This window comes from Urocampus carinirostris, chromosome 11, assembly GCF_059441175.1.
Source record: "Urocampus carinirostris isolate Australia breed hairy pipefish chromosome 11, RoL_Ucar_1.0, whole genome shotgun sequence".
NCBI classification, from domain to species: Eukaryota; Metazoa; Chordata; class Actinopteri; order Syngnathiformes; family Syngnathidae; genus Urocampus; species Urocampus carinirostris.
The window spans coordinates 36,357,926-36,476,649 of record NC_142359.1 but is presented as its reverse complement, the minus strand read 5'-3'; the positions used below and the strand labels follow the sequence as shown (position 1 = coordinate 36,476,649).

Here is a 118,724-nt window from a genome sequence, read left to right as displayed (position 1 = left end):
TTCAGTGTTGGAAAACACAACAAAACTAGGGGAAACTTTTTATTTGAATGTTTTCTTATGGTTGTACTGGTTGTGGACAACTAGGATTTCCGTTGGAATGCAACTCAAAGTAAAGCAGACACAAAAACGTATGAGCTAACCCAAATGTCTGCACAACAAAACTAGGGGAAACTTTTTATTTGAATGTTTTCTTATGGTTGTACTGGTTGTGGACAACTAGGATTTCCGTTGGAATGCAACTCAAAGTAAAGCAGACACAAAAACGTATGAGCTAACCCAAATGTCTGCAAGCAAACCATAATTTACAAATTTCCCAGGAAAAAAAAAACTGAAAAAAATACTTTTTTAGTTGTGATTGCTTCAGCAAGGCACGACTATATTGCCAAGTGCTGTAAGCACTAATATAATTCCCCGAGATATTATTATTATTATTAGTTGTGATTGCTTCAGCAAGGCACGACTACATTGCCAAGTGCTGTAAGCAAAATACTTCATATTTACAAATTATGCTAATGACCTCACGTTGATGAGTTATGCTAATGAGTACATGCTAGAAAGTGATGCTAACGTGTAATAACAGTGTTATTACTACTTTATTACCATGAATGTGTTTTTTAGACCTCCACAAGGCATAGCCTTGTTGTTGACAGTTGTGGGCCCATCTCAAATGAACTTGCCAGTACCAGGGTGTGTGTGTGTAGTCCCCCTCACAGAACCAAGTAAAAAAATGACAGAAACATCTTTTCTGAGTTAAAATGCTAACTCATAATGCTAACAACCGGGGTTATATATACATACCGGGATTATCTTCCAGATCAATCACAACTCTTACAATTGCCGCGGGAATTGTCTAGTTAGTTGTGATTGCTTCAGCAAGGCACAACTACATTGCCAAGTGCTGTAAGCAAAATACTTCAAATTTACAAATTATGCTAACCCTATAAGTGTTTCTGTGGGGGGACTCTGCCACCCCCCCCCCCCCCCCCCCCCCCCCCCTGGTACTGGAACGTTCATTTGAGATGGTCCCATTCAAAATGAATGGTAAATTCTGGGTTTTTAAATCGTCAGTTCTGTCGTCGTGGTGACGGATATCGGTAACCAAGAACATAGCTGGATACTCCCGGTCGAGCTGGAATTTTTTATGTGTAATTCGTCATGGTACTCTAAAAAACCTTGAAGGAGAAGCTAATTAAAGTTCTATTCAGCGGGATTTTGAGTAAACACTAGACAATTCCCGCGGCAATTGTAAGAGTTGTGATTGATCTGGAAGATGATCCCGTCATGTATATATAACCCCGGTTGTTAGCATTATGAGTTAGCATAATTTTTTTTAACCCAGAGTGATGTTTCTGTCATTTTTTTACTTGGTTCTGTGGGGGGACTCCATCCACTCTTTGGAATTCACCAATTACCCATGTTAAAAGTAATGTGGGGTTGGCCCCCCTCAAGCCACCCTGGACAGTCCCTGGTTCCTATGACTACCCTTGGGAAAAGCTTTGTTTACCATGGCTCCCCATTATATTGAATGGGCCCATGTATTCCGGATGGGAGACTCTCAAAATACATTAGAGCGGATGGGGACTTTTTTTCGTCTCCGGGGCCTCGTATCGCTGTCAAAAGACAACCCACAAGAGTCCCGGTCGGGACGGAGGTTTTGGTACATGAATCGTTGGGTTACTCCAAAAGCTCTGGGAGGAGATACTCGTTAAATTTCGGCGGAAGAAGATAGATATAATAATAATAATAATAAAAAGATCTCGGGGGATTATATTACAGCACTTGGCAATGTAGTTGTGCCTTGCTGAAGCAATCACAACTAACTAGACAATTCCCGCGGCAATTGTAAGAGTTGTGATTGATCTGGAAGATGATCCAGGTATGGATATATAACCCTGGTTGTTAGCATTATGAGTTAGCATAAAGTTTATAACTCAGAGAGATGTTTCTGTCATTTTATACTTGGTTCTGTGGGGGGACATTGGAAATTTTTTAGAATGAAGAAGTTAGCATTTAGCCGTTAGCATCACTTTTTAGCATGTACCCGTTAGCATAACTCATCAACATGAGGCCATTAGCATAATTTGTAAAAATGAAGTCGTTAAAATATTGCCATTACCAAAAAATTTTAGCATGAAGAAGTTAGCATTTAGGCGTTAGCATCACTTTTTAAAATGTATCTGTTAGCATAGCTCATTAACATGAGGCCATTAGCATAATTTGTAAATATGAAGTCGTTAAAATGTAGCCATTACCAAAATGTTTTACTATGAAGAAGTTAGCATTGCCGACATTGTTTACAGCTAGCTTGCGCTAATATTCGGGCTGGCTGCGCCAGCCCAACCCATTGCTGACAGTGTTTACAGCTAGCTTGAGAGAAAACACCTTGAAGTATACATTTAACGAGGTTGACAAAATGTACAAAGGACAATTAAAAGATGGGACTAAAGTGGGGACTAAAGATGGGACTAGTAACCAACACAGTTATTGAGTGCACTGATGAAGAAGAATGGCGAATAGTCCTGATGTAAATCATACGGGTGAGATTCTATTGGCTTGCTGTCAAATGGTGTATACCAGATAACAAATCATGTATAAAAGGAAAAACAAATGCAGCACAATTTAAGTACAGTGAAAGTTCAGGATACATTTGTCCACCAAAATCCTTTTAATATTGAACTAAGAGGAGATTTATGAGTGAAAGAAACAGTCAAGTTCAAAAAGAAAGGAGGAGGTGGAGATAGATAGAGATAGAGATAGATAGATAGATACTTTATTCATCCCCGAAGGGAAATTCACATTTCCAGCAGCATCCCTTCGCTGAGAACAATACAATAATAAAACAAAAAGAATACAATATACAAATACCCAGTGTGACGTGCAAATGCCCACTGTAGCGTGTTATATAGAATAACTAAATAGTGCTATACAGAATACATATTGCAATAAGATTCGGTAATATGCAATGTAGGTGGTGTGGTTTTCTGTGGGCTTTTACTCTGCCGGGTAGAGTTAAAGAGCCTCATGGCATGAGGAAGAAAAGATCTCTTCAGTCTGTCCGTAGTACAAGACAGTGACAGCAGTCTGTCGCTGAAACTGCTCTTCTGTCTGGAGATAATGCTGTGTAGTGGATGCGATGGATTGTCCATGATTGACCGCAGCTTTTCCAGTGCCCGTCTCTCAGCTACTGTTGTTAGGCTGTCCAGCTCTTTGCCCACAACAGAGCTCGCTTTCCTAGCCAGTTTATTGAGACGAGAGGCATCCTTCTTCTTGACGCTGCCTCCCCAACACGCTGTCGCATAGAAGAGGGCGCTTTCCACAACTGTCTCATAAAATATTTTCAGGAGCTTTTTGCAGATTTTGAAGGAGGCCAGCCTTCTGAGGAAGTAGAGTCAGCTTTGCCCTTTCCTACATAGAGCTTCTGTGTTGGCAGTCCAGTCCAGTTTGTTGTGCAGCTGCACACCCAGGTATTTGTAGGTCTGGACAAATTCTACACAGTCAAACATTTCTTAGCGATAGCATCACAGGCTTTCATTTCCTGCCTGTTAAACTCGTTCCCTAAATGGATCGCTGTGACCTATAGGCCCTGACACAAATTTTACCGTTCTATTGATACAAAAAATCAGATGTGTGAAAAAAAAACATTTTTCCCAAATTAGAGGTTGATTAAATACCGTATTTTCCACTCTATACGGTGCACCGGGATTATACAAAGCACCCCCAAAAGTAGTCTGTGTTTTTTATATATATATTTAGGGCACATTGGATCATGATGACACACGACTGCGTCCCTAGGTCAGCCACAAACCACATCGTGAAGTTTGCGGACGACACAACAGTGGTGGGCCTCATCAGGGACGACAACGACCTGGCCTACAGAGAGGAGGTGGAGCAGATGGTGGACTGGTGCAGAGTCAACAGCCTGGTCCTGAATGTTGACAAAACTAAAGAGATCATTATCGACTTCAGGAAAAAACATCCCAACCATGCCCCACTCAATCAATCAACAACAAGGCTGTGGAGGTTGTCAGCAGCACCAAGTTCCTAGGGGTGCACATCACAGACAAACTCACCTGGTCCGTGAACACTGCATCACTGGTGAAGAGGGCACAGCAGCGGAGGATGAGGAGAGCCCACCTGCCCCCACCCACCCTTATCACATTCTACAGGGGCACCATAGAGAGCATCCTGACCAGCTGTATCTCTGTGTGGTGTGGAGGCTGCAGTGCCTCCGACTGGGGTAGTGTGAGGAGGGTGATGAGGACAGCAGAGAAAATCTCTCCCCTCCATTCATAACATTGGCCAGAAGCGCTGCCTATCCCGAGCCAAGAACATCATTAGGGACCCCTCTCACCCCCATCATGGACTGGATACCACATTTGCGGTCCCTTCTCAAGGTTTCTTCATTTTCCTCATTTTGAGGTTTTTTGAGTTTTTCCTTGCCCTCATGTTGGTTCCAGATCAGGGGATGGTGTAATAATAGTCTGAAAAAAATAGTCTGTGTAATAACCTGTGAAGCCCTTTGAGACTCTTTGTGATTAAGGGCTATACAAATAAAAATGACTTGACTTGACTTGACTTGTTCACTCTGCTAGCCTCTGGGAAGAGGTACCGCAGTGTGCGGTGCAGGACCATCAGGTTCTGCAACAGCTCTGTCCCCCTGGCCATTAGACTGTTAAATGGTCAATCACACACACAGTAAGCCTACACAGCTGCTAATCTTTACAACTGTTTTTTTTTTTTTTTTTTTGCACTACTGGCAGTTCTCTTATACCTAGCCATTCCTTTGCACATCTGTTCTCCTCTGCACTATCGTACTCCAGTGTTATTGTTATTGTATAGTGACTTGTTTACTGCCCATTTTGCACATCTGGTTAGCTGCTCCTCTTGCACTCTTTGCACTACTGTATAATAGTATACATAGCTATAATTATTTAGCATATTATTAGTACTTCAATACTCTTAATTCAGTACAACATTTATTTATATCTGTACATTTAAGGAAACTGTGCGGGTCAGATGTATCGACATTTCGTTCTGTATACACGTGTACAAGAATGACAATAAAGTATATCTGAATCTGAATCTGAATAAGGCGCGTAGAATTACAACTACTAAAATTGGGCTGATCAATCCACATATGGATATTTTTGATACTGAGCGAGCACTTAGATTAGATAGATACTGTTGTCTTAATATTGATACTGTCTTGACAGATTTACAAGCAAAAAGTATTAGTACTGGATCACTATCGATCAATACTTTACTTGGATCAGATCAATTCCATAAATCAAAATATCCCCCACCCTTGCACACAAAAGACAAAAAAAACAAATTTGTGCAGTAATTGATCAGTCGGAAAATATCACTGATCGCAATTGCATAACAATTGATGCAACTAGAATTCAACTCGGATTGTGGCATCCAATCCTATCCACTTAACCAGGGCTGGGAACCTTTTTTAACCAAAGAGCCATAAAAGAATAAAAAAAGATTTGATTATTTTTTTATACTAAATTCAACAAACAGCAAAACCCACTCTCCAAACAAAAGCTAATTCTTTAGCACATTGTATTTCACCGTGTGATAATGATTTGATAAAATATATCAAATAATGGTAATGCCAGAGCCAGTGTCCCATTTCAACATAAATGTACCACTTAAATTTGTCTACCACCCACTGTTACTTAAGTGTGTTGTGGCTCATTTGACTGCCATGTATGTCCTAAATAATGTGTTAAAAACAAGGTGCAAGCAAAGTTATTTTGTTAAAATGTCAAGAAATTTTGCAAACTAAGATACCAACCAAGGGCATTACCGAAGGGGTGGGGTGGACACAATCTGCTACCCCCAATTAAGTGGAGGTAGCACTGACGGAAGTCTGGAGACCTTAAACGCTATCCCATTCATACAATATTGTGGGTGTCAGCGGACTTTTGTTTTAGTGATGGGAATTCTGTTTTTCTTTTTACAGTCCAGAAAATACGGTATATAAATAGATACAGTATTTTGGAATAAAAAGATTCCAGCGTTTGTGTAGTCTTGCTCCCATTAGTCGTTTTAGCTAACATGTGGTCCAAATTGATCGTGTGACAATGATAAAAAGGTCCTAAGAGTCTCTGTTTCAGTTTGTCAATACATCGACATGGTTTTCAATTGATTGATTTAATCCAGCTGTGGCTATTTATAATCCTCACATTGAATGCATGTTTTTTCCCTGCACCATGCAAGTGGTTGTGTTGCGCCAAATCCAATGATTTTTGCGAGTGATAATTGTCCTTATCGTTTTAAATTCTGCCTAACAACAAAGCCACGCACCTTTTTGTTGTTGTGCTCAGACAAAGTTCCATTAATTCTACCTAGTGACAAGTGACAGAACACGACTGAAAATGATTTTGAGTGTGCTCTGCCAAGTATTTTCTGTGTACCGTATTTTCCACACTACAAGGCTCACCTTATTATAAGTTGCACCCTGGACTATAAGTAGCCTGGAATTAAAAATACAGTAAGAGCAAGTTTTGCATTAAAAATACATTTGATTTAAAAAAGAGCATAATATAACAATTTGACATTTGGTTCCACCACTTAAATGAATTTAAGCAAGGAATAATTAACATGTTAACCATAAGAGGGCATTTAAAGACCACTATAGATGTTTCTCAAAGGCGGAACAGTTACAGTTATTTTCCGGGTGTCTTATCCATGCTTTACTTTAAGAAGTGAATGAGGAATGCTCTCGCTATGACAAAGGACTCAAAAGTGGACAAGTGCTCAAAGCGTTTGACGGTGAGTACTTGAGGTGAGGAGCACTGGTTTTAACTACTGGTCTGATTTATCTGTCTTTGTCTGGTTCCACCATGTCATGCGTTTTTCTTTCTTTCTTAGTTTCTGAAACTGGACAACAAATGCAAGTAGGTCCAGTGGTTGAAGTGGACTTTGTTAGTTCAACTGCTTTCAGTGAACGAGATGCATGATCTGCTGAGTGTTCTTCGGTGAGCATATGGTGCCTCTCTTACTGTTTTGAAGTCTCACTGCCATTTTCAAGTATTTCTGTCTCGTATGAGCTGTCTGTTTCGTTCTAGGCATTACCTGGACCCCACACTGTTCTGCAAGTTTTAGTTTCTGCTGGCTCGTTCAACCCCCCTTCTTCTCCCCGCAATCATCTTTAGCAAGCAGGAGAGGGAACCTTGTAGTCCTAAACGAGATAAGTGTCCGACGAGCAGCACATGAAACAAATTCATTTCTCGTTGAGAAAGGCCTTTCTTTCATCCTTTGAAGTCTCATGTGCTCTTGAAGTATTTAAACGTGGGTGATTGTCATCAATATTTGGCAAATCGCTTTTCGGCTAAGGCTTTGGATCTAAAACTTGCGGTCCATCCCACGCTACTAATGTTTCACCAGAATGACCATCGATGTCATTAGCCGGGGTAAGCACTAGGGGGCCTTGGGGTTCAAAAAGTCTGATCTGAGCTACAGATAGATGGATACATACAGCAGGGGTTGCATTTATTATGTGGCTTATAAAAGGTTTTTGATTTTTTGCAGCGCCTGACAAATTTGTTTTTTGGGTCCAATATGGCTCTTTAACATTTTGGGTTGCCTATCGCTGGCATAGGATGACAAGGACAACACATCCAGTCTTAAGAATTCATTTTCTTGGAAAATAATTGGAATATAATGATGAAATATCCATAGATTGTTACGGCATGTGTTGCCTTGGGGTGGCAGTCATTGTTTTGCTCCTGTTTTTCAGTTATGCCGCCCTAGAATGTTTTTTGGTAGTCAGTTAGGGACCTGCTGCAATTAAGGTTTCTGGAAAGTTAGTTAGTCAGATTAACTTTCTTTTTAGCTGTTTAAGTTCTTTTCTTGGGCATACCTCCACCAGTCTCTTTACCTGGTCGTGTGTTGACCTATTTTGTTGTTGTTACTGTATCCTTTTCTTTACTGTTACGCAATACAGATCATTTTTTAAGTCCCCGCCGACACCCTTGCGACCATCTACCTTGTGAAAAGATCCATCCCACGTTACTAATGTTTCACCAGAATGACCATCGGTGTCATTAGCCGGGGTAAGCGCTAGGGGGCCTTGGGGTTCAAAAAGTCTGTTCTGAGCCTACACATTTTTCTGCAAGGCACGCGGCTGTTTCCAACAATAAGCCATGGATCCCAACGGTATAAAGAGAAATATAACTAAGGAGAACAGATGATTGATTGTTTCTTGGACCAAATTACAGGTATATGCATTCATTGCAAATGCGGATGTATGGCCGGAATGTTTGGCCTGTAAAGAGGAGTTATCAAAAATCAACAATAGTAATGCGAAAGAACTCTCAAGGGAAAGTCAAGTCAAGTCATGTTTATTTGTATAGCCCTTAATCACAAAGAGTCTCAAAAGGCTGCATAGACCACAGATGATTGCAAACCAAGGACTATTATTACACCATCCCCTGATCTAAAACCTACATGAGGGCAAGGAAATACTCAAATACCTCAACATGAGGTAAATGAAGAAACCTTGAGATGGGACTGCACATGAGGTATTCCCCCTTCCAGGATGAACAGGCTGAATGGATGTTGCAATAACAAATAATAAATAGATATTGTCAACAAAAAATATAGGTTATTCATATGCTGTAGAATAGAAGTGTGTTTTAGGCTTAGATTTAAACTTTTCCACTTAGGTTGCAGATCTAAATTTGCAGCAGAGTTCCCAGTTGGAAGTGAGAGAAAAAGTGTGAGTGAATCACTTCCGGGGAAATAAGATGAAAAAGTATATTGAAAAGGTGGATATCATCTCCAAACTACAGTTCTTCCGTGAATTTGTTGCAACCCAGGAGATAATAAAACACAAAAGCGGGGAAAACAATTCATAGATAGATGGTGACTACATGAAGGAATCATTCATCAACATATCATAACACCTATTTGTGGACTTTAAGAAGAAAAGTGAAAGGTCTTTAATTTGTAAAAGGAATGAAATCTACTGTAATTTATTAAAATCATAAATAAGTTACACATGAGGCGGTATCCTAAAACAGAAAAGTCATGTTGTGCAGCATTATCCAGGGGATGTGCTGCATCCAATTCATAAAGATAGTAGGCTAACATAGCTAATATAGATACATGCAGCATGGGTTGCATTTATTATATGGCTTATAAAAGGTTTTTGATTTTTTGCGGCGCCTGACAAATTTGTTTTTTGGGTCCAATGTGGCTCTTTAACATTTTGGGTTGCCTATCGCTGGCACAGGATGACAAGGACAACATATCCAGTCTTAAAAATTCATTTTCTTGGAAAATAATTGGAATATAACGATGAAATATCTATAGATTGTTACGGTCGTGTGTTGACCTATTTTGTTGTTGTTACTGTATCCTTTTCTTTGATGTTACGCAATACAGATTATTTTTGAAGTCGCCGCCGACACCCTTGCGACCATCTGCCTTGTGAAAAGAAAAGCTACAACCTATTGTAAGCCGCAGTGTTTAAATTTAAGAAAAAATACAGTGGCTTGTCCGGAATAGACGTTAAATGTTGAAAAGTGGCAAAACAACATCAATCTTAGAGGCAGGTAATTCAATTCATGTATTCACAGCAGCGGCAAACTTTCTGCCTGAGCTAAGTCTTAAAGTGATTCTTCCCGTCAGTATAACGGCATGCCGCCTCCATTTTTCGATCCATTAGTAGTGCACAGGCGGGCTGCAGACAGCGGTGGCCACGCTACAGTACGCAACGCTGGTCACCTTAATACACTATGCCTTTTCTACATTACCTCCGGGGGGTAAGACGGCGACAGAGTTGGGCTCACCTCCCATCAAGCATGTCCGCCATTTTTATTCAATTACAAACTCCCTTTGGCCTTCCAGCTACGCCATAACTGACGCTCCGACGTCGCAATTATAGAATTTGGTCGACTAATTCCGCATGCATGACTTATTTCGGGATTCAATCAGTAGGTATGCAATAACAATATCAAGTCATAATGTGATTGAAAGTGTTGTGTCTGTAATGCGATTCATATTGAATTACCTTGCATGGTAATGGGAAGCAGAAACGAGGCGACAGACAAAAGAAGTCCTGTCCAACCCTCTAAAAATAACAATGTATTCATTTTGATTCCATTAAACGTTTCAATAGAACTCATTACAACTGTTATACCCTCATTTTATGCTTAGGAAATATTTTAGGACATATTTTTTTTATTCAATCTTGCATTATTGTCTGTATGAAACAATACACCATGAATCCATAATTAAAATCTGGTCGTCTTTATACAAAATCGTTTTTTTTCCTGAACTAGACACTCTGACATTCATTTTTAATCCATTTAATGGCGCAGTAGTCTTGAATTATATATTTCAGCCAAATAATTACATGGTTTATTTGAACGTCCATGAAAAAAGCGATATGTCCCTTGCGTTTAGATTGAGCTTCTAGCTAAGTGAATACTGAAAATGTATCAGATAAATTGACCAGGGCGCATAGTGTGATTTTATTTTTATGATAAGCAACAAGAAAAGGAGTTCAAATATTTCAAATCTTCATTTCTAGTGGGCGATTTTGATAGCAATATTTAAAAAAAAAACATATAACTAGTATTACATTAAATCCTCTATCCTAAGCAGCGAATTTGGGTGGTCAACAAATTATTTGCGCAAATAATTGTTTGCTGACATTATTTGAGCAAATAATTGATTGACCTATTAAATTGAAGAGGCAAGTGTATTCTTTTATACTCGTCTCGTCTTTTAGGAGCACAACAAACAATTTATTAGATCATTTTATCAGGAAAACAAGTGATAAACTTTTGTGTGGATCTAAAGGATTGGTTACACAACCATTTGAAGGGAATTCTTTTTACCGTTTTTTGAAAGTTCAGCCTACTTTAATCAAGAAACTCAAGCTCATATTTGAGGAATTTTCTTCATTAATCAACTACAGAAGAAACTTGAATAGAACACAAAACAAAACAGGATGGAAAAATGACAAAAAAGAAGTGTGGATGTTGGCTGGAACCATTAGGATAGAAAAACAAAGTGGTTGGCTTTAATGTTACTGTTAGTAGAACCTTAGGCAACAGTGCATTAATGTAATTTTATCCAATTCCGCTTTAATCAAACAAATCGATACCTGTAAACATTGGATGAACTTTGGTTTCCCTGCCATGATGTGAACGTGGTAGAGGCCAATTCAGAGGTTCCGGGCGGTAGGACCTCAGCAGAGTCTTCAAGGCTGGAGCCCCGGTTGGGACCATAATCATCTGGATGCATTGCTAGCAGCTGGCGGCTTTCTTTGAGGTCGCTGTCAGAATCATTCTTGCTGCTTGTATAAATAGAAATCTTTTGTTGTTTAATGGATGAGGACTTGGTCCTTTGCTCCTTGCTCGCTCCTGTCTGGATCAGACTATTTTTTTGGCCCTAGGTAAACAGGACCCTCTTGCACTCTCTCTGGCTCAAACAGAACTGAGTTTTGGGGGGAGTTCCGTCACTCTCACATTTTTAAGAGGGAATGCCAAAGCAACCCCTGTATGTCCTATGGTCCACAAATAAGAGATAACACAAAACCCACCTTCACGCCCTGTTGCCACATCAGACATTTCAATCACTCTGAATAATTTAATTAAAGCGATAATAGATGCAATGCACATGCTTTAATGTGTTTTTTTTAACAGGTAATATTTTAATGATAATTTTTTTATGTGCAAACACATATAGGTTGATTCCTGTAGAGTTCAGCTAGGGGAGGAGGATGGGGGGGAGTAGTATGGGCGAAACAGGGGCAGTTCATATCTGTGTGAACCTTTCCCCAATGATATGCAGATACTGTCCCCAAGTTGGTTACCTTACACCTATCTTATCCTCTGAATAAGACTGACCTTTTTTTTTTTTTTTTTTTTTTTTTTTCAGAAATATGAATGAATCCCTTCATTGCATAAAACCTAGGCCTTTTAATATTTCATTATTTCCTAGTTTGTAATTTCTGCTTTTAAAACACCATTAGAGGGCATTTTATACTGTGGTCCACCACTGTCTTGAGTTTTGATATCTTGAAAAAAAAAGAAACAGTGTACAGTGCCGTGAAAAATATCTGCCCCCTTCCTGATTTCTTTCTTTTTTGTTTGCATATTTATGACTCAAGTAGGTTTCAGATCATAAAACCAATTTTAATATCACACAGACACAGCCCACCAGAATACAAAATGCAGTTTTGAAACGTTGATTCCATTTAAGGCACGAAAAAAATCAAAACATATCTGGCCCTATGGGAAAAAGTAGTTGCCCCCTGATAATAAAGCGAGTTGGGCCATATTTGGCAGCGATAACAGAAGTCAAACATTTCCGATAATTGGTTAGAAGTCTTTAACAAGGGTGTGGAGGAATTTTGGCCAACTCATATTTGCAAAATTGTTTTGTATAGAATAGAAGAATAGAATAGAATAGAACAGAATAGAATAGAATGGAATGTACCTTTATTGTCATTGTTACAAAATGGGTAGAACATATTGTGACAACGAAATTGGACGTGGCACTCCAGGTTCACATTTTACAGTGAGGATAGAAGAGAACAAAGAAGATAAAGGAACAAAAAAGATGTTTGTATTATCCTTGTTGCAGGCTTTGTTTTTCTCCGGAGTGGGGTGAATGAGGGGGTGAGGGACAGACAGAGATGGTCGGATCCAGCTAGGTGGAGGGGGGAAGCTCTGTACGCATGTTTGATGTTACTGTGCACACGGTCCAGGGATTTCCCCCCTGGTTGCACAGTCCACGTATTGAATGAATTTGGGAAGTACAGTACTTAAGCATGCCTGATTAAAGTCGCAGGTGACGATAAAAGCTCCGTCGGGGTGTGCAAGCTGCTGTTTATTGATAGCAGCGAGCAAGAGATTTAGCGCTATGCTAACGTTAGCATCCGGTGGAACGTAAACAGCAATCACAATGACCACAGTTAGCTCTCTCGGTAGATAGAAGGGTCTACACCACACTGCCAGAAACTCTATATCGGGTGAGCAGTGTGTGTCAATGATTCTGCCGTTATTGCAGCGCATAGTCCCCCACCCCTGTTTTTACGGGAGTCTCCGTCTCGGTCGTGCCGGGGTAGTGTGCGTCCTGCTAGTTGGACTGTGGCGTCGGGGAAGCCAAGACTCCTGATGACAAAAATACTGCAATTCCGGACCGGGCTGTTGGTGGCAATCCGCAGCTCAAATTCACTAATTTTGTGTACAATGGATCAGGCATTGGTCAGGAACATGCTCGGAAGCGCTGGTCTGTGTGGTAGCCTTCTTAGCCTAGCAGCTAGGCCCGACCGGGAGCCTCGCTCTTACTTGCGCCCCTTCCGCCGTCTCCGTCGTTTGTCGCGCAGGATGATCACCCGGGGAGATCCTGGTGGTCTCTGTATTTTCCTCGGGATCTTGTGGATGTTATTGTAGTCGTGAAATGAGTCGAAGGGAAAATATGAGAGATAAAAGAACACTAAAAACAAAAAGACGAACTGGGGAGCCTGAAGCTGCGCGCGCCGCCATCTTCACTACTATCTACCATATCAAAGGGATTCCTAGCATTACCTGGACATTTAAGGTCACAACACAGCATTCCGAATGAATTTAAATCCGGACTTTGACTTGGCCACTCCAGAACCATCTTTTGTTTTTTTGGGCCATTCAGAGGTGGACTTGTTGGTGTGTTTCGAATCGTTGTCCTCCTGCATGATTCAAGAGCGCTTGAGTTTAGGTGCATGAAGTGATTAACGGACCTTCTCATTCAATATCTTCTGGCAAACACCAGAATTCATTATTCCGTCAACCACAGCAAGTTGTCCTGGTCCTGAGCAGCAAAACAGCCCCAGACCACCACACTGCCACCATCATGCCTTACTGTTGGCATCATGTTCTTCTTGTCAAATGATGTGCCTTTTTTACGCCAGATGTAATGGGCTGCACACCTTCCAAAAAGTTCAATTTTTTACTCATCCGCCCAAGATGCTTTTTGACAAATCTGAGTCGACTCTGAGTTATTTTTGTGACAGCAGTGGTTTTTGCCTCTAAACTCTTTCATAAATGCCATTTTTGGCCAGTGTCTTTCTTATAGTGGAGTCATGAACCTAAATTGAGTCCAACGAGGCTTCCAGTTCCTTGGAAATTTTTCTAGGTTTTTTGTAACCTTCTGTAGCCGTCATTGCACTCTTGGTGTAATCCAATTTTAGCTTACAGCTGCTTGGAAGGTTTGCCACTGTTCCAAGCTTTCTCCATTTGTGGATAATGGCTCTAACAGTGGTTCACTGGAGCCCTGCGGCCTTGGAAATGGCTTTTTCCGAACTGATAGATTTTAACCACTTTTTTAAAAAATTCTTTGGATCGTGGCATGTCAATTGTGTCTCGAGATGTTGTAGCCTACTTCACTATGTCTAACAGAATCAATTTAAGTGATTTATTGATTCAACACAGGGGGTGGAAATCAATTTGGGATTCTGGCCTGAGGAATTGAACTCATCTTTACCAAAACTGTGGTGCCTTTGTGATTTAACTTTTTCATGTAAGGCCAGATAGGCCTAGATTGTTTTGTGTTCATCAATAAATGGAATCAACATTTAATACTCTATTTCCTTAGGTTGTCTATTTGTGATCTAAAAATTGGTTTGATGATTTGAAACATTGTGAGTGATAAATATGCAAAAACCACAGAATTCATAAAGGGGGCAAATACTTTTTCACAGCATTTGTATCCACTCACACAAACACACTTACACGCAAGTGAGAAAGAAAAGGTGCAAAAGGATGCAAGAGGAAAGTTATGAATAATTTTCCACTCACTAGAGCTTTACATGACCTTGTGCCATTGAGCAAAAAAAAAAAAAAAATCAACTCTTTATTGATGCCTGCAATGCGGAGATAAAGGTGCATTACTTCAGGATGCAATGTATTCTATTGCACAATGGATAATAAGATTAAGTGTTCAGTAGGGAAGGCCCATAGAGAGGAAACCAACCTTCATTTTTTCAAATTGTATATACTATGATTTCCTATGCCTCCATTATATGGCCCGAAACTCTTTTGAAGGAGAACCTCTACCTGCCAACAAGAAAATTGATTGTAGAAATTCTGTAGATCAGCGATATCAAATGCAGATTGGGTCTGGGGCCAGATCCAGACTTTCTTTCAGAAAAAGAATGTCAACTCTAAATTTGTAGCTTTGTTTTTCAGTATTACGCTTTATCATTCAGTCTACATTAGTGACGTACCATACATATTATAATCACGAATGACAATGGATCTTTTGTAAACACATTTATTTCTCAAACAATGGAGAAAAAAAGATTTTCATGTTTGGCATTGAATGTGTAAACTGGTTTATTTTGACTGTTGATGAATGCAGTTTGACATCTAAACTAACGCACCACGTTATGAGAACTCAACACTGTCATCGAGCGACCGGAGAGCGCATTTGGCTCGCATTTATTAAAAAAAAGTCATAACTTTTGACAGAAATGACCATAACACTATTCTTTTTTTTTGCAAACTCAGAAATGTATGGTGGGCAAGATCTGGCTTGAGGGCCGCATGTTTGACATGACTGCTGTAAATGACATTGAAAATAGGACACATCCTATGACTTCTGCCCGGAAACAAGTGTCAGCGTTTTCTGTTTTGGCCGTTCCTCGAAGATTTTCCCTTGCAGCAAAAATCAGGCTCACAAAAAGGACTCATGATTTTAAAGCTGGAGAGTGCTATAAAGAAAGAGGTGGAAAGGGTAGCTAAAAATTACTTTTACTTCAAATAAATATGTCTCAAGTACAAGTAAAAAAGTAGTCATCCAAATAATTACTTGAGTAAAAGTAAAAATGTACTTGGTGAAAAAAAACTACTCAAGTACTGAGTAACTCTTATTATTTTTAGATTTTTAAAAAAACAACCAATTAATCAGATCATCAAATTATCAAAGTCCATCCAATAAACAATAACATATATCTAATTTAAAATCTGATTAAAATAATAAAGTTAAATCAAAGTACTTTAATAAACAATAAAATAATAATACTATAAATTAATGAAATAAATTAAGCAAAAGTAGCATATTTAGAGCCCCAATACTTTGTTCAACAGGCAACCAAAATGGTGAAAGAGCCATATTGGCCCCCAAAAAAACGAAATAGTCAGAAGCCGCAAAAAATTAGAAGCCTCATACAAGGCTTTTGATGAACGCAACACATGCTGTAAAAATCTATACTAGCCTACTATCAAATTTACTAAATTGGATGCAGCGCATACTGCGGAGAATGGCGTGACTCAGATTCAGATTCAGATTCAGATTCAGATCTACTTTATTGTCATTCTAGTACACGTGTATACAGAACGAAATGTCGATGCATCTGACCCCCACAGTTTCCTTGAATGTACAGATATAAATAATGTTGTATTGTATTTTGGCTACGTATAGTATTTTACCATAGTGCCGATAGTGCAAGAAGAGTAGCTAACCAGATGTGCAAAATGGGCAGTCAGGTTAACAAGTCAGGTACACAGTAACATTAACACTGTAACAATAACGCTGTAATTACAATAGTGCAGAGAGCAATGTGCAAGGAGGAGTGGCAAGCTATAAAAAAAAACTGCCAGTGCAAAAAGTCAGATTAGCAGCCGTTTAGATTTAAGTTAACTATATGTTAGATTGACCATTTAACAGTCTAATGGCCAGGGGGACTAGACTATTGCGGAGCCTGGTGGTCCTGCACCGCACACTGCAGTACCTCTTCCCAGAGGCTAGCAGAGTGAACAGTCCATGATGGGGGTGAGAGGGGTCCCCAGCCCACCAACTGCTCCACCTCCTCTCTGTAGGCCAGGTCGTTGTCATCCCTGATGAGGCCCACCACTGTTGTGTACTCTCTGTTGTCTGATTTTGCCTCAAGTTTAACTTCGTTATTATGGTAATGAATCACGGAATGTTTGAATTTTTTGGATGAAAATAAAGAAATTCAGCTAGCAAATGCAATTTTTGATGACATATTTATTTTGAGAATGGAAAAAAAAACATCAATAGCAAAGGTGTATACCGTAAATTCCGGACTATAAGCCGCTACTTTTTTCCTAAACGTTCAACTCTGCGGCTTATTCAGTGATGCGGCCAATTTATGTAATTTTTTCTAACGGCCGCCAGCGGCGCTCGAGTACAAAAGGTAAGATTTAGACCGGTGGAATATATGCGCTGAGGAAGACTGCAACTTCTTGGCTTGTGCATAAATTAAATTAGCGTAAACATACCCTCATCATGCAAAATGCAAAAAGAAAGGCACATGACGCAGCTTTCAAGCTAAAAGCAATCGAGCAGTCCGATAAAGAAGGAGCGAGCGTGTTGCTAGCGTGTTTTGGAATAAGGGAGCGTGGGACGTCTATATGACAAAAGTTTCTTTCCGACACTGAGGAAGACGACTTTGATGGCTTCAGTTCTAAGGAGGAAGATGAGGACGGTTTACCGTGTTTTTTACAAGTACGGTATGTTTTTTCAACAGACCCGTTTACTGTGTTGCGAGCGTGTTGCTAGCGTGTTGCTACCATTAACTGCCCTGTCACAGGCACCGTTTCTCGGTGTACCGTCTTTCTTTGTAAACATATGTAACCATGTATAATATGTATTTGCAACTGTATATATTTGTAATATATTTATTTCAGACACTTATTCTGATATGTTTTGCACGGGCGAATAAAAAAGAAGGGGCGAAACAAACGTGGGGTGACGGGAAGTGGGGACCGGTAAAGGTGAGTGTTTGTGGACGCGGCGGACAATAGTGGATATATATATTTTTCCCACCCATACCTTTGGAAATATACACTTTTTTCCTTGGATTATTTTCAACGGGACCCGGACTCTGCAGGTCTGCATCAAACCTTAAGTACCAGTATCATTTTCCGTTCATTTTGCCGGCTGTGATTTTTGGACTGTGTACTTTTATGAAGGACATTCAGTTTCAATCGCGGGACTTAAAGTCTGGTTTGGGTTAATTTTGTGTTTGTGTTACATTTTTTTAATGTGGGCGCATGCGGCTTATATAAAGGTGCGGCTTGTGTAAGTACAAAATCAGTCTTCTTCTTAAAATGTGGTGGGTGCGGCTTATAATCAGGTGCGCTCTATAGTCCGGAATTTATGGTAATGTGCCCCTCATTTGGGCAACAAAAATAGTGCAACAAAACGCAACGTGCATTTACAAAAAATAAGAAACCCATTGAAAAGGTAAATAACATCACATTAATACAATTTGTTTAATTTCTGTGCAGTTATTTTTATCTTTTTACGTTTGGGCTCCATGGCCGACCACACACATACACTGGTTTGATACCAGCGTGGTGCTTTTAAAAGGGGCGGGGCTTGGGATGCAGCCGGCTCTAATTGAGAGCCTCTGATTCACAGGCAGGGTTGGGTAGGGTTACTTTAACTTGATTACTTTCAATTACTTTTGGATTACTCCAATACCAAACATGCTAATAAAAGACAAAAGAAACTAAATATGAATAATTTTGTGGTAAGCTTTCTCTCCTGGCTTTGATCTCTTTGATCTCCGGCAAAACTAACATAAAATGCGACAGAAACAAGATGAAAATAAATCCAAACAGCTTGCCAACATCATTTTTGCCGTTCCATGTATTCCGTTACTCCCCAAGCCTGCACAAAATGTAATAATTTTATTCATATTTGGTTTCTTTTGTCTTTTATTAGCATATTTGGTATTGGAGTAATCCAAAAGTAATTGAAAGTAATCAAGTTAAAGTAACCCTACCCAACCCTGTTCATGGGACACGGAAAAGGAGAGAAGAAAAGGAGAAATGGGATTACTTACTAAAGTAATGGTTCAATGAAGCCTGATAGCGGCATAGGAGTACAGTTTCTTCTAAACTGTAAAAGGAAAAAGTATAGTGATTTAAAAATACTCCCAGGAGTACAAGATGTACCAAAACGGACTCAAATGTTACGGAGAAAACCTCTGATAAAAAAACAGAGCAGAAGCAATATGGTCACTAAAATATAGAAATAATAAAATAAAACACAACAGGGGCTCACCGTTCACCTGTATCACCTGCTATCGTTATTCTGTATGGAGACCCCTCATCCATCACTCGGACGCCAGGAGCATGCATAGGGAGGGGGTATTGTGTGCCCCCCGTGTGAAGACCTGATAGGATGTGACAAGTTTATTAAGCAAAAATCAGGCAGGCTAAAAGAAAAGCCCATCCTCCCTTGCAAATCCCCGATGCATTCTTCCATCATGGGTGGCTTTTCATCTAAATGTTTGTACTTGGAGCCTTGGGAAGCATTTGGTGCATACACAAGCAGGCGCTTGAGTCCTCTTTTGGTGTAAAAATTCTCCACTAGAGGTCACTGTATTATTAATTGGCGCTGTGTGCCTCCAAAGAAGTCGCTTGCCTAGCTCCATATTTTCCTTGGAGCAGTAGCGGGCCATGCATTTCACAATTAGGCCTTCAGTAGTTCCACCTCTGAATCAATCAAACCATCATTAACCATTTGATAGCTATAAAACATATTCTGCAGCTACAACTGCAACACATAAAAAACTTCAATAGTAACTGCAGAAAATTGCAAAATTATTTAGGAATATAGCTATATTTACTGAACCTGTATCTGTGTACAAAATCTATTCCTTTTTTTCTTCAAGAAGAAATCAATTACTCTGTTTTACAGATAATCCGTACATTTCAGTAAATTTTTGACCGTGGCAACAAGTAATGGCTAAAATTTGATTGATTAAATGCTTGAATATGAAAGCACACATTTTAAACCAGTGGGAAAGCAATGAAAGGAAGCTAACAGACAATTTTATATTCATTGACAAAATATAATCTATATCCGCTGTCTTTGAGAAAGAAACTATAAAATTCAGCAAAGGACAGGACATGACAGCTGGCATTAAACCCTGTGAGCAGGAAAGAAATACCATCTATATTAAACACATTGTTTGGTTAGAAAAGGCCAACAATGCAACAGCAGTGGTGTTCTGCCTCAGTGAGGTGAAGCTTAATGACTACCTGGAAAAAGATCAATCGTGGCAGAGGGGGCTTATCTGTGATATCTCCGCAATTTGGTCTTGTTCGATTAAAGACCAGACAGATAAAAGCCATTGAGCCTGCCTCGGATGTAAATATCAAAAACCCATTTGGGCAACAAACTAAACTAGGTAGCAATAAAAATAAGCTATTTTTCTAAACATTTCCCTCTGGATGCGGAAAAACATTGGAGCAGAGTCAACTCATGTGTTTTTGAATGGCTGCCTTATTAGAAAGAGTGATAGCAATTTGATGATTATAATTTCTTTTACTCTTTTCAAGGTGACTTTTAGTCCTTCACTAAACACACTTTTAAACCAAGAGTTGTGATAATAAAGCGAATGGGTTCATTGAAAGCAACACCCCTGATTGGTGGAGTCCAAGTGCATTTGGTGTTTTTTCTTCTTTGTCTAGATAAGCAAGCCAACATTTTTAGATAAGCAATTCATTAAGGTGCGGTGGGCTGATGCCACAACATCGTGTTGTTGGGCGGAGGGGTTTAAGTTCAGTAAGTGTGCATAGTTTTCTGACTTTTCCTTAGTATGGATTGACACAAACTAGTTTTGCCAGTAACTCACTCGGGATCAGGTTACAATACAGAATCACAAAAGTTCAATCAATTGGTTGTCCTTCATTAGGGCAGTTAGTCAAGACAGGCGGCAAGGCACCAGAGGCAAACATGCGCTACCAAATAGACATGCGAACAGTTTGGAGATCCGGCGATTACATCCAGCAAAATCGACAATCCAAAATTACATCAGGCGGTACTGGAAGTCGGGGAGGTCAGGCAGGGGTTCGGTACTCTGGGTAAACAAGAACGCTGTGACAACTGTCTTTGGAACGTGACGAGAAAGGCGAACTATCAACAAACCAAGGGGACAAAGTACTATTAAAGGAAAGAGGACGGTATGTAATAGGAAGACACTCTGCAAGGAAAAAAAGCCATATGAGAACAACTATGAGATGGAAAGTAGTACCCAGAAGAAAGTGACCAAAAGAGGTAAGTCCGAGAGAAAAATTTTATATATATTATATTGACAGCCCAATACACTTTGGACTTCCTTTCTGAACACATCAACAACAACTGCAGGACAAGGAACGCAACCTCCACGTGGTGTCCTGTGGACGGCCACATGGCCGACGAATGCGTCTCCCACCCGCTTCACGAACGCTTCGGTACAAGTTACCCAAAGCTGACCTCATCCGCTTTCGGAGCGGCCAATTCGCGGAACTCGTAACACAACCGAAGCGTTCCATGTCGTTCCTAAAGATCATCTTTAGACGACTTGAAGCGATCTAACAACAACAACAACAACAACAACATCAACAACAACTTATCATGGTATGAGGTTCTGGAAGATGGAAATACACTGTATCTGTCATGATTACTCATTGCCCTCACCTATGCCCGCTCATTTGGCGCCAGCTGTTGCTTGTTTCCTTATTAATTCCCCTCCTATTTATACCCAGTACGCCAGTCACTACCTGTCAGTCCGTCAGCGAACCTCTGCATACGCAAGGCAAGCACTTAGACTCTGACTTCCGTCAGGCCCAGTTTCATCCGTATACTACTTGTCTGTTCCTGATTCCCAGTTTGTCTCTGGCATCGACCCGTTTTGTCCTTTTGACCACGCTCTGGTCCCCCTCCCCGTCTAATGACCCGTTTTTGACCACCGACCCAGCTCTAATCTCCCGCTCTAGCTAAAGGACCCCTTTTTGACCCTGACCACGCTCTGATCTCCCGCTCCGGCTATCGACCCGTTTTTGACCACCGACCACGCTCTGATCTTCCGCTGCGGTTATCGACACGTTTTGTCCGTTTGACCACGCTAAGATCTCCCGCTCTAGGAGATCCACTTACGCATTCCGATCATGCTCCGATCTTGTGAGTGGCTTGCTTCCCTCGTCCAGCGAGCACCGGATCGCTGGCGTTTGTTTTCCTCTATATCTCAATACACTTGTGAGTAAACGTTACGCGTCTGGGTCCTCCTCCTGTTCTGGTTCTGACAGTACGGACTGACCAGTAATGGACCCAGCGATTGTTTCCCCAAAAGCGGACTAAGGAAATGCGGAAGCTCTCCCTCTGCCCTGCAACGTTTGCATTGGGCTGAGGGCGCGGTTCAACGAGTGTCAAGTTATGTCGCCACTCTCCTTCCTACAACAAGTCTGACAACATCAACGTCTCCTGCAACAGCAGCATGAGCAAGTGGCAAAGCTCACGGAACTCCTAGGTCAGCTGCCGTCATCGGCCCCGCCCCCCGGGATTCCCCTCCTGGCGTGTCATCGCGCTCCCCGCCCACCCTGTCCACGGACTCGCCCGCCATCGGTTGAGCCTCGTGTAGGCTCTCCTGAGAAATTTAGTGACGATCCCGCTCAGGTTCATGGCTTCATAGTCAATTGCCAACCAATTTTTTAACTGCAGCCCAGAAACTTCGCATCAGAGGCGGCAAAGGTGGCCTTCACCATTAACCATCTGTTAGGGAGGGCTCGACTCTGGGGAACGGCGGAGTTCGAACGGGGGTGTTCAGCCTGGCCCAGGAACTTCTCTAGGTTTTTGACACTGGTTCCTCAGCGGCCGACGCATCAAGGTCCCTTATGAGCATCCGGCAGGGGAAGCACAGAATCGCCGATTATTTGATTGATTTTCACACAGTAGCCAGCCTTAGTCACTGGAACACTGAGGCATTGGTGGACGCCTACCTCCACAGCCGACTACATTAAGGACAAACTAGTGTCCCACTCTCCACCTGCCAATTTCGACGAGGCCATTGCACTAACGGCTCACATTGATCGTCGGGTGCAGGCGCGACGCCAGGAGAGAGTTTCTCCGTGCCTGTCAGCTTCCTTCTCGTCCAGAGGGGTGGGCATCCCCTCGGCGTCCCAGCCACTGCCCGCGATCCACCAGAAGGCCATGGATGTGGATCGTGCGTTGTTGTCAGTGAGAGAGTGTCAGTGGCGATTTTTTGAGGGCCTCTGTCTTTATTGCGGCGCGCAAGGACACCGGGTCTAATCGTGTCCGTTAAAAGGAAGAGCTCACCGGACCTTGGAGGAGTCTGATTGAGCTCAGCCTTCACCCAAACCTCCAGAACCAAGAGACCCGTCCTCCAAGCTCACCTCCTGATTCCAGGCTCCATGCTGGCTCTCTCAGCAGTTATTGACTATGGTGCTGAGGCCAATATTCTGGACATGGCCTTAGCACAAAGGTTGTGATTAAAACTCATTCCCCTTCCAACCCTGGTTTCTGCCCGGTTTAAAATGCTTGGCAGGTCACATGTGGTCCGTAGTTTGCCCCCACCTGTTCTAAACTCTCTTAGATTTTAATATTTTAAGGCAACAGCAGAATGGGGAAATACACCACTACATGTAATTAGAGGTCTCAGGTTTAGATTTTTTTCCCCTATGTAGATTGATCAAACCCATTATACCAAACACCGGTCTAATGTTTTTAGTTTATTTTTTCCTATCCCGGTTTGTAATTACCTTTTCTTCTGTGCAAACACTCCAATCCCATTTGGATTACACATTCTGCCTGAGGTCATCATAAAAAAATGAACTTTTATTTTTTCTTCGTTTTACAGTGTGAAGATATATCCAGGATTCGTATACAGTAATCCCTTGTTTTTGGCAAAGGTTGCCTTTCAAAAATGTCCCGCAATAGTCGAAACCCAGGAACTAAAAATCTTTGTTCATTTAAGTATTTATTTATTACTTAAAACAAACCCAATTTACAGGATCAAGTATTTGTTTATAAACTTATTTTTTTAACAAATAACTTCTGTACTGTCAAATTTTAACTTTAAAACATCTCTACATCATTCAATTAAGATTATTTGGTCCCCTTAGGGAAATTAATTTTCACCAACTATACTGGGGGATTGGTACAGTCGGTGCTGTTGCAGGTGAGTGTGCAACAAATCACCTATATACAACACCTGGTATTACCAGGCGGTCTCACAACCAAGGATTAACCAGGCCTAACCCTGCCTAGCTTACCAAGATCAGGCATTTTCAGGGCGGAATGGCCGTAAAGAATGGCGGCTAGCCATAGCCTGCAACCGATAAATATCAGCAAGAGACACGACATGAACTATTGCACAACGATATGGATTAATGACACGATCCACTTAAAGTTATGTGATACTTTGCCGCCATCATGTGAATGTTATGGTAAACTGTATTAACCTTCTGTTTTTTTAATATAGAAACCATACATTTTTTCATTATTAAACATTGTCACAGACCAGGAATGGAGACGGGACCCGATTGCGTTCGTTTTACTCAGTTCTTATTAAGAAGGAGAACAGGACTTGCATCCACGATCTGAGGATCATCGGTCACGGGTAGCAGATAGCAGGAACGCGGAAGTGTCAAGCGGGGGTATTCGTTGACAGCGAGAAAATGGCCGGGGTCGGAGGAGCAAAAACATAAACGGGTCCAGAAAAAGGTCGGCAACGGGAATCAGACAGAGAACAGGGCAGGATAGAGTCAGGAGTCACAAAAGTTTGCCTAGCGAGTAGCATAGATTCACAAAGCGATCCGACGAGTGTTGTGAGGAAGGCCTGGGTTTAAAAAAGAGGAAGCAGACAATCAGCGTCCATGGCTGTTGGCGCCAACGAAGCAGACTCAGGTGCCCTGCATCAGTAATCATGACAAACATTTTTGAAAGAGCGCTATGGAGCATCTAGGCTGCGCCATAGACATGCGTGTGGCTACAGAGCATGTTTAGAAAGTCAAGAGGTCAAACTTTGTTGGCAAAAGAAGGCATCTTCCTCTGTTTAGCCAATCATAATACAGAACACACTTCACAATGCAAATTTGTGAAGTATTGGAACCACAGTAGAGCAACGGATTTTCCATGGGAGTGTTAACTGCCCAAAACCAATTTGAGCAATTTTGAATGGAATCGTGGTACAATTTCTAGATCCTGAACTATCAAATGTTAGACATAGTCATATTTCAAAGGGAGAAGTACAGCAAGCAGTAAGAGCTTGTCCCTGTTCCACGATTTTCACAAGCTAGCCCGAGGACTGCAGTGTGCATACATGGCGTTGCTTTTGTTCCAGGCCATGACGGTGCGGCTCATTTGCATAATTGTAATTACCTCTGTGGCCTAAAGTCTGACGGACCCCGCAGGTAGTGATGAGATGAGAAGCTTTTCCACCTTCTTTTCTTTCCGCTTAAATTGCCGTCTCGGGAAAAGCGCTCGCGTTTCCTGGTGGGCCTCTACTTTCCTTTAATGACAATTTGTGCCAGATTTTTTTTTTCAAAAGGTGAAAATCCACCATTATTTTATTCCTGCTGACCAAACCTTATTGGAGACTCTCCAGCCCAGAGTCTTTACTACGGGGGTCTTTCTGGCTGAGCAGACATGGCGTCTAAATAAAAAAAATTACCTGAAAATTTGAAAAGTGCGGAAACTGGAAGGCAGACAGTAGGCGAGGCTACCGTAATGCATGTAAACGTTCATCCAGAGATCAGCTATCTTGACATATTTCAGCCGTTTTGTGGCAGATGATTATGAGCCATTGAAGGAGGTTGATTGACATCCTTTTCATGTGAAATGTGCTGATCAGTAGAGGCACTTTTGTGGGAAGTAGCTCAGGTACCACAACCCCCCTGAGAAAAAACACACGCACACAGTTTATTTTTTGACAGTAAATGTTTTATAACCATAAGATATGCATAGTTTGAGACTTTTTCTTAGTATGGATTAACAGAAACTTGTTTTGTCAGTAACACTCTCGAGATGTTGCCGAAGTACAATGCAGGAGCACAGTTCAGTGATCCTTCAGTTTTTCCGGTTAATAGGGACCAGAACCACCCACGAAAAGTGAAAACCGCTGAAGTAGCGTCACTCCTTTATAAAAGCCCCCAAAAGGGCAAACTTAGCTTGAAATTACGTGTTTGCCGAAAGAGTATATGACTGTAACAAAATAACAACTATAGAACTACAAATAATAACACATAATTGCAGTTGAATGAAACCATTTAAGCATTCATATTGACATCGTACAAAATTAGAGTTAAATTGACGGGCATTTGTCAAAAGCACACGCAGCTTCAGGTATGAGCAAAGAGCCCCTACTTACTTTTACATGTACGCCCAGTCCACCCCTGTGTGGTCCGGGCTTTATCAATGATTTAGAGCCTTTGAAGGAGGCTGATTGACATAACTTTTATGTGAAGTGTGCTGATTGGTGAATGCGCTTTTCTGGGAAGAAGCCTGGGTACTATGTCCCCCTCAAAAAACACACACACAGTTTATTTCTCTAACAGCCAATTTGCCTCTGTGGAAGAGTAAAAACTTGTGGAGATTACCAAAATTGGTGCGCCTCGGGGTGTGTTAGCAAATGTTTCAAAATGATTTGGGCACACTTTGCATGGTTAGACATTGTGCCTTGAAACAAGCTTTGTTCATTGAAGGAGTAAGCCATGTTTTTAAGGCAAGCACCCAAAGCAACCTGCAACCAAGTACACAGTTTTAATACGATAAATACAAATGTAATCAGAAGAGTTTGTTGCGCCAAACTGACAATGAGTCACTGATAGATTTTTAATGTTAGTTGAGTATTGTGATTTGGCATTGTGAGTTACTTGGGAAGGTGTTATAATTATTACTATTCATACACCCATCCATTTTCTGTGCCGCTTATCCTCACAAGGGTTGTGGGGGTGCTGGAGCCTAACCCAGCTAACTCTGGGAAGTGGGCAGGGGGACACCCTTAACTAGTTGTAATCATAAGTAATCGAAAGTCTTACCTTACCTTATATACTGGACTGTCTCAGAAAATTAGAATATTGTGATAAAGTTCTTTATTTTCTGTAATGCAATTAAAAAAACAAAAATGTCATACATTCTGGATTCATTACACATCAACTGAACTATTTCAAGCCTTTTATTATTTGAATATTGCTGATTTTGGCTTACAGCTGAAAAAAACTCAAAAATCCTATCTCAAAATATTAGAATACTTCCTCAGACCAATTAAAAAAAATAATTTTATAACAGCAAAACTAAATCAAACATTTGAAAATGTCCATTGATGCACTCAGTACTTGGTTGGGAATCCTTTTGCACGGATTACTGCATCAATCCGGCGTGGCATGGAGGCAATCAGCCTGTGGCATTGCTGAGGTGTTATTGATGCCCAGGATGCTTCGATAGCGGCCTTCAGCTCATTTGCATTTGTAGGTCTGGTGTCTTTCATCTTCTTCTTAACTATACCCCACACATTCTCGATGGGGTTCAGGTCAGGGGAATTAGCAGGCCAATCAAGGACAGTGATGCCATGGTCAGTGCACCAGTTACTGGTGGTTTTGGCACTGTGGGCAGGTGCCAGATCATGCTGGAAAATGAAATACTCATCTCCATAGAGCTTTTCAGCAGATGGAAGCATGTAGTGCTCTAAAATCTCTTGGTACACAGTTGCATTTACTCTGGACTTGATGAAACACAGTGGACCAACACCAGCAGCTGACATGGCTCCCCAAACCATTGCTGACTGTGGGAACTTCACACTGGATTTCAAGCAACTTGGATTTTGCTCTTCTCCAGCCTTTCTCCAGACTCTGGCGCCTTGACTTCCGAATGAAATGCAATACTTGCTTTCGTCTGAAAAGAGGACTTTGGACCACTCTGCAACTGTCCAGTGCTTCTTCTCCATAGCCCAAGTCAGACGCTTCTTCCGTTGTCTTGAGTTCAGAAGTGGCTTGACCATGGGAATACGGCTATTGTAGCCCATTTCCCGGACACGTCTGTGAACTGTGACTTTTGATACCTGGACTCCAGCTTCAGCCCACTGTCTTTGAAGCTCCCTCAAATTCTGGAAGCGGCTCTTCTTCACAATTTTGTTAAGGCTACGGTCATCTCTCTTGGTTGTGCAGCGTTTCCGGCCACATTTTTCCCTTCCAACAGACTTTTTGTGGATTTGCTTTGAAACTGCACTCTGTGAACAGCCTGCTCTTCGAGAAATTTCTTTTTGTGTCTTACCCTCCTGATGGAGGGTATCAATGATGGTCCTCTGGACAGCAGTCAGATCAGCAGTGATTTAGTTTACTGAACCAAGCTGAGTGTTTTTAAGGCTCAGGAAACCCTCGCAAGGTGTTTCGAGTTAATTAGATGATTCAGGTTATTAGTTGAATAGCCTACTTGTATACTTTTTCATGATATTCTAATATTTTGAGATAGGATTTTTGAGTTTTCTTAAGCTGTAAGCCAAATTCAGCATAATTAAAATAATAAAAGGCTCTAAATAGTTCAGTTGATGTGTAATGAATCCAGAATGTATGACATTTTTGTTTTTTTAATTGCATTACAGAAAATAAAGGACTTTATCACAATATTCTAATTTTCTGAGACAGTCCAGTATATATATATATATATATATATATATATATATATATATATCGTGGGAACCTCCTGCGTGGGTTCAAATCCAGCTACCGGCCTTATTGTGCGCAGTTTGTATGTTCTCCCTGTTCTTGCGTGGGTTTCCTCCGGGCACTCCGGTTTCCTCCCACATTCCAAAGACATGCATTTCAGGTGAATTGGCCGTTCCAAATTGTCCCTAAGTGCGACTGAGCGAGTGAGTTGTCTGTCCCCGTGTGCCCCGCGATTGGCTGGCAACCAGCTCAGGGTGTCCCCTGCCCACTGCCTGATGATTGCTGGGATGGGCTCCAGCACCCCCGCGACCCTACTGAGGATAAGCGGTGCAGCTAATGAGATGATATATTTTTTTTTTTTTTTTTTGAAGGTGGGCAGATAGTTTTGACTTGGAATATTTGTAAATAGCTTGCATTCCGACAAATGGCGAGTACCACTGTTTGGAGTGCTAAACCATGAAACATAAAAAGGCATCAGTTTTCATTTCATCATCACAATATTTTCACAGTATCAGGGACAAATGGTGAAAATAGTGTGATAATGAGATAAAGTCAAATGCCTTTTTGTATGTCATCCGTCTCACTGGTGTCCACTGATTAGGACCAAGAGCTCTTATTCCTACGCTCTGATATGTTTGTGTGTGTGTGTGTGTGTGTGTGTGTGTGTGTATGTGTATGTGTATGTGTATGTGTATGTGTATGTGTATGTGTATGTGTATGTGTATGTGTATGTGTAAGTGTACGTGTGCAGGTGTGTACGTGTGTATGTATGTATGTATGTATGTATGTATGTATGTATGTATGTATGTATGTATGTATGTATGTATGTATGTATGTATGTATGTATGTATGTATGTATGTATCTATGTATGTATCTATGTATGTATGTATGTATGTATATATATATGTATGTACATATCTATGTATGTATGTATCGATGTATGTATATATGTTATGTATGTACACTAAACTGAGCCACCTGGAGCACCAAAAGAGCTTCCTTGACTTCAGCTTGGCTTTCAACACCATTAACCTGGAGATCATGGTGGAGAAACTCTCTCACCAAGGGCTCTTCACCTCTGCTTACCACTGGATTATGAACTTTCTCTCAAACCGCCAACAATCTTTGAAAATCAGCTACTACATCTCTCCCACTCTAACACCAAGCACCGGCTCCCAATGAGGACACCAGGAGCACCGAAGGAGCTACGTTAGGATGGTCTTCCCAACTTCAACTCAGGTTTCAACACTATTAACCAGGAGAGATCCTGGGAATAAACTCTCTTAACTAGGTCTCTCCACCTCCGTCTTCCACTGTATTAAGTATTTTATCTTAAACCGCCCACAATCTGTGAAACTTGGCTACCGTATGTCCTCAACCTAATGCTGTGCACCGGCTCCCTTTACCCCACCTGGAGCTCTGAAGGAACTATGTCAGGAAACTGTTCCTCAACTTCAGCACAACTTTCACTACCCGGAGATACCTGTCGAGAAACTCTCTCACCAAGGCCTCCGTCTGCCACTGTATTATGGACTTTCTCTCAAACTGCCCACAATCTGTGAAACTTGGCTATTTTATCTCTTCAATCAAATGCTGATCACTGGTTCCCTATAAGAACACCTGGAGCACTGAAGGAGCTACGACAAGAAACTGTTCCTCAACTTTAGCACAACTTTCAATACCATAAACCTGGAGATACTGGTCGAGTAACTCCCTCACCTAGGGCTCTAGGCCTCCGACTGCCACTGGATTATGGACTTCCTTTTAAACCGCCGTCAATCTGTGAACCTCGTCCACTACGTCTCTCCCACCCTGACGCTGAGCACTGGCTCCCTGAAATGATGTTTGCTAAGCCCTCTGCTTTTAACGCTAACGTGTTGATATTTTGTGGTAATAATCATTGTTGTATGCTGCATATACCACAAGAAGAGTTATCATTGGTGTCCAAATGTCCAAAACCCCATATGGGATTTGGGGCATTATTAGAGGTGTATCACTATCTAAACTATAACCAATACCATTCCATGATACCATCTCTATTTGTGCAAATGCATTGATTCCGCAATCTGCAGCCAGACCATTTTCGGCTTGAATGGTTCGGGGGCTGAATGTCACCCGACGCGAGTGTGATGCATCACATCTGTCAAGATATTGGCTTGGAAAAGTTTGGCAAAGGCTTATATTCATTACTTCTCCCCTGAGAATTTCTTGGGGGCGAGTGGCAGATTGTCAATCCTTTGGCCCTTGGGAAGAGGGAACCCTCGCCAATTATCCACAGCTTGCGCCATCAAAACCTTTTGTTGTTTTGTCTGTTTGTGTACAATGGGAGGCCTTGTTTTTTGCTACCTGTGAGAGTATTACCCAGCATCCCCACCAGGAGATTGCCATTGTGAGAGTGTGTGTGTTGCGTAGCCCCTTAAATTTAGCCTGACGAGTGTGTGCAGGATTCGCTCTCTTTCTTCTCCCAATCAATACTGGATGCACCTACAGGGACTTGCCAGGCAAAACGGCTGCGGGCGTATTCCCCTCCCACCCGTTGTCTATATATAAAAACGGCCTGGAATATAATGAAAAACATTACCTGCCACCGAGTACATAATACAGGAGTTATAGAGCTCCACAGCGAAGAATGATCCAATTACACCAATTGTATTTTTACACATGCGGGTTATTTATTTTGGCACCAGGAGAGGAATAAATCCTGGCTTTGATTTTGAGATAAAGCTGGGCCAAATCACTTCACAGTACCTGTGAAAAAATGTCCAAATAAGCCCGCTTGACTTTCCTTGCTGCATTTGGTTGGTCAGAAAATAGAAATGTGCTTCAGCCCAACCAAGTAAGTGTGACAATCTGGTTAAAGTACGAGCTACAAATGTGTAGGGGTCACTGAGAGTGTCTATTACGTCAAAACATGGCTCATTTACATAACATTTACATAGCAACTGCTCATAGGCTGTAATTTTACGCAAATGACTTGCGCATGGGCTGGGTGAAGAAACAGAACCACTTTAAAATGGACATTGTGTAAAATTTAGTGTCTCCTAGTGGTACAATAACTTTCATCCAGTAAAAACAAACAAACATTGATTTTAATACTTAAACTATCATACCAATTTCCATTTTTATAACAAAAAATATAGGTTGACAAATAGTGGAATCCATACCTATGGTCACTACCATGTTTGTCTCTCGTCTTGCTGCTTGCCGTGGGACTGGTTTTGGTTTCACCATAGACAACAACGCCATCTAATGGTCAAATATTACACACTGGGGATTTAAGGTGATACATATCTGGCAAACTTGGTAAAGGTCTAAGAGGGTGAGTAGAAATGAACACAGTTCAGACCACATTCCATTCATCTTCAGGCAGTGGGCAGGCGACACCCTGAACTGGTTGCCAGGCAGTCGCAGTGCACACAGAGACAGACAACCAATCAGTTATTCATACCATGCATGTGTTTAGATTGTGTGAAGAAACTGGAGTGCTTGAAAGAAACCCACATTGGCACTATGAAATGCAGGACAACCCGTCTAAAGAACTATTTCTACCCCTCTGCTATCAGACTCTTAAACGGCTGCTCATTGAACATTACACTATAGACACGTTCAGCACACTACAGGCACTTTAAACTGGACCCTACTTGGATTATTCTTGCACTACAGTCACTTTCAACTGTGTTTTATCTTATTTTTATCTTATTACCTTTACTCACCTTGAGTTAATCTTGTATTTTTTTATCTTTTTAAAATTCGAAATATTCCTTTATGTATACATGTACAGTGGAACCTCGGTTCTCGACCATAATCCGTTCCAGAACCCTGTTCGAAAACCGTTTTGTTCGATCACCGAAATCATTTTTCCCATTAAAAATAATGTAAATCGTTTTAATCCGTTCCAACACCCTGAATGTTTACCTTGAATGTTTAACGTAAACATAAAGCTAACCCAGGCTAATCGTACGTTCTCGTTATTGTAATCTTCCAAACGAAAGATTCCCCTAACATGAACGTGTAAAAATAAAACAATCAGGTCGTTTACAAATCATTTAGAACCTGGGTCTCCACAACAAGTGGTGAGCGGTTCATTGGAAAGGGGGCTCCGTTCCAACACCCTTAATGTTGGCCTCTGTTCCAACACCCTGAATGTTTAACGTAAACTTAAAGCTAACCCAGGCTAATCGTACGTTCGCGTTATCGTAATCTTATGAATGGGATATCTTACCTTCGTGGTGGTCAGCAAAAGGCCCTCGCACACCTCCTTCATATTTGGCTATTATATTTCTTTCTTAAATGCAATAGTTGTACGCACTACTTTTTTTTTTTCACCTGTAGCAACTTTGCTGCTTGCACTGACTTTCTTCCGAGGCATAGTAAGGGGCTGAAACACTTGTATGCCGCTCAGCATTGCACCCTAGCGTAAGCACTCACGCATTACCGGCGTTCGAACTCCGATTTTTTGACCGAACAGCGAAGCAAAAATTTCTCGAAATTTTTGATCGGACACCGATTTGTTCGAACTGAGAGGCGTTCGAAAACCGAGGTTCCACTGTATATAGTTTTTTAGATTTATTACGCTGGCAACTGTGTGGACAGCAAAGTAAGAATTTTATTGTGCAGGGAATCGTGGTTCTTTACTGTGCATATGACAATAAACACTAGATCTTAAATGCAAACCCCGCTCAGGGAGGCTGGTAGCTGGAATTAAAACCTGGACCTCTAGAGCTGTGCACAAACCACCCAGCTGCTGTGGTGCTTAACAAATCAATAAAGAAGAAGTAATGTTAATTTCCGATTTAAGTATATGTTGGAATTTCGATTATTAACCACAAAAGGAAGTATTTGCCCAGACCGGGGTCGGCAGCCCGCGGCTCAGGAGCTGCTTGCGGTTCTTTAGCGCTGCAGAATAACTCTCTGGCGTTATTCTAAAAATGTTTACAAATTGAAAAAAAATTGGGGAGGAAAAACATGTTTCTTTTTGGTTTTTGTAGGAGGACGAACATGACACCAAAAACTATTAACATTTTCTAAAGTTGTAAAAATGTGTAGAATAAATGTTACATTTCAACTGCTTTGCTACATTTTCCCTGTTTTCCTCTCCTGCGTTTCCTGTGTTGGAGGCTCCTACTTTGGGCCTAGTGTAGCACAAGTTTTGCCTTTTTTAAAGGGTCAGCATCAGAATATGACTTAACCTCTCGCTACAGCCCCAATTTAAACACAGAAGTCGCATTAAACAGGTAAAAATACAATCGGGACATAGGCAGTTTTTAGTAACAAAGTAGTTGTTTTCATCAGGTGATTTCTTATTTTTGTAAGTATATATTCTGAATGACATATAGGGATATTGTTTATGTTATGTTGCTCAGGCCCAAGGATGGGTGCGTTGATTTGGTATCGAGAGAGAGAGAAGAGGATTCTGCAGCGTTTTATCCATGCACTGATTTTTGACATTTGCACAGAAATTAATCTTAAATTGGACAAATTTGATCTTGTTTAACTTTTTTAAATGGCTGCTGTTTTATTCCTATAAATGCACGCTGCGTTTTGTTGCACTAGTTTTGTTGCCCAGATAAGCAGCCTGTTCCATTTAGTCATTTTTTCAAATCCTCAAAATAAAAATGAAATAAACAATTTGATTTCTCGTTGCGTTAATTATAAGGCTCATATGAGGTTTTTTTTGTTCTTTTTGCGTATTCAGAGAAATTCTTTTTTTTTCGTCCGATACGATTCTTTCAACATTTTGGGTTTCTTCCCCCTGGCCTAGATTGAGTAAAGGGCATTTAAATTTTTCAAAGTAATCGATCTACATTACAGCAGTTCAGTGATACTGTATTTCTCACAAGAGTAGCATTTGACACAAACATCGGCAATGAAACAAAAGACCAACATGAATTGATTCATGGAGTTGACGCATTTCGACTATTGTATTACACAAACACATATATTTCGATGAAACATATTTGCTGTATTTGGGCATGCATTGAGAAATTCATGGACATTCAATTCCAATAGTAAGGTCCCTTTTTCATTGTCAGACTGCTCTTTAATCTCCATATTTTGAAGGTGGGCAGATAGTTTTGACTTGGACTATTTGTAAATAGCTTGCATGCCGACAAATGGTGAGTACCACTGTTTGGAGTGCTGACCATTTCAGATGTATGGACTTTAACTCTGCAAAAAGATCTTCTAAAGTTTTTGGTTCACGAACAAAGTAGCTTTTCTATCTAGCGGAGTAATAAACGAGAGGAGGCCGGCTGCAAAACGAAATGACCGGCCGCGGGAAATAAAAGGGGATTCCTTGGCTCTGTTTTCAGTGATTGATTTCACTCCTCCATCCCTTCCTTTAAATTCTTCTGCCTTCCTTAATTTGCTTTGCTGCTCCCGGTCGATACGCTCCAAATGTAGCGGGACATCAGCTTGCAATTAAACGAGGCTCTAATGGCGCTCGAGCAAGGTCACCGGTTAAGGTAGCTTAAGCAGCAGCTTACAAATGAAGTACATTTTAAATCAATCGATACATCTTGACAGTCCAATAGTTTTGATGAAAGTGAAGAGGTGAGCTGCAAACGGACTTCACAAGTTTACCTCATACAACCCAGAAGTGAAACAGCGCGGTGATACAGTATTAATGGCTAAATCAGGAGTCAGTTAAAACTGAAGAAATATCATTTTAAGATGTGATTCTCAACCTGTCCGACTTCAAGCACCACCATTGTATCCTAATTACAAACTGCAAACCATATAAACAAAGAACATTCCACTCCTTACATTTAAGGAATGAAAAGATTGTGCAGTTAAAAACAGATATAGTACAAATACCAACTTTTTTTTTATTTTTATGTTTTTTTTTAAACAAAATGACTAGTGTACAAGTACCGTGAGTGCTGGCAAATAAGCCTAGAACCAGAGGTGGGTAGAGAAGCAAGACCTTTTACTTAAGTTAACGTACTGTTAACTTCAAATTAATATTACTCAAGTAGAAGTAAAAATGAGTCATTTAAATAATTACTTGAGTAATTTTTTTTTTAAAAGTACTAGGTAAAAAAAATTCTCATGTTCTGAGTAACTGTAGCAATATCTATTTATTGATTTTTTTTCAACCCCCATTCAATCACATCATGAAATACTCAAAATCCACCGAATCAAAATTACAATACATTTATTTTTAAAAATAAATCAAAATAATTAAGTTAAATTTAAGTGCTATAATAAACAATAAAATAATAATACTATAAATTAATGAAATAAATTAAGCACAAGTAGCACATTTGAAGCCCCAGTACTTTTTGAACAGGCTCTGCAGCCAGACCAACAAACTAGCCCAAGGGGTCAGTACCCAAACATGTTGAAAGAGCCATATTGGACCAAAACAAAAAACAAAGAAGTTTTACACACTTAAACACACTTAAATACAGTTCAGTGACCCACTTTTGTTTCCTGACCCACCAATTGAAAAAAACTGATTTAAAGTCAGAAGAGTGCACCGAAAACACTAAATTTATTATTCTAAATCATAGTTAAAATGATAATAACTAGTCATTGGATTTGGTTTATTTGGAATGCTAGTTTTATAAGTTTAATTGATAATTACAGCAAATATAAATTGAAAAAAATCTGAAATGTTTCAAAGTCCAACTCTCTGATTTTTAATATTTTTGTCTCTTTAACTCCCTAGGAACGTTGTATATGAGCGTTCCATTTTGGACTGTTCACGTTCAAATTTTGATGGACTTGTTTCCTTGTTTATGTGAATTATAAAATCATCAGCTGCAGCATCTGCTTATTATGTAAAACTGGCAGATCCCGAGGGCAATTAAGTGACAATGTGTTGTACATGAACAGCACTGTATACAATCTTGTCCCTTTCCATTTCTTAGAATGTTTAGTAACATTTATGGCAACCAAAATAAATAATTTTCTGCACTTTTAGCAGCTAGTTCTCGGCTGTAAACCTTAAACATTATATGGTTTTGTATACTAATCAGTCATTGTTGTTATGGTTTCCTAATGCTAGCTCACGGGGTCAAAGGGCACACGTGAAAAAAACTGTAATAGCCACGTATTAAAAGCAAATCACAAGTAAATCTTGACTTTTACCATTCATTTAACAACATATCCGATGTCTTGCAGACATCAGACTGCTCTTGGCGGCAACATGAGGCTACCCTGGATGTTCACATTACGGAAACCAGAGTATATTTTCAATCAGGCTTTATCTTATTAAATTGAGAACATATTTAACTTTTGCAGAACAACTTTTTCACATGAAATAATTTGTAGACTACATTTTATACCGAAATAACTGTAGCATGTTACCTCTGAATGTTTCCTCCTCGGACTTTTAAACTGGTCGTTGCAAAATGCATCTTTGGTATCCCGATCTTCTTACTGTACGTTCAGGTGCACTTGAACATTGAAGTTGAGTGTCAGTGAAGTAACTTTCCAAACGAAAATTTCAGGGACACACAGGGTGGCTTATCGGATTTTGGTGGGGTGAGGGAGATCCGCCACTGACAAGCACAACATTCATTACTCTCTTCATTTTGAGTGTCTACTAATATATAAACTCATCATGGACAAAGGAATGGTGTGATAAAGGGATTTGGGGAATTTTCCACTGACTTATTTTCTTTTTGTCATAGCTCATTGTGTTCCGCCCCTTTTGTATAAAAACAATTATTAGCTATTTTGAATCCATATCAAGATTGTTTTGTACTCATTGTCCAAGAATGTGTTTTTTGGGGGGTTTTCATTCTGCTTTATTGTAACAAAAATCCTCAATGGAACTGCTCTACTCCATCTCTTGTTTTACCCGTCGCTTTGCACAACCCGGATATTAAACAAACAAACAGAGGAAGAAAAGTCTATCCTCCTTAAGAGGTTATCCACAATTTGATATGCTGAACCGGTTGTATTGATACTGAGAAAGAGAACGCAAACACATTTCTTATGTGGCCAAACAGTCATTGTTATGCTACACTTGAATGAGAATGGTACTCAAATGAGCAAGTATTGAGGAATTGGTCAAGAGGGGGAAGAAAAAGCCTTTTGAGCAATTAAAATGATGCACTCTTTGTAACAGTCCAACACTCTCACGCATTTCAGACACTCAGGGTGAATCCCATAACTTTTTAATAACCGCTGGAACACAAAACAACACTTTCTGCCTCTGCGTGACTTTTTGACCCAGACGTATCATTGCGGAAAGCAACGTGATAAAAAAAAAAAGGCCCGAAGGAGCAGTAAGGGCTTAGCAGGCTCCTCCGAACATTCATCATGCAGATGAACACAACGTGTTTTCTCTGGTATACATTATGTACTTTCTTAATGCCATTGAGGGACTTTTGCCTGGCTTGTTGTTTGAAGTTATTAAATAATGACGTAGAAATTGACTTTTCTTTCATTAGTATGCGATCAGAACAAGTTAATCACCACAAGTGCTCGGATGTGTTCACCATTATAGATTGTACTGTTCGAAAAAAGTTGAGCTATGAATCAGAGACAGTAGGTTTTAATTGCATGTAGAGTACTGCAGAAGGCCCGGATTTGCCAAAGAACTATGACTGCATCAGTTCTGCGAAATAACATCATGATGAGAGCTCCAAATTTAGAGCCCCCCATCTGTTTAAGTAGTACACACGTGTTAGGTTTTGTAGTCTTTGTTGGCATAACAATCCGTGTCCCGCCCGGGATTCCGACCGAGTATTTGGACAAAGAAACAAGAGCTGAAGAGAACATTTCTTTTGAGGTGTTTTATTACAAAGAAGCAAAATAAAATACATGAAATATTCTGGGCTTGTGAACAGGACAAAGTCATCCCTGAACAATTATTGACAGAATGGCTGACCGCTGTTCTTATACGGATGCTAGCATTAGTGAACCGCAACAGTGATATCGCTAGCTGTATTGACTGTCATCTTGTTAGCAAGCTAGGCTTTTTTTTAGATACACCCATGAAAGCCATGGTATGCTAGTTTCTATCTATCTATCTATCTATCTATCTATCTATCTATCTATCTATCTATCTATCTATCTATCTATCTATCTATCTATCTATCTATCTATCTATCTATCTATCTATCTATCTATCTATCTATCTATCTATCTATCTATCTATCTATCTATCTATCTATCTATCTATCTATCTATCTATCTATCTATCTATCTATCTATCTATCTATCTATCTATCTATCTATCTATCTATCTATCTATCTATCTATCTATCTATCTATCTATCTATCTATCTATCTATCTATCTATCTATCTATCTATCTATCTATCTATCTATCTATCTATCTATCTATCTACCCTGGTCATAACCCTCGAGAGGGGTGACCAACAGCAATACAAACTCATTAACAAAAACATAAAAACATTAAAAAAGGGAAAAAAGTAGCAAAAACAAAAACAAAAATATGACCATGACCAACTCAAATGCCCAAACACCCAAAAAAGTTAAGCACCTCGGCACCCAAGTTGGCCATGCTTTCGTCCCTCCAGATGAAACGGGACACAAGAAATGACACTCTTCTGTTCAAAAGCAGGGCTTGACAGCTTTCACTGGTTTACCCCTGCCGCATAGTACAGGTGGCCTGCCCATCCTTAAAACACGTCTAAACATCCCACTATCATTTTGCAACACCTCTCCACCATTCCCATCACCAACAAGAGCTCTAGCTCGGACTATATTTGGACCTTTTTCCTGCAGTTCACTCATAACACCATCCATCCACGTCAATCTCGGCCTTCCTCTTGGTCTCCTTCCTTTTACTTCTGCTCTGTAGATACTCTTCAACATTTGATTGTCATCCATCCACTCCATGTGTCCAAACCAACTGAGTACTCTCTTATCCACATGCTTGCTCAGTTCCACTACTCCTCCAGTTCTGTCTCTCACAATTTCATTTCTCAATCCATACAATCTTGTCACTCCTAACATACTCCTCAAACACTTCATCTCAAAAACATTTCATTCTCAAACTTGTGTTCAAGCTCCAAGTTTCTGCACCATACAACACATACGGCACAATCACACTCTCATACAGTCCTCTCTTAACATCCATACTCATACTCTTATTGCTCATCACTTTCCTCAAAGCACCCAAAACCTTGCTTTCTTGATTCACTCAATTCCACCAACTGTAGCCAAATCACAACCCAAGTACCTAAAGCTTTCAATTTCTTCCAGCACCTGTCCATACAACCTTATTTCCAACACCATGCCCACTCCATCACGTGAACATTTCATTACCTCACATCACACACCCCTGTCTCACACCAGTCAACACAGGGAACCACTCACTTGTCTCACTCCCTACTCTTACACATGCTCTGCTGTTCACATAAAAATTCTTCAATACTTTCAACCCACTCCATACATTACTATTACCTGCCACAACGCCTCTCTATCGACCCTGTTATACGCCTTTTCCAAATCCACGAAAGCCAAAAAAACATCCTTCCCTTTTGCAAAATATTTCTCACACACCTGTCATACTGCTGACACTTGGTCCACACATCCGCTTCCTTTCCTGAAACCACTTTGCTCCTCCATCACCACCTCATCCGTTCTTCCTCTCACTCTCTTAATCATGACTCTTCTATACAGCCTACCAGGCATGGACAACAAACTGATACCTCTCAAACTTCTCCATTCCTACTTATCACCTTTTCCTTCATACAATGGCACCACAGCAATCAACAAAATTGCAAAAAAAAAGCATACATTCAAGAAGGGTACTAACCAGTCAATCATAGCCATACCACCTTTCTTCAAGCATTCAGCAGAACAACCATCTAACCCAGGCACTTTCCCCCTCTTAATTTCTTTCAATGCCGCTTGCACCTCCCATGTTTCCACGGGCTTTACAATTAAATAATCCAGCACGGGCATTCTCCCCATACCACCAATCGCCTCGACTCTCACTTTTCTCCCATCCTCTACATTCAACAACTCCTCAAAATACTCTGCCCATCTCGTCCTGACTGCACTACCGCTAACCAGCAATTTACCGTCCTTATTTTTCACTTTCTCTTCCTTTCCAGAGTCACTCATTTTTACTCTTTTCACTTATTTCCAGAACACTTTTCTGCTTTCCTCAAAGTTCACTCTTATTTTTCTACACCATTCATCATTTGCTTTGCTTACGGCTTACGGCTCACGGCTTCCACTTCCGCTTTTACTAGCCTTTTCTTCACTTTATACCTTTCATATGCATCACCACTCTTATCTTGCAGCCACTTCTCAAAGGCACGTCTCTTCTCTGTCACAGCCTGAGACCTCATCATTCCACCATTCGCTTCCTTTCCCACAAAGATGGCGGCGCGTTGCGCATACGCTGCGGCTCGGGCTCCAGTTCGTCTTTTGTTTTTCAGTGTCCCCTGATCCCTCTTATTTTCCCTTCGACTCCCTTCGCATTTACAATAATATCCACTACATCTCGAGGGATATACAGAGACCACCGGATCTCCCTGGAAGATTTGCCCGCCTGCCGACAATGACAACGACGGAGCAAAGGCTGAGCTAAGCTTAGGCTAAGCTAAGAAGGCGACCACACAGACCAGCGCTCCCAAGCATGTTCAACCAACGCCAGATCCATCGTCCACAATGAGTGAATTGAGCTGCGGATCGCCACCAACAACGTCCGGAATTGGAGGAATTTTTTTTTTTTTTGCCATCACGGAGTCTTGGCTTTCCCGATGCCGCATTACATCACCGGCTCGAACGAGACGAAGATTCCGGTAAAAACAGGGGTTGGAGACTACGCGCTACAAAAATAGCCGAACCATTGACACACACTGCTCACTCGATATGGAGTTTCTAGCAGTATCGTGCAGACCCTTCTATGTACCGGGAGAGTTAACTGTGGTCTTTGTGTTTGCTGTATAATTTCCACCGCTAACAGTTTCACCGGATGCTAACGTTAGCATAGCGCTAAATCTCATGCCCGCTGCTATCATCAAACAGCAGCTTGCACACCCCAACGGAGCTTTATCGTCGACGGCGACTTTAATCGGGCATGTTTATGGACTGTACTCCCAAATCCATTCAATTGTGGACTGAGCAATTCGGAAAAAGACTGGACTATGTGTAATGTAAGATCAAACATTCGGTTGTATCCGGCCACTCCGGTTTCCTCCCACATACCAAAAACATGCATGTCTGGTTTATTGGCTGGTCCAAATGGTCCCTAGGTGTGAATGAGCGAGTGAGTTGTCTGTCTCAGTGTGCCATGCGACTGGCTGGCAACCAGTTCTGCCCGAAGATAGCTGGGATGGGCTCCAGCACCCCTGCGATCCTACTGAGGATAAGCAGTGCAGATAATTGATGGATCTCCATTCCCCTCTCTTGCTCCACTTGAGTCGCCTCTTACGACACGCAAAGGGAGAAGGCCCCTCACCACAGGAATAGTCTGCTAAATTAATGTTGCTAAATTGGACGGAATTCATGCTCTACTTCATTGTTTCTTAACTGGTGTTTCAGGACCCAAAAGTGGCTCGCAGACCCATTTTCAGTTGGTTGGGAACCTTATTCTTGGCAAAATACTTCTGAGAAGAAGAAAACAACAGAATGTCAATTACACACCAGAACACTATATGCCAAGTCAAGTCAAGTCAAGTCATTTTTATTTGTATAGCCCTTAATCACAATTAGTCTCTAAGGGCTTCACAAGTTATTACATATAAGAAGTTTAGGTTACTCGTATGCTATAGAGTAGAAGTGAGTTTTAAGCCTAGATTTAAACATTTCCACCGAGGTTGCAGATCGGATCTCAGGGGGAAGAGCATTCGGATGGAGAACGCTCTTAAACCAGCGGAACACTTCTTGGCTCTTGGGATCACCAGGAGACCGGCGCTCTCGGAACGAAGGCTTCGGGCCGGGACATAGGGGGAGATCAGATCTGAAAGATATGAGGGGGAAAGTCCATGTATGATTTTGTATAGTAGTAGGAGAACCTTAAAATCGCATCTTAGGCTAACAGGGAGCCAATGCAGGTTAGCCAAAATTGGGGTGATGTGATCGTACTTTTTTGTCCTTGTTAAAAGCCTCGCTGCAGCATTTTGTACCAGCTGAAGACTCTTGAGTCTGGTCATCGGAAGACCGGAAAGTAGTGCATTACAGTAGTCGAGACGGGAGGTAACAAACGCATGAATTATGATTTCCGCATCCGACTGAGAAAGTATAGGACGAATTTTAGCAATGTTACGGAGATGGAAGAAAGCGGTTCTAGTAATTTTCTTCACATGTGTTTGAAAGGACAGATCAGGGTCGAAAATGACACCTACATTTTTAAGTGAGTCACTCCGTGTGATGTGGCAATTGTCCAAGTTCACTGTGGTTTTAGAGAATAAGTCACGGGACTTAGATGGACCAATAACTAACATTTCAGTCTTTTCAGGGTTAAGACGCAGGAAATTGAGTGACATCCACTCTTTTATCTCAGTGAGGCAGGCCTCCAAAGTTCCACAGTTTAGTGTGGCAGATTCCTCCATCGGGAGATAGAGTTGAGTGTCATCTGCGTAGCAATGGAAACTGATATTATACTTGCGAATAATATCACCTAGTGGAAGCATATAAATGCTGAAGAGAAGGGGGCCAAGCACTGAACCCTGCGGAACACCACAAGTAACACTAAATGGCTCAGATGTCAATTCGCCATATTTAACGCAGTGTGTCCTATCTGAGAGGTAGGATCTGAACCATAATAGGACGCTTCCTGAGAGACCAATCCATTTTTCCAACCGTTCTAGCAAGATAATATGGTCCACTGTGTCAAATGCAGCACTAAGGTCCAGCAGCAGCAAAAGTGATGATGCGCCCGAGTCCATTGCCCGTAGGAGATCATTGGTTACCTTAATCAGAGCTGTCTCAGTAGAGTGGTTAGCCCTGAATCCTGATTGCATTGATTCAAAGAGATTGTTCTCGGACATGAAATCATTCAGCTGCTGTGCCACTACTTTTTCAAGTATTTTAGAAAGAAACGATAGGTTTGACACAGGTCTATAATTACATACGTTTTCTGGATCTAGGTTGGGTTGTTTCAGTGTGGGTTCAATGACGGCGGACTTAAAAGTAGCTGGAACTACACCTGAGGAGAGTGATATGTTTAAAATATTTAGAACTGAAGGTGCAAGAACGCCAAAGAGGCCTTTAATAAGTGAACCTGGAAGTGGGTCGAACTGGCAAGTCGTCGGTTTGGCCGTATTCACCATCTGTTTAAGATTATCGAGTGACAGTTCACTAAAACGGGACAAAATACCTAGACAGCCACCATGTCGTGCATCTAGAGATTTGAGTGCTTTAGTATGTGTTGAATTAATACTGTCTTTAGCAATTTCTCCCTGTATGCTTTGGATCTTCTTAGTAAAGAAGACCATTATGTCGTGGGCAGAATGGGTGGAGCTATCTGGGATAGTCTGTTGCCTTGTTAGTGATGCTACAGTGTCGAAAAGGACCTTGGGATTGTTCTTTTGTGACGCAATCACCTTCGAAAGGTAGGCTGATTTTGCAGAGGCCAGGGCCGCTTTATACTTCAACAAACTATCACACCAGATTTGATGGAAAACTTCAAGCTTGGTAGCGCGCCATTTTCTTTCAGATTTCCTGCATTCTCGTTTAAGGGATCTAGTTTCATCATTAAACCAAGGTGTGCGTCTTTTAGGTCGTGATTTATGCCGGATGGGCGCTACTGAATCCAGGGCATTGGCTAGGGTAGCGTTAAATTCATTTAGGAGTGGTTAGATGGAGCCTATGTAGGAAGGAAAGGACGCAACTGCTCCTGGAAGAATATCGGAGAGCTCAGAAACTGTGCCCGTGCTTATATTGCGTCCGGTGAATCCTTCAGTTTTTTTGGTACTACATTTAGCTAGCACCTCAAATGTAACTAAATAATGATCCGAGATAACTGTAATTCAAAATTCAAGATGGCGGCTGCGCATGGATACATGCTTGCGGCGAGCTCTCCAGCTAATCTTCTATTTATTGCCGTTCTCTTGTCTTTTTTGCTTTCACTTTTGGACACATGTGTGGCCAAAAACACTTACAGTAGGGACGAACTTATTCGGTTGGGTGGGCGTCTAAATTTCGATTATTCGGGCACTTTTTATACCGCCCATGATATACCGAGCGAACTTCAAAGAGACCCGGCATCCTTGTGGACAGCTATTCCTCTTAAAAAACGGCGGCGGCGGCCCCGTAAAGAAAGGAAACAGAAACGTGGTTGCCGTGCAGGTAGATGTGTGAAGCGTGTGAAGTCCAAGCAGCAAGATGGACGCGAGGATGTAACTAATTCCACCATTCATTCCTCGCCGGACAACCGACGCTTTGAACTCAGCGCTCACGAGCGGCCACAACGCCGGAAGCTTTTGAAGATCTCGACAAAGACTACAAAGAGTTCAGCTAAGTCAAATGATTCAGCAAAGCTGAAATTTGGTCTGTTAAATATTAGATCGCTTGCTCCAAAAGCTTTACTTGTTGATAACATTATTCGTGATTATAAACTTAACTGTATGGGTCTTTGTGAAACGTGGTTACGCCCGGATGAGCACTTAGCGCTAAATTATGCCTCTCCCCCAGACTACGAGAGTAGTCATATAGCACGCACGCTGAAAAGGGGTGGTGGTGTTGCGCTAATCTCTGAAAAATCGCTCAAATTTAATACACGTACCTCTAATAATTACAAAACGTTTGAGGCTCTTGTGATGCGGTCCCCTCAATTGTCAATTGATGTAATAACTATCTATCGTGCACCTGGGCCATACACAACTTTCTTAGACGAATTTGCTGAACTTTTGTCTGAACTAGTAACCTATGCAGACAAAATTATAATTATGGGAGACTTTAACATTCATATGAACTCCCCACACAGTTCACTTACTATTGCGTTTAGTTCTCTAATTGATGCATTTGGTTTTACTCAACTGGTTGACTTGCCAACCCATAAAAATGGGAACACGCTAGACTTGATTCTGACTCGAGGAGTTTTAACCTCAAACATTATGGTGCTACCGTGTACTACTGTTATCTCTGATCATTATTTAGTGACATTTGAGGTGCTAACTAAATGTAGAGTTAATAAAGCTGAGGGATCTAGCGGACGCAATATAAGCACTGGCACAGTTTCTGAGCTCTTTGAACTCCTTCCTGGAGCAGTTGCGTCCTTTCCTAAATACAATGGCTCGATTGACTCACTCATGAATGAGTTCAATACCACCCTGACTAGTGTGCTGGATTCAATAGCGCCCATAAAACTAAAATCACGTCCTAAAAGACGCACACCTTGGTTTACTGATGAAACTAGAACCCTTAAAAAAGAATGCAGGAAATGGGAGAGAAAATGGCGCGCTACCAAGCTTGAGGTTTTCCATCAAACCTGGTGTGACAGCTTGTTAAAGTATAAAGCGGCCCTTGCCTCTGCAAAATCGGCCTACCTTTCGAAGGTGATTGCGTCTCAAAAGAACAACCCCAAAGCCCTTTTTGACACTGTAGCATCGCTTACAAGGCAACAGCCTATCGCAGACAGTTCGACACACTCTGCTCAGGACTTAATGGTCTTCTTCACTAAGAAGATTCAATGCATACAGGAAGAAATTGCAAAAGATATTGTTAGTACCACACGTATTAAAGGACTGAAATTTACAGATGCACGACAGGGTGGCTGCCCTGGGAAAATGGCCGGTTTTAGTGAACTGTCACTTGATGATCTCAAACAAGTGGTGAATGCGGCCAAACCGACAACTTGCCAGTTCGACCCGCTCCCAGGTTCACTTATTAAAAGTCTTTTTAGCGTCCTTGGGCCTTCAGTTCTAAATATTATAAATACATCACTCTCCTCAGGTGTAGTTCCAGCAGCTTTTAAGTCCGCCGTTATTAAACCCACACTAAAACGACCCAACCATGATCCAGAAATATTAAGTAATTACAGACCTGTGTCAAACCTACCTTTCCTCTCTAAAGTACTCGAAAGAGTAGTGGCACAGCAGCTGAATGCTTTCATATCGGAGAATAACCTTTTTGAATCCATGCAATCAGGATTCAGGGCTAACCACTCTACTGAGACAGCTCTGATCAAGGTAACAAATGATCTCCTAATGTCAATGGATTCTGGCGCTTCATCACTTTTGCTGCTGCTGGATCTTAGTGCTGCTTTTGACACAGTGCGCCACAATATCCTACTAGAACGGTTGGAAAAATGGATTGGTCTCTCAGGAGCTGTCCTCTCGTGGTTCAAATCCTACCTCTCAGATAGGACACACTGTGTTAAATATGGTGAAACGACATCTGAGCCCTTTAATGTTACCTGCGGTGTTCCGCAGGGTTCAGTGCTCGGCCCCCTACTTTTCAACATTTACATGCTTCCGTTAGGTGATATTATTCGCAAGTACAATATCAGCTTCCATTGCTATGCAGACGACACTCAACTATATCTTCCGTTGGAGGAATCTTCCACACTAAACTGTGGAAATTTGGAGGCCTGTCTCACTGAGATAAAAGAGTGGATGTCACTCAACTTCTTGCGTCTTAACTCTGAAAAGACTGAAATGTTAGTCATTGGTCCTTCTAAATGCCGGGACTTATTCTCAAAAACTGCTGTGAACATTGACAAATGTCACATCACACAGAGTGACTCAGTTAAAAATTTAGGTGTCATATTTGACCCTGAACTATCCTTTGAGATGCATGTAAAACAAATTACTAGAACTGCCTTCTTCCATCTTCGCAACATTGCTAAAATCCGTTCAATACTGTCTCAGTCTGATGCGGAAACAATAATTCATGCATTTGTTACCTCCCGTCTCGATTACTGCAATGCACTACTCTCCGGTCTCCCGAAGTCCAGAATCAAGTCTCTTCAGCTAGTACAAAATGCCGCAGCGAGGCTCTTAACCAGGACAAAAAAGTACGATCACATAACACCGATTTTGGCTAACCTGCATTGGCTCCCAGTTAGCCAAAGATGTGACTTCAAAGTTCTCTTAGTATTGTACAAAATCATACATGGACTTGCTCCCTCTTATCTTTCAGATCTGATCTGCCACTATGTCCCGGGCCGAAGCCTACGATCTGAGAGTGCTGGTCTTCTGATGATCCCGAGAGCAAAGAAGTCTTCTGCTGGTTCGAGAGCGTTCTCCATCCGGGCACCGGTGCTGTGGAATGCTCTTCCCCCTGAGATTCGATCTGCAACCTCAGTGGAAATGTTTAAATCTAAACTTAAAACTCACTTCTACTCCATTGCATACGAATAACCTACTCCTCTTGTCGGTTGAAAATAGTTTGTGTAATATAGTGTAACAATCTGTGAAGCCCTTTGAGACTCTTCGTGATTTAGGGCTATACAAATAAAAATGACTTGACTTGACTTGACTAGTACACGATAGCACCGCCATGTTTGAGGTTGAAACTCCTCGAGTCAGAACCAAGTCAAGCGTGTTTCCATCTTTATGGGTTGGCAAATCAACCAGTTGATTTAAACCAAAAGCATCAATTATAGACTGAAACGCAACAGTGAGTGAACTGAGTGGGGAGTTCATATGAATGTTAAAGTCCCCCATGATTATAATTTTGTCTGCATAGGTTACTAGTTCAGACAAAAGTTCAGCAAATTCGTCTAAGAAAGTTGTGTATGGTCCTGGTGCGCGATAGATAGTTATCACATAGATTGACAATGGAGAGGACCTCATAACAAGAGCCTCGAACGACTTGTGATTATTAGAGGTACGAGGAGTAAATTTGAGCGTTTTTTCAGAAATGAGCGCGACGCCGCCACCCTTTTTCAACGTGTGTGCCATATGGCTACTCTCGTAATCTGGGGGAGAAGCATAATTTAGAGCTAAATACTCATCCGGGCGTAACCACGTTTCACAAAGACCAATACAGTTAAGTTTATAATCGCGAATAATATTATCTACTAGTAAAGCTTTAGGAGCGAGCGATCTAACATTCAAAAGACCAAATTTTAGCTTTGAATCATTTGACTTAGCTCACGAGATGCCGGTTGTGTGCGTTGGGCTTCAGGTGTCGGTGGACTCGCAGAATCGACGGAGAAATGATGGTTGGATTAGACAGATCTTCATGTCGTTGCTCCATCAACTTCACACGCTTCCCTGCACGACATCCTCGCTTCTGTTTTCTATCTTTTCGCCGTCTTCGTCTCCGATTTTTCTTCTTTTTCTTCGGTGGAGCGGGAAAGCAGGGCAAACCCGAGTCCCTTTGGAGCTCATTTGGGATGTCGTGGGTGGTATAGAAAGTGCCCGAAAAGTCGAAATTTAGACACCTACCTAGTCGGATGAGCTCCTCCCGGCTGTAGGTCTTATTGGCCACGCATGTATCCAAAAAGGAAAGCTCGAGGACAGTGGTAAATAGTAGGATAGCCGGATAGCAACCAGCCGCAACGTAATTACGCGCCGCCATGTTGGAAACCGGAGACCAAGAATAATAATATGAATAATATGAATAATGTTAATAGTATTATTATTATTATTATGATTAATAATAATAATCATAATTATTAATAATAATCATTATAATAATAATCATGTACTTAACAAGTACAGAAGAAATGCCATGCCTAATTGCTTCTACCTGTTCAGTCAATGGGAGCGTTTGAGAGGGATCACATTTCATTTCATTCTTATTTGGTTGGTTTTCTTTCCTTTTTTCTTTCGACAAAAATGGGTCCCATAAAGCGAGTGGTAAGGGTAAGGAAAAGTGAAAAACAGCAACTGCAATGATCAAGTCAAAAATAGAAACCTTGGTGATACACAAAAATGGTGTACGAGTGTCTGCATTTGAAGCAATGTTTGAAGGTACAGAAAGTTGTTTAAAAATTATATATGCAGTAGCTCAGGAGGTAGAGCGATCGTTTTAGGATTAAGGGATCCCAGTTCGAATCCCGGCTTGTCCGTGTTACATGTCGAAGTGTCCTTGGGTAAGACATTGAACCCCCAATTACCCCCAATAAGCAGGTTAGCGCCTTACATGGCTGCACAGATTATGGCCGCTATTGGGAAATGTGAAGCACACTGTAAAGCGCTTTGGGAAGTCATTGACTTGAAAAGCGCTATATAAATGCAGATCATTTCATTTCATTTCATTTCATATCTCTAGTTTTTTAACATTATCAAATCGTTATCAATATTTAGGTACACGCCTTATTTAAAACCATTTTTAGTAAGGGTCTACTTTATATGCAATGTGGGCTTATATGCGAGCATATATGGTACCATGATTGCCTGATTTTTTTTTCTTAATATATTCTGCTATATCCCCTTTAAACTGCCTAATCATTTTACTGGTTACATTTGAGAAGTGAAATAATTTTTTTGATTTGGGTCTCAGCTTGTCATGAGGGTGGAATGGTGGGTTCTGAAGTCAGATTATTTGAGAACCAGTTCTCTAATCGACCCTTGAAATTGATCCGAAAGTATCTGTTTCGAAACAGATTAGCAAACATCCTGTTTTTTCAGAAAATGCTTTTTCAAATTGATTTGTGGGTCATGAGAGACATGCCAATTAAATTTTATGTTGCTAACAAAAATTGGCTCTTGGGGTTGAACTTCCCCATCTGTCTAGTATAGCAGCTCCTGATTTGTACCAACAAATCGAGTAAAATTCAGTCTTTGAACAAAATGACCCAAAAATGTCTGCTTTACGCGAAAAATGTAGAGGTCATGTGTCTTTTTCGGACCAGGCTCCAGGACATGTTTTTTGGGGACTCATGACAGCCACTCAAGCCACCATATTTCATTTTTCATCTATGCCAATGGGACGTCCTTGGACACAGATGTCCAATGTGAAGGTTTTCCGACCTCCAGCTTTGGCTTGATACAATATGGCACCCATGTCAGTTCATTTAAAAGCAACATAAGGATGCCTGCCGTGCTTATCTGTATGCCGGCAGCATCTTTCCTTGCAGGAACGCGCAATTACAACCTAATACAGTCGCAATGACTTTTCAACAAAAGGAATGGCGTTTAGCACAGGGGAAGATAAGCAAAAGGGGCATGCGTGAAATAGACAAACAAAGAGAAGGGAGGCTTCTGGAAGTCTGGGCAGCTGGCAGTGGAGTTAATCTCACTCTGCGGCTAGATTAGGAGTCACGCTTATGTCTTGCCGAAGAAGATGGGCTTGCGTATGAATAACAACTCAGATGAGGAGCCACTTCGGGCAGGGAAGAACAAGCAGATGTTGCTTGCTATGCTTTTAGTTTTCAAACAGATGGCCGGCAGCTTTCCCTGTGTCACGCACGTCGAGCTTCCTTCCACCGCGGGTTGGCAACCACAAGTTCCCGTGCAGTTGTTTTAACACTAGAAGTTCCAGAAATTTTCTTACCCCTCAAGAACAGCCAGTGGACAGCCAAAAGGCTGTGATATTTAAAACTAAAAACTCAACGGCCCACTTTATCACCATTGTTCTGTAAATGCAGCAAGGCAGGGTTGCTCGAATGGAATGTGGTTGATGTGGTGTTGATAGATGCATAAATAGTCAGTTGGCCAAAATACTACAAACATATTATAGATTTATTACAACATTACTAAAAAATGAAATATAAAATTTAGTGCATCAAAACAGGGACTTAATATATTATTTTGTCTTCATTCTGATAGGAAAAATACTAAAGTACCACAGAGTGACCCCGCGACCCTACTGAGGATAAGCGGTGCAGATAATGGATGGATGGATGGACCACAGAATATTTTGAAGTTGCATACGCAACATTTAACATAAAAAAACGTCTCCTTCCCGAAACACCTTGAGTTAGTCGTTCTTTCCTTTGGTTCATCTTTAAGACCTTTTCCTACAATACGTTTTCAGTTGTTATTTTATCTATAATTTTTCCCTTGCAAAACTCTCTGAGTTGATCATCTTTTAAAGCCCGTTCCTGTACAGCAGGGGTGGGAAAACATTTTGATTAGCAGGCCGCATTTGGTCAAAAAGAGATTGGCAAAGGACAAGGCCAAGAAGAAAACTATGATTGATTAATTGATTAATTTAATTGTCTGGATCTGATACCTCCGGAATATATTAGTAAAAAAGAAATCCAATTTTCTCACACTTATTTATTAATACATATAAATGCAGACATCTACAAATACGGTACATATTTAATTATCGATATGTTTAATAACAGAATAACGAATAAACGAATAAAGTAACAAACTTTTGTTCACAATGATAACCATCAGTAAAGTGGGCACTAAAACAAACAAAAAAAAAAACCTCCACCTAACTTTCCAAACAAGAACCCAGAAAACGAAACAAAACAAACCTGGCGTGGCAGTGGAAACGAAAATAACCCAATGACATGTTTTGGTGGGGATAATTAGGGACAGGTGTGTGGATATTGGATAGACCTGTGCCCGGGTCCAAACCTGCTCTGCACCCCTTCGTGGAAGGAGGCACACTAGACACTAACATAAAAGAAAACATTTCTTTACAGAGGCTGCAGTAAATGGACAACCGAAAGTCTTTGCCTCCACCGCCGAGACAGAAAACCAGTTGCGACCAAACTCGCGTGGCAGTAGAAATGAAAATGACCGACAACGTGTGCTGTTCTAAATGTCCTTGTAATGTGTGGCTATAATTAGGGAAAGGTGAGGGAATTTTGGACACACCTGCGCCCAATTCCAAACCTGCTCGGATCCCCTGATAGATGGAGGCGCACCCTTCTCTAACACAGCATCTATTACTGGTTGTTAAAAAGTGGTCCTGGAATTCTGTTCCTGCCCTGGGTTACATTTGGCCTGTGAAAGGGGATTTCTAGCAATCATATAAACATACTTGGCATGTACCCTCTAATCCCATCCAAGATGAACCGTTTGGGTTTTGCTAAAACGGGACCATTAATCACATGGCGTACCCACGAGCACATGGCTGTCAGCCGGGTCCGGCACGGTGATTAACAAACTCATCACCACTTTCACGCGTCCCCTCACGCCGATGGCAACCGTGTCCAATTACTAAGCACAATAAATATTTGGAGGGATGTTTCGACATGGCAGGGAGCGCGGGTGATGAATTACCGCACGGGTATATTGTTTGGGTCGGCGTGATTAATTGTGATTTCAATAAAAGGAGGCTCATTCTCATTGTCGCCGCCCGTGTAACACCTTTTTGCTTGGAGATAATGAGCCGGCTTTATTCCAGCGGGCTTTTGGAAGGAGGAGAACAAAAAGATTGTGAGCTTTGGAGACGCTTGAACAAGACTGACCTTCTTATGAACCACGGCGATCTTCAGCAGTGGATTAGCGCATATATCGTAAAAATCGCAGTATAATGATTTTAAATTTGTGTGTGCGTTTTGTACAGTGTATACGCTAATGTGTGTTTGTATTACATAGTTTGGCCAAAAAGGAGTATTATTTTTGGTTCTCAACCAATGTTCCCTCTAAGCTGCACAGACCTCTTCTTTGCACAAGAAAATAAACCCAGCACATACAAATTAGGGCTCGAAATTGCAAATTCAGTTGCAAATTCTGGCAAAATTACAGTGGATGCAGGTAAAAATAACGCAGGTTCCCTTGGCGGTAATTTGAAGTCAATGTCAGCAGGAAATCAAGTAAAGCAAGCGTGCATGTGAGCTCGAGTTCTTGCGCCGGGAGGTTTGACTAGTCAGACGGCAGGGGGCATTATTTTTTATCACTAACACATTTAAATAAAAAGAGATACCTGTGGTTTGCTTTAATTATTGCCCGCACAGTTAATTTTTTACCTGCGTGACTATGCCAATGTTGCCGTGATAGTTTATGTCCATTTTTCGAGAACTGGCTTTTTTGGCTCGGTTCACCAAAATGAGCTGGCTCCTACAGCTTCCAAAAAGCTCTTCAGATTGTTTTACTTGATTTATTGCATATATTCAGAGGTGGGTAGTAACGGAGTATATTTACTTGGGAAATTTTGTACTGCTTGATTTATTTATTTGGTTTATTTTATTAAATCGCTTGAATTTACATTGATTATTTTAATCTAATTTTCAATTAATTGTATTTTTTGTTGATTGGATGGACTTTGATAATTTGATGATCTGATTGGTTGATTAAAAAAGTCAATGAATACGACTTTGCTACAGTTACTCAGTACTTGAGTAGTTTTTTCAGGAAGTACTTTTTTACTATTATTCAAGTAGGTATTTGAATGACTACTTTTACTTCTACTTGAGTATTATTATTCTGAAGTAACAGTACTTTTACTTGAGTAACATTTTTGGCTACTCTACCCACCTCTGCATGTTTTAACAATTATTATGTAACATTATGCACAACTAACATAAAAAAGGGGGAAAGAAAGCAAAAAAGGAAAAAGCCCAAAATGAAAAAGCATTAAACGCTAAGAAAATAAAAAACAAAAGGAGAAAAAAAAGAAAGGAAAAAAAGAAAAAAGGAGAGAAAATGTAAGAGCAGGGATTTTTTTTTTTTTTAAATGAAGCAAAAAGCTCGAAGAAAAAAAATGAAGAAATGAATAAAAGAAAAAAAGGAAATGGAGAACAAAAGAAGAAAAAGGCAGGACAATTGAAGTACAATGCTCGGAGTAAGACAAACTAAATGAGAAAAAAACATAAGTAAGAAGGGGGAGTTGATTAATAGGAGCGAAAAATACGTTTTTTAGGGTCTCTTTGATAGATCTTGTTGTGCATTTAAATAATTTCCAAACATATCAAGTCAATCTTGTTGCCAACATTGTACTTCTGCTAAAAAGTGTGAATATATACAGTTCTGTATCGTGCAACTGTCTAAATAAATCCCCCAAAATGTTAGTAATGTGTAACAGAAGATACTGTTTAAAAAAATGTAAATCTCATGCAAAAGAACAACCTTTCTAATAGTATATTATTCAATTAAATGGGAATAAATAATTTAGCATTGGCGGAAACTTGATTTGATGTCAGGTTTTGGACAAGTTTGATAAAAGATTTAGTTGCTACATGCAGAATTGATGTTGCTCACTGTTGTTTCAAGGGATGCTCACCGAATGTGTGAATGCTCAGACCCGTGGAAGATTAGAGGGAACATTGTTCTCAACATTGGTCTCAACATCTAAGCATTGGTTCTCTTTTAACTCGATAACTGCTTTCACCGTTTTCCTTCCCCTTATCCCGAAATTTCTTGGGACCAATTTTTATGGGCAGAAAAAAATAATAAAACCAACAAAATCACAACAAAATAAGAAGTTGTCCCTCTCAAATACCATTGACTGAACTGGAAGAAGAGCTCGAGCAGAACATTATCGCCATCTACAGTTCAGGGGTGTAATCGACACTCTGAATTTTTCTTCTTAGCATTATTTTGCCAAAGCAAAAGCCAGCAACCCACTAAAAACGGCTCTGTGACATCACATGGACATATTTAAAACAGCAGCTCATTTTTCTCTTGCGCTCCTCTCAGTGTTGTTAAAACCCTTGGCAGGCCTGAAAAGCAGTCTCCAATCAATTTGATTATCCATTAGTCATCGATTAATCAATTCGGTTTTTCACCTCAAAAATACTCGTTTTCATCTCTACCACAATCTTCGATAAAATGACAGCATTGCTGATGTGACACGCCTTGTCTTTAGATGTTTCTGACAATTTTTCAGAACTCCAGAACAACCAACTTCTTTTATTTGTCGTTTTACAACCTTATTACCGTCTCGATTTATAGTGCTAATATCTACCCTTTCCCTGTGCAATGAAACATTGGTGAGCAGCATAGGAGACAATAAAGTCATCCGCCTTGTTGCGTGATTAAAAACAGTGTCTGCTAACAAAATAATTGCACTTTAAAACTAATGAGGTCAACTCAGGTGCTCATTAATTATAACTTTGCACTTATTTAGATAGCCGTCTTATTGACTATGTTTATCTCAGCGTTAGGGTAAAAGGTTATGGTTGCACAGCACTAAATAAAGCTTGATCAGTACCGAAGATTTAAGGGATTAGCATAATTAAGAATAGCTTTTATTGATAGTCCCACCCTTATGGTCCGTGTCAACCAATGGCAAGGGCTCTCGAGGGGGCCGTTTGTGCACACGCACATGCCGACCTTAATTAAAAAGGGAAAAAATTAATTAAGAAATTAATGGCAGGAACGTGGAAACTATTACACACCGAATGCTTTTCACATGATGGTGGACAACACAGACCTTCATTAAGCTAAAAAAAGACAGCAAGGTATTTGATACTTGAGTAACTAAGGGAAGATTAGAAAATTGTATATAGGTTATTCAGATAGAAGTTTTATTGGAAAACACAAAACAAGATTGTGATTGTTTGGTTATGCATGCTTGCACACACTTTGAATTGGCTGTTTTCAAATGGCATCCAAATAATTGCTGCATTCCGTGCATACTTTCGTTCACATTAATAACCATCAGTAAAGTTCAGGTGTACTAATAACGGAACAATGTGTTGGATTATTAACAGTGTCACTGAGTATGCAGTGTCTATTGCATGGGTTTTCCAGCTATATTAGTTTTATTTTCTAATTATAACATTTGTACTTCTAATAATAGTATTCAATTAATTGTTATAAATGCATATTATGTGTATCGACATATTTTGATGACTTGTTGTTTTCATATGATGTTTGAATGTATTCTTTCATTCATCACTTTCCTAGTACTAAGACCTCGGTTATCACGGTTATTGGGGACCAAAACCACCCGCGATAAGTGAAAATCTGCGAAGTAGCGGCAAATTTTTTTTAATTAATTTTTTTTTTTATTATTATTTTTTTAGACCCGGTTAATGGGGAGCAAAGCCACCCACTAAAAGTGAAAATATGCGAAGTAGCGACGCCTCTTCAAAAAAAATAAATAAAAAAAAAAATCTCATCTCATTATCTGCACCGCTTATCCTTTTAGGGTCGCAGGGGGGTTGCTGTAGCCCATCCCAGCCATCCCCGGGCAGTGGGCAGGGGACACCCTGAACTGGTTGCCAGCCAATCGCAGCTGCAAATCACATTAGTTCTCGCAGCTAGCTATGTTCTTCATCGACGCACGAGCCGAGTGATCCACCGCTAAGAATCGTACAGCTGAGCAATTTTACGTCTGCCCGGGACGATCTGAGACAAATTTCAGGCCAGGGTTTTTACTGCGGGTGCCGTTCGGTCGCTCCTGCGAGCGAGCCCCTAACCCGCAGCGCGGGTACTTTCAGGGGCTATACGCACGACACCGACACAGTTACGGGGGTCCCGCGCACGTCCACCCCCTTTCGCCAGCCGCGCGCGGACGGCCGCCTGTCGTCGCGCCGCGCTACTGGGGTTACGGGGGTAGCCCGATCAACCCCGCCGCCTTTTCTCGCGTCGCACTGTGTGACGCCGACCCGGGAGCGACCACTTTAACTGAGCTAAACACAGATTGTCTACAACAGATGATAATGCTAAAATAGCTAACTTTGTCGATGGGGAAGAAGCATTAGCATTGGTGACACTTAGTATGTGTGAGTGATGAAAATGAATAGAGTTACAGGCTCGGTAATGTTAATGCAGCTAACCTAGCTGAAAACTGTTACCATAACCAAAAAGCATTAACGTTTGCCAATTACTCAACCTGAGCAGATCTGCCGCAAAAATCGGTAATGTTGTTTATCAGTCCGCCATCGTATGATTTGGCTCTGATTTCCGGCGAGAACAATTAATTTAAATGCAATCAAACATTTTGAACTCAAATCAACAACAAAAAAAACATTTATATGATTACAACCATGAGGGATATATATATGCTCTAATATGTTGTTCTTGATCATCTTTAGTCATGCTAATGTTTTAAAAAAATAATAAAATAAGAGAACAGAAAAATCATTTTTCTTAAAAAAAGAAAAAAAAGATACAAATAATGTCAGGATACATGGGCAAATGTTTTGTAAAGTTGTAAGTGTATCAAAACAATAGACAAAAATAGTGCAGTAGCATTAGCATCAACATATTTCCAAAATATATTGAGCTTAGAATACCCATTATTTTCAATCAGAGCAAACTAAGCAGCTGCTTAAAGCATCGTGACAAATAAGGCGACCTCCCAAGGGCGGTTAACTCAAATACAGGGTTTTGGGGTTTTGGGGTTTTTAAGGGTTATTGATCTATCTCCGTTATTCATTATCCATTATCCGTTATCGGTCAGTTCATAATACGCTACAAAGCCTAGGAGTCGGGACACTTACTCTCAGCCAAAAGGCCAAGCTAAGGTCCTAGCCCTAAAGCCTTGCTGCGATCATTGCGAATGCACCGTTCCCGGAGGTACTGCAATACCGGGCCGATGCGTGGAGTGGACAGAGCAAGCTCATATTCCATCTCCGAAATGCAAAAATCAAAGATTGTAACTAAATAAATAGTAGACAATCTCTTTGCTACCACATAGATAGTACACAATTCTAGAACCATAGTTGGCATACTACACTTGATCTTGGGTGGCGGTTAACTCAAATACAGTATAATCAAATATATATAATTTTTTTGTGTGATTACTACAACCAACAGAGTTGGCCATGTGATTTCTTACAATGATGTCATAAAAGACTGTGCCTTCATAAAAGCTAGGAAACATAGGTCCTGAGAACTAGATGGAGCACTGGGGGACAATATAAGGAGCATGAATGTCAAAAGTTTGGATTGGAGCAATACATTTAGATTTTTTTTTTACTCTCATTTTTTACCTTACAAGCTTTTGCACATTTTACATGGTTTTCAGGGCAGCAGTGGTTAGCGCGTGTGCGGCACAGTTTTAAGGTCTTGGGAACCTCCTGTGTGGGTTCAAATCCAGCTACCGGACTTCCTGTGCAGAGTTTGTATGTTCTCCCCTTGCTTGCGTGGGTTTCCTCCGGGCACTCTGGTTTCCTCCCACATTCCAAAGACATGCATTTCAGGTGGATTGGCCCGTCCAAATTGTCCCTAGGTGTGATTGGGCGAGCGAGTTGTCTGTCCCTGTGTGCCCTGCGATTGGCTGGCAACCAGTTCAGGGTGTCTCCTGCCCACTGCCCGATGATATTTGGGATGGGCTCCAGCACCCCCGCGACCCTACTGAGGATAAGCGGTGCAGCTAATGAGAGATAAGACATGGTTTTCAATTTTTGTTCAACTTTAAATTCTGTTTATGAATCAGATGTGTATTCTTGTTCCAGGTACCTCTGTACATTTACCTAATTATTTAAAGGCGGTGTCTGTGACTTCAAACTATTGTACTGGCTGATGCCATATTTTGGCTGAAATCCTCATTGCAGCTCCTTTTATTGCTTAAAAAAACATGTTTTACAAATTCATTTTTCTATGAGTTAACTGCGGGTGACCCATGTTTAATTACGTTTAAATAATTTTAACTACTTTGTCAGTTTAATGTTTACACTGCCTGCTGCTTTTGCAGTTAATAAATCACTTATTAAGTACAGCGATATTATAATTCAGCACCTTTATTTGACTGTGCAACTCAGGTATACTTCTTTTTGGTGTAGATGGAGTCAACTAATACATGATGCAAGACCTCAGCAGAGATTCACTCCCCTAACATGTTTTTAGATACTTATAAAAAATTAACAGAGAACCCCCTGAGCAGAGAACTGTCAGGATCACAGGAAGAACACTCCAAAAGGACGCCCCACCCACCACACCCCTCCACGACCTTTGAATGGGGTCGTTCTCCATCTGCCAAGCTGAACGGAAAGGAATGTTTGTCAATATTCTGAATCTCAAGAAAACAAGCGTAGCTGGTATGCCTAAACAGGATTTCTACTAAGAGCCACAGTAGGTGGGAAAAACCACCACCCCGCCCCTGGCGCTCCTTCAGGGGGACATGGCAGGGATTATCAAGTTAATTAATTCAAATGCTTTAACTCCTGACAAATTACTGTCTCCCTAGCAAATAGATCCAGCATGTAAACGATCAAGTTGCAATTAGCATTCTTATGATGTGATATGGTAATGGAACCACAGAGAGTCTGGGGCAGGGGTTTACGAAGGACGCCCCTGGGCGGACTGCAACTTCTTGAATCAACGTATTTAAAATTCTTGGAAGAATTATTTTTTTCCTTATATGTGATTTAAATGTTGGAAAACTACCAATTCAATTATCCGATTTTTACACAATTTTTTTCCGTACTGGAAATTACTTTATGTGCACAACTTACACCACACTCCATCACCATCTGTTATAATTGCTATGCATTACACACGAACAAGCCATTATTTTTTTTTGAATTGGTATAGAGAACATATGCTCATTATCACATCTGATGGACCATAACAGTGGGATATTAAGTTATAAACATTTTAAAATCAAATGGGACTTCAATTCATCCAGATATAAATTGAACAAATTGGTGCATCCCATTCCAAACCAATTAATATCTATAACAGCTGAAATGCTAAAATATCTACAAGTAAACCCCCACATATATTCACCTCTTGTACAGGGAATGTCAGCATATGCAATAATATTCTCATAAGACAATACTTAACAAAATTGACATTATTCTCGAAAACAAAATGGAAATGTAATTCATTATTGATTTGATGACACTGCAATGAATAAGTTGAAAACTATATTTAAAATTACCTATAGCCCCCAAAGTTAAAGAAACACACTTTAACATAATAATAATATTTATCCATCAAAAGATTTAATAAATCCATCCATCCATCCAATTTCTTCCGCTTATGCAGTCAGGTCACAGAGGCAGCAGCCTCAGCAGGGAAGCCCAGACCTCCATATCCTTAGCTAGTTCATAGAGCTCATCTGTCGGGATCCCGATTCCCAGGCCAGCCTAGGGACGTGGTCTCTCCAGCATGTGCGGTGTTGTCCCCGGCGCCTCCTGCTGGTAGGACATGCCCGAAACACCTTCCAAGGGAGGTGTCCAGGAGGCATCTTGTTGAAGGGCATCCCCTCCCACGGCTGCTAAGACGCTCTTTGGCATCCGACGCTTACAAGTGAGTATGGGTTGCTGTAAAGGTTGCTCCCGTGTCCGTAGGCAAGTAGCCCTTCTAGAGGGACGTGTCCGTGAGCTAGAGCAGTTTAAACGGAAAATGTTAGGTGCCTCGGACACCACTGCTAGCGTGGGTTGTAGCGAACCTGCTAGTCCGGTTAGCACTAGCCCTAAACGGCATGCTAATCGCGGTGAGCCAATTCAGACGCATAACAAGTTCAGCCCCCTTGCTAGTCCCACTCCACCCCGGTCTACTGGCTCCCACACCCTAGTTATAGGGGACTCCATCACCCGTAACATAAAGCTTAGCACCCCAGCCACGAGCAAACCTAGACACCAGGACAGGGCTAGCTACACCGATATAGTCATTCACGTCGGCTCTAATGATACTAGAATGAGACAATCTGAGATTACAAAGAAAAATATTGCTAGGACCTGTAATCTCGCCAGAAAGATGAGTCGGCATCGAGTAATTGTCTCTGGCCCCTTGCCTGCGAGAGGCTATGATGAGAGGTTTAGCAGACTAGTCTCGCTAAGCCGGTGGCTGGCAAGTTTTTGCAATCAGAAGGGATTTAGGTTTGTGGATAACTGGCCTGCTTTCTGGGGCCGACCTGACCTGCTGAGGAGAGACGGCCTTCACCCTAACTGGGAAGGTGCTCTCACTCTTTCTAAAAATATAGATTACTGTTTAAGCCTTCCATGACAGGGTACACAAGTGCAGGCCAGGTCACAGGTGATTAGTGAACCTGTAACCATGGGTGTGGAGTCTGTAACGCTAGAGCTAACTAGCGCTATGCTAGATTCATGCAATTCACATAGTTTTTGTAGTTTAGAGCGTTCTACTGACTGCACCATACACCCTGATTTATACTCTTCTATAGCATCTTCTTCTGTGCTTCTTACCTCTGTTTCTCCCATGTTAGGTGAGGAGGGAGAAGAAATAACATTATTTTCTACCAATAGTCATCCTGCTACTCCACCTGTCAACAATATTCCTGTGGTATGGAATTCGGGCCGCATCTGCCGTCATGCAAGGCACAAGACTCGGGACCGGCAGTCTAATCCTGTGGTGGTTACCACTAAGGTTGCCATTAAGGTTCAAAACTCGCGAAAGGTTTCAGTTCAGTCCACAGTGCTGAAGCTTGGCCTTCTGAATATTAGATCACTAGCCTCCAAAGCTTTACTTGTCAATGACCTTATTAATGAACACAATCTTAACCTTATTGGCCTTTGTGAGACCTGGTTAAAACCAAATGAGTTTGTAGTGTTAAATGAGGCTTCTCCCCCTAACTTTGTGAGTTCGCACTTGGCACGACCATGCAAAAAAGGTGGAGGTGTTGCTCTTATATCGGAAGATAAGTTGAAATTTACTCCTAATACCCCTACTAGTTTTAAAACGTTTGAAGCACTTGTTATGAGGTCCTTAATGTCAACACCAATTTATTTAGTTGTTATGTATCGCCCACCTGTACCATACTCAAATTTTTTGGAAGAATTTTCGGAACTGTTAACTGACTTAGTAACTTATGCGGACAATGTTGTAATTATTGGTGGTTTTAATGTTCACATAAACTCCCCATTAAATTCACTTGCAATTGCATTTAAGTCACTGATTGATACATTTGGTTTCAATCAAATAGTTGATGTGCCCACTCATAAAGATGGGAACACTCTAGATCTCGTCCTGACCCGTGGCGTAGTAGCCTCAAATGTTACAGTGTTACCATATCCTAATGCCATCTCTGATCACTATTTTGTTAGATGTGAGGTGCTGTTTAATGTTTACTGTGATAAGGAAAATTTAGGCTTTAGCAGTCGCAATATCCGCCCTAAAACGGTGTTAGCCTTAAAAGAATTATTACCTATGGTAACTGCAGCCTTCCCTTCGTACACTGGGTCTGTTGACTCACTTACAAACAACTTCAATACTGCTTTGGTTAATGTTCTTGATTCTGTGACACCCCTAAAGTATAAATTCCAACCCAGGAAGAATACACCTTGGTTTACTGAAGAAACTAGGTTACTCAAACAAAGTTGCAGAAAAATTGAACGAAAATCTCGCCAGAAAGATGAGTCTGGAGGTTTTTCGACTGGCCTGGTGTGACAGTTTGCTGAAATATAAAGTAGCTCTTGCCTCAGCTAAAGCTTCGTTTTTCTCTAAGATTATTGTTAAACATAAGAATAATCCGAAATTTTTGTTTGACACAGTGGCGAACTTACCAGACAACAACTTAACCCAAATGGTTGCACTTATTCTGCTAACGACATTATGGAATTTTTTAATAAAAAGATTCAACTAATCAGGAATAAAATTTTAAAAGAACGCTCTACCAGCTCAGTAGCCTAGATGGTAAGGCGCCCGCTTTGAGACTGGGAGGTCGGTGGTTCGCGCCCCGGCCGAGTCATTCCTAAGACTTAAAAAGTGGTCGGCGGCGCCCTCTGTTGGCTGCGGCTGCATCGGCTCGCTACAACGGGTCAGGTGCAATCGACATTTCGTTCTGTGTACATTGTTACACAGAATGACAATACAAGGAAATTATTATTATTATTATTATTATATCAAAGATGTGGAGGTGTTAGGTATGGACCGTGTTGGCGGTTGTTCAGAAACATTCTCCAGTTTCAATGATTTGTCCCTTGATAATCTAACACAGATGGTCAGTAGGGCCAAACAAACTACGTGCCTGCTTGATCCGTTTCCAGCTTCACTGGTGAAGGATCGGTTTGGGATCTTAGGACCATCAGTTTTAAATATTATTAATATATCGCTATCCTCGGGTATTGTTCCTGTAGCCTTCAAGTCTGCCGTCATTAAACCCACGCTTAAGCGACCTAACCTTGACCCAGAAAGCCTAGGTAATTATAGGCCAGTGTCAAATCTGCCATTTTTTGCGAAATTACTTGAAAAGGTCGTTTCACAGCAGCTAAATGACTTCATGTCAGAAAATAACCTTTTTGAAACTGTCCAGTCAGCATTTAGGGCAAATCACTCTACTGAGACAGCCATGGCTAAAGTAACCAATGATCTCCTTTTAACAATAGATTCTGGTGCCTCATCAATGTTACTGCTGCTGGATCTCAGCGCTGCTTTTGATACGGTCGACCACAACATATTATTGGTTCGTCTAGAACGCATTGGTATCTCAGGAACTGTACTCTCGTGGTTTAGGTTCTACCTGTCAGACAGGATGCAATGTGTTAACTATGGCAATCTGACCTCTAAACAATCTAATGTCCCTTGTGGTGTTCCTCAAGGCTCTGTACTTGGCCCCCTTCTTTTTAGTATTTATATGATCCCGCTTGGTGACATTATCCGCAAGTATAATATTAGTTTCCATTGCTATGCAGATGACACTCAACTGTATGTGCCACTGGAAAAAACTGGACATTTAAGTTGTAGAAATCTGAAAGGCTTGCCTTACTGAGATTCAAAGATGGATGTCAAATATTTTTTTACGCCTTAACCCAGAAAAAACTGAAATGTTGATTATTGGTCCAGCTCACTGTCGTCAGTTGTTTTCAAACACTACCCTGAACCTAGACAAATGTAATATCACCCATAGTGACTCGGTCAAAAATCTAGGTGTTATATTTGATCCTAATCAGTCGTTTCAGTTACACGTGAAAAATATTACTAGAATAGCTTTCTACCACCTCCGTAATATTGCGAAGATTTGTTCGATGCTGTCTCAATCAGATGCAGAGATTTTAATTCATGCGTTTATTACTTCTTGGCTTGATTACTGTATTGTATTGCTTTCTGGTCTCCCGATGTCTAGCATTAAAAGTTTGCAGCTGGTTCAGAATGCGGCAGCTAGACTTTTGACTAAGACCAAAAAGTTTGAGCATATTACTCCTGTATTGGCCAACTTGCACTGGCTCCCAGTCCACTTAAGATGTGACTTTAAGGTTCTCTTATTAACATATAAATGTTTGCATGGACTTGCACCCTCTTATCTCTCCGATTTGATTCCCCCCTATGTTCCTGCACGGAGTCTGCGCTCGGAAAATGCCGGTCTACTTGTGACTCCGAGAGCCAAGAAGTCTGCAGGCTCGAGAGCGTTCTCCATCCGGGCCCCGGTGTTTTGGAACGCCCTGCCTCTGGAGATAAGATCTGCAACCTCAACGGAAGTTTTTAAATCGAGGCTTAAGACACACTTCTATTCCAAAGCATATGATTGATGCCCACCTCATATTCTGTTTTGTCCTGTCTTTTTCCGACGCCTGCCTGGCTGATACGAAGGAGAAGGATGATTTGGGATGGGTCAGCGGACCAGCGTCTGACCTGCAGCATGTCAACCCCTGCATTTACCAGCTGGCAGAGACGGGAGGCAGCGTCGTGGCCGTCATAGACTTTCTGGACTGGTTTGCAGGCTGGGGGCGTCGTTGATGTCATGCACTTTCCGGACATTTTCAACATCTTACCTAATGTTTACTATTATGTGTACAGTAATGCTAATTGTAATTCACCCTGGTCAATCCTGGAAGGGGGATTACCACATGTGAGGTCCTTTCTTAAGGTTTCTCTTTTCTCCTCACACTGAGGTTTTTGAGTTGTTCCTTGCCCGCATGCTGGTTTAAGATCAGGTAATTGTGTAATTTTGTAATTGTAATCCTGTGCAGTCCTTTGAGACATTTTTGTGATTAAGGGCTATATAAATAAATTTGACTTGACTTGACTTGAGATGCCCGAGCCACCTCAACCGCCTCCTCTCATCTGACTAACATTGTGCCTATGTTTCTTGCACAATGTTGACTGCACTATGTTTACTGCTCACCTTGCACAATGTTGACTATTTTTTGCACTGTTGACTATTTTTGCACCAAATGCATTTTGCACAACCCTTACGATGCCAAACTGTATTACGATACCAACTGTATGTAACATCCTACATGCCGACATTTCTTTGTGTAAATATTGTGTAAATTATAACTATAACCGTATCCTCCTTGTTTTTACAACCTTATCTTCTCTGTTCCTTTATCTCCTTGGTTTCTTTTATCATCACTGTGAATATGTGAACTGGATTGCCATGCCCAATTTTGTTGTCACAATATGTTAACCCATTTTGTAACAATGACAATAAAGGTATATTCTATTCTATTCTATTCTATTCTCATCTCTCATCTCTCATCTCTCATCTCTCATCTCATCAGCTGCACCGCTTATCCTCAGTAGCTGGAGCCCATCCCAGAAATCATCAGGCAGTGGGCAGGGGACACCCTGGACTGGTTGCCAGCCAATCGCAGGGCACACGGGGACAGACAACTCACTCACTCAGTCACACCTAGGGACAATTTGGACCGGCCAATTCACCTGAAATGCATGTTTTTGGAATGTGGGAGGAAACCGGAGTGCCCGGAGGAAACCCACGCAAGCACGGGGAGAACATACAAACTCCGCACAGTAAGGCCGGGAGCTGGATTTGAACCCACTCAGGAGGTTCCCACGACCTCAGAACTGTGCCGCACACGCGCTAACCACTGCGCCGCCGTGCTGCCTATCTATTCTATTCTATTCTATTCTATTCTATTCTATTCTATTCTATTCTATTCTATTCTATTCTGTTCTATTCTATTCTATTCTATTTTATTCTATTCTATTTTATTCTCTTCTATTCTATTCAAAGTGGAGGAGCAGCGGCTCTACACCACATCCCTCCCAGATGACCAAGCTTCTCACCTTATCTCTAAGGGAGACCCCTGCCACCCTGCGGAGGAAACTCATTTCAGCCACTTGTATCCAGGATTGTTTTCTTTCAGCCATGACCCACAATTCGAGACCATAGGTGAGGGTAGGAATGTAGATAGACTGGTTTTGCCCCTCGGCTCAGCTCCCTCTTCACCACGAAGAAGACCGTACACGTTCCCCTTCCAGTTCATCCTACCCTTTAATAAAATCACTTTTAATAATTAAAAACAATATCTGCTCACTTTGTATATTAGATATTGAAGAAATATGTTTTCATGTCCAATTGTCCAAGAGTTCTGGCAAAAATGTGTAAACCTGTTTTTCCTAAATTGGTCAGTTTTTTTGGGTTGTGAATCTTTGAGTTGAATGAACACTTTCAGTATTCGAGGGATATTTTATAAACCTAATAATCTTGCTTTTATATTGAATCAAAAATGTCATAATTTTTATTTTTACTTTATTCATTTACTTTTTTTCCCTGTATTTCTACAGCATCTTATGTTCTCTTGAAAATGGTTAACTTTGTATTGTTATTCAACTATTCCATGCCAATTTTGTTTGTGTTTGCAATGTTCAATAAAGAATCATTGAAAAAAAAACTTCTTTAAGCAACATGTCATCTAACCTAGCTGATCCAATCAACTGTTTGCTATAGAAAACATAGAAGCACACATAAAGACTGACCATGTCATGTCATTATTACCGTATGTACTCGCATATGGGCCAAATTGAAAATTGTGTAAAACAATACTGAAACTTGGGCTTCTATAGGCTTGGATGCAAAACAAAATAAACACAAGATGGCGTAAGACAGGCATAGCCAACCAATGGCCCAGTGCTGTGCCATATTTTCATGCTCCCCCCTCGCCAGATCTCTTCCTCTTGTTCAGTCAATCAGCGTCATCCCAATTATGTTTGAAAGGGGCCACATCTAATTTTGTGTGTTTTTTTGCCTTTTTTTCTCAGAATAATGTGTCCCAAGAAATTTTGTGATAAGGCAACAGTGACAAAAACGACAGAAGAAGGAAATTATTGCAAATACAAAATAGTTTACAAGAGCGGGGTCTGTTGGTTTCACAATTTTTCTTTGAGAGCCACATTCGAGTTTTCTAGGGCAATTCGATGGTTTGCATTGACAATGCCGCTGTCCAATTAATAGCAAAGTTGCTTTGGAACAGGCTTTTAGATCACAGTTGCCCATCCCTTTTGTTGTATAAGGGAATAAATGGTGACACACATTGCCATTAAACCAAAATTATCCTTCCTCAAATGCGCACTTCAGATCTTTCGATTGAAAGGAGAAAAGGTCTGGTTTGAAGCCCCTTTCAAGTGCCGATGTTAATGCGCCGTTCGGCACCTGAGAGGTGGAGGTGGAACGTCATTGTGGACAGGAAATGGGAGCTTGAACCACTAATTTTAATACACCCTATCTTACGTATGACGCCACAGACAAAAGAATACTGCGTGCTGGTCAAAAATTTGCCAAATATTTATTTGAAATATTTCTTTCTGCAAATTTGCTAATTTGTTGTCTGCTTCTGTGGCCTTATTTGCAACATATTACTTATTATATCGGCAAAATATATTGCTATTTTCTGAAGCTAAGAAAATAACAAAATACTTTACTAATATATTATAGTAATATAGACTCGATAGACTGGCTGGCAACCAGTTCAAGGGTGTCCCCTGCTCACTGCCCGAAGATTGCTGTGATGGGTTCCAGCACCCCCGCGACCCTAATGAGGATAAGCGGTGCAGATAATGGATGGATGGATGGATAGAAGGATGGATATATATATATATATATATATATATATATATATATATATATATATATATATATATATATATATATATATATATATATATATATATATATATATATATATATATACATTCAATTACTCTTACCTGATATGAAGTGTGCACTGCAAACCCGAGTGTTTTGATGAGTTCCTTGGTTCAATCTTTTCGCTTTAAGTCATTTACCACAACTCTCTTTCTTTGATCAGGAGTGTCTGCTGGATCCTGTAAAACTTCAATTCACAACCATTAATGTTTTTTTTTCTCCGATTCTGGCACACAAACAAACAACATGACATTTAACATCAAACTAACAAAAACAAAAGCTTTGTTTCTTAAGTGTTTTTACCAGTGCGGCAATATAAAAGGTTAAGCCCCACCCACCATATACGTGACAATGTTTACAAACAAATGAAAAGGTCTATATCAAATTAGACTGTATGGCCTTATATCAGTGGTCCTCATTGCATCAATCGCAATTTACAGAGGCAGTAATGGTCGAATGAAAAATGCTTCGTATCTTATGGGACAAATAGTATCAAACGCACCATGCCAGTTTAAACATCTCAGTAACAATTTGGAGACCTCCAAAAATTGTTTATACAAGGTACGATTTGTTATAATTATACGAATGTTTGTGTTGTTTACATTGATTTTGTTGGCTATAAAAATGGTTCAAACAGTTTTGTATTTTTCTGTACATTTATGTTAATATTTTAGTTTATTCTTTCTGTGTTTATCAGGAATGATATGTTTTATATAACAAGAGTTAAGATTTTTCTTGTATTTTTTAGTTTATTTGTTGTTGCACTGAAAGGCAATATTTTTAATTAACAATTCATTGTGTGTTTTTCTATGATTTTGTATTGCTTTACATTTAAGCTGTTTAGTAAATGAGTTAAAGGTTCACTGAAGAGTGGAAAAAATGCTTTTATATTTTAGTAGAATAATAGAGTTTAAACTCTGGTGCGGTGCCACCCACTAGCAGACGTTTTCTAAGAGCTTCCAGAAGGCCCTCACTTTTTCAACTCAACACCTGATTGGTCAAACCAACAGCCTTATCGACAGCTACAGGCCGAAAGAGCAGGGGTCGGGGAACTATGGTTTGCGTGCCCTATATGACTCTTTTAATGAGTTTGGTCCAGTGTATATAAGGCAGAGTTTCAACTACAGTTCAAAGGCGAAGTGTGAAACAAACAGACCCCGCTCTTGTAATACATTACGATAGAATCCATTATATGGAAGCACATTAAACTATATATGTTCACTGTTTGGACACTTTATGATGAAAACCCACAGAACAAACTGTAAACGGTCAGAAAAGCAATTTAATTTGGTGAGCGGTAGGAATGGCGGGGCTATTTAGACATCCCGTACACTGCTTTTTCCGACGGCCAGGTCCATCTGCACTAAAGATAAATACGCTGGTCTTCCTGTATGCAGTATTTTGTGACATTTTCACCCCAAAAAAATCTCGCTTTTTGTTTTGAAACAACTATTTTGAAAATAATATTACGTTTAAAATGAGTCTCAACACTTAAGTAACTGCAGGAAGGAAACACATTTTAAGTGGTACGTTTATAGAGATATGGGACACCGGCTTTAGCATTATTACTATTTTAAAGATGAAATAAATTGTGCGGAAGAGTGAGCTTTTGTTTGGACAGTGGGTTTGACGTTTTTTTCTTATTTTATCTTAAAATTCATGGTGCTGCTCTCTAAAAAAATGATTTTTGCTTTTATGGCTCTTTGGGTCAAAAATGTTCTCTACCCTTGCTATAGGGCCTTCAGATTTTTTTTTTTTCTCCAGGTAGATTTCTGAGCCTGGCAATAAATAATGGCTGAAAAGTGATTAAATGCTTAAATATGAAAGCACATACAGTGGAACCTCGGTTTTCGAACGCCTCTCAGTTCGAACAAATCGGTTCTCGACCAAAAATGTCAAGAAATTCTTGCTTCGCTGTTCGTTCAAAAAATCAGAGTTCGAACGCCGGTACGCTAGGGTGCGATGCTGAGCGGCGTACGAGTGTAGATTGCCCCCACCCCTCGTGAAGAACTGTTGCCACGGCAACGCGCACTCCTTTTCTGTTTTCGTTTTTCAAAAGCGATGAAGGGAATGTTTTAACCCCTAATTATGCCTCGGAAGAAGGTTGGTGCAAGCAGCAAAGTTGCTAGAGGTGAAAAAAGAGCAGTACTGTGTACACCTATTGCATTTAAGAAAGAAATAATAGCAAAATATGAAGAAGGTGTGCGAGTTTCCCTTCTTTCAGGAATACAGCATGGCTCCTGCCGACCGGTAAGAAATCCTATTCATAATTATTTTCTTTATCCTTTAACCGCTCACCACTTGTTGTGGAGACCCGGGTGATAAATGACGGGTAAACGACCTGATTTTTTTATTTTTACACGTTCATGTTAGCGTAATCTTTCGTACGGAAGATTACGCTAACGCGAACGTACGATTAGCCTAGGTTAGCTTCATGTTTACGTTCTTGCGAAACAATCAGGGTGTTGGAACGGATTAAAATTATTTTACATTACTTTTAATGGGAAAAAACGGCTTCGGTGATCGTACAAATCAGTTTTCGTACAAAGAAATGGAACGGATTATGGTAGAGAACCAAGGTTCCACTGTATCTAAAAAGCGGCGCTACCAAGGGAAACGAAATTAAAGCTAGCTGACAATTTGCAATTATTTCATTTATTATTCTAATAACTATTTAAGCATTCATGGACGAAATATAACTAAATCACATGATTAAAAAAAATTTAGGCCAGCAAAGAAGGCCTTGCAAGTCCTGCCAGCCCACCGCTGGTATAATGTAGAGACAATTCTCAGGATTTGGTTATTTTCCAGGCAAATAATGGATTCTAAAAAACAGAGGGCAACTTTCAATTATTCAATTCGTTTTAGCTCATACAAATATTGATTTCCTAGAAATGGGACCTGGCTGGAAACTTTTTTAAGAGTACTGCAAAGTTTGTGTTGTATAAACAAAATAAACTTTTGAACCGTAAAGAAAAAAACAAAACAAAGACATTATCTGGTGTATTTTGTGGGCTGGTCTTAGTCAAGAATCCACTTTGAGAGAGTCATTGGAAAAATAAAATATAAACAACCATGCGAGCCTTGAGAGCCACATCGGGCAAAAGAAAAAAAAATCAATATTCTCAGTTCACCTTCTTTCTGGAAATAGTGCTTAGCGTCTATAGTGCCGGTACGGCGTGATCATTTTGGGGGAAATAGAACGTTGCAAAGGGAAAATCAGTTATGAGGGCAAGCGAGAGTGCCGGAGGTCAAGATGTTTTTAGATCAAGGATGCAAGGGAAAGAAAAATCAATTTCTTTCTTCAAAACAAAACCGTTGCGAGAATCTTGCCTCGTTCTCGCAGGTTCATACATTGTTGTTGTTTTTTCTTCACGTTTTATTCCACTCACATATAGTCCAAAAATAGTTTTGCAGAGTGTAGTCCATTTTTCTCTCTTATTTGATAGTACAAAATGATTCTGTGTTTAAGAATTGCACCTTTTAGTAATGTTAGGACCAGCACGATACAAAAAAATGCCTTCCTGGGATGCAATTGACCGATGGCTTAGGCCTGCCCTCAAACGCGATGAGACAATCGCAGTGTGCATAGCTAAGCCAATACTTTTGGACATTCTCATCAGTTTTTTCCCATAGTTTGAGTTTTTCACTTACATTTAAAACTTTAAAATGGCCAAACGGTGTGGACTGGATACATGCAAATCTGTTACAAGGTATCCTGAAAGGCTAGGGGATGAGTGGTATTTTATACCCTTTCCCAAGCCACATCTAAATCGAGTGGACCACAGCACCACCTCAATGTGGATATTTTTAATAACATCTGTTAAGATAAGTCAATATAGTATTTGAGGCAAAATTAACAGTAACTTTGCTGCAGAGAAATATAGGGGTATTTATATCGTTAACACCTCTGACGCTAGGTTGCACATCACGTCACTTTGTTTACTGGGAGTTCAGTGGCCTGTTATGTGCTCGTTTTGTGCTTTGGTCATTATACGTGTTTGTTAGCTATTGTCCAAAGGGCTTTGGTCATGGTAACGTTAACTTTTGGAGCTTAGATTCACTTACCCCGCAGCTGGTCCACATATTGGAACGAGCAGTAACCCGGGTCCCTATGGAAAGAAAAATTGTTGCTGAAAACACAGCATTTCAATACAGATAGGAAGCTGAATATATGTTTACCGACATTTCCAATAAACCAGTGTGTCTTGTTTGTGTCGCTAAGGTGGCAGTAGTTAAAGAATATAATGTAAAACGGCACTATGAGACAAAACATTCTCGTTCATGTGAAAATCACAAATTTCTAGTTAAAAGTTCTTATTTTATTTCTATATTTCTTTATTTTTTTTCATATTTTGAATTTGTCTAGTTTTAAAAGAATATATTTTTATGGCGAACTAAGTATGTTATTAGAATGATATTCCTGTCTTTTTTTAATTCATGTTTTTTTTGTTTCTAAGTTCTAATGTATTCAATACATTTTTATCCTGTTTGGCCCGCAACCAATGATGTGGTTTGTGTTTCGGCCCTCTGTGCAAATGAGTTTAACACCCCTGCTCTATCTGATCGTGTTGTTTGAGATGGTGATGACGAGATGCGGTTCATCACGTTTACATTATGACCTGTACATTTTTGCCTGAGGCTGAAGCTTTTCATCGACCTTCTCATCAATTAAATCATTAATCTAACCCCCCAGTGCCTAGTTATTGCCCTTTTGGTGACTTTAAGATAATATGTGATATCTCTGGCCCCCAAAACATCAATTACCCCTGTGAAATGTCTCCTACTGTGACACTTTCCATCGCACTCTTCACAGAATGTTGAATGCTTGTCCCAGTGAGTAAAGGACGCAGGGTTTAGCCATAGGTGAATTATTTTTCTGGGTAACGAGCACTGTAACGCGTTATTAAAGCAGTTCGTTAATTCAATGGCCTTTATTACATGGAGCCTTACTGCATTACTCATTAGGTGCAGATAATGAATTATGATGGTCTCCAACTGCTGAATAACTGCATGATTCACATTGTCACATACAGTACAAACCTCAATCCACTAGTGGTGCAACCGATTTTTTGAGAATTTAGTCAGTGGCACATACAGAATTCATGCATAGCATGAATATATTCCGTGCACGTAATAGCGACTTACAGTATAACCCAGTGTGCTTATTGTACATACAATACTGTAGTTCTGCACAGGATTATTGAGCACCTCAAACAAATCTGGTTATTTGAATTTTTGAATTGGAGGTAAATTTTGTCAAAATGCATGAGGTCGAAAACAAAAGGATACAAGTGGTCAGGTTTCCGTTCGTACATGGTCTCAACTATCGCCATTAAATCTTTTTGTACGTATTCAAGCGAAGCGTCATATTCCAGTAAGTCTATCTTTTGGAGACGTCGCGCCAGTGGTTTTATTTATATCTACCATGTAAGTCAAATTAACAACTACAAAAGAAATACTCAGATCAGTGGGTAGCTTGTATGCACATAATTGGTTCTGTGTCACCAGTAGCGAATGGGGGCAGAGAGTGGGGAGGGGGGTATGGCTTATACAGAAACAACAAAGGAACTTAATCAACAGGGCACACATAAGCACATAAATTTACAGAGCGTAATTTTGCTCTTATTAGTAAGAATTATTTTTGCAATACACGATGCCTAGAGAAAAAAGATCTTGGGCAGTACCCATAAATGAAGGAGATCTTCGGGAAAATTAGAGCACAGAGACAAAATGGATATAGGGTGTCAAAACGTTCGTTTGCAAACTATATAAGAGGGGTCACTGTTTCTACAGGTTGGTGAGTCCGTTTTCTTCTATTTCTAATGTGTCTATTTTTTAGTATTATTAGGAAAGTGGCTGCTATGCGAATATCTATGCTAATTTGTAACCAGATTGTTACTTTCGGTGAGTAATCTGGTCGGTACTCTGGTGCGTAACGGAGTTACATTTTAAATGAAGTAACTAATAATTGTAATTAATTGGAAGATGCTCAACACTGCCCGTGGACAAGAATTGTGTCCAGTGTAAAGCACTAAAGAATTTTGGCTTGAATAAAATGATCGAACTACTCGAATACGTTTTTCCAGGTATGCTTTAAAACTGGAAATGTCAAGTGTCAAGGGTACAAAAAAATATATTTGACGACACTCACCAGGAATATTGAAAAATTCCCAAAGGATATCCTAACAGGATTTTGTCGTATTGGCCCGTATTCATCTAAAGTCGATATCTTTTGATTGCGGAACGTGAGTAATGAAGCAATATCGATATTCTTTAATCGATCTCCAGGGGCGGCCATTTTGAGAATTTATATCACGTGATGATGACTTTAAAGGTTAGCAAGCATCAGATAATGAGTAATTGTCTCTCTGTTTCACAAAAATAGGAAAACTGTGATTCTTGGCCTGGATACGGTCTGGACTGTTTTAGATTTGCTTTATTCTCATTGTAACGTAATGTCTAAATGTGGGTTCTATTAAGCCCATTCAATGTTGACCCAATTTAGTCTCAATTTAGTCATTTTGTGTTTAGCTTAACCAATGTGGTAAATTCTAGCCCCGAGAAAGTCTTCTTTTCAACTTGAAAATGTCCGGGGATTTGTTTCATCTTTTACTTTTCAACTCTTATCAACTAGGTTTTGTTGGATGTGTCAGAAACTTTCATGTTGTCTTTACTTGTCTCAAAATGGCTGTCCCCGAAGAATACTATGGTATTTTCTCACATTTACAGAAACGTACTTCATTCACGTCAATATACATTTTTTAATAGTATCTGCATTGTTGAGTATTTATTTCATGTTTTTGTTCTTTTTTTTTTTTGTCATTTCAAATGATTTGTTTTACTGTTTCTTGTTTTTGTTAATTTTTTCGACTATCGTTTCTTTCAGAAAAACAATATTACGAAAACAGGAAAAAAATGACTGTCAAAAACTAATAAAAAAAAAAATTAGAAATCAAAGGAAAATTCAGCTGGAAAATATTTTAAAAACATACAGAAATATTTCAAAAAATGTAAAAAGTAAATATTCAATTTTTTTTTAGAAAAGCTGTAAGTTTTTTTTGTCTCACAAAAACATATTGATTCAGTATAAAAATAGACCCGAAAAAATGTTAAAAGAAAAAATCCCCAACTTCTTTTTTTTAGTTTTTCAAGTATTCAACAAAGACAATATTAATCGAAATGTCACATTAAAACACGTAGGCGCTTATATAAAATAATGTCAGAAATTATTTTGGTTTAACTTCAATATGATTTTATTATTTGAGTTGCATTACTTGAGGGTCCTTAAAAATTTCAATGTAAAATATTTTCTCCACTAAATGTGTGTCAACAATGTCCAACTGAGTTCAGAGAGCCCTTTATTTCTTTTCCAGCATGCCTATCTGCCTTTTTCTTGCTTTGAGTAAAACTGTTCAGGACGCAGAACACTTTAGGGAGGAGGATCTTGGAAAGTAACATCATGCTCGTCCCTGCGTTTTCTTTCTATCTATTACTTAAGCATGAACATGGTGAAAGTAGGAAAAGTCTTGGGTTAGGGTGGAAAGGATTCAAGTGCAGCTACATGCATCAGGATAACAGTCTTTAATAAGGATTGGTGATGTAATGAAAGGCGCTTCAAAGAACAAGGGAAAAGACAAATTGTAATAAAAAACACAGTCCATTAAAAGGCAGATTCTGACCCCCAAAAATAAACCACCTGAGTCCAAAAGCTTTGGAAAAAATATATCTTTCAAATAAAGATGAATAGCTACTTTTATTTTAGCTTCTTATTTCATATTTTCACTTGTTGCATGAGCACAAACAAAGTAAACAAAGAAAAGTAGTCATCCAAATACTTACTTGAATAAACTCTCTTCAGTTTATTCGAGCATGTCTAAGTAATGCAGGTGCATCAAGAACGAGCTAACTAGGGCTTTAAGCCAGAAGATGGCGGCAGAGGGTTAAAAACTTCCAAATTCGGTACAGCTTCTTTAACGTAACCTCAAATACAATCTTATAGGAGGGGTAAAATAAGGCCCGAAAGAACAAAATCATGAAGTTTAACCTTTAAACGTTTCTGATCACATTTTTAGTTTTTCCACATGGAAGCTTTTAATTTGTGAAAATGAGCTTTTCATCATCAGAAAAATTCTATTTGTGTAGCGTGTACGAGACCACGGGCATGCTGAGGCGTAATGGCGCCATCCTGGCACCAATTTTGGGCGGCAGCGAGCACATTTTGCTCTTGGCTCACAATCTTTTGGCCCCGGGTTAGGCTCCTTCTGAGTGTTTACGAGCCGCTTGATCGATGGCATCCTGGCCACTGCCTCCACCCCGCCGGCAAATAAAGCTGATAAGTAAAAAGGAATCTGAGAGGAGGGTGTGTTTGGAGTTTTTCTTTGGAAAGGGTAGGGGATTTAAATCAACTACTCGGGAAGATGATTTACTGTTTTGTTTTCTTGCAGACAACAAGATGTTATGACGTGACTAAAATGTAATTAAATAAATAAAAATAAAAAGCAAAAAAAACAAACCTGAAGCCTTTATGGTGCATTACGGCACGACAAGGCACACACATAAACACACAGTAAACACACCCAGCCATCTGCATCATATTTATCACTCGTTATTGGGTGTAAAATTTAGCGCCATCTAAGGGTGAATCGCTGCAATAACCTTTATTCAAAGCAATTCATATTTATTTCTGGAGGCGTATGTTTTTTTTTTTTAATGCACCCAGGTGGCTCCCCGGTGCTTTTTCAAAGTGAGTGGCACCTGACAGATGAAGCCTATCTTTTGTAAACTTTAAGTTAAACGAGACTCTACGAGTATCTGGTTGCACGACACAATACAGCGAAATCTTCCATCCACCCATTATCTGCACCGCTTATCCTCAGTAGGGTCGTGGGGGTGCTGGAGCTGTCTTCGGGCAGTGGGCAGGCGACACCCTGAACTGGTTGCCAGCCAGTTGCAGGGCACACAAGGGCAGACAACTCACTCGCTCATTCACACCTAGGGACAATTTGGACTGGCCAATTACCCTGATATGCATGCTTTTATTTCCTTGAGCAGCACTAACTCCTGTTAGTGCTATTGTTTTGGTGGATTACATCCCCTAGTCAATGAACGTTTGTGAAAACTGTGACGTCTCACAATGCCTTCTAGTGGGCTCTCAGATGTCGACTCAGAATCTGATTGGATAAATCAACAGTTTTCTTGAAGACTGATACTATGCCTCTGGGCTTTTAGGATTTTTGGTGAAGGCCCCTGGGTAGATTTTTGATTCTTGCAACAACTAATGCCTATAATATGATTGGTTTAATGCTTGGATATAAAAGCATGCATCTCGAAGCAGCACAACCAGGGAGGAGCAATTAAAGTAAGATGACATACAATTTGGAATTATTTAATAATAATAGATGGACAAAATAATTTTTTTAGGCCAGCAAAGAAGGCCTTAACGACCGATGTATGCTTTTGTGTGTGTGTGTGTTGTTGGTGTATGGTGTGCATAGTAGAGGGCACCATTATAGTAAAATACATCATGATAACAATAAAGGGTAAAGTGTTTGCACTTGAGGAGAACTAATGGTGGCAGTTTGTATATAAAGCTTGCGCTCTATCATCAGTTGTGTCTTATGTCCGTGCCAAACAGGGTTGGTGAATAATAGAATACATGTGATGGTGTAATGTAGTTTAGATACATAGAGAATGTAGTTTGATTCCGTTACAGTTACAGAATATATGCAGGGAAATTAAAGATATATTTGGTTAAATAACCATTACTTTGCAGGATTACAATTGTATTCAAAACTAAATTTATACAAACACAATGTGCTAATGTCGAATTGTGTCATAATTTCAATCACTGACACTCGAGAAACAGAGAACGGCGTCTGTTCAGCAAATTGTACAGGTGACTCATACACTGTGATGCAGGTAACGGCACTTCTCTTTTTGTCTGTATTTTATTTCTCCTTTAGTGTAGCACTCATTTTGTTGAATTGGAGTGAGCATGCAGTTTCATGAGGACAGTGTTGTATGCAAATGGTTAGTTCAGAGATATTTAGTAAATATGATGGATTGTCTTCTTTTTGTATTTTGCAGTTAATTTGTGTTCAAAATCACTATATGATCACAATATTGATATATTGTGCGTCTCACAATATAACAATGTAGTTTTACATAGCTTAGTAAATATAAATATTGTCAAGAGGTTTGGCAGTGCTGCTCAAGCCCCGCCCCTTTTTAAAGAGGCAGTGTCACATGCCAAGCAGGTGGCTGTTTTTAACACAAACGGGCAGCTGTGTGATTTGCCTGGTCATCATGGATGGGGGATTACCTCATGAGCAGTCCCTTCTCAGGGTTTTTAATTTTCCTCATTCTGAGCTTGATGAGTTTATCCTTGCCCTCATGTAGGTTTTTGGATCAGGTGATGGTGTCATAATAATCTGTGGTTTGCAATAATCTGTGGTCTGTGCAGCCCTTTGAGACTCTTTGTGATTAAGGGCTATACAAATAAACACGAGTTGACTTGACTTGACTCTTGTTGCTGCCCAGATAAAAGGGCGAATCATGCACCTTTGTTTTAGTTTTTCCTGTCCTCAAATTAAAAACAATATAAAAAATTGGATTTCTCAATTGCATTTCTTTAATTTTATATTTAAAAAAAAACACTTAAAAATTCTGTAATTAATTTTTATAGCGACAAAGTTAAAGTTGAAGCGGTATACAACAGAATAGTCACGTCCAGTGTTAGGAATAACGCCGTTACAAATAACAACATGTAACGGCATTATTTTTCAGTAACGAAGTAATCTAATTAATTACTTTTTCTGCCGTTACAACGGCGTTCCCTTTACTGACGGTCAAAACTGGTGCTTTGCATTGGCTGCAGAAAGGCAACAGCGGTGTGCCCCCCCAGGCACACCTGACGTCGTTTTTATTCTGCGTTCCTCTGAGTTGTTTACGTCATGTCTTGCAAATGTGCTGTCATCATTGCCACGGCAACCGACTCATGTCATTCGTGAACGTATCGCTCCACGAGGCTGCTCTTTGAAATTAACTGGTTTGCCCGGAGTTGCCTTTTTTCTCTTACGATTGGTCAATAGGTATTTTGGGGGTGGGGGGGATTTGGGGTGCGATGCTTATGTGTTGTTAAAGATGTTTTGTATTTCATCTTTTTTTTTGGTGGATTCTTATAGATTTGTGTTATCTAATTTATTTAACACATTATTCATTGTTTACTGCTTATCTGTTATTTTATTATATTATTTCCTGCTTACATTTGTTGCACTTCAATTGTAGGATAAATCTGTTGCTGGTGAGGTGCAATAAATATTACAAGGGTTTACAACACAACTACCTGTATGTCCGTCTCCATTCAACTGACCCAAATACTGCTCAGAAAATTCAAATTATTTGAGGTACAACTTATTTTTTAAAGCAATGGAAATAGTTACTTTCTCTGGTAATTCGTTACCATTACAATAAAGCAACTCAGTTTCTACTTTAGTGACATTTTGGAAGAAATAGTGAACAGCTATAGCTAACTACATTTTGAAAGTAACACATCCAACACTGGTCACGTCATTCTACACCAGATGTGTGGCATCTAACTTAGTCTTAGTAATTTTGATAATAATTTTTTTGTAGCTCCTGAAACACTTGTTTTTTGTTTTTTTTTGGTCTAACATTGTCATGATTACTGATATGACTCAGCTGTGCCCGCTCATTTGGTGCCAACCGACGTGTGTTCTGATTGGCTGCCTGTCACTATTTGAACCCTGTCCTGTCAACCCCCTGTTGTCGGTCCGACTGTGAATCTCCGTGTATACTAGGCAAGCCTTTTTTGACCCTGACTCACGCCTGTCCCGTTTGTCTCCGGCTTTGACTTGTGTGGATCCTGACCACGTCTACTCTCCCCTTCTGGCTTACGACTCATTTCCGACCCCGATCACGTCTCGCTCTCCCTGTACCAGCAACCGACCAATTTTCTGCCCCTGACACCGCCATCGCTCACTACGGCAGATCCACTTCTGTGTTCGGATCACAATATGGGTACGAGAGCAACTTGCTTCCCGCTCCCAGCGAACACAGGATCGTGGGCGCAGCCCTTCCTCTCTCTTTCAATAAAACTTGTGGTAAACGTCACGCAAGTGGGTCCTGTTTCCGTTCTGGTCCCGACAAACATGGCTTTTTCTACATTTTGGGTGGCAAACTCCTACGCTAGCTTGTAGTTGTCTTAAGAGCCTGTTTAAAAAAGTACTGCGGTTTTATATGTTCTACGTGTGCTTACCGTAATATCTGGACTACAATCCGTGACATTTGTCGCAAGCTCTCAACCTTGCGGCCTATGCAACGATGCAGCTAATTCCTGTATATTTTCTGACGGCTGCCAGGGGCGCCTGAGCAGTAAAGGTAAGACGCAAGTTGAATGTAATAAAACTAGCATGAACAGACCCTCATTGTGGAAAATGCAAGAAGAGATGCATTTGAGTCAGCTTTTAAGTTTAAGGCAATCGCCAGCTCGATAAAGAAGGAAATAGAGCTGCTGCACGTAAACTGTGAATGAATCGATGGTGAGACGCTGGAAACGGCAGTGGGAAGAACTGGGGCAATACAAAAAGACGAGAAAAATGCTTTCAGTAGTAACAAAAAAAGGTGGCCCGACCTGGAAAATATTCTTGAACACTGGGTGAACACACAGAGAGCAGATAGCTGAGGTGTTACTCCCATGTCTCAGTAATTTTAACCGGTATGTTTTGTATTAAACCAGCCCTGTTAGTGCTGCCCTACCATATTGCTGTTGTGTTATTACCGCGTCACAGGCGCTGTTTGGAAAGAAGAGTTGAGGTATATAAATGAAACTAAAAACTCTTCCTGTGTTCCGTCTTTCTTTGTAAATATCACACGTTTTAAATGTGGACACATATGACTTTATAGACAGGTGCAGCTTATGTACAGTTTGGACAAAATGTTTTCTCCTTTGATAATGTGTTGGTTGCGGCTTATAATCAGGTGTGCTCTATAGTCTGGAAATTGCGGTCATTTATTTTTGTGATTCATACTTTTATTATTCTATTGTTTATTAGGGTACAAAAATAGACTTTGATTATTGTAATCTATATTTAAATTAAATATAGTTTAATGATCTGATTTAATGTTTGTTTAAAATTAATGTTTTGTTTAAAATGATTGACGAAAAAATAAAGCATTGCTACATTTGCTCAGTACTTCAGTCGTTATTTCAACAAGTACTTTTTTACTTCTACTCAAGTAATTTTGTGGATGAGTACTTTTTACTTCTACTTGAGTCGAATTGTTCTGAAGTAAGACTTTTACTTGAGTACAATTTTTAGCTACTCTACTCACCTGAGAGCACATATGAAAAAGACAATTGAAGCAAACTGTAATGTTGGCATACACACATTTATGTATTAATAGGTAGAATCAAATAATGAAATACTTCTTGTTCTTGTTCACTTGGCGCCAGGCTTAGGTGACCTTTAGGGGTGTTAAAAGCAAAGTCATCTTTTTAAAAGCAGTGCACGTTGACCCAAGAGACACCGACCTGCTCATTTGACTGATAGCGATGATAGCGGAGCTTATCATTCTGACATTGTTCCATCTAGAAAATAGGATGACATACTTAACCATACTTGGGCAAAAACCACTTGTTGCTATTTTGGGCCTCAAGTGTGCAAGTAGTGTACACACGGAGCCTCAGAGGTGTTAGCCTTCAGCCGGGCTGCTGAGCTGAGGAGGACAGAGTGGAAAAAGAAGGAATGTTCTTTCTTTTTTTTTCTTCAAGAACAGTGCTTCCTCCTAGGAAAGTAGGGAGAGTGGGCGCTGAATTAGCGTTAAAAATACGGACACCTTCGTCACTAGGTTACTGTTTCACGTCAACGAGTTAAATGGACATTTAATTCCCAACCGCAATCATGTTTTCACTGTCTAATGGAGAAAAAACACAGTCAGAAAACATTTCCGTGAAAAGCTTGACTTGGCACAACCTTGAATTGGAAATACCTGAAAAAAAAGGACCACAGAAAGACGTAAACAATATTTGGGATTAGAAACAATAGATCTGTGCATTGTATAATTATTCTTGGTACTATAAAGTGGAAAAAAATTGTCTGTGTGGTGCTACGTTTTGTTTTGAAGAAAATTCTTCTTCTATAATCGAAGCCAACAACTAATGTCTTTCCGGAAGCTTACACTGAAGACATACTGTATTTTCTTTGAAGTTAATGAGTGCCACTTCTCTCACGTTTTTTTGTAGCTTCTAGCTGGATTTTGGCTAATGTTTACATGCAAACAGGGCACTAACAACTGAGCTGTTTTGATTCGTAAACACATACTTTGTGTGTGATTTTCAGTCCGTTCCTGATGGCTGCCAATGGAAAATGGACTGCATTAATCGAGTGCATTTAATCAGTCACTGAAGACCTCCCAAAGCGCTTTACAATGTACCCCACACTTCCCCCATTCACACACACACACACACACACACACACACACACACACACACACACACACACACACACACACACACACACACACACACACACACACACACACACACACACACACACACACACACACACACACACACACAAACTCACACACCAATAGCGGATTTAGCCATGCAAAGCGCCTACGTGCTCATTGGGGGCATTAGGGGTTCACTGTCTGTCAAGTGTCTGCCCAAGGACACTTTGACATTTAACTCGGAGGGGCCGGGTATCAAACCTACCACCTTCTTGGTCCGATGATGACCCCTCTACCTGCTGAGCTTTGGGTGGACACATTGACTCGTGCATCTGCCCTGCTTTTTAACTGACAGCACTCACCAAAGTCACGCCCATCCAACACACAAAGCCCCCTCTTACCTGCCCCCGAGATAGCATTTGCTGTCTGCTGTCTACTCAGAACACAATACACGACACGTTGATATCAATGACAATCAAAACCATTTAATTTAAAAATCGGCAAAACAGCGCTAAGTGAAGCACAAAGTAGAAGGATCTCTGTATATTTGTACAAATATTTTATTTATACAGTGAGAAATCATTTTAATTGCCCGACATGGCAATATATTCCAGCATGCCGCAAGGCCTCCAATACACAACTCAGACGACTGACACCTGCCAGAACAGCCGCTGCCTTGAGGGTTTGTGTGTTTTTGCGCAAAATTGGCCCCGGTTTCTCCTTGTCACCAGCGGCCATTTTCCGCGCTCGTTAGGTGGCGCGGGACCGCGACGTGTCAGCAGCGTCGCGGTAATGGCCGAAAATATCGACTGTCAGCAGGCTGACAGCAAACAGCGAGACCGTTTGTTGTTGTTCACAGGTGGGCGTGACATTTGTGACAAAAAAAGATATTTCTTTATTTCTTTGCTCTCTGAATTTTGGCAAAACTGCAAAGTATTTTTAAAGCAAAAGCAAAACTGTCAGGGCCACTCAGGGTGGTGTAGAAGCACAATGCAGGGTCACAGATTTGTAGGGGAGACCAGGGCCAGTTGTAACAGTCGAATATTGTTTTATTAATACCCCTGATATAGCATACTCCACTTTCCATTTTGACCTCACACTAGACATTTTAAGAGACATTGTCTCAATTTTACGGTCAGAAAACACATATTCGGGTACGATTTCAAACTTTTTCGTACTCACTGTTTTTGTTTTCATGTCAAATATGCTAAAGATTAATTCTTGGATTCAATCATATGTTTTTTTCATGCTAGCTAACAACCACATGGGGACAATGTTAGCTTAATGATGACTGTTAGGTGCGGGGGCAGTTGTAACACATCAAAAAATGACAACTTGTGTATAGTCATAATGGACAAATGCAAGGACAAAGAAGAGATAGAAAAAAGAAAAGTGAGTCCAGTGTTTTGATTGCAAGGAATTTGCCCGAGAAGGCTGCACCCCAGGCACTGGCTTATACATTTGCTACAACTGCTCGTCAGACTCGGATTAGCATTGCTGTCCATACAAAATAATAAATATGATACAATTATTTGGGTCTATTCCATGCTCTTCTTGTCATATGTTTCTATTACGTACAGTGACACAACCGTACCAAGTGCTGGTTACGGTTGTAACACTGTGGTTACGGTTGTAACACTGTGAACTATTTAACAATCTACCATTGATTTCTACTTGTAAAAGGCAAATTTGGGTACCATGTATAAAAGTTCAATGGGTAGGGAGAAAGAAAAATGTTTTACAGCTGAAACCGGTCACCCCAACAGTGGTTTTTACTTCAGGTAGGGTTCGGCACATGGGAATCGGGTACCGGGGTAACATAATCGAGATCAGCAGTGGCAGCAGTCAGGGTCCAAGAGGCAGTCAAGGGGACGGTGGTCCAGTAAACAGACTTCAGCAAAGGCTACAGACCAAATGTTTTGCAGGTGATACTCGTGGTCAGAAGACAAGGCTGTGACAAAAAGGCTTGGAACATGACTAGTGATGGGCAAAATGAAGCGCGGCTTACAAAGTTAGTGTTGAGTAAGAGTGGGCGTGACAAATGAAGCCCTGCTCGAAGAGTGTGTCGGTGATGTAGCGTCACATGACTAGGAAAATTAAGCCTCATTTTTGGCTGATCTTGTCCAGCAGATTTGATCATGTGACCAGGCTTGACCCATCAACCGCCCGTGCTGACGTGTTACACAGGTAGAGAAAAGGCTTGAATCCGAGTGGTGATGGGAATTCTGGCTTTTTAGTTAACTGGCTCTTTTGGCTCGGCTCACTATAAAGATCTCTAAGCTCCTAAATTGCTGCTCAGATTATTACCAATAATCATGAAAAATTATGAAAAAAATAAATTTATTCAAAGATTTTTTTATTCTATCTATTTATCTATCTACCTTGGTCATATCCCTCAAGAGGTGTTACCGACAGCAAGTCAAACACATACAATAACAAAGAAAATAAAAGAAAATAAAAGGGGAAAAAAATAGCAAAAATACACACAAACATTTTTGAACCATGGCCCAAACAAGTTAGGCACCTCGGCACCTAAGTTGGTCATGCTTTCGTCCCTCCAGATGAAACGGGACACAAGAACGCTGCCGTGTCACTCGGGTCAGGGTGACAAAACACACTCTTTTGTTCAACAGCAGGGCCCGACAGCTTTCACTGGTTTACCCTTGCCGCATTCTACTAACTTGAATTTGTAAAACTATGTGTTGTTCACAAACTTAAACTTTGAACCTTTTTATGCCAAGCAACATTAGTCAAGCAACTCAGAATATCTTAAAATCAGTAAACTCAATGAAATATAATTTGAAAATATATACTTTTGTGTGCAAAAAATACAAGGATAAAGATTACAGTTTTACGAGTAACACTACAACACAATAATGATACTACAGAAATATTACACCAGAAATACAACAACAATAATATTCCAAAATTACCAAAGACATTGAAAAAAAAATACTACAAAAATATTTGGGAATACTTGTAACATACTTCAACAGAAATACCACTACAATAATATTATAATGCAAAAATATTACTGTAGAAATATGGCCGAATTACAAAAAAAAGACTATTTCAAAATTATTAGGACGGAAATACGACCCATCCATTATATGCACTGCTTATCCTCAGTAGGGTCGCGGGGGTGCTGGAGCCCATCCCAGCCATCTTTGGGCAGTGGGCAGGGAACACCCTGAACTGGTTGCCAGCCAGCTCGCTCATTCACACCTAGGGATAATTTGGACCAGCCAATTAACCTAACATGCATGTTTTTGGAATGTGGGAGGAAAATGGAGTGCCCGGAGGAAAACCACGCAAGCAGGGGGCGAACATGAAAACTCCACACAGGAAAGTTTGTTCTCACGACCTCAGAACTGTGCCGCACACACGCTAACCACTGCCCTGCCCAGAAATACTACTTACAATACAACCAGTGTAATACCACATAAACACTACTGCAGACATACTCCAAAAATAAAACTGTGGTAACTCACCAAAAAATAAAACCAAAATCTAAAAAAAAAAATAAAATGCAACTACAATACTATACATCAACTTAAGTGCTTTAACACAGGAATGTAATATATAATTTCTCTTTAATTCAGAGCGTTTCATAGCCAATTTAACCATCCATTCATTATCTGCACCACTTATCCTCAGCAGGGTCGCGGGGGTGCTGGAGCCCATCCCAGCCATCTTCGGGCAGTGGGCAGGGGACACCCTGAACTGGTTGCCAGCCAGTCGCAGGGCACACAGGGACAGACAATTCGCTCGCTCATTCACACCTAGGGACCAATCAATTAAAAAACAAATATAAAGACAATTCGCTCGCTCATTCACACCTAGGGACCAATCAATTTAAAAACAAATATAAAGAAATATAACATGTAGATGTCTGCATGTATATCTATTCCTAATATAATTCGGTCCTTGGCTACATTTTTTAACACAATGTGGTTCGCCACTCTAAATAGCGGACCACGCCTGGTCCAGGAAGTCCAATACTCATTTGTTTAGCGAGCGCTTGTGTTCCCTTCACACCTTGCACTCATCTGAAGGAAACGATTGCCTCCAGGACCTCATTGCTCGTTACCTGCGTTCACACTTGCTGCTGGAAGTGCATTTTGCACACAAAAGACAACAGCAGAGTGCCATTTACACTCCCTGAAGTCATAATTTAAATCCTCAGCCACTCGTTTCACAGCTCCTACTTTTGAGGTGCGCTTGGCTGATTTCGGCGCGTGGGTACAACAATGAGACATTCCTGCTTGGCGCCCGTGGCCTAAACATAGCACGAGTGCTTTTCAGAATGCGGCGCTCTGCCGATGCAGCCTTTCAAGACGGCGAGAGCCCCGCAAATCCTCCGCCGCTAAAAGCTGTTGTGACAGAAATTCTGCCTTATTTGGGTTTTTGTGTCAGCCGAGACCTCGGGGCGACTCGTTGAGCTTCTTCCGTACGCGCTGCAGAAGTTGAGGATGCTCCTGCAGGACAGCGCCGAGCTGCATCCAGCATATGGTGAGAAGAAGGAATGGTACTGCATAATGACGATCCTTTAAAAGTTGATTATAAACAAGCGTTAAAAGACAGCGGGTTTGAGGAAAATATTTTCAAAGAATTTGTCTAAGGTAGCATTTCTGAGGAGTCAAATAACTTGTGTCAACCAATAAACTGCGCGACGAATCATCAGAGTCAACAAAAAAGTCATGGTTTGGCACCTGCACAACCTCTCCTCTTTGGCAGCATTACCCCATTTTCCAGTCGCATTCACCATTCCTCTCCCTAGGTGATTCCATTCAGGTAATTAGCCACCATTACTATAAATACTCTGGGCTCCCACCCTATATCGCTGACGCATTATGATTCCTAAGACATTCATCTGCCAAGACTACAAGCTTCTCCTCCCATTAATTCTTTCATCAGTTCCCTCTTTGTTCATAGTACAGATGCTGCCCTACTTGCGAACAAGATAGGTATGTTGAATTTGTTCATAAGTTGATTCAGCGCTATATTTTGTATGTTTAAGGTTCATATAAGTATGTTTAAGGCTTTATTAGTTATCTGTATTTTTTTGTACTAAAAAATAAACATTTCATAATATAATATGCTCTACAATGTTACAAATCAGGCTGAATGATAATGCATGGTACTGAAAAACAAAGCTACACATTAGGTGTTTACATTCTGTGGTCAGTGAAGCCCCTTGACACTCCTTGTGATTAAGGGCTATACAAATAAATATGACTTGACTATAAAGATAAATAAAGTTAAGTTTACCTTACTTTTGGAAGAGTGAGGTGACTTCCTCCTCCGTGGAGGAAAGTGGATGAAAAAAAAAAGCAATTCAACCATTTTCTCAACCGCGTCAAGCTTTCTTATTCCACTTTCATTTCAAAAGAAATTACTCCCCTCGTCTTTACACTTCACACCAACCATATCAAATGGATGCACGAGATATTAAACAATGAAAACGTCAACATTCTTATCGTGCTAGAGATACAGTGCAGTGTGTATACACACAAAACAGTAAGTAGAAGCCGGATTTCTTTTTCGAGGTGGATTCTGGGTGACCTCTCACAGCGCCACACGGCTGAAAGAAGCACTACAGTAAATCTCCTCTGCTCGGAAAAAGGTGCACACAATACAAAATGTAACTTACAGCAATGATATTTTTAGACATCCCAAAAAAATGTTTGTATCTACCGTTTTGCGTAAGTCGAATGGTCGTAAGTAGGGTACAACCACTCCAAGGCCTCCCACCTCAATCACATTTTCAAAGGTACTCTCAGATCTCCCTTTCAAGATTTTCACCACCCCAAAAATCACCCTCAAGTTTCCTTTCTCAGTAGTTCTGGTCTCACACTCCCGTCTTCCTAGTTAAGACTTTTTGTTGCTGTTAAATAAAGGGTGAGGCTAATTTCGGACAGGTGTGGGGTGAGTAAATACACCTGACCCAAATACAAATCAATTAGGCGCCCTCTGGTGGACAGAGGTGCGCCAGACCCTAACACCAACAATACAGGTACATTACTCCAGAGTGTCAAAATGAGTCAGTCAGCCCATCTCCGGAGGACTACGAGTATTCAGTTTAATAGAGCCGTAGGACTAATAATTCCCCATGTTTCTTCTGCTGAAGACAAGTGCTGGAAAGACAAATGTGCAATCTGTAGGCGGGTTGATGGAGGTTGCGGGGCGCGCCAGGCTGAGGTTGGAGGCCTATAAATCACTTTGACGTTCCCCGGTCTCACCTCCTGAACCTCACTCGCAGAACGCTTTCAGAACAAACTCAGGATGGTCGTTAGCAACGCGAAAGAACATCAAAGGATGAGTGTTTCCTGCCAAGAGGAAGCAATGCATCACTCTATCTTTCTTCATCGCGATCATCGCGGGGACGAATTCTGGACACGGTCAAGGTTACATTAGCTTAAGTACAGGTCAATAACGACTGTGATGGACTTCTCGTGCCAAATGAGAGGGGTGCTGGTGGGGGTGTGTTGACGGCTTTCAAAACCACTGGGGGGATTGAAGTGATTGCCATACTGGAGCTTAGGTTGGTTAAGAGGCTGTCCTGATTTGGCCGATACTTTACCTCTACCTCGAGAAATCACGTTGCAGCAATGAACGAAATCAACACATGAACCGAGATTCCAGAGAACAAAATGCTCTGAGGCAGTCGAGCTGAAGATTATTCTGTGACAGGCGGCCGAGCTGGGAAGATAACTGGTATTGAGAGATGAAATCAAAAGGAACAATGACGATCTCCCGAATCGTCCTATTCCTCAGGCTTCGCAACGCGTCTCTATTTCCTGCCCATCTGCAACCTTGCAACCAAGCTCTGTAGTTTTAATTCTCACCTAGCAACCAGCTGTTCCCACCTCCTTTGGGGAAATGCTCTGTTTTTAGACTTGCCTGAGAGGGACCATTCATTCAAGCCTTTTCATCCAATATCGAGGAAATCCAGAAATATTGACAACAGGCTTATGTACTGTATAGTGAAGATCATAAATAACACATTTGCTTAAGCTTGAATATTTAATAGTGAGTGTACGACAGTGCTTCTCAATTATTTTCTGTAACACCCTCTTAGACGCCCCTCAACCTCAATCTTTATTTTTTATTATAAGTGATCACGTTATAATCCAAGGGCAGCACGGCGGCGCAGTGGTTAGCGCTTGTGCGGCAGTTCATGTCATGGGAACCTGTCGTGGGTTCAAATCCAGCTCCAGACATCCTGTGCGGAGTTTGTATGTTCTCCCCGTGCTTGCGTGGGTTTCCTCCGGGCACTCCGGTTTCCTCCCACATTCCAAAAACATGCATTTCAGGTGAATTGGCCGGTCCAAATTGTCCCTAGGTGTGAATGAGCGAATGCGTTGTCTGTCCCTGTGTGCCCTGCGATTGGCTGGCAACCAGTTCAGGGTGTCCCCTGCCCACTGCCCGGAGATGGCTGGGATGGGCTCCAGCCCCCCCGCGACCCTAATGAGGATAAGCGGTACGGCTGATGAGATGAGATGAGACGTTATAATCCTGGAACAAAACAACAGTTGCTCGATATTGGTGGTAACACGTCACCTCTGTCAATGGCGCCTTTCGGCACATTTTTGCTGAAAAGACTCTCAGATGACTTATTAGTGTGATTAAGTGTAATTTCTTAAATTTCAGCTCAATCTATTTGGTGTCATGCTGTCCGATGCCAACCTTTTTAACATAGCAAGCGCACTGGTCTTTGTGAGAAAAGCGAGTACACCCCTCACATTTCTGCAGAGGTTTCATTATAGTGTTTTATAGAACATAACTGAAGAAAAATTGCTTTGACACAATGAAAAACAGTTGGTCAACAAAAGGCCATGGCTTACTGGAAAGATATCCTCTGATCAGACGAGACAAAGATTAATTTATTTGGCTCAGATGGTGTGAAACATGTGTGGTGTCAACAAGGTGAGGAGTATTAAACATGTTTGTGTTGTGCCGGAAGTCAAGCACTATGTTGGGAATGTAATGGTTTGGGGCTTCACGAGTGCACCTGGAGTTGGGGGGGTGTCATTTCATTGAGGAAAACATGAACTCAGGTATTTACTGTGAAATACTGGAGCAAGGAATGATACCCTCCTTCCAGAAACTGAGTCAAAGGGCAATGTTCCATTCTGACAATGACTCAAATACCTTTCTAAGTGGAAATTAATTCAATTGTTGTTTTTCTACTTTTTTATTTTTATTTTTGACCAGTGCACAGTTTGATAAACACTACAAGAGAATCAACCTTAGTGGAGTAAATAAAATATTAAAGAAAAAAAAAACACGAATCGTTTTATAATCAGATCCTACATCCCTTAAAGTACTTTAATTGTGAGCCTTCGAAAACACCCCCAGCCCTCCAGCTAAGGCACACTTTTAATGCCATAAATGTAGAATTCTGGCCCCAGTAGGAATGTTTTTTTTCTACCATGAGGACCCCGAGCTCTATGTGTTTGACTCCCCTGATTAGATGTACGATCGGGCCTAAAAAATTCAGCCCAACCCGACCCGTGTCGCTGGTGTATAAACCCGAACCCGCCCAAACCCAACGGATTAACTAGATTTGATAAAAGAGCCCGAAACAAACCGGAAGCTTTAATTTGCAGCCAAAGTAAACACGAAGCTTTACTCTGGCCGTGCGTAGTTGAGCGCCAAACTTTGTGTTTTGGCTGAATCACGGAACTTGGGGTTTACTTGGGGCCAAGTCCCTCAAATCCGGTGTGCACTGCAAGTGCAGCGCTTAAACGAACGAAAGTGAAATTGAACAAAATGGCACAGAAAGGATAATCAAATTCTACATATTAAAAGCTTAAAATAGTGAAAAAAAGAGAACAAAGGTTTGCAAAGCTTGTAGGCTATTGGCAAGAAGCAAAAAATGTCATCTGACGTGAGGGAGGTGGAAGGAGAAAGCCAAAACCGAGGAGGAAAATGTATTTGGATTTAGTGATTTTGAGTTAAAATTATAGTTTGGGGGAAGCACGGTGGCGCAGTAGTTAGCGTGTGTGAGTGTATGAGATCGAACCTCCTCTGTGGAGTTTGCATGTTCTCCCCCTCCTTGCGTGGGTTTCCTCCGGGCACTCCGGTTTCCTCCCACATTCCAAAAACACGTATTTTACGTTAATTGGCCGGTCCAAATTGTCCCTAGGTTTGAATGAGCGAGTGATTTTTTTTGTCTCTGTGCCCTGCGTCTGGCTGGCAACCAGTTCAGGGTGTCTCCTGCCCACTGCTTGAAGATAGCTGGGATGGGCTCCAGCAACCCCATGACCCTACTGAGCATAAGCAGTGCATATAATGGATGAATGGATGGATAAATGACAGTTTGGTAAGCATTTTTGTTATCTAAATAATTACTTGAGGCTAGGATTAAGTGTAGTACCTTGCATACTATCTATGAAGTTACTGTACGAATACTGTGTGCTTCAATGAAGGACACGCCTCATCCCCAAAATACAGCAATGCTGTAAGTTTGATTTTTGAAATAGGGAGATGGAATAAGAGCTTGCTCTGTCCACTCCACGCATCGGCCCGGTATTGCAGTACATCCGGGAACGGTTCATTCGCACTGATCGCTACTTGGCTCTGTGGCTAGGACCTTGACTCGGCCTCTTGGCTGAGAGTAAGTGTCTCGGCCCCTTGGCTTTGTAGCGTATTATGATTTGACCGATAACGGATAATGGATAATTTATAAAGAATATAGAACAATAAACCTTACAAAATCCCTCCCCCCACTTGAGTAAAAGTAAGTGTATGCTCTCTAGATCCTCCACAAAGGGGGAAAAAAAAAGAAACGGCGAGAGAGAAGCCCGACCGGCCCACTTACTGATTGGCATTTTAAGCCGGGCCCGGGCCCAAGATCTTACCTCTACCCCTCTATATTGTCCTCTACTGGATAGCAGAATGTCCATTTGAACCAGATAGTCATGCTGGCCTTAATGGAACAGTTGTGAATCAAAAAATAATAGTTCATGGTTCAAAACAAGGAGATTCTTGTTCTCGGATGGAAATAGAATTGACTTTCACGGTGACAGTAGGGTCTCAACAAATCAATTGTTTTCCTGTTTGAGGCCTTTCGAATAAAACCCTTGACCCTTAGCCAAGCCCTGACAGAGCTTTATTTCGCATTGTCACATGAATAGTCAAACAGGAAGCGCCACCGCTACCGCTCACTGGAAACGAGCTGGCCGCGGGGCGGAAAGCTCATTTGGTCGGGATTGTGGATATTGCAAAGTGGGGAGCAATGAGAGACGGCTGAGGGTGGCGGATGAGAAAGTGCTGACAGAGTCGGAGGAAAGGATATGAGACAAGGGCAACGGAGCACGAATTGGAATATTTGTATTGGGTGAGTGCATGTGAGTTTGCAAAGGGGGAGAGGAGGGAAGTTATTAATACATACAGAGTGCAAACATGACCCTATTTTGCTGTTTTTGTTTCAAAAAAGAGAGCAGATTGAATTGTTGTCATTACCACCCGCTACCAAGGGATACTCATAAGAGCACAACAATAAAATGTGGATACATTTTACAACCCGTCATCAGACTAAATGTGTTTTTGTTTCCCGATTTGAGCAGTCCAAAATTCAGCCCTGAAGCCAATTTCACATTTGTTGGATGTGATGTATGTAAAGTCTGAGCAAACCATGCCCGAAAGCAAACCTTGCTCTAAAGTTTTTCAAAGGAATTTTGCCCCCTGCATCAATTACAGTCTAAATGAAACTTGGTGGACTAGAGCAGAGCCTCAGAAATGTACAGAAGCAGCCTGGAATGCATGATAATTGAATGATCTTTATTTCACATTTATTTTTACTTTGCAACCCGAAAAGAAAAAAAGGATGACAGGTTGAAACCAAAATCTTATAGGAGATCGATCCCCCAAATAACGTTGGATGTCAAATCATTCTAGCTCATTATCATGCCTTACATCATCATAGCATTATAGCAGTCATTTTGTTCGTTCATTCAAAAATTCACAGAGCAAGTGTGAGAAGCATCCTCTCTCATGAGACTCCAGAGGTAAAATGAGGATATCATAAACATCTTGGGTTTCAAATTAAATCAATTATTGAATTGTTTAAATTGATATATATAGACCAATACATTATTACACTTACAGTAGGGTATTGCAAAAACAATTTCTTTCAGATTTTTACAAAGGCTTTGTTTGTTTTTTTGACTGATAAGTTAATAGTTTAGTTTAAGGTTCACTGATCTCTTGACCGCCTGCTTCGTTTGGGCACCACTGAGGACACAACTTCGTAAGCACTCAAAATAAGGTGAAATTAAGAGCACTGTACAAGAACACCCTCAAAATGTTGAATTTTAAATCTGTTCTAAAAGCCTTCGATTGAACCCTTTATTTTTGTTAATTCAGATTCAGATTCAGATTCAGATCTACTTTATTGTCATTCTAGTACACGTGTATACAGAACGAAATGTCGATGCATCTGACCCCCACAGTTTCCTTGAATGTACAGATATAAATAATGTTGTATTGTATTTTGGCTACGTATAGTATTTTACCATAGTGCCGATAGTGCAAGAAGAGTAGCTAACCAGATGTGCAAAATGGGCAGTCAGGTTAACAAGTCAGGTACACAGTAACATTAACACTGTAACAATAACGCTGTAATTACAATAGTGCAGAGAGCAATGTGCAAGGAGTGGCAAGCTATAAAAAAAAACTGCCAGTAGTGCAAAAAGTCAGATTAGCAGCCGTTTAGATTTAAGTTAACTATATGTTAGATTGACCATTTAACAGTCTAATGGCCAGGGGGACTAGACTATTGCGGAGCCTGGTGGTCCTGCACCGCACACTGCAGTACCTCTTCCCAGAGGCTAGCAGAGTGAACAGTCCATGATGGGGGTGAGAGGGGTCCCCGGTAATGTTTTTAGCATGGGATAGGCAGTGCTTCTGGCCAATGTCCTGAATGGAGGGAAGTGTAGTCCCGATTATTTTCTCTGCTGTCCTTGTTACCCTCCTCACACTAAATATCCTAGGTTACCAAAACCGGGTGTGGAAAATTAAAGAAAAGCAGCAGTATTGTCCAATTTGAAAGATGCATTAAATCCAAAATAATGAACAACAGTGAAAAGAATATACAAAATAATGAACAACCACATGGCAAAATAACTAATAACTATTCAATCTTCTTTGCAGGTGGCCAGTATTAAAAACAATACAACTATTGTTAAAAAAGGTTAGTAGTTTGTAATCGTTTTTTTTTCTTCGCTTATTAAATGTATTTATTTTTTCCAACTGTTCACTGTCATGAAAAAAATTTCAAAAAACAAATGAGGCAAAGAGTTGTTCTTAAAAATTAAACTTCTACTTTTGTATTTATTAATTAATTTATTTATTTATTAGCATAACTCATCAACATGAATCCATTAGCATAATTTGTAAGTATGAAGTCGTAACAATATTGCCATTACCAAAATATTTTAGCATGAAAAAGTTAGCATTTAGCCGTTAGCATCACTTTTTAACATGTACGCATTAGCATAACTCATCAACATGTACCCATTATCATAAATTGTAAATATGAAGTCGTTAAAATATTTCCATTACCAACATTTTTTAGCATAAAGGAGTTAGCATTTAGCCGTTAGCATCACTTTTTAGTATGTACCCATTAGCATAACTCATTAACACGAACCCATTAGCATAATTTGTAAATATGAAGTTGTTACAATAAAGCCATTCCCAAAATTTTTGGGCATGAAGAAGTTAGCATTGCCCACAGTGTTTACAGCTAGCTTGCGCTAATTCTTGGGCTGGCTGTGCCAGCCCAACCCATTGCGGACAGTGTTTACAGCTAGCTTGCGCTAATACAGCCAGCCCAGCTCGTCACCAATAGTTTCTAGAGCTAGCATGAGTAAGCATAGCTTCAACCTCTCATTGCTAATACTTGGGCTGGCTACAGTTGTGCTGAGGGAGTTTGGATTACCAAGGAGGAGGACTCGGAAAATAGCGCCGCACATAGCTGTTAGCATCCTCTCGCTAGCATCCACTCTTTGGAATTTACCATTTACCCATGGTTAAAGGTCGGGCCCCCTCAAGCCACCTTGGACAGTCCCTTCTTAGTCCCTACTAACCTCTGAAAAAGCCCTCGTTTCCATGACCACCCATAGAAATGAATGGGCCCATGTATTCAGGATGGGAGATTCTCAAAACCCATTATTCCGGATGGGGACTGCATTGTTTGAAGATCTTAGTTTGATTCGGTCTGTTTGCCTAAACAGATTATTTTTAATACTTGCGTTAGCCTGTGACCTTTTGATTGACACCACTTTTGGCCAAGTGCAAGCTTTTTTTTCAGGGTACTTAGCCTGTTCCAACCTTTAACGGCCTGTTTTGAAAAACAAAACAAAAAACATGACCAATTCGTCTTAAAGATCTTTAGCTAATAGTGACAGATTCAAATGTCCATTGACACATTGGTTGGCCAATGAACGTTAACATGTACACATTTATGGTGTGTATTCAAATCAGAGACAAAGCCAAACGTGATTCATTTTCACGAACCATCATTACGCACAACTTTGCACGATCATGGATTCACTTGTTGAAAGAGAAGTAAAACATTTACAACCCTTTCACACTGTCTAAAAACTGGCGAAAGTAAAATACACAAATGAAAAGTTTTAAGGGTCATGAACTTAAAATGGGTACTTTTGGAAATGCCTAGACCTACCATTAGAAAAGTGTGCAAAATACAATGTTTAGTGTGTCAGATTGTGATCAAATTTGTCAGGGTACTAGGAAAGGCTTCAAGACATTGTCTGACCTGTTTTCGAGCTAAGATGCCGATGATAATTTCCACATGTGAGAATAAAAACCTTATATTTCTGTGTGCTCCGACTATGATCACCCAATTTTAGTAGCATTTGCAGTGATTATTTCAGTTGGAGACAAAACTTCAGAGTGTTACCTTTCAAAAGAGACCAAAACCGTCCATATTCTTCAAACACTTCAAGAAAAGCATTCAATGTACTTTTGGTTTTGTCATGGATTGTGATTTTAGACAAATTTTACAGGAATAGTAAAGGGTTAATATATTTCTGTAACACAGCCAAAAGATAGAGGGCTCCTTTCCTTGGCTACAGGATATCTACTTCCTGCCAGGAACACTTACTACTGCAGTAAAATCAAACCTTTTTCGCTATAAGGCCCGAAAGGTCCTTCGATGGCTATTTGAGAAATGTTTGCAGAAAGCATGATTTAATGGACGTGACGAACTTTACAAGAGAAAACCAACAGAGGAAAGAAAGTTGGCGCTGATAAAAGTCAAAGTGTCTCCTTATACACTTTATTAGCCCGAACAGGAAAAGGATGTTCATTCCCCAGCATTAAAGACCAGTAGAGATAAGTCACATCGGAGTTCCAGCAAATTATAATTAGCCATTCTTTGTGAAATCCAATGCTACCTTTTCTTTCAATTCAACCAAAACTTTTGATTGTGGTGTGGTTTGTGACCGCTAATAAGTCCCGGCGGTCCCGCTATCGTTGGGAAAAAGCTGTCAAAGTGTCGACGGCGTAAACAGCGTCGGCGGCGTAAACAGCGTCAGCTGCGCGCACATTTCCGGGCATAAACAGGGCGAAGCATCGTTAAAGCCGCAGCGGTTCAATCAGGCTCGTCTAGGACTGCTTTGCATCCGTGGCAGGAGAATACAGCTAGCAAGCTAATTAAAATTTCCGCTTGCCGAAGAGGTTCCGACAGGCGAAACTCTGGAAAAGTTGTCACTGAATCGTGGACTGCTTTGTCAGGATAACTAAACTTGATCGGCTAACGATAATTTGGTGAGGGCTACCAGTTGAATCGTAAAAAAAGAGGGAAAAAAAAGAGATCTCCAAGTGTGCAGTCGGCCCTCATCATATTCTTGTTTACTTCTGTAGTCTTTACAGACGTATTCACCCATATTTCAAACTTTCTTGTGAACTTTTTCTCAAAACCAAAATGACTTCAAATAACGTTTATAGTTGCATGTAAGCCTACATCACATAAATGCAAAAACCAAAAAAGCTTTAAGGAGTCACATACAAAAATAAGTTCGTACCCAAAATATAAACAATTGTGTACATAAACAATGATTTGTTGAGCGTGTAGAAAATAAAGATCAATATACTGGTTAAAGAAGCAAGAAATATATCATTTTTAAACTATTTACTACTGCATTAAGGCAGTGTTTTAATGGTAGTCTCTTAAAAAATTATTTTCGTATTTCGTAATCATTTCCTTCTTTTGTTGCTGTCGATTGTTGCTGTCACTGTTTTTCACTTTTCCTTTCCCTTATCACAAATTTTGTAGGGACTCTTTATCATGAGCAGAAAAATGAAACAAAACAAACAAAATCACAATAAAATTAGATGTGGTCTCTCTTTAACACAATAGAGACAGCGCTGATTGACTGAACAGGAGGAAGAGATAGGGCAGAGCATAAACACCATCTACTGTGTAATTGACCCTCCGTTTTTTTCTTCTTGGCATTATTTTGCCAGGGCAAAGCCCGCAACCTAACAAAGACGGGTCTGCGATCCACTCTTGGGTGCCAACCCACGGATTGGGAAACGTTGATTTAACGTGCAATCTATTTCTTTAATAAATTAAGTTGGGTCGCTAAATGATACACACTGTCTCTTTTAACAAAATCAATATTGCCCGAGCTCTACTTGCTAAAACTAATAATTTGAAATAATTTCGAAACTTTGAATAGGAATGCCGTGTTGTGTTATTGTTGTGTTGTTGTGGTGTTCCCGGTTTAGGTGCCACTTGCTGACTCAGTAGGGAGCCCAGGAAAGGTGAGCCTTGCTTTGCTTCAAACATGGCACACAGTTTAAGGTCGGCTAAGCAGCAGGGGAACTTTGCAGGTAGCCCAGGGAGGAGGAGGAAGAAAATATTAGCAGCCTTTCTAGATTTTGAAGGGAATTTCCCCCAACCCTGGGAGTCTTTAGTGTGCGGTACTGGCATTGCTGCACGCCTCACATTTTGATAAAAAATGGAGTCCAAAAGGGTGCAAGGAGATGAATACAGCATCTTTGAAATCTATTCATGAAAAACCATGCTGTTTCATAAACCCACTTAAAAATAGTGTATCAAGATTTGGGAAAGCCTGTTTTATTTAGCAATCTGGAATTTTAGATAAAAAAAAATCAGTCTGCTGTTTGGTTGCTGTGCCTGGGGGTAAACAAGAGCCTGACATTTTAGTGGAGAGCAAATATTTTCAACCATTGTTTGTTCATTGCATACAATCGTCAATAGTCAAATTAGGATAGATCATTCAAAATTATTTTTTTATACAAAACAATACTAACTGCTTCCACTCAATTTAATATAAAAAAAAACTATTACGTTTATTTAATATATAACCTCTTCTAATGCTCTCAACTTTGAAGGGCATACTCTTTGCAAAATATATAAGAGCCTGAATAAAGCCAACAGAGCAAGCTTTTGGGTTATTTGTTGAAAGTAGCGGTTTGGGTAATATAAATCATCCACATTTTTTCCTTTTGTTATTTGATAAAACAATGTGTTTATTAGAATTAATTAAAGGGCTTAAGTGCTTACAGGACAACGCTGTCTGATCCAGTTTTAGAGGCCCTGTCTTTTCACCTAGTAAAGTAAAGGTGAGCCGGTCCTCAAGAGCCACATGCCCTGCATGTTTTGGAAGGTTTTTCCTCATCAACTCAGGTGATACAAAATATGAGCTCGTGAGCAAGCTGTCATGAGCTTGTTAACAATCTTGGTGATTGGAATGACCCAAATAGAATAAGGGAAACTATCAGGAACCCACTCGTGGTGGTGCGGAACAAAGTGCAGAAACACTGGTTAGTACTGCAAACAGGTCGTTTATCCGTGCAGGTTTCCATACACAGAAAAGTCAAGTAGCCGGGCAATAATCGTGGTCGAGGATGCAGGCGAGGGTTCGGTGGTCCAGTGAGTCCTGATAGAACGAGTGACACCCGAGGAGTTCGTACTCAAGTTCTGGAAGGGCAGTACACTGGAATGATAAAACCCTGAGACAAGAGTTCTTGGGATGTGACATGAAGGCAACAAACTAGCTGAGTGTTTAAATAGTAAAGAGGGAGATGTGTAATTGGAGGGTAAACCGGACAAGTGAGCCAAGAAATCAGGATGTAAGTGACACAATAAGGTAGGCAAGAGAGAGCAAGAGGTAGGGAGTGGGAGAGAGAGGGAGAACATACGTATGAGCAGGAGTTATAGTGCATAGTGTGACAGAAACCTCCAAAAACATGCAGGACATGCGTCTCGCGACAATTGGTGTTCTGCCAAATTGTCCTACCCTCTAGCAACATCCTCCCTTGAGCTGACCCGACAGCAGCAATTTTGTTTTCTTTATAATCCGGTAAAAATAGCAACATAGCATACATTCTGTGATTACCGTAGTTAACAAACACCATGATAGAAAGCTTCCTCAGAGAAACACACCAGGCTTGAAAGTTGTGTCACAAAACTGTATTTTGAAGCAGTGAAAGAATCAAATAAGACAAAATAAAATGGCAAGGATACCTATCAGTGTTGTGTGCGCGAATTTGTGTGGGCAGTGGTAGTAGGTCTATATGGGTAGGAAGGAATTTCAGAACAATGGGTTGCCTCCTTCAGGTTTGATACTAGTTTTCTCAGGCTTTAGGTAACAGTTTTATGAACTAATTCTGTCATACAAAGAACTTCATCTGCTACCAAACTAGTTAACCTCTAAACACTCTTAAATGAGACAATATTTATTGAGTCTTAAGCCAATTTATTAAAACATCGCTCTCTGTGGGGGGATGGTGAATGACACCGACTTAGAGAACTCCAAATTCTTTTTTTTTTTTTTTTTTTATGGTTTATAATAATTTACGTACACATTTTTGGAATTAGACAACAATGCACCTAAGTTGAGCTGGGTTGTCTTCTAAAGCAGTGGTTCACAACTGATCGGACTTTAGGACCCACCATTCCACCTTAATGACAAGTTGCGACCCAGATCAAGAAAAAAAATCCACTTCTCATATTTATTGAATGAATGGCCTGTGTAGTTTAAAGCAGAGATAGTAGACCAAATTCACTTTTAAAAAAATAAAAAAATATTACCAGCAAACCAAAATGCACCGCATGTAAGCTTACATTGCATATAAGTGACCCCTTAAAACCACATACTGAAAGAAATTGTACCCGAAATATTTATAAACTTCACCAATTTTTTTAATTTTGTATATAATAATGAAAAATACACTGGTAAAAGATTAAAAATAGAACATTTTTAAACTATTTATTGTATCTTCCAGTAATGTTCCAATGGCAAACACTTGAACATCATTTTCGTATTTTGAAATCATGTCCTTCTACACTATTGTTGTCACTGTTTTCCACTTATCCCAGTTCCACTTATTCCCTTACCACAACTTTCTAGGGACCAATTATTATGGGCAGACAAAGGAAATAAAACCAACAATATCATAATAAAATGAAACTTTCAGAAGTGTAGTTGACCCTCCGCTTTTTTACTCTTTTGAGTATTATCTTGCCAAGGCCTGCGATCCACTTTTGCGTCACGACCCACCAATTGAGAAACGCTGGTATAAGCTTTCAATCCTCCTTGCAGACGGTCTTATATTTTGTTGGTACTGTAATGAGACACAGTGCCAACAAAGGCTCGAAGCAACAGTGTCTCCATGTCAAGACACACAAAAAAAGCTCCTTTCAAAACATTTGAATCCAAATTTTTCAAATGCTTGAAATCTGGCTCTGTCGTCGCCAATGGCTTCCGAATGGTGTTGCTAGGCAACCGCCACCCGCCTGTCCGTCATGGTCCACAGAAACTAAGCGGGTAAAGACTTAAAAGTGTGAGACACCCAACCACCACTAAGACCGAACCTACGCGATCTAACAGACAAACACAATTACATTCATAAAAATCGTAATAATAAACACTTAATGGATTCTGGTGAACTGGGCAGCCCTTTACCTCCTTTTTCTAACAATAAAATCTTCAAAGGCAGCAATCAAGCAAGCATGAATTATTCATTTCTCAAACAATGCGCACATAATCATTTAATGAGTTCTCACACGCTCTTAGGTGAGCAAAACTTCCCATCTCCAAAGAAAATTGGGCAGTTTGTCTTTGAACATCAGCTTGCCTCTCCTGCTGGAATGTTGTTGTTTTTTTCTATCTAATAGAAAATGTGCTAGAATTCATAAAAAGAGCGATGAGATTAGAAGGATAAACAGCATACAGACGCCGCAATCTACTTTTAATACGCTCAAAAGTAGAACGTAGACAGCAATCTTTATTTCCAGGACGCATTTGTTTTTACGTGTCCACGGCTCACAAACATAAAAGAAAGCTTGGAAACATTAAAAAAGGATTTTGATTGACACATACATCTTTACATCCGCCGCTTTTGAGCTTTATGGCGATTCATCAAAGTTCGCCTGCACGCCATGACATTCGCACAATCTTGCCTCAATAACCGGGCTAGGAATCATGCTTGAAGTTTGCTGGCAATAGAACCCCAAAAAAAAAGAAATCAAAGATTTGTCTTTCAAGGTCATGACAAAAGAAATTTAGTGATAAGTTTTCCGTATGATAAGTCAAACCAGAGAAATAGGGGTAACACTTATCCTTTCGCAAAGCGAGATCACTTGAGATCTCCATTGATTACCAGACTAATCGTAACTTCCAAACTACCTTCCTTAATAAACCTCAAGCTGTTCTCTCTAAGCCTGCCTAAAGGGACATTGTGTATTAGTTAGTGCAGCCTAGTGCTAAAAAATCAACCCCTCTACTAATTTTAAACAATATTGATTTGAAAAATAATCAAAAATCAGTGTCTGAAATAACGTCTGCCCGGGGGCGTGCATCTTTTACGTCGGGCGTACAACTCAAAAAAACGTCTGCGCCCGGGTGGCCGACAACTTTTTCAAGGAAAAAAAAAAAGAAATAAATAAAAGATTATTTTTTTGCAAATCAAATGTTTGCTTTATTCCGATTTCGAAATCTTCGTTCGGTTTGGACATTTTGGAATTTAAGGTTGTTTAGCAGTTAGCACACTCCAACCAGAAGACCGCATCGTATAACTTCATGCTTCCGGACTTTCCCGAGCGTTATAAGGTCGCGCATTTGCATATCATTTTCCAAAGTATATGCACAGAGAACACAAAAAAATAAGTGGTTAGGAATCAAGCCAAAACCTTAGCCCCAAAAGAAATATTCAAAAGAAGCTAACAAATTTTACGACGCTTCAAAACGTAAACGTACATTAAAAGCATCGTGGAAAGAGGAGTTCACGTGGCTTGCAGCAGACGACGCAACACAAACATTGCATGAATGAATATGAGTATATTCAGTTACATACTGATCACAGATGGAAAATAGCGATGTCATATACATGCAATGAATGTTATAAGTAGATTTATAATAGACTTATTTTTAAAGTGTTGTTCTGTTATATATTCTTATTATCAATCCTTAATACTTTGTAACAGTGGGTTTTTTTGCGATTAGTCCTCTTATTGTGTTTCAAGTTGTGAAAAATGGGGCAGGCATCTTTTCAGAGTAGTCTGCCCTGGTGTCTGGTAGCTTTTTGTCCCGAGTTTCAGACACTGCAACAATACATGAGTTTTCGAAGAAACATGCATCTTTTTGAGTACTTGTAGGTTAAGAAATGTTTATTTATTTAACCTAAAATGAGGTTCATCACAAGCAGTGCCAGAGGCTACCACTAGAGGCGGCATACTACTCATGATTGCTTACCGCAGGCATCAGCTTTTCCAATTTGAGATTCATACTATAGGATAATCGAATTTATTTCCATGGATGTGACCCGTATCCGATCTGTTAAAGTCCGTCTAAACGGCACATATCTGCTTTTTTCACACCACAACCAGGCCACTTTTATATGTGGTCCCAAATCCAATACATTTACGATCTTTTGGAATGCGACAGCTGTGTGAACGGTCGAAGGTTGCATGCGCTGGGTTTTGAAGTCACACCTTAACTGAGAACGCTACATATGGAGTTACCATCACAGCAAATATATATTGTGATCACAGTAAATGTATATACTGGTATGTATCACGGCAGATGTATGATAAATAAGTAATTAAAATCATTCCAACACCCACTGAACGGACAAGATAGCGGATTCACAACATGTCGCTCGAGTTAATTCTTAAAGCAGTACTATCTTCTACTGCAGGGGTCGGAAACCTTTTTGACTTGAAGGGCCATAAAAGCAAAATATTTCGATTTGGTTTTGGGAATATATTTGGGAGAAAAATTAAACAAAACCGCTAAACCCGCTCTACAGACAAAAGCTTATTCTTCAACATGTTTTATTTCACTGTGTGACATTTGATGATTTGATAAAATTGATATAATAAAATAAGAATAATGCCAGAGCCTGTGTCCCAAATGTCAACAAATATACCGCTTTAAACTTCACCCTCCCGCACTTACTTAAAATCATTGAGGCTCATTTTGACCTTCATTTTTTTCATACTTAATTGTACAAGAAATCAGATTGCTCTCGGTGCTCTTTTGGTGTTTTGGCATATTAGCAATTTGTTATGCAGATTTTCATCATTAGATGTCTCAACAGTGAACAAAGATTATTCAATGAGCTTCAATTTAAATGTGCCCTATGTCTACTGACAGTACCATTCTGGATATCACCATTGATTTGGCTCCGCGCACATTAGAATAGGCTTCGCTTAATCAGATTTGAATGGCATGGAGAACATTGGCATGCAATTAATTTTGTCTCCAAATACTCATGAAAAGTGCCATACATACAGTGGCTAGTGTAACTATTCGGCCCCCTTGAACTTTGTGACCTTTTACCACATTTCAGACTTCAAACATAAAGATATAAAACTAATTTATTGTGAAGAATCAACAATAAGTGGGACACAATCATGAAGTGGAACACATTTTATTGGATATTTGAAACTTTTTTAACAAATAAAAAGACAAAAAAGTGGGTGTGCAAAGATATTCAGCCCCTTTACTTTCAGTGCAGCAAAGTTCATTGAGGCTCTCTGAATGATTCAATGTTGATCTAAATGACTAACAATGATAAATGGAATCCACCTGTGTGTAATCAAGCCTCTGTAAAAATGAAACTGCACTGTGATAGTCTCAGAGGTCTGTTTCAAGACAAACACCTTCCGGATGCAAAAATTCAACCTGTTCTAAATGTCCTCCTCTGAGGCCTTTTAAAAAAATATATATCCTTGATTACAAAAAGTAGATTGTCCATAAAGGGCCTAAGAATCAAAGAGCAGCAACATGATTGGCTCATAGTTGGAGAAAAAGCTGCAGAACAACGGCATGAAGGTGGTTTGGAAGGGGATGAAAACCATTACCGGCTGAAGCACCAAGCAGGGTGTGGCCGTGGACGTAGATGGGGGGAGAGTCAACCAGTTAAACAACTTTTTCAACAGGTTTGATGACCCCAACTCATCCTCACTCCAGAGTACTGTAGCTGTCCCTCACCCTCTGGACACCAGCATAGAGGAGGACATCCCCCCACTCAAGATAACTGCAGCCCAGGTGTGTGGAGAGCTGAGGAGGCTGCGAACCAGCAAGGCAGCTGGTCCAGATGGAGTATCCCGCCGACTGCTGAAGGCCTGTGCGTTGGAGCTGGAAGACCCTCTACAGCCCATCTTTAACCTGAGCCTGGAACAGGGGAGGGTCCCTCAGCTGTGGAGAACATCCTGCATCTTCCCAGTCCCAAAGAAATCAAGACCTGAGGAACTGAACGACCTCAGGCCGGTCGCCCTGACATCACATGTGATGAAAACCATGGATCGGTTGCTGCTGCACCACCTGAGGCTACAGGTCTGCCGCGCCATCGACCCTTTGCAATTTGCTTACCCGGAGAAAGTGGGAGTAGAGGATGCTATAGTCTACATGCTACAACGACCCCTCTCTCACCTGGATAGGGCTAAGGGGGCTGTGAGGATTACATTTTTGGACTTCTCCAGTGCCTTCAATACCATACAACCTCTGCTACTTAGTAGAAAACTGACAGAGATGGGAGTTAGTTCACACCTTGCAGAATGGATTACGGACTACCTGACAGGCAGACCCCAGTATGTGAAACAGGGGGGCTGTACATCGGACACTGTGGTTAGCAGCACGGGATCTCCGCAGGGGACCGTGATCTCTCCGTTCCTATTCACCCTGTATACGTCGGAGTCCTGCCACGTGCAGAAGTTTGCTGATGACACTGCTATCGTGGGATGTATCAGAAGTGGGCAGGAGGAGGAGTACAGGAAATTGATTCAGGACTTTGTCCAATGGAGCGATGCAAACCACCTGCACCTGAACAACACCAAGACCAGGGGGATGGTGGTGGACTTCAGGAGAACTAGAACTCACCCAGTTCCTGTAACCATCAAAGGAGATTGTGTATAATGTTTCCAGACCAATACAAATACCTGGGTGTGCAGCTGGACAATAAACTGGACTGGACTGCCAACACATAAGCTCTATGTAGGAAAGGTCAAAGCCGACTTTACTTCCTCAGAAGGCTGGCATCCTTCATCATCTGCAAAAAGCTCCAGAAAATATTCTATGAGACCGTTGTGGCAAGCACCCTCTTCTATGCGGCAGCGTGTTGGGGAGGCAGCGTCAAGAAGAAGGATGCCTCTCGTCTCAATAAACTAATGAGGAAAGCAAGCTCTGTTGTGGGCACAGAGCTGGACAGCCTGACAACAGTAGCTGAAGGACGGGCACTGGAATAGCTGCGGTCAATCATGGACAATTCATCACATCCACTACACAGCATTATCTCCAGACAGAAGAGCAGCTTCAGCGACAGACTGTTGTCACAGTCTTGTACCACGGACAGACTGAGGAGGTATTTTCTTCCTCATGCCATGAGGCTCTTTAACTCCACCCGGCAGAGTAAAAGCCCACATTAAACCACACCCCCCACATTGCATATTACCGTATTTTTATTGCAGTGTGTGTTCTGTGTAGCACTAACTAGATATGTCTCTATATAACACGCTACATTGGGTATTAACATGTCCCATTGGGTGTATTGTATTTATTTTTGCTTCATTATTGTTTTGTTCTCCAGCGCAGGGATGCTGCTGGAAGTGTGTATTTCCCTGCGGGGATGATTAAAGTATCTATCTATCTATCTATCTATCTATCTATCTATCTATCTATCTATCTATCTATCTATCTATCTATCTATCTATCTATCTATCTATCTATCTATCTATCTATCTATCTATCTATCTATCTATCTATCTATATATCTATCTAGGGACAATAATGTAAATAGTCCATACTAGTCAAAATAAAAAAAGAACGGTGAATAATAATTATCAAAAAAGAAAAAAAAACAACGCTGGCACCCTATGCAATCTCCTCTCCTATTTGCAGCTGTCCAATAGAAAAACAACGGGTGTGTGTATGAGTCAATAGATGTTGGATATCTTCAAGGTTTTCCAAGCTGTTTTGTCTACCAAGTTTCCAAATAAAACCAGTTTAAACTAAAATGCTTATGCACCATTAGAGCATCACCAGCGTTGAGACGCGAAACCACTTTTAGATAGCATTTACCTTTTTGCCAGGGTCATTGGTATATAAGATGGAAAACCCAAAGGTTAAGACCAAATGGGGACTAAAATCCCGAAATGGTGTCAATATTCACTGACATTCTCCTGTAAGAGTGGAATGTCTTTCTGGAAAAAAATGCTGAGTCAACAAATCCAGTTGTGTTGAGCCAGCTTACTGGCCATTTTTTTCACGTCTCAGGTAAACTACATGATTGCCTGTGAAAAATAGGGGTCGTAACTTCTTCCCCCCTTTTCTTGTGGTGGACTTGCTTAGCCTGCGGGTGATAATAAGAAGACAAAAAGGAATCCAATAATCGGCCTTTTATCATGATTGGATTCCTAACCGTGCTGCTGGACTTCCTATGCGGATGGTGTTATCATAATGGCACTCAGAAGGTCCTTATATGTCCTCCTAAGATGGAGGGCGATGTGCACGCCGGTCAGAAAGTAGGGTGTACCCGTGGGGGTAGGGGACGAAGTCTGCTTGGATCTATTGCTTCCGTAATGTAGTGTGACACGGCACAATTGGTCTCCCTTGCTAGCATCCACTAGCACTTCTTTGCAATTCTGCTACGCCTTGCTTGCTAACTTTGAGCCAGGCTACTCGATGTAGCAGCGTGTCGGTCACGGCACCAAGCAAATGCCCATCAATGTTGCTACTTTAGAGCTTTGCATGTTTTGAAAAACAAAACAAAAAAAAACCCCACCTCATCTAGTAATCAACCGTATGTTCCAGACTATAAGGCCTAACTTATAACCAAACATTTGCCTGAATTGTCAGAACCAGAACAGAAGGAAGACCCAGATGCGTAACGTTTCTCACACAAAGGACTGGGGCAGTCATGCACGTTAACACAAACGCCAGTGATTTGGGGATCGCTGGGGTTCAATACTGTCTCAGTCGGATACGGAATTTATAATTCATGTGTTTGTTACCTCCCGTCTTGATTACTGTAATGCACTACTCTCTAGTCTCCCGAAGGCTAGAATCAAGTCTCTTCAGCTCGTACAAAATGCCGCAGCGAGGCTTTTAACTGGGACAAAAAAGTCCGATCACATAACACCGATTTTGGCTAACCTGCATTGGCTCCCAGTTAGCCTTAGATGTGATTTCAAGGTTCTCTTAGTATTATACAAAATCATACATGGACTTGCTCCCTCTTATCTTTCAGATCTGATTTCCCCCTATGTCCCGGTCCGAAGCCTACGATCTGAGAGTGCCGGTCTTCTGGTGATCCCAAGAGCAAAGAAGTGTTCTGCTGGTTCGAGAGCGTTCTCCATCCGGGCACCGGTGCTGTGGAATGCTCTTCCCCCTGAGATCCGTTCTGCAACCTCAGTGGAAATGTTTAAATCTAAGCTTAAAACTCACTTCTACTCCATAGCATATGAATAACCTACTCTTCTCGTCGGCTGAAAAATAGTCTGTGTAATATAGTGTAATAATCTGTGAAGCCCTTTGAGACTCTTCGTGATTTAGGGCTATACAAAAAAAAATTACTTGACTTGACTTGACTAATATTGTGCTGTGAAAAAGTATTTCCGCCCTTCCTGATTTCTGTGTTTTTGGATATCTATCACTCACAAAGGTTTGAAAACATGAAACCAATTTTAATATCAACCCAAGCAAATACAAAATGCAATTTTCAAATGTTGATTCCATTCATGGATTGAACTTTTTGGAAGGTGGAAGGATGGAACAAATAGCTCACAGACAAATATGTTGAGGGTGCGCCTGATGGTATGGAAAATATTTGAAAGTATCTATTCCAGTGACTCCTAGGAAGAGACTAGGTGGCAACCAAGAAAAGATTGTTCGACTACTGGAGAGACAGTTGACAGCCCGGAAAGACGGCAACCGGGACAGGTTGGGTCAGCACCCCAGCCTGTATCTTTCGTGAGAAGGAACCCTAACAAGCTACGAATAGCCCTAAAGAGAGATACCCCCAGGAGATCCCAAGGGGGGGTGAGATCTCCAATTGGACGGACCAAAGGTTAACGACCCCTGCAAACGAACAGACGACGATTATGACATCTATCTGCGGCAAAACATCCAAAAACAACCAAAGATAGATAGATAGATAATATAGATGGATAGATAGATAGATAGATAGATAGATAGATAGATAGATAGATAGATAGATAGATAGATAGATAGATAGATAGATAGATAGATAGATAGATAGATAGATAGATAGATAGATAGATAGATAGATAGATAGATAGATAGATAGATAGATAGATAGATAGATAGATAGATAGATAGATAGATAGATAGATAGATAGATAGATAGATAGATAGATAGATAGATAGATAGATAGATAGATAGATAGATAGATAGATAGATAGATAGATAGATAGATAGATAGATAGATAGATAGATAGATAGATAGATAGATAGATAGATAGAACCCCAGCAGAGTAGTTCCACGGAAGCGGATTAAATGGCCTCCAGCGAACAAAGAGAGCGTGTGGCGGCAGCTTGATGAGGACATGTCCAAAATCATCCAAGCCACAGCCAAAGGAGAAGTTGACAGCAGACTCTAAGCGATGACCACCATAATCGCCATAGATTCGGCTAGACTGAAGAGGGCAACACCAAGAGCACCCCTTACACCATGAACCGCAGAGCCACAAAGATACGTCAACTGCGCCAGGAGCTCAGAACCCTCAAGAAACAGTTCAAGAGAGCCGCCCGAGGAGAAGAAGCAACTGCTGGCAGAACTGCGTAACATCCTGCGGAATAAGCTGACAACTCTACGCAGAGCAGAGGGGCACAGGAGACGAGGAAAGGAAAGGGCAAGAAAGCAGGCGGCCTTCATTGCCAATCCCTTCCGTTTTGCTAAGCGGTTGCTTGGGGACAAGCGTAGTGGACGGCTCGAGTGCTCAAGAGAGGAGTTGAACTGCTTCCTCAAGAACACACTGACCGACCCAATGAGGGTAGAAGAGCTAAGTCCCAACAAAGCTCTCATCACCACAGCCCCACCTACAGAGGACTTCAAGGTGACGGAGCCGAGCCTGAGGGAGGTTGAAGAGGTCATCAAGGCAGCCAGGTCAGCATCTGCACCGGGCCCCAGTGGTGTTCCCTACCTTGTCTACAAGCGTTGCCCATTGCTTCTCCGGCACCTGTGGAAGACTTTGAAAGTGATCTGGCGTAGAGGGAGAGTGGCCAACCAGTGGAGTTGTGCTGAGGGAGTTTGGATTCCCAAGCAGGAGGACTCGGAAAATATCAACCAGTTTTGGACAATCTCACTATTGAATAGAATAGAATAGAATATACCTTTATTGTCATTGTTACAAAATGGGTTAACATATTGTGACAACTAAATTGGGCATGACACCTCAGTTTCACACATTCACAGTGAGGTAAAGAAACCAAGAAGATAAGGAACAGAGAAGATAAGGTTACAAAACAAGGAGGATAAGGTTATAGTTATAATTTACACAATATTTACACAAAGAAATGACGGCATGTAGGATGTTACATACAGTCGGTATCGTAAGGGTTTGTGCAATATGCATTTGGTGCAAAAATAGTCAACATAGTGCAAAAAAATAGTCAACATTGTGCAAGGTGAGCAGTAAACATAGTGCATTCAACATTGTGCAAGAAACATAGACATGAGTACCACTTTACGTTCGTATGATGTAGTGTGTTTGCAAGAGTCTTCAAGTTGAGTTTGAGTGTGGAAGGGAAGGTGTTCTTTAGCATCATCTCCCGAAGACTGACAGAGTTCCTCCTCAAGAACAACTACATCGACACTTCCGTCCAGAAGGGTGGGATTCCTGGAGCTCCTGGCTGCCTGGAGCACACTGGGGTAGTCACACAACTTATCAGAGAAGCCCACGAGAACAAAGGAGACCTTGCTGTGTTGTGGTTGGACCTGACTAATGCCTACGGGTCCATTCCACATAAACTAGTTGAGCTTGCACTACAACTCCACCACGTTCCTAACAAGATCAAGCACCTGATCCTGGAATATTATGACAACTTCAGGCTTAGGTTCACTTCTGGGTCAGTAACATCAGACTGGCATCAACTTGGGAAAGGCATAATAACGGGTTGTACCATATCCGTTATCCTTTTTGCTTTGGCAATGAACATAGTAGTCAAAGCTACAGAAGTGGAATGCAGAGGGCCAATAGCCAGATCAGGTGTTCGCCAGCCTCCCATAAGAGCATATATGTATGACCTTACCATCACCACAACATCTGTCCCTAGGAGTAGAAGGGTCCTGCAGGGTTTGGAGAGACTCATAACATGGGCGAGGATGAGCTTCAAGCCCTCAAAGTCAAGATCCATGGTTCTGAAGAGGGGTAAGGTGGTGGATAAGTTCAGGTTTTCGATCACATCAAACACCATCAAGCCACAAGCAAGGGAGTCAATTTCATCAAGGCAGGGGAGAAACCCAGGGCCTGAACACAAACAACATCCGGACTCCTCCACATTGCCTCTGATTGGCAGTTGCATGTCCACCTTCGGAAACAACTAAGGTTCCCCCAGCATAAATCAGCAACATCGCTCCGACCAGACATGATAATTACCTCAGAGACTTCGAAACACCTGATCATGCTGGAGCTCACAGTCCCGTGGGAAGAGCGCATTGAGGAAGCCAATGAAAGGAAACGTGCAAAGTACCAGGAGCTGGTGGAGGAGTGCAGGGGCAGGGGCTGGAAAGGGGCTGGGTTTTGCTGGACAATCCTACTGCAAAGTCCTAGGACGGTTGGGTGTGACAGGGGCAGCCAAGAAGAAAGCCTTTAAATCCGCTAGTGAGGCTGCAGAAAAAGCCACCAGGTGGCTTTGGGTCAAAGGGCAGATCCGTGGACTGCTACTGGGACGCAAGTTGAGGCCTGATCAACCTCGGCTGGGTCACCTGGGCGAGAGTGTCTGATGTTGCGAGACCCGAAACACTAAATGAACTCAGGATACATAACTGATGATGCGTCCCAGTTGCATCCAGGAGATGTTTCTATCAAGTTATGTTACAAAAATAATAATTCACACAAGTCAAAAAAACGCATGTAAAAATGATACAAAAATTTTGTGAAATAGGAAAAATAATAATTATTTTAGGAAAAAATCAATTTCTCTTTTCAAATGAATTTTTTAATTACTAACTTTTGATATTTTACTGTGATTATGTATTCTACTTTTTTCTCCTGACCAATTGCAGGAACAACTCTAACAAGACACGTTTTTAATTTTGTTTTCTATCAAATAATTTTTAGGTTGTCTTACTTTTTTCTTTTGATAATGGCTTTTCAGTAAATGACCTCAATTAACTCTACCACCCCATTTAAAATGTTGTACCTTTAATATTTTTGTTCATTATTTGTAGCCAGTGACATCAATAGACATTGGTATATTTACCATGGCTCTGATTGGCTGTCATTAATGTTCATCAACTAGGTACATAGGGTCAATCAGAATTATATTTAGAATTGTATTCATAGTCATTGATGACAATTTATTAAATATTATTTACAACGATATTAGACATGGCATTCCAGGATAAACACATAATGGAGACTTAAAAGAGAAAAGTGCCCCCGAACAATACAGTACAATAAAAAATAATGCAATGACTTTTAAGCAGCAACATAATTCCAAAATAAATCAATAAATCAAAAGGAAAATCTCCCGGGGAAAGGGTAATCGGATTGTGGTTTGCCTTGTTTGAGGAAAATTTATGAGGGACTAATGAAAGAAAAAAAAACCTTCTCTCCTTGTTTCTTTGAAATATTAAAAAGAAAAAATCATTAAATGTACATGTTGTATCGGTCTCTTTTATGTGTGATCCGGGATCAGTTTAAATAACTGAATTGATGTAATTCTTCTTAATTAAAGTCTGTATGTTAGACATGTCAAACATACACAGTATTTCTAGGGGTGCGGCCTATACTCTAGTGAGACGTCCATCCATCCATCCATTGTCTTTCACTTATCGGGAGTCAGGTCGCGGGGGCAGCAGCCTTAAAAGAGATGCCCGGATGTACCTATCCCCAGCCACGTCCTCCAGCTCATCCGACAGGATGCCAAGGCATTCCCAGGCCAGCCTGGAGACATAGTCTCTCCAGCGTGTCCTGGGTTGCCGGTGGGACATGTCTGGAACACCTCCCGAGGGAGGCGTCTAGGAGGCATCCTTATCAGATGCCCGAGCCACCTCAACTGGCTCCTCTCAGTGCGGAGGAGCAGGGGATCTACACAGAATCCCTCCCGGATGACTAAGCTTCTCACTTTATCTCTAAGGTAGAACCCAGACACCCTGCGGAGGAAACTCCTTTCAGCCACTTGTATTCGGGATAGTGTTATTTCGGTCATACACACAGCCTGTCAAATTATCAAAACAATATTATATAATTGAGTACAGTATTACATTTGTATTACCGGTACTGTATATCACTTCACATGTTGTTTTCACACTAAACAGCTAAAGGGCGCTTTAGGCCTGTGATGATAATTTCAACTTTACCCTGTTGAGGGAAGGACATTTTTTTTTACCGGAAAGAGGAATCAGCTTATCGTCTTCCTCCCGAGTTGGGAGAGTACTTTACCGGTAAAAGTGACACCGAGGATGGATATTTCATTACATTTTGTGATTTGGAGTAAAGCCGATGGGTCGTTAATCAGAGTTATCTGAAATACTTAATATGTCACTGACAAGCGTGTCTAAGATATGCACATACGTGTGACGCTGGTTTGATATTTTAATTTTAAATTGCCTTTCAGAATGACATGTTTATGGTGTTAGATTTCATCAAATAAATTTTCCTCAAAATTGCGACTTATAATCCGAGTGAACTCGTACATGTTTTTTTTTTCATCTTAATCATGCATATTTTGGCTAGTGTGACTTTAACTTCGAAGAGACTTATAGACCGGACACTACAAAATGTTAATAAAAATGAGTATCTAGGTCATGTCTTTCAGAAGTTGTGATTTTTTTTTTTTTTATATATCAATGCAAACCAATTGCTTTCTCTGGCTGCTACAGTGCAGTGGCTCAGGAGGTAGAGCTCTCGTCTTGGTATCAAGAGTTCGCAGTTCGAATCCCGGCTAGTTGCATGTCGAAGTGTCCTTGGGTAAGACACTGAACCCCTAATACCCCAATAAGCAGTTTAGCGCCTTACATGGCTGCACGGCTGCTATTGAGAAATTTGAAGCGCTTTGGGAAGTCTTGACTTGAAAAGCGCTATATAAATCAGATCATTTCATTTCATTTCACTTGATACGCCTCGTAGTTTATTTAATTTATTCAAAGTAACGCACCACTTTTGACCGTCAGTAACAATAACGCGTTGTAACGGCGAAAAGAATCAGTTAGATTACCCTGCTATTTAAAAAATAGCCCCATTATGTGACGGCATTATTCTCAACTCTGCATCCTTGGTATTTTTTTTATAATTAGTGAGTAAATTTGAGTGGAAATTTGGAGGCTTGCCTCAATGAGATAAAAGAATGGATGTCACTCAACTTCTTGCGCCTTAACTCTGAAAAGACCGAAATGTTAGTTATTGGTCCATCTGATTGTATCTAAATTGTTCTTAAAAACTGCTCTGAACATTGACAAATGTAATATCCCCCAGAGGGACTCAGTCAAAAATGTAGGTGTCATATTTGACTCTAATCTGTCCTTTCAAATACACGTTAAGAATATTACTAGAACAGCTTTTTTCCATCTTCGCAACATTGCTAAAATTCGCCCTATGCTGTCTCAGTCGGATGCGGAGATTATAATTCATGCGTTTGGTACCTCCGATCTCGATTACTGTAATGTGCTACACTTCGGTCTCCCAAAGTCCAAAATCCCTAAGACAAGAAAGTTTGATCACATTACCCCAATTTTAGCTGACCTGCATTGGCTCCCTGTTGGGTTATGATGTGATTTCAAGGTTCTGTTGGTGGTATACAAAATCATGCAAGTACTTGCTCCCTCACATCTTTCAGATTTAATTCGCCCCTATGTTCCGGTCAGGAGCCTTTGCTCTAAAAATGCTGGTCTACTAGTGATCCCGAGAGTCAAGAAGAGATCCGCTAACTACAAAAGAGAGGTGCATTCGGGCCCCGGTGCTGTGGAATGCTCTTCCCCCTGATATTCGATCTGCAACCTCAGAGGAAATGTTTAAATCTAAGCTTAAAACACACTACTACTCTATAGCATATGAATAACCTATATTTCATGTTGACAATATCTGTATTATTTGCCCTCATGTAGGTCTTAGATCAGGGGATGGAGTCATAATAGTCTGTAGTTTGCAATAGTCTTTGATATGTGCAGCCCTTTGAGACTCTTTGTGATCAAGGGCTATACAAATAAACATGACTTGACTTGACTTGAGTGATTAGTTACCAGAACTTTCCAAAATCAGAGAATCAGCATAAGCGTAAAAGGAAAAAGAAGAAAAATAATAACCCGCAATTTTGTTTTCAAGCTTAAGGTCTCATTTTTTCATTAGTGGCATGAAGCAGCACGGTCACATCTTGTATTTACTAATTAGCAGCGAGTAACAATACCTTGGCAGTACAAAGAAGAGGACAAACAGCATCCATCTCTTTACCTGAGTTTGCAGTTGTAGGCGCTCTCTCACCGGGACGCATTGTTTGTTTACCGATGAGCTACCAGATGAGGAGAAGCGTCCCAAACTTTATTTCACCGAAGTTGAGGCGACGCTCAGACAGAGGCGGGGGCCGGCGGGAATGCAGATAAAAGTGTCAACGCCTCGCGTACCGATATAAATATTAAAACTACGCTTCTCATCCGACAAGGTGGAATTGAACAACACGAGAGGTCCTTTTTACCCCCGAGCGAGGACGGATTATCACTGTAGGAGTACGAATGCAGTAAAAAACAAAAAAAAACATTTTTCTGTTATTGGTGTGTAAAGAATTGCCTATGGGGTGCAAGAGATTAAACATCTGTTTTAAGATAGAAACCATTCTTTCTTTTTTTACATAACCAAGGGCAGAAAAGATCATACATACAAACCTTGATTCAAGCATTCAACAAGTCAAAAAGATCTCAAACTAACAAAGGAAACATGTCAACATGGAATTAACACAGTCCCCCCATGTTGGGTTCATTGTCTGATTGAATCAGCTAGGAGTCAAAGATGCGCAAGAATGGGTGGAGTATTATGAAAAAATAGAATGAAGAGCACACACACACACACACACACGTTAAAAAAAGAGCAATGATGACACGATGTATCATCTCAGGAAAAAAAACAGAAAAACATTAATTCTGTAGAATTTTTTTTAGTATTGTTGTAGTCTTATTCTGTAGTATTTTTGTAATATTAGCGTAGTTGTATTTTTGAAGTATATTTGTTGTAATATTACCGTAGTTGTATTTTTGTATTCTAGTATTACTATAGTAGTATTTTTGTAGTTTCCCTGTCTTAATAGCTCTTTGGTCGTATTTTTGTAGTATAATATTACTGAAGTGATATTTTTTTTAGAATTACTGTCACAATTCTGTAGTATTTTTGTTGTGTTTTTGTAATATCACTGTACAGACGCTCCCCTACTTACGACCATTCGACTTACGAAAAACGCGTAACGTTTCACATAATGCTCTATTCAGGGACAGGGGAAACAGGAAGCCCCCACGACCGATGACAGATGGCAAGGCTGACAGGCGGGACCAGAGAACAAAGCGTGATCGTGGATTGGAACAAGTCTGGCAGCCGGGACAGGAGAACGGAGCTTGGATCGGGGATCGATACAGAAACAGAATCAGGCAGGATGCGGGGAGCCGGGACAGAAGAACAGAGCTTGGATCGGGGATCGATACAGGACACAGAATCAGGATACAGGTAGCTATAGTCAAAAGTGCTTGCCTTGCATGCACTGGCTGACCAGAGTGAACGAGAATGACATGCTTAAGTAGGAGGAAGATTAATAAGGGAACGAGTGGCAGCTGGGGCTGAAAGAGTCAGTGCAAGTGAGGGGGATTGACAAATCACTTTACCTGGTAACGAGTTACTTTTACTATATAGTAATTCAGTTAATAACTTTTTGGAAGATGTAGTGAGTAACTAATTAATTACTTTGTCATAGTAAAGTGACCAGCATTGGTTATAATCAATAACACAATTTAGATCATTTTCAAATTCTTATTTCATTGAAAGACTTTTTAATTGAATTAAGTCACTGTTATTATCAATTTCTTCACTAGGGTAAGCCATTTCACTCACTTCAAAAAGACGGATATTCTTACCCTTTAAACATTTGCTAATGTGCCCACTTGGCCGATTTTCCAACCCATCTGCTCCAGCTTCTGCAATGGTAATGCAGTATTTGCCTTTGATGGAATATGCCGTTTTATCCTGGCACGGGCTTGTAATGCCGCCGGTTCACCCGTCTTCCCTTAGCGAAAGCAGAAAAGGAAGACGAGAATACTTGGCCTGCTGTGTGGAATGCTTTTATTAGCACTATTGAGGACCTTCTCGCCATTACTCACTTTCTTTCTCCTCAAAAGCCCCTCTCGGCGCGCCTCGGCATTGTGGCTGCCTACGTTCCGGTAAGGTAGGGGCCAAATCGGGTTTTTCAGTTTGGATAAATTCATCCCACTGTTTTCAATTATTTTTTTAAATCCCTGCACAAAATGTATTCAACAACTTGGAGAGGATCATGACCGAAGCACTAGACCAATGTCACTAACCTCCATTTTTCTGATGATACTGCCGGACTGGCAGAAGAACAGGAACTCAGGAACTCAGAGGTCAATCAACCGGACAAAACGTCAACCCAGTATAGGATGGAAATCAGCTGAGAAAAAAACAAAAGCAATGACTAAGAACCACCAAGGTATCAACACAAAAAAAAACATCAACTACGAAGAGCTTGAAATTGTCACCAAATATAAATATATTGGAGCTGTCATATCAGGAGAGGGGTCAAAACTAGAAATCAGGGCCAGGATCGCTAAAACTACAACTGCACTTGCCACTTGGAGGAAGGAACATAGCAGTAAAACAAAGATCTGACTCATGTAAACGTTTGTTACTTCCATCTTCTACGCTTGCTAGACATGGACTCCCAGAGCAAAGCTGGAAAGAAAAATCTATGCCATGGAGATGCAATGCTACAAGAAACCAGGCATCAGCTACATAGCCCATTCGACAAATAAAACAGGTTGCAACACCATTATAGGGCACATTGAACCACACAAAGAACTGTTGTCAACTGTGCACAATGAAAACTCCAGTGGTATGGTCCAAGATCATCAGGACTGGCCAATATAGCATAGTCCAAGGGGACACAAAGAGAGGAAGACAGAGAGAGAACTGGGCCAACAACATCAAGGAATTGACTGGATCCAACTTTGCTACGACCCAAAAACTGTCCAGGAACTGTCAGTAGTGGAGAAAGCTGTCCAGAATAGAGTGCTCAGCGATGCCATGACAACCCAGCGAAAAGGACGGGATGCCCCTCGACTGCAGGATATGTGAATGAACAAGTTCATACCGCTTTCATGGAAATTCCTTGTAAATTGATCAGAAGAGCCAGTAGGGAACTTCTGTGTCCTACAAGAGCTGTTATAAAGGATTAGTATATGTGTCCCCTGTTCCAAGAGACGTGGATGAGCTGAAGGCACAAATAACAGAAGCTGTTGCAAACGTTGACAATGCCATGCCGGGACGATTAAGGGAAAACATTTGACTACAGCCATGACGTGTGCAGTAAACCTGTAAAAATCATGTAAAAATGACATTACAAACTTTGTGAAATTACCAGACACGTTTTTTATAAAAGTGTTATTCTCAATACTGCTTGATTGCTAAAAAATAAAGCACAATTGTTAAACAAAAGAAGTAA

The 118,724-nt window shown here is 40.7% G+C and overlaps 1 protein-coding gene and 2 pseudogenes across 1 annotated transcript; 2 read left to right on the top strand and 1 right to left on the bottom strand.

Moving 5' to 3' along the window:
• Window positions 1-57,609: 57,609 nt before the first annotated feature.
• On the bottom strand, window positions 57,610-57,824 carry LOC148357251 (U2 spliceosomal RNA; annotated as a pseudogene).
• A 25,113-nt stretch (window positions 57,825-82,937) lies between these two features.
• On the top strand, window positions 82,938-111,396 carry LOC148357249 (uncharacterized). The gene is given in 9 exon segments (XM_088347543.1): window positions 82,938-83,004; window positions 83,077-83,181; window positions 84,104-84,247; window positions 86,739-86,850; window positions 104,704-104,881; window positions 104,957-105,103; window positions 109,486-109,608; window positions 109,610-110,157; window positions 110,583-111,396. Coding segments are annotated over 9 exon segments (2,238 nt in total).
• On the top strand, window positions 91,675-91,890 carry LOC148357250 (U2 spliceosomal RNA; annotated as a pseudogene).
• Window positions 111,397-118,724: the final 7,328 nt, after the last annotated feature.